At 41.3% G+C, this 121,896-nt stretch overlaps 5 protein-coding genes across 17 annotated transcripts; 2 read left to right on the top strand and 3 right to left on the bottom strand.

Annotated features, from left to right (window-relative positions):
* Positions 1–491: 491 nt before the first annotated feature.
* Positions 492–3,891, bottom strand: LOC131103958 (uncharacterized). The gene is made up of 6 exons (XM_058050546.2): positions 3,431–3,891; positions 3,156–3,260; positions 2,864–2,991; positions 2,611–2,772; positions 1,900–2,126; positions 492–913 (listed from the first exon to the last, which is right to left on the bottom strand). Exons 1-6 carry the CDS (start codon positions 3,495–3,497, stop codon positions 814–816), a joined length of 789 nt encoding a protein of 262 aa, XP_057906529.2. The 5' UTR covers positions 3,498–3,891; the 3' UTR covers positions 492–813.
* Positions 3,892–4,030: 139 nt separating this feature from the next.
* On the bottom strand, positions 4,031–39,185 carry LOC131103954 (FERM and PDZ domain-containing protein 4-like). Of its 5 annotated transcripts, none has more exons than XM_078796428.1 (16): positions 38,316–39,185; positions 17,151–17,273; positions 15,472–15,623; positions 15,152–15,254; positions 14,402–14,447; positions 14,156–14,260; positions 13,887–13,994; positions 12,938–13,069; positions 11,876–11,995; positions 11,482–11,618; positions 11,149–11,275; positions 10,196–10,285; positions 9,929–10,111; positions 9,702–9,840; positions 8,617–9,606; positions 4,031–8,508 (listed from the first exon to the last, which is right to left on the bottom strand). In XM_078796428.1, the coding sequence occupies exons 1-16, from the start codon at positions 38,627–38,629 to the stop codon at positions 5,300–5,302; spliced, it is 6,078 nt and encodes a 2,025-aa protein (XP_078652554.1). In that variant the 5' UTR covers positions 38,630–39,185; the 3' UTR covers positions 4,031–5,299. The 5 variants fall into 5 exon arrangements, with proteins under 5 accessions (XP_078652554.1, XP_078652555.1, XP_057906513.2 ...); XM_078796429.1 differs by lacking the exon at positions 38,316–39,185 and adding an exon at positions 37,776–37,876; XM_058050530.2 differs by lacking the exon at positions 38,316–39,185 and adding an exon at positions 36,096–36,411.
* A 496-nt stretch (positions 39,186–39,681) lies between these two features.
* Positions 39,682–47,164, bottom strand: LOC131103957 (MSL complex subunit 3-like). Of its 4 annotated transcripts, none has more exons than XM_078796431.1 (14): positions 46,744–47,164; positions 46,214–46,296; positions 46,045–46,140; positions 45,854–45,948; positions 45,678–45,775; positions 45,321–45,446; positions 44,413–44,570; positions 44,175–44,333; positions 43,867–44,096; positions 43,698–43,793; positions 43,315–43,424; positions 42,639–42,738; positions 42,451–42,535; positions 39,682–39,891 (listed from the first exon to the last, which is right to left on the bottom strand). In XM_078796431.1, the coding sequence occupies exons 1-14, from the start codon at positions 46,840–46,842 to the stop codon at positions 39,792–39,794; spliced, it is 1,635 nt and encodes a 544-aa protein (XP_078652557.1). In that variant the 5' UTR covers positions 46,843–47,164; the 3' UTR covers positions 39,682–39,791. The 4 variants fall into 4 exon arrangements, with proteins under 4 accessions (XP_078652557.1, XP_057906527.2, XP_078652556.1 ...); XM_058050544.2 differs by having other exon boundaries at positions 43,704–43,793; positions 46,744–47,162; XM_078796430.1 differs by having other exon boundaries at positions 45,321–45,449; positions 46,744–47,161.
* A 926-nt stretch (positions 47,165–48,090) lies between these two features.
* On the top strand, positions 48,091–89,942 carry LOC131103955 (rho GTPase-activating protein 6). Of its 5 annotated transcripts, none has more exons than XM_058050536.2 (15): positions 48,091–48,220; positions 50,548–51,060; positions 77,832–77,991; positions 79,939–80,010; positions 81,623–81,771; positions 81,857–81,985; positions 82,074–82,269; positions 82,389–82,444; positions 82,810–82,960; positions 83,025–83,173; positions 83,416–83,595; positions 84,209–84,300; positions 84,373–84,548; positions 84,642–84,725; positions 86,757–89,942. In XM_058050536.2, the coding sequence occupies exons 2-15, from the start codon at positions 50,611–50,613 to the stop codon at positions 87,326–87,328; spliced, it is 2,616 nt and encodes an 871-aa protein (XP_057906519.2). In that variant the 5' UTR covers positions 48,091–48,220; positions 50,548–50,610; the 3' UTR covers positions 87,329–89,942. The 5 variants fall into 5 exon arrangements, with proteins under 5 accessions (XP_057906519.2, XP_057906516.2, XP_057906518.2 ...); XM_058050540.2 differs by lacking the exons at positions 48,091–48,220; positions 50,548–51,060 and adding exons at positions 63,979–64,127; positions 64,214–64,297; XM_058050533.2 differs by having other exon boundaries at positions 84,373–84,725.
* A 6,976-nt stretch (positions 89,943–96,918) lies between these two features.
* LOC131103956 (E3 ubiquitin-protein ligase Midline-1-like) lies at positions 96,919–118,746 on the top strand. Of its 2 annotated transcripts, none has more exons than XM_058050542.2 (10): positions 96,919–97,070; positions 106,718–107,511; positions 110,944–111,039; positions 112,550–112,657; positions 113,616–113,764; positions 114,154–114,281; positions 115,460–115,603; positions 115,740–115,901; positions 116,169–116,376; positions 117,203–118,746. In XM_058050542.2, exons 2-10 carry the CDS (start codon positions 106,786–106,788, stop codon positions 117,549–117,551), a joined length of 2,070 nt encoding a protein of 689 aa, XP_057906525.1. In that variant the 5' UTR covers positions 96,919–97,070; positions 106,718–106,785; the 3' UTR covers positions 117,552–118,746. The 2 variants fall into 2 exon arrangements, with proteins under 2 accessions (XP_057906525.1, XP_057906524.1); XM_058050541.2 differs by lacking the exon at positions 96,919–97,070 and adding an exon at positions 101,569–101,805.
* The last annotated feature ends 3,150 nt before the right edge of the window (positions 118,747–121,896 follow it).

Raw genomic sequence — 121,896 nt, 5'->3', positions numbered from 1 at the left:
AAGTGTGGCCCAAGGCAATTTCGTTATTGGCCTGCGGCACGATGAAGAGAAAATTAAAGCAAAGAAATTGAAAAAATAGATGAAAAATTTACCAGGTAAAAGAGAAAAAAAATAATAACACAAACCTTTGAATATTTATACATATTTTTGTTGCAAACTGACACGTGTAGCAAAGAAAATAAGTCAATCCAAAAATCAATTGGGGTTATAAGAACAGGTAGAGTGCTAACTGAAGTGCTAAGGAAACGTTTGATACTGTATGACGCAGGCAGGGGTGACGCTGGGAATAGAACACGTACTACTGTACACGCACGCCACCTAGTGGGCTAAAAAGAGAAGCAACCAAAGGCAATTTCCAGTTCTACTAAAAAGTATGTCAATATTTTACATTTACCACTTTTTCACCACTAGTTACGGAGCCTGTCAGTTTGTAGATTACATTTTAGGAATAATGAAAGTCATTAGAGGAACAAAAAAAGGGTTTTGCAGTACAAAATAACTTTATTCATTTAAATTGTAGTCTATTTTTCAAGTTTTCAGGATGAGAAGCACCAGTGCAATCAGTGATACAATAGACAGTCAGAAGAAGACAGTCAAGGACAAAGACACATACTACTGTACTTCACTACATGATCAATGCCAAATATACACATATACAAAATATTCCATTCATGAATAGATTCGAATTACCTTACTAAGTGTACGCTAAAAAAGCAAAACCAAAAAAGGTCAGCATAGTCTTCACTCACTCACACCCACACCAAAAATGCGAATTTTTGCTAAACAAACCAGCAAGTGTGGAATTGTTTCACGTCACTTAGAGTCCACAGAGGTGCCGTCACGTTCCATAATCCTTTGCAGCTCATGAATGCAGGGTACAATTGATTGACTGTGCAGCTGAGCCATCTTCATCCTGGCAAAAATAGTGTGAATTTGCCAATGTTTCAGTTTGAAGGCAACATTACAAAATCTTAAAACACCTGATATCAGGTTACCTAGAACTGAATACTGTATATGTAGCTGAACACGAAGCTAAGTAGTTAGACAAGATTGAAAAGAACACCAAATGTGGATAATTGCTCTCGCTGTGGTTAGCTGGAGTCCCAAAGCTTTAGAAATGGCTTTAGCTTTAGAAAAAGGCTGTTATTAACTTTTTCACATGGGACCATTTTGTGTTCAATTGTGGGGTGGATGGCTAATATCTAAATTTGTTTGATCTGAAACATGTAAGAGTGACAAACATAATCAGGACGGGGGTAAGAATTTTTTCACACCACTGTTTTAAACACAAGTTAAGTAAGTTATCATAATAAAAGTAAGTTAAAGGGTCCCTGATATGATTTGAACTTACCTGTTCCTTGCTGTTTAAATTTTATTGTTCTGTTTGACAGTCTGTGGTTTGCACTCGCTGTGTCCAAATCCATGTGCATGATTTGCACAACAGGTAGAGTTACAGTGCCATCTACTGGGCGTTGTTGTAACTACATTTCATTTCGTATAACTGTAACCCACGTTACATTGTAACAATGTAACATGAAAACTTTTTAACAGAAAAGGTGGAAAAATCTCAAGTAATTTTACAACAATAAAGCCAAAATAACGAGAAAGAATAAGTCATACATTTATGAGAATAATGTAATATTAAGAGGAAAAATATGATTTCAGTAGCATAAAGTTGCAGAAAAAGTTACTTTTTCAAAAGCCGTAACATAAAAAACCAAAAGTTGTAATTTTCGCAAAATTTGATTCTAGAAAACATGTATGATGGTAATAAAGTCAGAATATTGAAAAAAATAGATTGTTTAAAAGGAAATTTGAAATATTTGGAGACCCAAGTTTCGTGGCAGCCGACCACCGATAAATGAATTTTTGTTACTTTCTTAGTGTTTCAAGCCTCACCTTCTTAGCAGTTCGTATCCTCTCCTGTTGGTCGGGCAGTGACGCTGTAATGCAGTGAGACACTGTGCTGCCAGGATGCGGTAACACTGCTCCCGCAGGGCGTTGTGGCTCACCGTGTCCCACTGTGGCAGCTCGCTGGTATAACGCCACGCCAAGAGGGTATGTTCTAAAACAGCGTTCCATTCTTTGTTTTGCAGCAAAACTTGGCCCCACTCCTGGCATGTAACCTTGGGATAAGAAGGCGGGGACGGTTTAAAACTCTAAAACTCTTCTTCACAATAAACATTAATTCATTCAATGAATCTTTTTTCCACTGCAGGGCCCACAACTGCCATTGCAACACAATCCAGATTCAAGCCCTAAAAATGCCTCACACATTTATTAAACATGTTCTAATACATTGTGGGTTGTGACTCGCAGCCTGTATGGCCGGGCCCATGGCCACATACAGAGAAGGCCCTGGGCCCGGCCATCATCTTTTGGGTTTTCAACAGGCAAGGCATGGCCATGGCACACAACTGGTGGAAATCTTCTTCCCCCACTGTACCACCATATGGAGTAACAATGAGTATCTGTTGCCAATTGTACAACAGTGTTGATAAAAAAAAAAGACACCACCAATCATTGACACGGGTATTATATTGAACCGAATTAGGTAGAACATGTGAAATAAACCCAGTGGCTGATGACTTTTGAAACAAAATTACTTACTTTGAACACCACAAGATGGGGGTATGCCTTTCTATAGCAGTGAGCATCCCTGTTGGACCCAAAGCGTGAGTAGGGAATAGATCTGTACACATTGGCCTTTTTTAGTTGTAAATCATCCTGAAGGTACTTCAAGCCTGACGTCAAAATCCTGGGTTCTTGGCTCTAGCAGACAATGTAGGGCATTTGAGGTTTAAAAAACAAACCAAAAGTCACTACAATGAAGACACAAAGGTGTGAGGAATGAAAAGAATACCTGCTCAACCAAGATGAGGGATCTAATGAGCTGGACGAGCTGCTGTATGGACATCTGGGCTTGGCTTTCATTCATCTTCTCACACTGCTCGGGGTTCCTAGTCCAATCGCCATCAATGGAAAAATTCACTGTGTGATAATAAAGATAGTTATGATTTGACCTTTGTTTTGTTCAGTGCAGTGCTTTTATTGTGAAGGTCGGAAGTGTGCAGTGTGTCTGAACGGCTTTTCATTGTAAGATATAAACCAGGGTACACTACTCAAAACTGTTAAATTCCAAACATGTTACTTACATGATTGTGCAGGTTGCGAACTGGAAGATGCGTTGCCCCCCTTCTGAGGTGGCGATGGGGGCAATCGGGAACTTAGAATATCAAGGTAAGACCTCCTCATTCCAGCTGTGGCAAATTAACAAATGTGAATACAAGGTGTGAAATAAGCGCCATTTTTAAGTTTATAATGACCTTTGTCATGTTTAAAAGGCGAGGGAAAATTAACATACTTGTACATTCTTCACACGTAAGTCCAACTACATCAAATTTCGATTTAAAACACATTTATGACCTACCTTCAATTTTGGGCTGAGGTGGATGTATTTCAACCAATGCACGTCGTGTTTGACAAACAGCTTCCATATTGGACACACTTTGAAGCGGAGTAGTTATTGTTGCTAGTAAGCTACTGTTAGCACAACTTTAAAGCCCACACGGGGAGCCCAACAGCAACTATCCCGTATCCTGGTCCAAATTTCAGTGAACTCGCCTTGTTCGGTCCAGGCGTAGCTTTCAAGCTCATCTACAACCGCCGTGGCGCTACGCTGTATATAAATAAATCCCCCCAAAACCCCTAAAGTTAAACGTAAGTATGATCTAAACTTCTCAACTGCTCCACAACACAATGCCAATGAATCGCGCCACACGAGATGCCGCGCAGGCGTGGTTTGCTGCTTAGGGCCAGCTGATTGGCGGACATCGCAGCACGCGCCGAACAAGCGCCCTGTATGCATATGAGCAAAGAGGAGGTGTGGTTACGCTTCTTCTTCTTCATTTTTTCGGTGACGCATCAGCGCAAAGGCACATGATTGCCACCTTTTGTAATGGAGCTCAGCAGCACAACAAAACGAGATTTTACACACACAAAAACACACAGTTAAAAACACTAATTTAAATAATTTGTTTTAATAGGATTGTGCATTATTTTTTTTAAAAAGAATCTTGTTATCAGACATCACTGCATTTAGATACATAGTGTAACAAACGTTCAAGCACAGAGGTGATCCCAAAAAAGATAATACACAAAAAGGTAAAAATAATTAAAATATAGCTAATACAATCTCAAATCAAAATATCGCAAAATAAATTAGAATGCTTTATAAATAGCAATGATGACAGCAGTGCATAAATTATTTTTTTAGAGTTTCTAGAGTTTATTATAGTGTTTAATATATATAGTTCTACAAAGCAATGGTGAAATGTAAAGCAATGGTAAATATGGTGCTACAGTAGAGCACTCTCGAAGGAATATCCTCTTGGATTGCATGATCATTACATTGCAACACAACAGGGTCAGTTCACGTTCACAAATACAACCTTGAATTTAGCACACAGTTAGATGAGTCCTTGCTGAAACATTTCAGAGTTTCACAATTGTATGCATCAGTAGTAAAACTGCACTTGAAAGTGAAAGAAATACATGGCATATATAATTTTTACTGCAAATAAATACAATTGTATCTATGTACTACATTTATACTGTGTATATAATTTAAAAAATAAGTTACATAATGCACAGGTAAAGAGATTTCTATTAGGTACATTAATAATCACCTTATGGCTTTTGAAATATACATAAAAACATAATAAAAGCAAATTATGTGAGGATTGCTTTTCACCATACTTTAAAGGGGAACTGCACTTTAAAAAAATGCCATTCATTTACAATCCTTATGTGCAACATAAAGACATATTTTTTTTCCCTTTTCTGTGCGTTATTATAACACAAGAAAATTAGTTCATATGAGCTAGCTAACAATGTACGTCATTGGGACACACCTGGATGAAGCCCTCTAAAATAACTAACAATGTTGCATGGTTTGATATACATGCTGTGACCGTGCATTAATACATACACTGATGATAACATGTAATAGTTGTAATAGCAAATGTACTAGTTCACAGAAAAGGGAAAGAAATGCATGTTCATGTATCACATAAGGACTGTGAATGATGGGCAAAATTCCAAAAACAAGTGCAGTTGGAGTTCTGTTTATTATAACGGTAGCAAGTCTTGCATACCAATTTTGATATGCATTCTGCACAAACCTTGCATTAAAAACATCATGACTCCTGAAATAGCCTGGAGAGCTGGGAATGGGTGCAAGGCAGACTTCTGCTGACTGCATAGGCCACACTAGACAGCAAAAGGAGTAAAGGAAACTCTACTTACTAAGCAGCGTTTTAAGAGATCGTGTGAGTGCATTAGCGATGGCGGACATAGTACTGGAATGTCTGACCAGGGCCTTGACGCTCTGCTCTCCCGGTGCTCCCACAGTTGCAGCCTCAGCTGCTTTGAGTAAACAGATATAGTTCATAACAACCTCATCTACCTTTGCAACAACCTCTCTCTGTTGGTGTGAGGCTGAGGCACTGAGCCCCTTTACGAGACACATACAAGCCTCACAAAGACAACACAGTACCTGGAAGCTACAAGTTACAGCAAGCAACATCTCCTCAGGGCTGCTGTGCGCCTGTGCCATCCGCCTGCATGCCCGCCCTAACTCTTTGGACTCCACTGAGAGGAGTTGCTTTGACTGAGATACATCCTGCATAGGCATTTGGGCACCACGATCACAGCGACCTATGCTGGACCTAACCAGCGCAATGAGCTCACTGGCGTCACGGCGAACATCTGTGAAGCCAGAAGGGAAGCTATACATGCGGTCTTTCAGGGCGTTGACCCGGGACAGGCGGTCACTAAAGCTCATGTTGTTGAGGACCTCACCATACAGTTGCTCTCCAGCTGCATCCAATGCCGAGCCACAGGGGAAGATACCCAGTGAGGCAGCGCAGTCATTATCCATGTCGCTCCCACCACGGCTTCGTCTTGTTGTCTCCCACTCACTGTCATCATCTTCTCCCTCAGTTTTGCGTTTAAAGAAACAGTAGCTGAAAGGTCCATTGCACCTCCAAGGACTGGTGTCCAGCTTTTGAGAGCCCTTCATTTGTTTATTGTCTTTTTGCAAAGGAAATGCTACAGAAGCCCTTCTGCTATCTGTCCTGCTACCCGAGGACCAGCATGTGGTGTGGGATGACACAGAGCCTTGGGAGTAACTTTTGGAGAGACGTTTCCTTGTGGGCCTCTTCTGAACTTTAGTGTCGCCTTGCTGGGGCACAGATGGTGCCAAGGGCTGCTGGCTCTGACTTCGGCTGGGATTTTCAAACAGAACTTCCACACTACCAGAACTGTTGGTAATATTGCTGGAGCTTCGTTTTAGCTCCCGACCCCTTTGTGAGTAATTGCTGACGGGATCTGATTGTGGCGGGATTGGGCTAATGTGGTTCTGGTTTGGCCATAACAGGCTTGAATGGATGGCATTCTGTGCGCATCCGGAGTGGCTGGATGCAGTGTTGGCTTGTGTTGGAATTAATACAGGAGGGGGTGGAGACTGTGAATGATGTGGTGGGGATGGAGAAGAAATGCTGGCCATAGTCCCGGTGGATGTCTGCCTGGTGAACGCTGAAGGACCCCTTCCTAATGAGAGGCTGTTGAGGTCTGCTCGCTGACCGCTTAGACTGGAGGCAGGGGGCTGACGAAACGCATGCCTTTCTCTCGGGTCTGATCTGAACCAGTCGTCTGTACCTCCACTCGGTTGGCTTCTTGAACGAGATGGGGGCCTGTTAACGGGACCCCCGGCCACACGGGTAATGCAGTCATCTTTCTTATACAGTGACAAAAAGTGCTCTGGGTCTATATCACCCCTCTCAAGCTCACTTTCTAGTCCAGAAAAGGAGCTTCTCCTTTCTGCATTTGTCCGCCTCAAATCTAATCGATCATTTGGGCCCTGAGTGTGCATGTCAGGGCTTCTTTTAAGTTTGGCAGGAAGTGTGGCAGAGTGGTACGGCTTTTGATCCCTATTTGTCAGCTGCAAGGCATTTGGATTCAGCATATTTGGGCGTACAAAGGGGGATGACATGGAGGATGGCATACATGGACATCGAGCGATTGTGTTGCCTCGATTCTTAACCATTTCGACAAGCTGGGGGTTGCTTGTGATGTAGCGTCGAGTGTCCTTTTTTACACCTCCCCCCATTCCTGCACTGTGTAACTTTCCTCCTTGGTGCATTTGGCTTACTGTTAGGTAGTTGATCAATTGCCTGTATGCTTCACTGCCTTCTTTCTGATTTGGCCCCTTGAAACACGCCTTTTTGCTTGTAGCAGTCTCTTTATGTTTAGAGGGTGTGGCTGAAGAGGGACGGCCAGGGTCAGTCCCCGTGGAAGGAGTGTGAATATTGGGCAACATTTTCCGAAGGAGGGCAGGGTCTGCATGGGGGTGAAAATCTTTTGCTTGAGGATTCTGTCCAGGTTTGAATTCTTCATAGTTTAAGACCCTGAGTAATGATGAAGAAGAGCTAGACAGTGGGTGCCTTTGCATGCGGTGGTGTTTAGCCTCAATTGCGCCCGGACCAAGCGGTGAGTCGGTCGGGGTGGCACAGACACTGCTGTTTGCACTGCCACCAGCATCTAGTGATGAGCACAGGGAGCCCTGCAGGGAATTCTGTGCTTCACCCTGTAAGTTTGAAATCCTTTTCGCAAGATGATACTCACATAACCGAGCAACGCTTTGCTGTCTTGAAATAGGAGGATGGTCATTCTGTATGTCTGATCCTTGGTCAGAATCCCCCAATCTGGGTTTTTTAGTTGGGGACAGCAATGATGCTACAACTAGATGTTCATCTTGCTCAACAGCTCTATTATCTGCAGGGCACTCCCTGAGAGCATTTCCATCTAAAAGCCGATCAGAAGTTGAGGAGGCCGGACGGGCAATTCTGCAATGGTCACTGGGGTGACTGTTCCCATCATGGCCCTCAGCTTGGGAATTTTCCTCCAAAACTAAATTGTGTCTTCGTTGGCTTCCTCCTCGATCACAGAATGAAGTCCGTTGATTGAAGTCAAGATGGATATTGCCACTACTCCCTCCCCGGTACCCGTCTCTTGTGCTAAAAGTGTTATACTTCCCACTTGAGTCTGCAGACTTTTTGTGATGCTTGCCTCCTGGCGTCGTGGAGCTGGGCCGCTGGAGAGTGGAGGAAAGGTTTGTGTGAGATCTCCCATCCATGCCGTCCAGTCGTGATGACATTGTGTCCAAATGTGGGCTACGTCTCGGAGGAACTGCAGGTGGTCGAAGATGCTGTGGGCTCCGAGACTTCTTGAGGGTTGTCCCTTCAGTGCTGGGGGAAACTGGGAACTCTGTTTTCTCTTCCAGTAAAGGTTGGTATCCCTCCCTTGTGGCCACGAGGAGGCGCATGTGGCTTTCACTGAGTCGGTGTGTAGCAGCCAGCTCAGAAAGTTCTGTCATTTCTGAGGAGTTTGTCTCATTCCCAGAGTCAGAGGAAGACTCTGGGCTAAGGCCTTGAGATGTGTAAACACCTAGCAAAGAAGTTAAAAAGAGAGCTTTATCAAAGTCATACACAAAAACATTGCTGAGTTATAAAACGTTTTTTTTTAGGATTTCACTGGGAGCAAATATCAACAGACCTGGATTGTTACTGCTAGTTGGTGGCCGCGGTGGGGGTGGCCTCTGGTCAGAAACAGACAAAGCCTCAAGTGCCTGCAGAGTGTTCACAACGGAGTTATCCAGTTGCCTCTGTCCGTCTCCTTCTCCCTCCCCAAGAGTTGGAATGGCATCAATTAACGAGACTGGAATATCATCATTATCTTGCAGGCTTGGCGGCCTTCCTTCAGGTGCAGTGTCCTCATCTGAACTGTCCCGAAAGCCTGGTGGTGGGGCCGCAATTGCAAGGTTAAGCGTCTCCAGTAGTGTGTCGTCCTCATCATCGTCTACAGCGTCATCACCCTCGGGTGGCGGCAATGATGTAAGGTCAATGATGTCATCAGTAGAACCAGAAAAGGTGAGAAAGGTAGTTTTGCCAGCTGCCGTTGCCAGTCCTCCTCCCGCTTCTCCGTCCCCCACCGGTGTTCCCCCAATGGAATCTTCTTCACAGGAGGCCTCATCGTCGTCTTCTGCGTCGTCTGTTGTGTCACGGTAAAACAGCTCTCTTAACAGTGGCTCCTCACCACCTTCCTCAGTTGTTATGTTGCTATAGACATGTGTCAGACCGCTGAATTGAAAGGGCACCCTGTCCTGTGCCCCAAAGTCTGTATTGCGCAAGTAGGGTGGTCCATGTTCAGGTATCTCAGCACTCTCGTGATGTCGTTCATAGCCTAAACTCCTGGGCTTGTTCAAAGGTGGGTCTCCTCCAAAAATAAATGACACTTTGGCACTACGAGGTGAATCTTGGGGTTTGCGTCTAGTAGCAGGAGGAAGAGGAGGAGGCACTGGACTTTGCCGTGTCTCAAGGTCTCTGTCAGGATTTTGTGAATGATGGAAGTAAGAAGAGAGTCTGTTTTCTCTCTGCCCATTGTCTGAATAGTGAGAATCTCTGTAGAGTTCTGCCTGGCTGGTTGATAGCTCCTCACTGTCCCCAAAAGATGTGCTGTATGGCCATTCCAGGATACGATCCTGGCCTGTCGGTGAAAGTTTTGATTCACTGGATTAATATTCTGTAATCCTTCATTAGGGTAATCCTAATGAAGTACATGGTTTTGAAAAAACAACCTACTGTTATCATCGCCTGCTGAGCTGTTGCAGTGGGCCATGTTGAAGATAGATCTCCTTGAGTCCACTAGGAGGCGATAGTAGCCTGCAGTAAGGCATGCCAGGTTCATCGCGTCGCTTGACTCCATGATAAGTGTGATGGGCTTTCAGGGAACAAATTGGAAAAATTTGAAGAAGCAAAACAATGAAAACACCTGACTTGCACAGTTGGTAAGGCAAAACTCTGCTCACCCGGACATCCAGGACATGCAGCTCCAGCCGGACATTGATTTCATCCTCGGTTAGGATTTCGATTCGGTTCACATGGCTGAAGTCAGCCAACAGAGCCACCAGGTTGGTGCGAGCATTGATGACGTGACTGATACCATAACGAGGGCCTACTAGCAATGTCACATCAGTTTGTTTCTCACCTTGCTGCACAAAAGAGTTGAGTCAAGTCAGTTCAAATACCCTTGTGTCAACAAAATGTTCGTCTTTAATTTTAAAAGATAGCCTTACCAAAAGTATTGATTTAAACTCCCTCCCTCCATAAAGTTGGAGCTCACTGAGGTACCTTAGATAATGCACCTTGGCCTGCAAAGCAGTCAGCTGCAAAGAGATGATATACGTAGTTGTCTTTGTCAAATACACCACAAACCCAGTAGTTGCATTTTCCGAAAACTTCTCTCATTTTGTAATACAAAGGTGAAAAGGTACCAAGCCCCTGCAAAGTGCTTGCACTGACAAACACTGCAGTCAACCCACGGATGTGAAATGTTAACTTATTCATTTGCTGATGAACACGTTTTCATCACACTGTGAATAATCACGGCACCTAATTGTACATGCATTGCATTATCAATGTTTGACATTTTAGAAAATAGTGCACAGAACATAAACCATACAATTTCACTTGGGACTATGACGCTTCTTCCAAACACATTTGGTGATGAAATCGTGCAATCCTAATTTGTCCATGGATAACGGTTAGTGGTCAGACTTATTCAGAGGCTGCATGTTGGCCATTCACACTTTTCTACTCCATTTCTCCTCCCCTCTTGGTCACATTCGGCTGGATAGGCTCACCTGTGGCCCTAATAAGGACAAGCGATATAGAGGAAGGATGGATGAATGGAAGGTTCCCCTTGTAATTTTAACACAGGTGATGGTGTCACACGTGCACTCACGACTCATAAAATGAGCACTCGTTTACTAATTCATGTGTAGCTAAAAAAAAAAAGTATGACTGACAATGAGGCAACTTTTTAGCATGCGATGTCGTAACACATGCATTAGCATTCAAGTTGGAGCCAAAGAAAGTGTCTTTGTTTGACACAGGCGAGAACCTTTGCAAGGGCGAGCATGCTGGCAAGGCTATTTTTGGCGACTGCATCAAAAAACAGGACAGTGAGTTTCTATGCGTGTGTCAGAAGTTTGCTAACAAGAGCAAAGAAAGAAAAGGAGTTTGTTACTTTTTTCCCAGGAGGGACGAGGTTCTGGTTGGTTTTGAGGATGTGTGTCAGAGCTTTTTTGATGTTTTTCTCCTTGGTGCTGGTCATCACAGCAGGCGGCAGGAAGAGCGACAGGCCCCACTCCTTCCTGTTGAGGGGGGACAGATTTTAGCCAAAAGGCTCCATGTCAGCAAAGTGTAAAGGGTTGGTGAGCATTTATAATCCATGCACCAGCATATCAAGATGCTGATTAGACAGCATGATTATTGCACAGGTGTAGCACCCATAAGGGCACTCCAAAATGTGTTGTTTAATTGTATTGTATTTCATCTAAGATATAGACTACACACTTACTGGATATATTTGAGTGAGACCTTCTGGCTTTGTCTGGTTGTCATGGTGAGAATATACATCTGCAACGCTGCCAGTCGTAGCGCCGCGTCATACTTCAGTTCTGGGCCGAAACGCTCCAGCACCACATCGTTGCAACTCTGCCACAAAGCAGGAAGCAGAGAACAGAGTGTGTTCAGAGTCTTACAAGGAAAAATGATTGGCGTTCCCATCCCAACCAACTAATTACAGCTGTATTCCACAGGGAAGAAGTGTATTCATTAGTAAGAGGAAGTTGTAGGAAAGGCATAAATCATTTAGTTAATCACCAAAAGCAATTTCCAAAGCTCCTGGCAGATGATACTCCTCTCAAAGCAGACTAAAGAATTTAGAATGCTGATAAGCTAATGCCTCTCACCTGCACATAGAGGTATTCAAACGCCACGGCGTCCCTCCGCAGCAGCTCCACAGGGTCGCGGGGCATGAAGCTGATTCGAAAGAAACACTTCATCTTATCAGAACCAGGCCTGCGAGTCACCTAGAGCAGGCGGAGGTGTGGAAACACATAGAAAAAAAAGGCAAATTAGATAAATGTGGCAACAGAGACAAATGGAAAGGTCCTGAGGGGGAAAGGTGGTGAGTTCAGAAGTACTTCATGAAGGTGATTGGTGTTTTTCGAGTACTTGAAGATAGTGGAAATAGCTACAGCTTCTGTATCCAAATGGAAGAAGCGAATATGTATCTTGTAGACAACTGTGACAAATACATTCAGCACTGAAGTTCTCTATCCATATTATCACTGGGCTCGCAGGCGTATGCTGGAACCTCACATGACCTTGGAAGAGAGGCAGGGTACATCATGGACTGGCCGTCACTTTGTCGTACTTTATCTAAAACAGAGTGGAAAATATTCCATCCCCAATATGGCCTATTTTCTTTGATGACACCATGAGGTAGACTGTCACGTTAAGTAATCTCACTACAAGTTCCCAGGTACGAGTTTGAGACCCTTGCTCTAACTGTGATGAAAGACACATCACAGTTTTGTGTCAGTTCATTATAAACTGCGGGTAAGTCATTTTTACATTTGAATAGCAGTTTTATGTTTGACATTTCATTTAATTCTGTTACTGTCCTCAACCTTTGCAGTTTTGTTCCACTGAAGTGACTTTAACATGTCCGCCTTCCACCATGTGTGTTTTAGGTGCAGAACCTCTTATCTCAGTTATGAGGTTTGACTATTAGGCTGACCACCATGGTCTTGCAACCTCATTACAATGTAGCTGGCACTAAGGAGAATGAATGTATGCTTGTATGGGTGTAAGAGTGTAATAGTATACGTTGATGGCACCGCTGCTGATAAATGACACTTTAGCTCAAACGCTGCTGCGAATACTGAACATTGCCAGCCTGCAAAGGCACAAACAAGAGAGACAGTGAGGGGTAGCTTTGGTGGAGAAACAGATTCAGTGAGTCTGACCTGAGCGAGCATCTCTTGTTCGTGCAGAAGAAGCAATCTGTTCCCACAGCCTTCAATCCTCTCCTCCAACATGAGGGAGAAATGCTCGATGCATTTGATGGATAGCTTCTCTTGCAGTGTCAGGATCACGTCCTGGAGTAAATTGAAGCATTCAGAGAATTCTGTTGATGCAACAAGCAAGCCGACATGCTTCAACCAACCTTACAATGTGCAATACTCTTGTGCCATTATTAGCCTCATTGTTTTAGCATTGTTGTAATAATCACATATAGTAAGCCCTCGCCATTTTGCACTTAAAATTTTGTGGCTTCACTCTATCACGGTTTTTCATAAATGTATTCATTCATAAATCTAGTTAAATGTTACGTTTTTTGCCTTAAGCATTGTCAATCAAAAGACATTCAGAAGACGCAGTCAAAGATGCTGTGATGATATGTAGTATTTACACTGGCTACTATGGGTGTCAATAATGTTATTGTAATGTTCAGTGAGACACACAAGCACCAGACTTGATCACCGGAAACACAGGCTTTTATCTCACAACAGGCACAATAATCCCTGACACACACTACTCTTGTGGCAGTAAGTCACGCCAAGCTAAAACTCCACTCTGAACCCCTGACATCAACTCCTGTCTGCCCCACACTCCGCTCCCCCAGCACCACACACACTAGCACAAGTCATGATTTAAATGGATTATTTTACTCTACAGTAGGTAATACGAATGTAAAGGTGACTATAGGGGTGTTATTTCATGTCTAAAGGGCTCTAATAATGTTAAAGAAAACATAATTAGAAGGTCGTAAACAGGTTTTGTACCAATGAAATACTAACTGACAAAGTAGTTCAATTATTACCCCTCTACCATCAGGGCATCTTGGACACTGATTTTGTATATCGCAACACAAAAAAGTAACTAAATTATCCCTGAACACACATACACACACACCTTGATGGAGGTACTGCTGTCAAAGCGGAAAGACTTAGTCTGACCGTTCTCTAGGTAGACCTTCAGGACATTTGGCATGAACAGAAGAGAGTTGTCCTTCACTGGGTTCTGCAAAGTGAGAAGATGTTCAGTCATGTCCTTGTATTCATTGCTCTTGCAGATATGAGAGGTTAAGTAAGTATTGATTCAATTACCAGCGCCTGTCCATCTACCATGTCTTATATAGGTCACATACTGTATTAAGTGTGTGTGTGTGAGACAGAACTCACTGGAACCTGGCCGTTTATAATGACCTCCTCGGCAAAGCGCACTTTGACCGGATTGGACTTGAGCATGGCTTTTTTGGCTGCACTGATGAATGCTGATTTAGGAGACTAGGAGGCAATCATCCAAGAAGAGAGTAAGTGAAAATAGAGGGAGGGAGGACAGACAGAAAAAGCCATAAACACAATTCTTAAAACCAAAAATTCTTAAAGTGTTGTGTTCCCAACAAAAAAAAAAGGCTACACACTCACCGGATATGGTTGAACAACAGTCAATAGGATGGATTCTTTGCAGCTCCTGAAGTGAAAAGAAAGGAAATGGGAATAAACAGCAAAAAAGCGATTGAAAAGCACACTTTTAAAACGAGAAGACACAAACACACAGATCATTACATTGTCGTTTACTGTTTTTCAAAATACATATGACAAATATGCCGTTTGACTACTTGACAACGATCATTTTTTTAGGAGAAAAATGACTCTAAAGTTGTTCAAAATGTCAAAGGGGCCAACCTCACTATCACATCACTCGTACAGCTGCACCATACGCAACATTTGTCATTAAATCTAAGAATCATGTTGCTTCCGCAAATAGACTGCTTCTGCTGGACAAACAAGCTGCTTCCTCATCAGAAGCCAGCCAGTATCACATAACTGACTACAGTAATCCCTCGTTTATCATGGTTAATTGGTTCCAGACCTGACCGTGATTGTTATGTAGATAGAGCACAGATAACGTGTTGATGACCTTTTGAATACTTCTCTTTTACCTTTACACTCATATTACCCAATGTCGTAAACATAATGTAGTAGAAGACATGTAGTAGTCGACATGCCAGAAATAAGCCATTAATGACATAAATAAGACTGTGGGCTGCTGAAAATGTGTTCAGAAAAAAATACATAAATAAAAAGAAAAAGAAAAAGAAAATGTGTTCCAAAGCCAGGTGGGCAACAGATAGGGAGTTCAGAGTTGCGGTTTAGCCTAACATCTCCAGCCACCTGACAAGGTCGATTACTCGTTCTCTTGGAGCCGAACTAACGGGTTCATCGTTGATCATAATGATTTCATCTCCTGGCAACAGCTTTCCCTCCGATGGACCACCTACAAAACAGACACACTCAAATTACGCACAAAGTGACTGAAAAAAAGTCTGGAAAATTGTGTGTAGTTATGAAATTGAGCTGATTGTTTAGTGTTTGACAAGAAAGCGGTTGTCAATGTCTGAATTGGTTGGTAATGAGGGTGAGTGGAAGCATAAACACAGCCAATAAAATTAATTAAGAGGATTTATGATTTGGGGGCAATCACTATTACAAACCTGGAGTGACGGAGCGAACTACTACTGGTTTTTCACTGCCAGCCACAAAGCCAAAACCCAGGACAGGATCACGCCTCATCTCCACCAGGCGAGGTGCAGGTGGTAGTCCATCCAGATGAACCTCCTCCAGGGAGCTGCTCTGGGACACTTGGCTTGGAAGATATTACAAATGGTACATGCCATTACAGCAGGCGTGGGCAAACCTTTTGACTCGCAGGCCATATTGGGTTAAAAAAATTTGGTGGCGGGGCCGTCTAGATACAGTATATACAGTAGGTGGCATCAAACAGAAGGACAATTGCTCACGGTGCAGCAAAGAGAAAACACAACACTTCTGCATTATAATCTTGGTGGCACATCAGTGTTGCAATACAACTTGCAAACACTTCTGCTGTATTTGACAGCTACGATGTGCATCAACCCCCACCTTGTTGCACTTTGACAGCATAACCCCCCTATTTCATTATAACCTTTCAATGTATTGTACATACAGTATCATGGTAACATTGTTAGCTAAATCTGCCTGGAATCAAGCATGTTCCAATCTATGATCGTCCCTTTCTCATCAGAGTGGGGAAGAGCTTAATCTCAACAGAGGGCAGAGCAAGCCACCAGTGGGGTCAAGGGAAGGCTGAATTCCAAAGGTCACATAGATAAAGCCATTTATTTACATACTTCAGGCTCTCATAGTCAGGAAATTAGAGATTACGTGGTAGGCTGTACAGCAAGTAAAACTGTTGCAAAACTGCTAGCACCATTAACATTAGTTCGAAAAATGTCTGCTTGTCTTAAAATAAATATTTCTACCGAAATTAGTCACAATATTGGTATTTAATGAGAACCAATTAGCACCAAATAACGTCAGGAGCAACAGTGTCAGCATTTTAGAATTGTTTTTGGTCATTACTAATAGAGTGGAACTGGACAATTTAATCAGCCGTTTAAATAGTTATTATTACATCATATATATATAATATTATTATATCAGTAATTGGCCAAAAGTAGGCAGATTGAGACCAATGTTCACACTCATTTATCACTAATAAAAACCAGGTAATATGCTGGCATTTTTTTTCTTTTAGAAATGAGTGCTTGGGCCGCATGGTTATAACCATTAGACAATATATGTTCACTAAAAAATGTGTATATGGGCATATTTCAAGCAGTTGCAAATGGTTATTAATCATGATTAATTCATTTGAACCTGTGATTAATTTGATTCAAATTTGTAATCATCTGAGAGAGAAACTACTAAAATGCTCCCTTGTCAATAAATATTGTTCCAAACAAGTGTATATGATATTTTAGCATTCAAAAGCAGGTATTTTGCTTTTTTAAAATTGAAATATGTAACAATTTAATCGACCAATATTTCAGTTATGGGGATTTTTGTATTTCCTGGAATATTCCTTGGAATTGGCTATGGCCAGTCAGGGCCTAATGGCTACTACAGATACCAGCTAGACACCAACTGTCCTAGCTTGAAGTCACGGGTAATTTTAGGGATCTTTGCTCATTTTTGCACCAAATCCCAGAGCCACAGTTTCATTGACACCAGACTGTTCCAGTCCAAACCAGCACTGACATGAGAGAGCCACTTGACTCTGCTGGAGAGGGACACTAGATGACTGAACATTGATTGCTTACAGGTGACAGGATAGCCCAAAATCAATACATACTTGGTGAGACAGTTCCGGCCATCCCTGCTGTTGTTCATGCTGTCCCAGCTGTACGGTGGCCCCTGCAGTCCTCCCCAGGAGGTTGGACCTGGGGGCGGCCAGCCGGATGTCTTGTTCTTGTGGCTGCAACATAAGAGAGAGATCAGGGACAATAGTAACATTCCGATATACAGACTTTGTTACTATTTGAAGAAACAAATATATTGATGTGTGGTGTGAGGTTCTGCCAACTGCAGGTCATAGGGAATCTGGGGAAGCTGCATGGTTGAATACTACTACTTGGCTTGATGTCTTCATGCTGCTGGGCCTAATGTCTCGCATGCGGCGAGGAAAACCTTGATAAACGGTGTTAGTACAGATTAACCCAACAATGTCATTGAGGATTTTAGGAGAGCAGGAACAGGTGGGAGCAAGGAGGAGGCAGGGACAGTTTTTTTCAATGCCAGTGTGAGCATTTCCTACTATTCTATTCTACAGTTCAAGCTGCTAAAACAGAGACTTATGTGCATACTAGATAAGGATGCTGTCACCATACGAATCCAGGTGACTAGGTCCCACATTGTGTCGTTGATGGAATGGATGCATCAGTTAGTCATGGCATCGCCTTCAGTGGGTTCCAAAAACACTTGTCCAGAGGTTGAAAGTGTAGAGAAAGTCTCACAATTGTCAGTCATATCTGTGAAGAACTGCAGGAAGCAGAAAGCCATTCATTCTTAGAAGTTTCAGTAACTGTTGAGTTTGCATCCATGACTTCCGTCATCCAGAAAAATAAGGTCCGATGCTACCTTTCAACGCCTTGAGCTGGAAGCTCAGAGCAAATGGTTGCCGCTGCGTTAACAGGTTTGATGATCCCGGCATTGATCGACATTCATCTGTCCGTCATTGTGAAGGCTGTGAGCAGCTGTGCTTCAAACTGAACCAAACTGCCATGGCCTCGCCTCCTTTATCCCATAATCCCTCTCATCAAAGAGAAAACAAATCCAAGCTTGTGTGTGTGTGTGTGTTTGTGTGTGTGTGAGTACAAGACAGAGGGAAAATGAGAGGCTGTGTGTGTGTGTATATGTACGTGTGCATTGCAGCTGTGCATGAATGTGTATGTAGAGTAAGAGGATTGGGCTGCAACACCAACTCTGAGAGCCTCACAGCAGTCTCTTAAAGTTGAGCATTGTTCAAAAGAGGAATATTCTTGTCACATACAAAGGTGGTATCCATGTTGTTCTCGCTATTGTAAAAATCTAAAAATGTTTGGAGATTTGTGGCATCACTGTGTTACTTAGCAAAGAACTACAGAGTCAACTGATGATGTCATATACGGGCGACGGTGTTGACTAGAAAGGGAGTGTTGGGATAAAAATGTTTTACTGAAGTGTATTTGTCAAGTCAAGTTTATTTATATAAAGCCTCAAAGGGGTGTTACTGTTTTCCCATTAGGTTAGGCTCATTTCTTGAAACATTCTTAAAATAACAAACTTTCACCACCAGCAATCGTTCACAACAGTATTGAATTTCTCAATGGAATTTCTTCAAATTTCAAATGTCTTAGTAAATGTCTGAATGTGTGGGTACATTTTTGCAAATGATGAAGTAGAGGCACAGTTAACCTACATTGAGGCTGTTACTTGAGTTATTTTCACCCAATTAGAATACTGATTGCTTGTTGCTACGGTGTAATGACCTCGGTGGGATTGATTGCTGATGTCTGGCCCTTCATAGGATGCCATTAAAGATATTGATCCTGTCTCCTCAATTATCTGCATTAAGAAGTGGATTACAGTGATGAATTACGACTGCTGCCGAGCACAGTCAACAGGAGGGACATCAGCCATTCAAACATTCATGACCAATAATTGTTTATCTTGTGACAAAGATGGCACCAACTAAAGACAACTAGGTTTTCTTTTTCCAGCTCCAGTCAAGTAAAACTGACTAAATGATTATTTTTACCATTGAAGGAGTAGCCAGCAAAATGCCGCTCAATTGTGGCAAGTTTGACTCACGCTAGACTTAGTCAGGAAAAGTAGCTGATAGCTACAATCCAATAAAACACCTCACCCACAACAAAAACACAACACAAGTAAACACACATGGCAGAAATTGTAACCTACCCAATGAACCACATGGGCGAATACACGCACAACACACACATCAAAATTCCACCCATATCTTATTGCCGCAAAGCATGCTGGATAGCATGTAACACTTTCTTCCACCATTCTTGCACCCAACTGTGCTGAGGCACCAATCAGTTGTGTGTGTGTATACGTATATATATATATATATATATATATATATATATATATGCTCTAATGATGTAACCACATGAAGCAGTCAGCCCGCTGCCACAACTTTGGCCTCTGGTCAGTGCGCTTAAGTAGTATCTCAACCAAATAATTCTTATAGTATGGCAATAAGGACATAATAACAATATCCTTGGTAGATATAGAAGTCCCTCTGCACACAATACTGTATGTGACTGCACAAAACCTTTTGCATTTTTCGGTTCTTTTCGTTTGTCAGTACCCACACAATTCTACACTCTTCCCGTCCCTGCCTCATCTTGTTCACCCACCCATTTGTTGTGTCTTCATGAATGAAACATTGGAGAAAATTGTTAAAAGTTCCCCGTTTGAGTGCTCTCCCCATATATTGTACCTGCTAACAACATGTTTTGGCTTTCAGTGGATTTAACACACAAAAGCTCGTGTGCATGTGTGTGTGTTTAGTTTGAATGCACTCACAAACACACACTCACTCACAGACAGAAAGTTTCCGACCAGCTGCCTTCTGCATGCTCTGTGAGCATTATAGCGAATAAAGAAGATTTGAGTAATAAGTACAGAGAGAATGTGCAAAAAGGCTTCGGAAAAACACCCACCTTAAAAAAAAAGTAGCTGGCAATTTTTTTCCCATAGGAAATTATTTAAATCTTATTAATTATTAATGAGTTCCAGACACAAAAGTATAAACAAAAACACATTTAACAGAGTGTAGTTTTAGATGCAGATGACAAAGCTTGAAATTATTGATGCGGACATCCCGTACATCCTGGCGAGATCAAAATTATTAGTGTTCATCAGTTCATCAAAACTGATCTCACTTTTAACTCAGAAGCAGATCAAGTTCAAATAATTGTAGACCAATGTTATCAACAAGAAAAAAAAACACATCAGTCATTTAACTTTCTCATAGTGTACAAATGTAGTAATGTTACAGTAATGTAACAGTACAAACAGATAGCAATCAAATTCATCAGTCAGAGAAAATCCAACATGTTCATCTGATATACTTTAGTTTTGTTTAAAAAATGCCTTTAATCATACACCTTTTTATTTCTGCTACTCCAGGATTCACAGAAACCTTTTCATTCTTGGTTCTAATTCCTGACCCATCAATAACACTGATGCACATGATGCTTTGAGTGACATCAGCACATATATAAACCAAGGGCAAAGTTTTGCAGTGAAATATTTGTTTCATTGAAAAACATGTTAACTGGTGCAGACACTAACCGAGGCTCCACCGTAATAATCAAGTGATGCTTTAAATAAGACATGTATATAAAAAACTAACTATAACAATAACTTATTGGTTATAATCAATAAACTAATGTGTACTTCTGTGATTATTTTTCTTTTCTGACTTTCTTTTTTTTCTCCTGCCATAGTTGTTCTTTCAGAAAAAGTGTTGCCAATGTGACCCAAAGGAAAAGGTTACTGGGTGGCATCATGACGGTCTGCATTTAAAAAATAAAAACAAGTACATAAATAACAATTTTCTCCAGTCCATGTGAACAATTGCTATATGTCCCAATACTTTTGTTGACATTATGTAAAACCCACTGGTCGTGATGTGGAATCATGCCAAAAGAACACGGCAAATAGCTCTTTCATACATTACATTAGGCAAAGGAGATGTTCCATTCAGCACCATGGACAGCTCAGTCCTTGCTGCAGCATCATCCAGTCAATGCCGTGAAACATAAAATACAACCTGCCTATCTACCGACACGCTCAAAAATTAGACATGTCAGGGTTGTGTCAATAAGTTCAGTGTCAGCACCATCAATCACGGCAAGCTGGCCTGGTTAAACCTCAGGCTGTTGTGTCCCTGTTATACAATGCAACACAGCTCTGACCATCCATACAAACAAACACAAACAAAAAAACTAAAACACCAGAGCAATGAGAGTGCAAAGTTCAAATTAACAGTTCAAGTAGTTGAATATCTTGGCAAATGGATTTTTCTTCTGGGTTACGTATTTTTACAAAGGTTGGGCCTGTGACTAGTTTCACAACAGGTTATGCGGGTTGGCTGTCTGCACTCTTGTGATGTCAGGCATTGACCAATTCCAACTGTTTGGTCAATTGGAAAGGTTAGATAAAGATTAGGCTGTGTGTGTGTGTATGTGTGTGTGTGCGTGTGCACAGCTGCTTGGAGCGTGTCAACAAATCTGTCGCTTGCTGAGCGCAAATATGCAGTAATGGTTGTTTGCATTCATGCTAAAACAAATGGAACCACTGCAACATTGTTGCCAGAGGAAGAAAAAAAACAGTCAATAGGTTGTTGAGGCAGATCTATTCCCCCGCCACAACATCTGGTTCACCTGCAAAATCTCATGCAAGCCGCTAAAATCTTAATGATCTCACTTTTAACTGACACTGGCAAGGCAAGGCACTAACTGCATAATTCTTACGTAATACCAGCAATGCTTTCTAATACCATGCCCCTCCTCTGTATCTATCGGGAATTTTAGAAACAACTCTCAGTATGACTCAGAGGATTTCTACATCGCTGCAAACCACAGCCAAATTTATATACAAAGATAATAACATATTGTTAAAAACTTCTTTCTTTCTCACATGCTCAGTATTTACTGTTTATTTATTTATGTGATAGTAGATTAGAAGTATTAACAGATACCGATATACTGATATCAATAGATACAGACAACAGATACCGAACGGTTATGAACTGATTGATGCAACCACTTGCATATGCATGTGTGCGTACCATGTACGTAGTACTGTATGGAGGTACTGTATATGGAAGAGTACAAGCCAGTTGTAGGGCGGTATTTGGAGCAGAAGTAAGCACAAGTATCAGCAAACAGACAGCCGGTAATTCAATGTAGGCTCATCTATGATTTACATTATGTCCCTCAGTTATCTTCAGGCATACAGGACACACCTTTGCATCAACAGAAGTCACTATATTCATAAAATATTGACAGATTTTATCGACATTGACTCATTTATACTGGCACTCTTCAGTACATATCACTTGGAAACTAGCCACCTCCTGTAAGATATATGCTTCCTTGTGCGCCATCTTGGTTAGGCTGACCATGTTTTGATGACTGAAAACCAGGACATGCGGCAATGAGATGCTCAAATTGTACTGAATGTTTACTCGAAGATGCCATATAATTTCAATACATTCAAAGTATCTGTGTCTGTTTGGACAAAATGCTATCTTCCAAAAGAAGAATGTTCAAAAACGGTGGAACGGCTTTTGGAATGTAACCAAGATTTGGGGGAAAACTGTGCCCTGCAAAGTTACACAATCTTGGGAATTTGAACCGTAGTTGTGCATGACATCCACAATTTTACAGCCCTTTTTCTTTGGCTTTTTGGCAACACAAATGTTTTAAAAAAGCTAACCACAAGGCAGCGTCTCTGCTCACATCAAATGCAGCAGAGTGCCCCAATGCTGCTCAGTTTAACAGCCCCATGAAAACAATGAAAACAAGGACATATCCTGGGAAAACAGGACTTTTGGTCACCCCATTCTTGGTTGCATTATTTCTTCCTTTTTGTTCTCCAAATTCCCTCTTGACAATTTTTGATGAATAAAAGCACATCCTATTAAAAACAAAGAGTCTGGGTTCGTTCAAAAATAATTCTGTGCAGCTAAAATAACAGCATCAATGATGAATTAAAGATGAATGGCAAGACTATGTTTGATCAGTTTGCTACCATTTCCCTGTCGCCCAGAAAGTGTAGGAGAGAATATAAAATATGAATATGACATTTCCCTTCTTTTTTTCTTGCTTTCTACCCAACTTTAACGTGCTTAGTAAAACCAAGCTAAAGCGATCAATTATTGAAAATGCACTTACTTAAGTGATGTTAACAGTACCGTTGCATGAACTCTTGCAACATCTTCACATGCTGGCTGTGGTCAAAACTGTTTGAATTTTTTATGCATTCAGGAACATGGACTCAGTCCCTTTAATAACTAAACTTCATTTTAAAGGTCAAAGCAAGAGCGAAAAAGCAACATGCACTCTCTTCACAGAGTTTCTTAAAATGAGAAATTATTGATGTCAGTCTTCTGTCTGCCTTGATGAGCATGACGGCAATGTTGCTTTTGTGACTAACACGCACGAGTATCTAAGTGTCGCTAAGTGTGACGCACTCCAATCAGAAAAGCTCTTCCCTCATCTCCAGTCATCTGGCATATTGTCCTCCATGCAGGAAGCATGCCATTTGAAAATCAAAGGGTTGTTTGGGAGATGATGCTATTTGCTTTCATGAAGCAGAGACCATGAGAGGAAGTTCATATCTGTAAGACACATAAAGGATTTGCTTTATTTGCATAATGGATCAAATTTCGCCTCTTGTCAAATGAGAGAAAGAGCATGAAGCGTGTCTCTGCAGTAATATACATGACTGGATTTATGAGAAGAAAAGGTGGCAATCACAACGTAACGGAATGTCATTGTGCAGCGGGAAATGAATCTCCACAGAAGACCTATGTGAGAGCAATAAAAACACTCAAAATTATATTTTTCTGAAAAAAACGTGCATCTAAAAATCTGACGGCTGATATTCAACAAAGATGCAGACAACTTGCAGTACTGACCCTGCAGATAAGGTGAGGAATTTTGGTTTGTACATACAGTATACTAGAGTATATACTAGAGTATTGGAGCCAAATCAGGATTCTACATAGTAAAGTTCTACCTAAAGTGCGGCGTTAATAGTTTATTCTAATTTCAACTGAACAAGGGCAGCTGCTTTCATCTTATTCACTCATCTTTGTCCCTTTACAAAGGTGAAGTGCTAAAAACAGGTGCGGCACACCTTGATTTCAGGGCCAGGAGGCGGGGGGTCCAGCAGGCAAGTAGCCGGGTTCGTATTATTATACTATATGGAACTATATGGTCACTCGAGTGATGCCAGTATTTCCATTCTGAGAATACTATATGTAACACGACTCAGCAATGTAAGCAACTAACTGTTGCCTTGTGTTGCCAAACTGCTTTGCTTGCATAATTGCAGTTCGTCTTGGAAAAACAGTTTCTTCACACTTACTGGGGTGATTATAAAAATGCTCATTTAAAGGCATAAGCTCTCTCACTTACTACATATTGGAAATGACTTGATGAAATTCTTTGGTCAGATGGCTGTGAATACAATGGAACTTTGCCCTCGGAGCAAGCAGCATGCATTGGCATGGAGCAGAGGGATTTCTGGCACACATTACCCTAATCTAATATTCAGTGCACAAACAAGGCCTGCTGGGCTGGTTCTGCTGCCAAATACCGACACGCTACTCAAACTTCTCCCACAGTAAACACCAGCGTGGCCTTTTGATTTTCAACGAGTGGGTTTAGAATCCTGCGATGGATGTAGATGTGGTGACAAACTAAAAGGGTAAAACAAATAAAAGTGGTATATGACAAGCTTAAATGAAAAACAATAACTCGGTAAAGCTGACAGCGCAAATTTGCCATGGCAAACAAAACAGCGGAAACTAAGCCAACAGTACATATTTTCATGTGGTACCTGTTGGTATTAGACCAGAGCTAATTGTGGGAAGCTCAAATCTAAGTAAATACAGTTGGCATAGGTGCACATTCTGGAAGGTCCAGGAAGTGCAGGTTATTGTGTGTAACTGTTCTATAGGAGTCCACAACTCCATTCAAAGGGTTGAAAAATGAGCATAATAGGTCCCCTTTATGAGAAAAAAAGTTGTATTCTACCTAGAAGAAAAGTCACAATTTTATGAGAATAAACTCATTATATTATGATAAAAATAATGTCATTTTAGTAGCACAGAGCTGAAATATTTTTTTAAATCTGTGATTTTTCTTTTAAGTCATAATGTTATGAGAAAATAAAACAATATGAGGTTGGAATTTTTGGAAAATTAGGTTGGGGACAAATATGCTATTACGGGAATAGTTTTACAATTATTTTTTTTAAGAAAAGTTACAAGCAAAGTTTCTAATACACATTTTCACCAATATCACAAAACTGAGATGTTGTTTTTTTCTTGAAATATATGTAACTTTTTAGCACATATGGATGTGTTTCTTTACAAAATATCAAAGTAGCACATCCTTTAATTTGTCATTATGTGGCCCTTTCTGATTTGCAAAGATGATGGAAGACCCGCTTGGAAGTGTTCACCAAACTACATAGTATGTATGTAAGTTTTCACAGTCTTGTTGGGATATTTCTTCAAAGGCTGGTTTTTATACATATGCACAAATCATGCAGATCTTTAAACACTCCACATGCTCAGACACATCCCTGGAATAACAGCTTTTGGCTACAAAACTAAAAGCGAACTCACCCAGAAGACTTTGGCATCTTAGATAAACCAAATATATCCATGCGGTCCCGCTATCATGTGGTACATCCCGGAAATCAGATGCTCCACATTCTGACACTCTAAACTGCATCCAAATCCCTCACATGTATGATGATCCAGTTTCAACCCGGATCCATGACAGGAGTCAGCAAAGCCTTTTCAAATCACAAGTATTATTGCAATCGCTTGGGGAAATAAACTCAGCAGACCAATAGTACACAATGTGCCATCCTGCGCAGTCAAAATCCAAATTCCCAGTCTTGCTGTTGATGTTAAGTGAAGGAACAGAGTTCGGTCTCTGCAAGTGCTTTCTGCTGCATCCCACCTTGCCTGGTTGGGCTGCAGTGAGCCTGTGAGTGCTCTCCTTCTCTGGGTATTGGGAGGTGCAGTAAGTAAGGGAGGGGAGGGAGAGAGTTAGAGTGGACGAGGGATGGGACAGAACGCGGGGGGGGGTGTGCAGGGGGGTGAGGAAAGGAGGGAGGGAAGCACTAAACAGCATTGAATGCATGATGGATGCTCTCTGGCTTCAGCATCTCCTAACGACCATGCTGATGCACGAGTACCTTTGGAGGCTGGAGTGGGATGCAGAGGAAAGTGTCTTCGAAATTAGGGAATCCTTGAAATATGGTCAAGGGGTAAATGAAATGGCAACAAAGTGTGATGCTTAGATAAGCTAGCAAATCCAGGAAGGAGAGATGAGGAGAGATGGTGATGGGTAGAGCAAGTGCTGATGCTGCAGAATGAAACACCGATGGAAGCGAGACCCTGACTCTTCTGGTTTAACACATCACACGACCCATGTAGGCACCCTCTTTGATCTAAAGAGACACAATTCTGATCAAGTGTAATGGAAAGTGACTGTCTTTCTAATGGAGGAAAATTTTTCACCAAACGGTACAGTTCAGTTTAGGCTCAATACAGGATGCTTGAAAATCATCTGATTTGGCTTTAACCTGACCTTCATCCATTAATCTGTGCCCACCTGTTTCAAATTAACCACCATTATGCTCGTCCCTGAAATAAACCCAGTAACCTGTCTGAATGACAACCGTCCCGTTGCACTCACCTCAATTGTGATGAAATGTTTTGAGACAGTAGTTGTGACACACTGAACTGAACCCACCGGGATGCCATCAACACAGTTACCCATTCAGCTATCACACACCTTGGAAAAAAGACACTATTATGTTCGAATTATCTTTATTGACTACAAGCATTCAACACTGTCATCCTAATCAGACTGGCTTGAGGACCTCGGCAACTGGGTGCTAGATTTCCTCACAGACAGACCCTAGAAAGTCAGAGTTGGCTCCAGGAGATCAGGCACAAAGACGCTAATCTCCTGTCACATCACGACAGTCATTGGCATGATCACCGGTGGAGAACAGGCAGTCTCCAGGAAAAAGGTGAGGAACAATCGATCTTTGGAGGCTGAGGAAAGAGCAACTTGCACCACTTGTCATCAATGGGACTTGAGGGAGGAGGGTGAAAGCCTCCAAACTCCCTGGTACCCACATTTGTGAAGTCTTCACAAAGAACCACAACACAAAGCAGGAAGGCTCAACAGAGACTGTACTTCTTAAGAAAGCCGAGAAAATTTGGAATATGTGCCTCAACCTACAGATGCACAGTGGAGAGCATCCTGACCAACTTTATCCCTGTATGGCTTGTGAGCTACGCCATACACAACAGGAAGGCTCTCCAGTCATAAAAGCAGCACAGCATATCTTGTAGTAGTGGTGTGAAGGCTACTTCACACCACTACAGCACATTTATGACAGCTGTGCCACAAAGACGGCACAGAACATTAACAGAGACAGCACACATTCATAATACACACGTTCCACATTCACTCGATCTGGCCGAAGCTACAGCAGTATTGCAGCTCGAAAAACAAGACTAAAAAACAGCTGCTCCCTACAGGAGAAACGACTCCTGAACAAAGAAAGCAATCTAGATTTGAACCACATTGTGCAATATTACTGCAATCCTGCTTACACTCGGATGTCTAAACTGTGCAAAGCCTCCAACACTTGATTAGAAGAATGTGATACAAGAGAATAAAAACACAACTGCGCTATGACCAGATGTTGCAGAGCTGCACGACGGCAAATGGCATCACAAATTGGCAGTCAAATCCGGTTTCGGTTAATTTTAACAATCACAATAGGATAATAATTAAAAAAACAACATAAATTAAGCCATTAATAAAGTATATGGAACAGAATTTGTAGGATTTGACATAGTATACACACACATATATTTTCTCTGGGGCTGTCAAACGGCTCTGTATGCACACAGATGGTTCAGCACAACCACCTGCTGGCCCAGTGCCATAAGGGGCCAAGGACAGTACACACTTGGTATTAGTGGTGACACTTGATTTTAACTCAAAAGAGCAGAAAGTGCTTTCAGCAGACCATTTATACACTCAGAGACCACATCAAGAGATGGTAATCAAATAGTAGCAACAGCTATCATCACTATGTACTGCATTCTACACCTGAACACCTGAAACTGGAGAGGATGCTGCCTAAAGGACAACAAACAGTACTGCATGTTCTGTACTGCTTATATTGTAATGATTTTGTGCCACACAAGTTACAGGGGGATCGTGTGACAGAACACTAAGAGAACACTAACTACTGTCACATGCTAACACAAAAATGACAGGTAGGTAAACACACAACAACTGCTCTACTGTGGGGGATAACAAACACCAATTTACGTAACAATTCTACAAAATATGTACAAAATGGTGCCGCAAGGGGAGCTCGTTATTTTGTGCATGTATTGTGGATGTGCAGTAGGATTTTCTTGTGACCCGGATATGATTCCGTGAAAGGCACAGATTTCCTTTCAAGTCTCCAAATCTTGACAATGCAGCAATAATGTGCTGAGTTGTTCAAAATAAAAGTTAACCTTTCCCCGAAGGCCGTTTACTATATGTTGGTAAAAGGCATTATGTGTGCCGCCTACTTTGCTTGGTGTGAGAACCGGGTTGCCATCAGGCGTGGAGAAAAGCTCCTTTGATGCTGAATAGATTCTTTGATGACCCTCGTCCTTTCTGTGGCCTCACACACATCAAAATGTGCTTGGTGGGACATGAGACATTAAAGGTCTTGTCCTCTCACTCTTTCCTATGGGTCTGAAGACAGCTTGCCTTTGCAGAGTAGAGAGATAAATAACTTTGGGTTCTTTTACCATCGTCAATTTCATTTCCTGTCAGCATTTTATTTGGAGATAAAAGCCACTTCGCAACGGGTGGTTGCACATCACTGGAAATCAATTCAGCTGTCAGGTTTCATTTGACATCATTCTACTATTTCATATGGGTGGGAATGTATGCACAAACATATCAAACATTGTTGGTGGTCAGGGTTGGTTGCAGCTCATTTTCTGTGGGTGAGTGGAAGAATAGACTCTGGGTTTCTAAAATTTAAAAACTAACACAGAAATACTGACCCAAAAAGATTCATTCAACGTGTCTGCGGTCATAAGGTTTTTAGTGGGATACGGTAACTTCCGAGTCAGTACTTCACTGAAGCAAATCTGTACTGCAGTGTTAAAGTCTTGTGTATTTTTCAAAGATTCAAAATTAAATCAAATGATTGTAAATAATTCAAAATACATATTTGATCCCTTTTAGGAATAAATAAAACTTTCTCAACACTCATCGATACGCTTAAAATAAAGTAGACCTTTCTCTTTTTGAAATATAGAGGAAGTCAAATATAACCCTTTTTTTTAAACAAACTTTAGTTATGCTGAAATCCTCAGCTAATAACAAAAGCACAAAAAAACAAAATACCAACCAAATATTTTCTCCGAATTGGGAGTACCTCCATATTACTGAGATACTGCTTATTCCTTGCTGACTAATTCTTCCACCGCAGATGCTGTACCCTGTCACTTCATCACTTCGCCCCTCCTGCCTCCTCCTGTATCCAGGGATGAGGGAGATACACCACAAATCCAGTCACATTCACACCAGTGTGGGAAGCACAGAAGGCAAGGTGGGTGAAGTGCATTGCCCAGAGACACAACAACAGTGACTGGGTGGAGGTAGCGAGGATGGAACTGCTAACCTTCTGGTTTCCGGCACTGAACATGCTCGACATTATATTACCATCAGTAACAAATTGTTATTTTTGCTGTTTGCGTAGGAGAAATCATGTTCATCCAGGTTGTACTTTCTCATAGTGAGATCTGTTTAGTTTAATTGTTGACCTCTAACACAGTGGTTCTCCATTATAGCAGTCAACCTAATAGTTGTTAGTAGTAATAATAATAGTTGTAAATGCCTTCCTTTAAGAAATGTTGTGAGTCTAGTATGCCTCTAGATCCCCCACCCCACCCCCATCCTATTTGAGAAGCACTGCCTTGTAAGAATAAAAAAAAATAGATGAATGTTTGTTTAAAATACCCAATGGGCGGGATAGCAGAACCTTTCTTTTGTCTTTCAAGGATGATGTGCCATCCCTTTAATTTACAACAATGATGCTGATTACAATGAGGACAGACGGCTCGTGTCCTGTGAAGATAAAAGGAGGGGCAGCGAGTCCACAAATTCCACCGGTCATCAAATGAATAACAACACCGTCCAAGGTCGCAATTGAAGTGCAAGCGAGACTGTGGGAGAAAGCGCTGCATATTGGTATTCACAGCGACACCTCCTTGATGATGGCTGACACGTGCGTGTAATCATTAACCTTCCTCTGCACGTATCTATATATCTTTTCTGTCGGTTTTAAAACAGCAAGGTGGAGCAGGTCAAACTAAATAAACCACTCTTATGAGATTAATTCCAAAGTAAATAGCAGATACTGTATGTTCTGCCATTTGATCAAATGATGACATAATATTGAAAAGTAAAGCTGGTGCTGCAATTTAAAAAAAGATACTCACAGTATGATCTGTGTAGCCAGAGGCCTGACGTTGCACAATTTTAGAAAAATATGCTTCTAAAGCAGGCTAATCTATGGCCCAGGGGCCACATCTGGCCCACCAAACGTTTGAATCTGACCCACCAGTTGTTTTTACTGTGGTTGTAATCTTATTTAATACACAGGATAACAGGAGCCACCTGAGCCATCTGCTGCTGCCTTAATATTTATTACTATATATATATATATATATATATATATATATATATTGTTTGTCATGGGCCCACGTGCCACCTCTCTACAAATTACTGTGGGAATCAATTACATAATTTTTGCTGAAGCCTGCCAAGTAAGCAACCAACTTTAGTTAATGAGATGTGTTTAAATTTGCACTTATCTGACAGTGCCAAAAAAATACCCAAAGCATGATGTTTTCAAACACAAAAATCCCTCATTCATCACAGTTAATCACGTCCGGACTCAGCCGTGATAAGGGAATTTACGCAATGTAGGATTCCTTGTTGAGAAATGGATAAAATCTTTGGAGTCAGAGCATTGAAAACCTGTTTACGGCCTTCTATATACCTTATATATAACATTTATGGAGCCCTTAAGACATTTATACTTATAACAACAAGTAAAGAGAAACATTATAAGAGAAAATAAGCCTAGAAAATAAGCATAATTTCCTGTTGTGCCAGTCTGAAGCGTGTGTGTTGAATCAACATTACAGTAACATTAATGACACCTAGTGACCAGTGTAGAATACTACATATCATTACATCTTTGGATGTGTCTTCTGTCTTACATTTGTATTTTAGGTTTATGCTTGAAAATGATTAATTCAGGCAAAAAAAGACAAGTAATGGGCCATATTCGATGCCATCCATCCATTTTCAATGCCGCTTATCCTCATTAGGGTCGCAGGGCATGCTGGAGCCTATCCCAGCTGACTTTGGGCGAGAGGCGGGGTACACCCTGGACTGGTCGCCAGCCAATCGCAGGGCACAGATAAACCAAAAACGATTACTCAAGTACTGAAACAGTTCTGGGTCATTGACTAACCATTGATTAATTGTTGCAGCTCCAAAGGTAATTACGGTATGTGGTCATACAAAAAAAAAACATATACTTTTATCTTTTTATTTTGGGGGGGATGTGGTGGTGATTGAACACAGATACGGAGTGATTGAGTGCTACTTGTAAGGGGCTCTTGAACCGTCAGCCCGTTTCTCAATGTGTTTTTCCCTGAACAGTATCTCCAGTATGTGGCCAACTGCAGAACCTACATGGCGAAATGCTGATTTTTTTTTCCCAATCCATGTTCAGCTTATTTTACCATATCTGACTGAGATGAGCCTTGCTAATGCTGCACTGCCTGTCGCATCTCATGCTGTCAGCTTGCTAAATACCCTCCTCATGAAAACGAAGGAGCCTACACACATACAGTAAATGCAATCTTTTAAGAACACTTAACCTGCATGCAAAGATGAGATCCAACTGAGCATGGGCAGTTAACTCTTCTTAAGACCGGCATCAAGCGTACTCATGAAGATAAAATATTGTCAAGTCCAATCAACTCCATTATGTTAATAGAAATGTATTTTTCCATATACAGGAAAATTCTAGTATGGTCCTGAAGTAGGATTAACTTCTAAATACATTGCAGTTAGAATAAACAAGCATCACTGATATACCATAACAGATTTTAATAAGACAATGACACATTAAAAGGCGCTGGCCATGTTAATCCAAATCTCATCCATCTGTTAAAGCCATTAAAAACTTTAAAGGTTGCTTATGGCATTGCATTGTCACACGCAGAGGTATAAACATCATGCGATGCCCCACTGCCCCCAATGTAGATGATGTTTAACCGCTATGATCGCTGCCAAATCTACATTCAGTCATTTGCGGACATCCACAAGCTCATTCAGAAAGATCTGTATGAAGGCAGGCGATGGATATTTTACATGGACGGATGTGTTTTTAATAAACAGTTTGCTGACTGAGATTATAATCGTTTGCCTGCATTAGCCTCCAGACATACACAACAACAACAACAACTGTACTTAGAGCACCAACGCAATGTTGTCAATACAGTGTGCCAGGACACATGCTCTGGGGGGTTTAAACTGGGAACAAGTTATTGATGCAATAACTTTGCTGATCAATAATGTGATCAGCTTTTTCAGGAGCAACATTTTGCACATGGTCAATATCAACACAGTAGTGAAGCAAACCAGCACAGAGCAATATATAGTAATATCTCCTCACTTCACACTTTCAATGTCGTGGCTTCACTTGATCACCTTTCACCAATATTATAATATTAATAAATCACGCCATTTCATGTTTGAATGCAGTGTATTATTAGTAAGTATTAGACATCATTTCCTCCCCGAGCACTGCAACACATTTACAGCAACACACACAAGCAGGAGTCTTATTGGTACGAAACAAGCTCAGGTAGAAGTTATTGTATTTGGTCATTCCCAGCAAGAGAAAAATATTTTCATCTGACAACAGCATCAGAGCAAGAAGTCGTTACATGAATTTGTTTCTGACAAAGAGGGGAAAAAGAAGCAGATGATTCATGAAGGGGACTAGACTTTGAGTATCTGCCAGCCAACTAATCGGCCTCTGACCCATTTGGCCTGGAGGGTTGTCCAGTCTTACTTGACCAATCCCGGCGCAGATATTGTGTGGTACAGCAGGGCACAGGGGTCGTTTAACAAGATCATCTGAGAATTTCATTTTCCTTTGTCAAATGATATCAGAGGTAAATACATGGCTTGCTCAAGCATCGACGACAAATATCAAATTATGGTGGTGTATTGTAACACATGTATAAATATGTCTCCTTGAATTTGGATGTATTGTAATTTTGATACTTGTTTTCATTCATTGTTGCACTCCTAATTTGTATGTCTATGTACTGTATACATCATCTGTTCCTCAACAGGTTAGCTCTTGCTGCACCTGCTGGGTCAACATTCAAATATTTTGAGTATTGGCGCCTCAGAATATACATGACAGCAGGCGGCAAGACTGAAAAAGAAATAGTCCGGCCGACCTGTTTGTCTGTCCAATCCAGACTCGGCTTCAAAGCATCAGTCAGACCAATTTCATTTCTCTGCTTTCTGGGCCACATGTTTCCTGGCCAATGACCTCTCACCCAACAGCTGTAATCCTTCCACAATGATGCAGCGATCTGGCGCCTCCTCAATCCTGCAGACCAATGCTGACCAACAGATGCACGGCTCGATGATTAGGTTCAGAGAAAATATGAACGAGAAGGCCGCGCCTACCTCTGCCATACAACTAACTCCAGTGCAAGAGTCAAAAATGATAGGGGCACACATGCAATAAGTAATAAGGGCAGATTAAGAGGTTAGAAAAAACACTTTGTCTGTTAAGGTAACATTAACATGAGCTGAAAGGATTCACATACATACATACATGACTGTTGACCATAAGGTCGTCTTCATCAAGTGATAATCGTGTGTATGCATGACGATTATCACGCCAAATGACCCAACAATCAGTCCCACACTGCTATCAGAGGGATGACGTTAAACCAATTAAAGTCTGTGGTGGTCAATCCTCTGCTGAGATTCACTTACAGACAAAGCAATCCAACACCAAATGCATCAAATTGTCACATCATCTAAATGAACTAGGTAAAGTATATGTCTTTAAATATATGTGCAAAGCAACAATATCTCATTTCATTTTCATTTAACACAACAATAATATAAAATTAGATGAAGCAATTAGAGTAGAAACCGTATGTGACTTTAAAAAAAACATTTGTGTATTCCCATTAATCACTATCATTTTCATCCTTGGTACTCTTTTTTTGTAGTGTGCATAATTTTTGTAAGGGACTGTATGTAAGGTACTGACTTCCACACAGTAAGTCAAATATGGCAATAAAGGTGCGCAATACCCAGTGTGAAAGGTTTCAGGATGTGTTTTGCTTTACCTAAAATCCCAATATATTTACATACGTATATATTTTACATATACTGTTTCAATCACCACCTCATCAGGTTTCACCTTGACATTTGATTTTACCTTTATAATATCCAAGCAAACCAACGTTTTTCCATTTACTCAGTGACACAAAGAGTCACACTTCCCACCAGCACCCCCGTCACGCTCACCAATCCCTGCTGTAATCTCCTAGTGTGTTTAGCAATTACAAGGTCTTGGGTTGCATTGCAGGCTCCTCCGGCTTATGTAATGGGAGACTCACGTGCTGCCAATTCAACAAGCCAGATGACAATATGGCATGACAACCAAGATAAGCTAAGACAAGCAAACAACAATAAGGTCAAATATCCATCAAATGGCAACAGCCTTAGTAGTGGTGGAGCATCTTTACTGCAGTGATCAGCACCAAGACACATACATGCATACTCATGTTAAACGATGCCAAAGTTTCAGGTCCAAGTCTGTTGAACATTGAACAAATGTATGGTGATTGGTGCAAAATGGATTGAATAAGTTTTGCTTCTTCCTATTCCTTTTTGGACAAGCAGAATTGTGAATTGCATTGTATAATGTGCTCACTGTGATTGTGTGCATGTTCAAGATTAATTAAACCATCACCATTACAAGATAATGAAGTTCCTATACCGTTTATCAACTCCTAGAAAGTTGGGTTCGGCAGCTTTCGGGACGATAGCGGAAGTCCTTCTGAGGACATGGGAGTGTGACCAACCACAGTGGAGTAGGCGTGCCTGGAGAAGGCCGTAGGTAGAATAAATTAAAACAGATTTTGCAGGAAACACGAAATCCAAAGAAATACAGCTGCAATATGTGCAGATTCTGGAAGATCTAGAAAGCTTTCTGTGCTGGTTATCGTGTGTAGCTGCTCTACAGGAGTCCACAACTCAATAGAATAGGCCCCCTTTGAAGTTACGTTTGTAACAGACTGAAATAATCCAACATCAGAATGGACCTTAAGACCTTTCCCCACCAACTCCACTGATCACTGTGTTCACCAATACGTCTTCACTAGTTATCTGCTACAATATATGTTTTGCGCTCAGATTTTTGGATGTCTAGAACGGATTAATTGGATATGCTTAAGTTCTTCAGGAAAATTTTGATTTTCGTATGTTAGGTTTAGAGTTGGACGTTTGGAGGGCATTAACAATGAAAACCAAAGTTCCACTGCACTCCAAGAATGATTGTTAAATGTACATGTCCAACAACACTGTCACCGTTGTCCAGTATACGACCCTTTACCAATAAACAAGTCAACCATCTTGAATACATGCACACAAAAAGAAGAAACCAAAATGTTGAGACATCCGTGACAGACTGTCTCATGCAACAGATCCCCTCATAAAGTATTTAGAAGTTTTATGATGAGCCAATTAGTGAAAGCGCTTTGACTCCAATCATTCCTAGGATGACATGGTGAACAAAAGAACTTAGGACTTACTTGAAAGTATTGAACACCCCCAGTTCATCCTCATCGTCACACGGTTCCATCTCGCTGCTGAAGATGAAGGAGTAAGTGGACAAAAAGGGACGTACACCCTGTCCTCGCCCCAACCAAAACACTCACACAGCCAGAAGAAGAGGTCCTGTGTCTAACTTCCACTTCCTTTAAATTCCTCAAGCCAATGTCCTCTGTGTCCCCGTTTCCTCTTTTTTGATTCCTGACTTGGTGCCAAATGTTCCAGCTTAGCAGTACTGTGAAGCACCGCTGGTGATGGATTTAGCCTGCATCTGGGCCAGCGGGGATAAACTTCATTCACACACGTATTGACACACACACACAGTCCCTTCACGTGATAAACTGTATGCCTCACAATTGGATGTGTGATGATAAGCACAGACCATTGTACTTACTTGTACGCATGTCACTTTTAAATCTGAAGACGTCTAATGTACATTACATACATTTGGACTGGGTGTTCACATTCCTACATTTTCCAAAACTTTCAATATTCTTCATAAAAGGGGACATATGCTTTTTCCACTTTTCTGACCTGTAAACGCAGTTAAAATGTTTTATTTTCGTGTTAAACGATGCCAAAGTTTCAGATAATGAGGTTTGTGAGTTTGGTAGTGAGCCCTGAAAGAAGTTTCAGATGGCTAAAACGCTGTTTCATAAGGTGTGGTAAAACTGTCCCTTTGTGATGTCACAGAGGAGCGAACTTCTTTATATGGCCGTGGCTGTAAGACATAATAGGGATGAGCCGGATACTTGTTATAAACTAGTACCAGTTATGGATCATAAATTTTTGACAGATATGAATATGAAAAAGAGTACATTAAGCAATACATGCATAACATCACATGCCCTCAGCTATGTAAGGAATGTGTCTGCGCCTGTGTGGGTGAGTATGTGTGTGTCTCCTGGCCATGCTGCAAATGACTCCTGGCCAAATGACTGGATCCGAGTCCATCTGGAGGTTTTGTGTCGACTTCATACAACTGTCTGTGTCCTTGGAACGGTCTCCTAATTCTTCAATGTATTACATTTTTGAATTAAAACTGGAGTTTATAAGCAAAGCACCACCCGCCTCCATCACCCAACCTCTCCCAGCCTCTCTTCCATTACCTCCCGGAGACACACACAAGAGTATAAACAATGCTCACGAAATCAACTAGGGATCCAATGAGAACCCAGTCAAACAAATACATATACACATGATACTCAAATGTGACCCATGATCACATGCAATGCAATGATTAAAGATTCAAGCAATAAATTAAGAGGTACTTGAAGTCACACAGACCTAAACTCCACACTGGACAGGGCACAGACTTCCTGAAAATAAAATGTTCTGACCAAAAGAAACATTTTTTTAATGGTACTAAATAAAATAAAAAAACAAGGCCTTTGAATTAAAAAGGCATATATAATTAATTACAACGTGTATCTCAAAACATTATGCCAACTTAAGATAACATCAACACGAGAGCAGTATCCAACACCGAGCTTGGCCAAAAAGGACTAAGGCGCATCCGAAGCAAAAGCAGGAGGGCCAGAGGTCACAGTGCGTGCAAGAAAAAATCTGACTTACAAAAAGCTCACCTGCTTCAACCTAGAGGCTGGAAACACACCCTCAATTTATGTAAATATTAGTCAAAACGCTACATGGTGTCTTACCTCATGGCTCAGAGTGCCATCCTGCTTCGTCTCTGTGCCCAACAACGCCCTAATCCTCAAGCTGCCACCAGCACAGGGGCAGGCTCCAACAATAACCACAACTGCGGTGAAATTACTTTATGTGTGGGTCAAGTGGGGGTGGAGTTATGGATGGCAAAAAAAGAAAAGAACCAAGGTTAGTAGCAGTGAAAGTCACTGTGGTTTAAAAACTGCAGGCTTTTCACATTCATATTTATCCAAAATGCACAGTTGAAGCTTTCATAGCCAAGCTTGCACAACACGCAAGCTGATGTGACCTCAGCTGTAACACTTTTAGACTTTAAACAGCGGAATTGTAACTTCCCCGTTACCATTACGAAGTCCAACATGAGTACAGTGGAGTGCTATAGCTTTTGCCCCAACACAGGTCATGTGATTTGAACTCGAGTCAGGATCTAAGTGACATCAGTGAATGGCGGTGTTTAGGCTTCTTTTAATTCAAACTCCCATACATTAGCAGGCGGAATTCCCAGTCCCAAAGAGAGACAGTGACATACTTACTGATCATTTCCAAGAAAAGATGTTTCCCACCATGCAACGGCTCTGGTTCGCTCTCCATAGGGCACCTCGATGGAAGACCTTCTGACCTCAAGACATGTACAGCCATTGTAATCAGTGGCGGGGATGAGGACTTGGTCCGAGTCAATTGATGTCAGGTCTGTACTTAGACCCAAAGAAGTCCAAGAAAAGTCAGACGAGGTGGAAGGGCTGGCACTGTCTCTTTCATTTTCCAAGGAATCTTGGAGGTCCACTGTGCGAAAATAAAACTGGATGAAGGAAGAACAGGTTGAAGGTAGGAACGGACAGGGATACATCTGGGAAGTCAAACAAGTCAAATACTCCAAGTGAAGAGAAAGGTACAGAACACTTGCACCTAAAAGATGTTCCTACTCTCTGGTCAGGATTTTGCTTGAACAAATACTGAGGACGCACGGAAAAACCATCCAGAGAAAAGAGAGGGCGATTGGTGGATGAGTGTTACAGACAGAAAAGACACAATTAGGAGAGAAGTGGATGCACCAGCACTTACAAGGTGCTCACATCTCATTACAGCCACTCTACAATCGAATCATGTGGCAAATGATAGAGACGTTTCACAGATGAGAAATCGATTGGAAATGCAATGAGAAGCTTAGGTTAGTGGTTTGTGGTTACATGATAGCTACAGGCAAGAGTGTGTCATCTTGGGTTGCGGTGATAAGCAGTTCATTACAAGTATCTGATCCACACCAAATAACATTGGGGCTTACCGCTACAGTCCATTAGAACCCAGAAATGATAGGACGATGTAGAAAAAAATGTAGATTTTTGTGGGGTTTTTTTGTGCCTTTTGATGTCATACAAAGAGTAAATACAAAAAAAGCGTATTTTTCCCCACATTTATTATTTTCTACACTATAAGGTGCACTTAAATTTAATTTTTTTACATGATCCATTTGGCCGGATGTTTGCCACGGCCGTAGCTGCACCGCACTGAATAATCTTGTGGAATGCTTCCGACGGCCACAACGGATTCAGTGTGAGCCCGGTAAGACCATCTGGATTCTGGTGTGTAACAACTTCAGAGACTAATTGGTATGGCAAACAGATTCAAAGCCAGACCTCTCACCTCATGCTTTACTCGAATTCCCCCAGAGAAAAAAATGTAGTGGAAGCTGTTAAAAATGCATAAGGTACCAACCTCTATAATCTTGCTTATATTTTCACTTCCTGAAGGTGCAACGTGTTGGCCAAACGTGGCAATATTTTTGCTGATATGCCGAAGCACTTCTGAGGATCAATGCATGATCTACATGATAAATACAACACATAGTTGAGCAGCTACCTGAACAAAGAGATTTAACTTTTTACAAGGATTTTTACAAGTAAGATAGATACTTTTTATTCCTATGGTTCTAACAACCAATGTCATGCTGAGAGGGTACAGTATGTTGGTGTGACGACAAGAAAAAGATGGGCAAAGGGCATTTGCCACCTTCAGTAAGTAGGCCTTGGTTGCTTCATGTTATAGTGAGCCTCAGATGCCGACACATAAGCAGACTCAGGAAAGAAATCCTCGTGGAACTCAGCCAGAAACCTACATGACAGAGAAGAGTAAGAGAAGAATAAGGAGTGAGGTATTTGTAGCGATTGAACATGGGTTGTTGTTGCACAGAAATATTTCAAAAGCAACAATCTAAAACCTTTGGTAACCTTTTCCCTCTATATGTCTCATAACACAGAAATCCCAGACCCAATGCCCTCCATCTGGAGGTATACATGTCAAAGACACAGCCTCCTAAACCATATCCATACCACTGGCAGAAACATAATACACAATGCGTCAAAGAAAGACGGAACATGACTGACCAGCAGTCAGCATAACCCCACCCTTTCCCCAGCCCTCCTCCCTTCCATCTAATCATTTGCGGGGAAAACTAATCCGGAATCTTCTTAGTATCCGCTACTCGGCCAAATCCTCTAAATCTTGCCATCTCATCTTAACTCCACCGTTCCTCCTAATCTCAATGCAAACAAATTATACTTATCAGAAAGAAACTGAAGGCCGCTTTGACAACGACAAGGCAAGCAAATGATGAGTGTCGGATGGCAAATGCACACAAGACCTCACCCCATTTGAAAAAGGGGAACCCCTTTAAAAAGTCTCTTTGATATAACAAAAATGCATTCTTCCTGCCATTACTTACTCTGACAACCCCCAAACTTTTGAGTGATGAGTTTTACCAAGTGGAACCACTAATGCAACGCAACCTCTTGAGAAACAGTGTTTAATATGGTGACTGTCACAATGTCATAATGAGAATGCTACATTTGAGTCCTTCCATCCTGTAAATGAGGAGGTACATGCTCGAGATGTAATCCTTTCATGTTGCACAATACTGTCAGCTTAAGCTCTGGCTATTTTGAGACCACCCATCTTTTAACAGTCTGGTTCATTCTAATCTAACATCTTTATTGTTCAATTGGGGACCAGTGCAATCTTTGTGAGTTTTGGTAGTGCTCCACAGCACAACATGGCGGCAGAAAGCAGTACTGCGTGGGTTTGATTAGAGACCGAGGACCAAATCCCTCAGGTTTGGGAGCGGCTCAACTGAAGATCGCTCGGGAGGATTTAAAGATTAGACTCCCGCGCTTGTGTAACACCCACTCATCTCCCTCCCGCTAACACATGCTCTCTCTCTCCCTCCCGACGAACCACTCATGTTCTCATTTACTTATTCCTCCTTGACATTTTTGTCATGTTTCAAAGCTTTTTTCTATTGCTTTACTGATTATTTCCCAATGATTCAAATATGCTCCTTTTTACATCTGGATTCACTGGTTGTTTCATAAATAGAGACCAGCCTGTCATTGTGGTCTGTGACCACCAACCCCATAGAAATGTCATCACTATGGCTGTACTCAACCCCTCAAAATTCATTTGCCCCTGTAGTAGTCTCACATTTATAGTGTTGGCTCCCATTTAATGATATTGTCTGACTCCGTACTAGGGATCGACCGATATGTTTTTTTTTGAGGCTGATGACGATTTTTTTCCATCACCCTTAGCCGATGGCCTATTTTACTTCGGCCGGTACTGCTTTTGCTGCCTCGAATTACATGAAAAAATGACAATGATAACAAATCTTACAGGTCTGACGTTTAAACAAATATTTATTTAAATGTAAACACTGAACACAGAAGGATTCAGCTTTCTTAAACACACATTTAAACGGTATTAACAACTTTAAAAGGAATAAATATTCAACCATGTGCAACATTACTGTCGTAGTTTTAGTTTTATCTAGAATCAATGATTGATGACTGCTCCTCCGCAGTGAGATGCACCCCCACCCCGCCTCCACCATCACACTGACACAATTTAGTACGATATATAAAACATTTCTCTCATCATTAAAGTTCGTGTTGTGCACGCTAAAGACCTCTAATAGCACACACGGCTGCTCCTGTCTGCTCTGTTTGTGTGCGCGCATGCTCAGAGAGCATGCGCACACATAACGCGACACGCATTTCACCTCAGCTTGGCGTTCACTGAATAAAATTCCTACAAACACCATGGGACTGAATTGACAATGTTGACATTAAACCTGTGTTTGTAACAGCTGTACATATTAGCCGCCAACTACATCAACAGCTCCCTAATTACAACGGTAGGCACTTTTAAAGATGAAGCATTCAGCAGCATTCCTGGTTTTCAGACCCACAAACTAAACTATATTTTCAAGCACGTATATTGCATGCACTTGCCGTTCATGTTTCCTATTTCAAAGCAGGTGGAAATATTTCAACTTTTTATTTCAAGTTTAACTGTTAGAGGCTAATTAAAAGTTGAACACAGGCCCTTGTTGTGATTCACCACTGTTGCGGTGTGGGAGGTGTACCGCGACTGCGTGTGTTGCAGGGTCCTCCGGCAACACAAAGCTGCCTGGCGGATGCCTGTCTGTAAATCATACGGCGGAAAAATACATCGGCGAAACCATGCGCATATCGGCCAATACCGATTCAAGTAAAGAACGCAAATATCGGCCCTATATATCGGCCATCCGATGTATCGGTCGATCCTTACTCCCTACATTGTGAAGCACTTGCTTTGGGTCAGTTCACACCAGTAAAATAATTTGGTTGTGTCTATCACCTGAGAAAAAGCTCCAAATGTTTCACCAAAGCTCTGAGATTCCTTTCAGGGATCTGCATCTTTCCAAGGATCTCGGGAAGCTTCACTGGATGAGTAAATGAGATATGCAATAAACATGTCAGTCAAGCATCTGGAATCAAATTATTACTGCATGGATTCACCTATTTATGTAGAAAGAAGTAACTCACCAAAAAGCCGGAGAAGGTGCTGCACACCATACAGGTAGGAAGGTGGAGGAGGCTGGTCATTCAAAGGATAGTTATCAGGGGTCAGCTTCCAACTGAGGACCTGACAATCAGGATGGAGGAAAGGGTCTTACTGTATGTAATAGCAAATAAGAGTAATATTCTCACTCAATAAAAAAATTCTGGCTCCGCCACTGCACAACACTAACATATTGTTAGCTGATGTTCATGAATCCACCTCCTTGTGAACGTTGAATGTTGCCGGACCTGTGTGTATGAGCAGTGTTGGAGCTGAGCACTACTGTTCAAATTTAGCTTGGTAATAGAACTGCAAAAATAGTTATCGGGATGCTCTAGTATGACATAGGTGTTCATATTGACAAACTTTTCAGTGAGACAGTCTTCAACTTGCTCAGTTTCTTTTGTGTGGGACTTTATGGTACTGGTACTAGAGGGAAAAATACTGAAATGTACAAAGGAAAAACAATCACAGCTCTGTTTGTGTCACCGCTGATGTTAGAATTTCCTGGAAGGGCCCATCCAGGCACAGGAGCATAATTCAGACTTTACACGACAATTGTGTCTCACACAAGCTAATACATCTTTCAGTTCATTGTACCATTTGTGCAGTAACGATTAAGTTCTTTTTCATTCTAAAACAAACACACTGGTTTGTCACCTCATTGAGCTCGTTGTTTCGCCGGCTCTCAAGTCCATGAAAAGGTCCGCTTCTTTCTTTACTTGGAGTCAAGGGCAATGGGGAGGATGAGCCGCTGTGAACTGGAGTTTCTGTACAGAGACGATAAGAGATTCCTTTGGAGCTCATCTCAAACAGAACAAGTCAAGCGAACACAGCAAAGCTTAATTCTACTGACATACCCCCAAAAGGGAGCAGCAGTATGTATGTACTATAGAAATGTGGCAACAAAAGCTTTCTTGCCCCATCTACTGGACCAAACATGTTATTACTCTATTAAATCAATTAACTCTTTAAATATGCAGAGTTTCATAAACTTGGAAAATAAATCTTTTGTTAAAAAATATATTAAAAAAAGACTTGACCCTGACTTCTGTCGAGGTTGAGGATGAACTTTGACTGGGATGCGGTGTCAATCAAGCCGCGTTTGAGCTGAGGCGACGCCGTGGCACTGCCTCCACCTGTCAAAAAGCATTCATTTGGAGAAAATGTACAACAATCAATGCTACTAAGTCTCAACTAAAACCCCTTTACCGCAGCTGCTGCCTTCAGCTGGGCGCTCCCCGCCGGGTGTGTTCCTCGTGGAGCGCCTGAGAGACTGTGACTGGTATGAGATACAGTCCATGTCAGGGTGTCGGCGCCGTTTTGGTGTGGGGGCAGTGGGCGTCGCAGCAGAAACGTCACTCAGGGCAGGTTGGCTGTCGGTTGATTGAGGTGTCGGAGGGTTGTGACCCACCGGGCTGGGACTGCGTTCTCGCTGGGCACTGAAAGGACAGACAAAACGCCTCACATGAAACTGATCCTGCAGCTCTGTATACAGACCCTTAGTCATTTCCACTTACTTGCTGGGGCAGGGGGATTCTTCATTGATGGCCAAGAAAAGCCGAGAAGAGCTGACCTTCTTGAACTGAGCTTGTTCACACGGGTAGAGGAGGATCATGGGTAAAGTGAAGTCAAAGGTGATCCTCAGGCCATCCGCCATTTCCTTACACAACTCCTCACTTTAATTCAAAGAAAACAGTTAACGCTTACTGCTTTAGGCAGCTGATGATCTGTTTTTCTTCCTTTTAACATACTCACTTCTTCTCTGGAGGGATAGGCTGAGGGCTGCTGCTCTGTGCCGTATTCTGTTGACGCCTATACCGCTCGTTGGCCATAAAGGCCTTGTTGATGGCAAAATGCTTCACATAGGATTCCAGGATGTGCACAACATTCATCTGACAAGGAACCATCACCAACTAGAAAGAAAAAAAAATGGTCATAATGGAAGGTAAGGAAAGGGAGGACATACAATTTAAAGTTCCACACTCAACAGCATGAACACAACAAAAGCTGCTAAAGAGGATGAGGAGTAGAAAATGAATATTAGTAGATGTTATGTCTGCATGTTTTACTATAGCCTATACAACACTCCATCGCCACTTCACTGCCACCCTAATAAACTAACACAGGCTACTGTTGCGCCCCAAACCACACCAAGCTATAACTCAATGCTGAACCACATTTTTGGTGTGAAACAAACTCATAAGCTTAAACCAAAACATTCATTCATTCGTTCATTTTCTACCGCTTTTTCCTCACGAGGGTCGCGGGGGTGCTGGAGCCTATCCCAGCTGTCTTTGGGCAAGAGGTGGGGTACACCCTGGACTGGTCGCCAGCCAATCACAGGGCACATATAGACAAACAACCATTCACACTCACATTCATACCTATGGACAATTTGGAGTCGCCAATTAACCTAGCATGTTTTTGGAATGTGGGAGGAAACCGGAGTACCCGGAGAAAACCCACACATGCACGGGGAGAACATGCAAACTCCACACAGAGATGTCCCGAGGGTGGAATTGAACCCTGGTCTCCTAGCTGTGAGGTCTGCGCGCTAACCACTAGACCAACGTGCCACCCTAAACCAAAACATAATATTTAAAAAATGTCAAGCACCCTCCTTTTCAAATACAAATATTTCCTTCATCATAGCTTCAAAATACCTTCTTCCTTTTATTGATGTAAAAGCAGTCATCCTCCAACTTCTTCTTGAGAATGTCCGGGATACTGATGTCGACGTGGACAATTTTGTCCTCATTCTCCCTCTTGACATTGATATCTGGCTCAACCTTCTGCAACAAATACATATTTTACAAAGAAAGCTCTCTGTGGAAACTATATGCTGAAATCACTGAAAAATATGTGCAACCAGACAAAGTGAGGAATGTTTACGACCTTATTTTGACTATAAGCAGCTATAAGCAATTTAGACCAGACATTGTGCTCATTATTATGGCCATGGATGTGCAATGTTTGTGCCAACCTCAGGTCAGTGGAGTTACCAATGGAGGATCGCTCACCATTTTGTTGACGTCCTCAGAGAAGGTGCTGTCTCCGCTATTCGAAGATTCTGCTTCAGAGTCCTCGCCCTCGCTGCTGCCAGAAGATGAAATCAAGCCTAACGACAAAATATGCAGAAGAATATTATTTCATTACTACTTGAAATGACAGAAAACACAAATAGAAGATTCCGCACATGTGTCATCACTGTCATCCTCCTTAGGAAGAATCTTCACAGAGGGTTTAGTACCAGAATGACGACGCCGTCTCTTTGCCCATCCCTTTTTCTTCCTATCACAGGGAAAGGAGACACATGCTTCAAGCACTTTATCATCAACCATATGCCCTCAAGTGAGAGACATGAATGTGCCTCCAATATCAACTCACATGCGACCAAGAGCTTCACGCGCCAGTTTACGTTGCAATTTACGGCTTTCCTTAGTGTCCCTTAGGACATGGTCCTCTGCTGCCCAACGATCCCAGCTGCACATACACATCCAAAAGCAATAAACTGAATACACCATACAATGTTAGCACACGTCTGCAATATGCTTACCTTCGGCTCCAACCGTTAAAATGAATCAAGTACTTCGGGATTCGTCTTCCATGTTCATCTTTGCCTATCAATACATCAAGGACCTGCAATGAAACATACAAACGTGGAGTGGACTCAACAAACTGATTTAGGGTTAGTTTGTAGAGCGCTAACCAATATAGCATAGACACAATGTTGACATCTGGGTGTGCAGTATACGTTTAAAAACGACATTGTCATTGTTTTGGGTTACAATGGGACTACATCATGCTAATACTCAGCAAGCTGTCCGTGCATATCACAGTCAACACGTTAGCAAATTGATGGTTGTAATTTAAGATAACGGTCTTCGTAGCTTCACACCACTACTACTGATAAGACGACACATTCATTACACACAAGTTGTACGCAGCGCATGCTAACCGGAAGTCGTTAGCTAGCGCTAGCAAAGACAGAATACCTCTATATAAGTACGCGTGCAAAGAAATGTGTCCATTTCTATCAGATGTTCTTTGCTATAAAATTACTACTATGAAGATGAAGATGGTTACCTTTGCGTCATACAACACTTTAGCCTTGGAGGGATCTGGTTCGAAGCACAGGACTCGTTCTCCTTTATGGAATTTAAATTTAATACCCCGCGAATTCATTTGTTCATGGCTACGTGTGTGAGGGGTATCAATCTAAACTGCAACATATTTATCAACCGCCTCTTAAAAAAAACTCCCGGGGGATTCCGTTCCCTTTCGGAAGTCCTTTATAAAAACAAAATATGCTTGGCGTGGATGGCTGGCGTTGTTAACTCCTTGTGTCTTCACCAATCCTTGGACTTCACAACTCCCCATCGTCACTTCCGCTCTCATGACCTGGGCTGTTGCGTTTCAATTCGTGCACTTCATAGCTACACTTTCAGTGCGTATGTGCGTTCCATTGTGAAGTACGGCGAAATGAAGTCAGCAGCCAGTACCCGGATGTATGTTGCACCCTTGAGTGCATGAGTGTTTTTCATTATGAAGTACGGTAAAAAGTGAACAGTCAGTACCCGGATGTTGCATTCACTGTTCCAAATAGTGAGTGTGCACCCTCAGTCACCGCCATCTTGGTGACGTAGCGGGAAATGCGGAACTGAATGGTTGCGATTTACTAATGAAAAAGGAATTAAGAGGAAGAAAGTGGCTAACTATTACGGTCGTCATTTTCTGATACGTGCGCAATGACTGTAATAGATTTTGGACTCTACACTGCCAAAATGTGCGCCTTCACTACCTAAGTACGCAGTGCTCATCCATATGTATGTGTGAGTACAGCCAGAGCCAGGGAATGGTGCACAGCCTGTATTTTGTAATTCTGCCTCAACGTTTCTATTAACTGTCAGTATATTTTCAATTGGACCCTGCTAGCAGAGGTATATATCACAACAGTCCTTGTATGACCACTCGGCGCGTTGGTCTTATATTTGAATGTTTGCTGGCGGAATAAGCACTCTGAGTCATCACTCAACTGGAAGAAAATGCTTCTTGAGCCGAACAAAAGGAAAACACAAAAACAAGCCAATACTACCCATTAGTGGCCAAATCCAGGTACTGCATGCCAGAGCACACGATGACAGGATTTTTCATGAGGACATTAAAAATATCACTTTTTGAGGTCAGGATTTTCAGATGGAAAGATCAGCCTATGTTACTGTAAACAATAAAATGTTGTTCATAATAAAAATAATGTATTAACCAGACACGAGCGTGTAATGTACATGATATTTTATACATTTTATTTTAAAAGTTAGAGCAATGGGGACTGTTGAGTTGCATCATAGTATGCTGTTGCTTATTGTAACTTGCAGTGGCCACTAGTAGGCAGTGTGGCCTTGTTTTTGTGAAGAGTTTGTCCCTTTTTGACAAGTTTTCCTTTGATGCCTCAGAGTGCTTTTGCTTCAGCAAATATAAAACTTTGAAGAAGACAGACAGGCTGGGGAATGCTCATGCAAGGAGTGCTGCGACACATACCTCTGCAAACAGACCCAATATACAGGTACTATGAATCACTGATGGTCTAGTATAATGGTTGACTACCTGTTACTTGTATCCGCTAGAATGTTTGCTTTAACAAATGGAACAAGGCAATGGACTACACAGTTTCATGTTCATAAAGTAGGTCAATCAGTAATTTGATTTGTTTTGTTTCGAACCTTGTGACCCTTGCACATTCATATCTGTCAAACGATGCAGAGTTAGACTGACCCCAGGGTAGGAAAGCATGCCTGCACAGCTGTAACTGAATAGCGCATTGGCTTGAAGCAATTTCACACTGTCTAATATTGTAATACCAAATATGGTCAGTGTATATATCATACTCAACAAAACTGGCATGAGAGGCAGCCCTGAATACCTATTCCCTCCACACAGGCGGTGCTTGATATACTTTGCATTGTGTGTTTTCCAGTGTCACACATGAGTAACATGAGGATTCTCAGTTAGTCTCAGCAGGAGGTTGGGTAGAGAAAGAACACGTTTATTTATGCACACGAACTATTGTAACATTTAGCAATTCTGTCTACAGTATATAGTAATGTGCTTTAAATTTTCAGAGGCAACATGTCTCCATTTCCATGCACTTTGTTTTCCTTCTCTGTTTTCTCACAGTCTTCTGCCTGCCTGCAGACTGTTTTTAGACAGGTCAAATCTGTCTCAGCTGTTATCAGTGTCATGCTGTGTGTGTTTGTGTGTGTGTGTGCGTGCGTGTGTGTGCAGTGGCGCTTCATGCACTCCATTATCACAAATCCAGCACCCTCCTCCAAACCGTCTCCTACTGTCGCTTCATTTTCTCCACTTTCATTTTCACCATACATTCATACACACATGACCACTTCCATTTCCCCACTCACAAATGGCCTACTGATGAAACACACATGGTAGATCAAGGGTGTCCAAACTTTTTCTACCGAGGCCCAGATACTGAAAAATGAAAGGATGTAAGGTCCACTTTGATGTTGTGTAATACACTGAGAAGTTCTATTTAAAAAACATGGCTCTCATCTGAAAGTCTATTATTAGTATGAACGTTTTTGTACTTTTGTACTAAAAATTCTAAATATTTCAACTTTCTTTGTAAATGTTCTTCTTTGTAATATTACGACTTTATTCCCATGTGTTCTATTGTTGTTGACCACAAAGGACGTTCATGGCAAGAGCTTTGAACTATTATGGCGCTCTATGACCACACGTCGGTTTCAGAAGATCAGTGCAGCTTGCTGAGACATTCGACTTGAACTTGGACCGGTGGGAGGTACGGATGCCTTGGAGCAAGGCACAACTGCAGGGAGCCGCGAGCGCTTCAAGACAATCGGCTAACTGCTAAAGATCAAAGTGGCAAAAAGCTATGATTTCTGGCCTTAGATATCCGGGTCCACAATCAAAAACCAGGCCAAATAAGCCATTGAAGTAATAAAAGAGAAACTGGAAGTGCTACATGAGGCAATAGCGACGGTGAGATCTAAGCTTGCAGATTGACAGCCTCAAGGGACGCTTCTCTGAGAAGGTCAAGAACCTTAACCTTAGGGAGGAAAATACAGGAAAATATCGATTTATATCGATTTACATTCCTATGGTCCTATACATCGGACTGTGTTCAAGTCGCCATTCCAGACGACATATATCGTTCTAACATTACTTGAACGGCAACTAATCAATACTCATAAAGCATCGGATATAACCATGACAGACGGATATTGAAAAATCAACGCAAAAAGTTACGTATAGCTTTGAACATTATTCTTGTGAAATGATTAAGTGAATTTTCCTCAACCTAGTGTTCCAAAAACTGCAACTTTATTCACTTCTTGAATCGTTTTTTTCCCATCTTATGACTTATGTCTTGTAAAACTCCAACTTCTTCTCGTAAGATTACAACCGTTTTCTCTTAATATTATGACTTTATTCTGCTGATATTTCCACTTTATGCTCATGAGAAATTATCCTTTTTCCGTGTTACTGTTGTTTTCTTAGGTTTTGCTTTGTTTGGTTTTTGAATGTGCAGGGCCAAGAAAAATAGTTGTGGGCCATAAATGCCCCCCTGGACAGTACTTTGGACACCCCTGCATTAAAACATTGCCTCTAACACAAACCAACTGATAAATTCAATGTAAAGGACTCAGGACTCAGCATGCCAAAGATGAAGGTTTTCTGGCCCCCGCCCACACAACTATGAAACGCACGTCCCTAAATTGTCTTCTCTCCCCACTCCAGTTTGGGCCTGACCGTCTTGCAGATGAACTCGCACCGCACTGGCGCCACTTCTGCAGCCAAATGTGGCGCAATCACGGTTTTTCTCGTTTCACATCCAGCGCTTTTCTCTCCAAGGTTCATCGTTTTAGTTGGGTGGCTCCTGGAAGACGCACTGGTCGGGTCTAAAAAGAAGGAGCCATGTCTGCAGCCCAGGGACTTCTCAACAGCGTCTTCTGGTGTTCATCTCCAGCCTCCAAAGCCTTAACGAAACGGAGGTTACGGCAGACCAGGAGTCTGGACCCCGCCATCATCAGACACTGCAGCACCGGGACCGAAGGAGCGGTGCCCCAGGACGCCTGTGCGCCTTTGAAACCGGCTACGCGCGCCAAGACTTTAACATTGAAAGAACCCATCGCAGCATCCATCTCCTCTCCCTCCATACCTCTGGACCTATCCCCTTGTTCTAACTTTCACTTTGACTATGAGATCGTTAAGCGCTCCAAACGCAACACGACCGGCGATTTACCACTGCTTCTGCGGGGGTCCGTTCCATCTGGGAGCACCGGATCACTCTTCTCACCTCGGAGGTGGCTCCAGAGGAGGACCCAGGCACCCATCAGTCATGCTGACGTCGTGTGGAAGTCAGAGGTAATTTTAATCATAATAACTTATTTTCTTTCTGTTTTCCACCGACTTGGATATGATTTTTTTCTACAAGTGAAATAGTTCCACTATTCCCTGGCATCTGCCGGGACGCTGCTTCACAGCAGTTGTCTTGACCAGGGGCACAATGCTTATTATATGGGTCAGGGGGAGGTGGTTCTCAGAACCTCATAGAAAGAAATCTCTTAAGGCGAGCTAAATAAGATCTTATGATGCTTTTTGGATTAAATAATTCTAACAAAAGGTGCATTCAAGTGCACAGATAGATTTTCCACCGGTGCTGCCCTCATGTAGGCGATTGGGCCTCAAGCAGGCTTGAAATTGAGTGAGGCTAAGTATGAAATCTTTACCAAAACATACTTTGGAGACTTATTTTTAGCAGGGGGGCTTTATAGGGTGCATAGTTGGCACAAGTCCACACGCACTAGTGGGAATGTATGATGATTTCCCACTTGTTTTGTCGACTCTTGCTGGGTTGGTGTGTGTTTTTCCTCTTTTGTTTGCTGCTTTACAGTGTGTGTGTGAGGATTTTTAAAGGACTCGGTTCTCACGCTTCGGAGAGGGTGCAGGGTCAAAAACCAGGCGGCCCTTGAACAGTTCTTGCATCACTTCCTGTTCCAGGGAGCTGCTCCTCTACTCCTCTTGGAGCTTGTCTCACACTCATTCCCAACAACAAAACTAAATTTTCCATGTTACTCGCAACCCCATCTTCGTCCTACTCTGCAACAAATCCACTGAGGATTACATGAGGCCATCAGTTTGGCGTCATTAGTCTAGCCTGAACCATGACGTTATTGCATCTCAGGGCGTATGTGAAAATATTTCAGTTGCAGAGCGGTGAATATGTAAGGGTTTATAGCTTTGAATTGGAATAGAATAGCCCATTTGTCTGAGCAAAAACAAGAGTCCTGGTAATTACGACAGACCACGTTGGAAAAAAAATCTTACAAACTCATATTACGAGAATAAAGTTGTAAATCTATGAGAATGAAGTGGTAAATTTCCCCAGAAAGTTTACGAGGAAAAACGATTTCCGAAAATAAAGTGGTACATTTACAAGATAAAGTTGTACATTTATATAGTAAAAATTGCAATATTACGATAATAGTCATTGATTCATTTGAATAATGTAATTTCAGAGAAATCATAATTTTACTCGAATAAAGTCGATAATTCATGAGAAAAACTCATATCATGAGAATAAAGTTGTACATTTACGAGCCATAACTCATATTACAAAAATAAAGTTGTAAATTTACGAGAAAAAAACTCATTATGAGAATAAAGTTGTACATTTACGAGTAAAATCTCATATTACAAGAATAAAATTGTAAATGTACGATAAAAAACTTGATATTATAAGAGAAAGTAAGAAATAGTCATAAATGTACAAGTGTAATACTTGTCAGAGGGAAATTTGTGCAAAGATTGGAACAACTAGCGCCACCTGTCAATGTCTAGATACATTTGTATAGCAAAACCAACTAAAAATGTCAAAAAAAATATGCACCGCCGTTTTTCAGAAGTAATTGTTAGCAAAGCAAGCAAGCAAGAAGGCAGACGGCCCGTGCACAATGCTGCATGTCAATTATGCTTTGCAAAGGAGCCCCGCCCCCCCAGGTTTTTCATTGTTTATGCTGCACGGCAAACAAACTGAAGGGCATTAAAATGGCTCATCTGCAACTCTTTGAGTTTTGTTTTTCGGCCCAATATGGTCAGACTAGTGATCCAAGCACAGGTATTGCATACAGCAAGTTTGTAGCAGTTTGGGGGGAGTACTTTACGTGCTTGGTTTGGATTCCTTGGTAGACGTAGTTTCTGAAGCACTTTATTTCCATCAACAACAACTTAAAATTATTGCTAAGAGCAGCTGGAGTGTAAACTGAGTCTTGCACTCTTGAACATGCTTGTTTCACCATTCCTCCTGCCGAGTTCCTCCCTGAGATCTAAAGTGAGGAGGTTGGAGGCAAATGACCATGAAAATCTGACATTGGTGGAATGCTGATATTAAAGTTCTAGATGAAACAGAGCAAAGAGAAACGGGCTCCTCGTGGTACCACTCGAGGAAGGGTACCGACCTTCTTGCAACACTATAGAAGGTCATGTGGATGAAAATACAGGATGCCATCAAGCTGTTGCAAAAGGACTGCAGCATTTTTATCTGCCCAACGGTCAACCTTTTAAGATTTAAAGAGTAGCAGTGTTGTAGAAAACTAGACATTAATACAAACACTACTGTTAGTATTTTATGCTTTCAGAGATTTTGTTGTTCCTTGTTGCCAAGCATCACCGGTTGTGTTGGACAGTCCCCTGGGAGATTGGGTCTGCTCTGACTCTTGTCTGATTATGGTCTTTTATTCAGTTTAACTGGCCTCTGGTAACCAGCATGTCCAGCCTAATTACAGATCAGTATGTTGGTCTCAAAGGAGATACTGTATATACATATGCCTCTGCAATGTATGTTGCTGAATTTACCATGTTTTTTTCCTGAAATGAAGGTTACATATTGTGCGACCTCGTCATTCATACCTTTGATCTTATACATTAAAAGCACAAGTAACTCGGCAAGAAATTATTTGGTCATACAAAATAACACAAATATGTTGTTTCTCTGCAGACTTCTCTGATGATTGCTGTTGTAGTTCCTAATGTAAAACGACATCATGCTGAATATAGAGTCAAGTATAGTTGTCTGAATACACTATTGGAAGTACATTGGGCAGAGTCCCAGCTTGGGTGATCTCAGGTCCCCTTTGGGTTGTTTTCTCAACAACAAGTGAAAAGATCCCTGCTTGAAATAGAGACTGGCCCAATGTAAACATTAATTTCCGCACACAGAATCTCAAGCCTGTTGCCGATTAAAGCTCCCCTCCAACAAGCGTGCAGTGGTATTGAGTTTCATTATGGATGCAGAAGGCAGGGATAGTGTGCTTTTTTTAAAGTCGTTCAGGTCAAATGTGTACCCGTTGCATAATTATATGTGTTAGAGTGACCTAGTTCTGTTTCATGCGGTTTGTCACGGGTCAGCGAGAAAACATATAATATGATATAACACACATCAATTTCATAGTCTTGATCTGTGTCAACTTCCCAATGACTGAAATCCCATCAATCACACACTGCAGAGTTCCCTTCTTGCAGCTTCAAAACGTCCTGCTGCTGAACACAACTGGATGAAAAGTAATCAAAATCGCCTTAGGATACTCGTTCATTCATCATTTACTTCTTGTGTGGATTAACTAATTGTGCAAACTAATCCAAGCAGGATTCAGCCTATAGTTGGTGTACAAAACAAAGGGATTACTGTGCAGTGAGAATTTACTCTTACGTGATGATTACTACATTTGAATTAAGGCATGTGTTGACAAATAATTTTAGGTAAAGGTATCAGGAAGAGGTGTAAAAGCTCCACAGGCCAAATTTAATACTTACTTAAAACCAACTGTACTTTCATACATGCCATCTCTGTGTTCTCCTCCATATGCTGTTTAAACTCTGTATTTATAGCAACCATTGAAAACACGTTTATAATGCAGTCAAAGCTCATTCAAACAGTACCTCTGCGTCAATGCAATATTGTTTTACCCATTGCTACAAGTTGAGAGGAACACCAACTGGAGATTTGCTCCTTGTAAATGTTTGTTAGCCCCAAGAAGCCATTATTAGGTGCCCACACGTATGTCCTTGTTTGGACATGAGCACTCTTGTAACCATTTCAAAAGCTCCTTAAACGCATCAATTGTTGGTGACTGTGAAGATATTTATATACATTTATAGTGGTGGGCCCACAACAGAATTTTGGGCGTTATGTTTGTATAAAAATACATTGGTGTAAAGCTGTTTTTTTTCTTACACAAAACAATGAATTGGTACAGTTTCCAGGTACAAAGAGAGGCAAAGTGATGTAAACCTGAGGACCTCTCTAATTCCCCCTCCTCATGAATCTGCCAGACAGCGAGAAAGCAAAACATAGTGAGACAGGCTGCAGCTATAAATAGAGAAATAGCTGGGTGTTGGAATGGGTCATGCCACTGAAGTGAATTTGCAGGGTGTTGTGTGGATTGTTTATTCATGCTTTGCATTTGTAGTTTATTGGTGGGTCAGAGAACTAAATTAGCTCATCACAAAGACATTATTTTGAGGCCACTTATGGACGGGTTTCATCAGCAAGTTATTGCCCTCTTCTGGACACTTTCTGCTACTGGTCATTTTGATATCACTAGCAAGACTAGGGTATCCAAAGTGGCCAGTGGTTCACTGGACCAAATTACCACTGCGTGAAACAGCAGTAATGTAATGGTGGCAAGTAAACATTAAGACCAAGACTTAAAATCAGATGTGTGGGAGTACTTCAACTTCAAAAAGCCTGCTCTTTAGATAGGTGTATGGCGGTTTGCAAGGTTTATTCTTTGAATGTACCGCCAACCCCTGCCCAGATCCAAAACAGACCACACTTGTCACTTGAAGTGACCTGAAGTACGAGACACTTTGGACAAGTAATGGAACACCTGGTGACCCATTAGTGTGACCTTCTCTTTTTTATTCCTATTCTCTCTCACACACACACCGAAACTCCTGCCTTTAAGTACACACGTTTTATATGAAATATTGTTTTCAAAAAACGTCTGATTCCTCTGGAGTAGCAGCCAAACATGGGATGGATGGAAGCATTGCCTTAGGGCCCAGGTCTATCCATCCAGACTCAGTCGATGTATCCAGTCAGCAGCAAAGTGAAGTTTTTGTAAAAGGTGGATTTCACCAGTAGGAGGCGCCAATCAGCTTCAAATCACTTTTGCATACCTTTGACTGACCCCAGATATTGTCTGCATCATCTGGACACATGTGCACGCACGCGCACGTGCCTTGCAAATGATGAATCACGCTGAAAATATGGGCGGGCCAGTTAGGACTGTACACATCTGTGTGCACGACCTCTTTGTCCCAAAAATCTGCCACACAAACATTGCAACAGCTGTGCAGCACAGGCTTTATGGCCAAATAAATCCCCATTTTACGGCACTTTGGAATTAAATAAACCCCAAATTATTTGATTGTGGACGCTAGAATGATTTAACTTACTTTGGACATTGGCTAAAACACTACACAAACATTTACGTGCAATCCTTTCCAGGCCTCACACACATGCGCGCACACACAAGGATAACAACGTGTGTTTGTGTTGCTTTGGGAGGGAACAGCGTCACTTCCAAGCACAGATCCTATTCTCCCCTGCTAAGTACCTTCCCATAAATTTTCCTGTGTGCCTGTGATGACTGTTTGTAGATTCACTGATCTGTAAAATATTTCAAAATACTATATCCTTGGCCCAACTTTCTTAACGTTCTTAATGAATTTCCATTTCCTTTGCAGGAAATGATGAGGTATACTGTACGACTGCAGCAGTGACTATGACCTGCTGACATTGACAACAGCAACAGAACTGTGCCACGTCATTCAGCATCATTAATGCAATGCAAACCAGATGCTTTAGCTTGTCTGAAGAGAACCTTAAAAACTACATATAAGCCCCAAATCCACGCAGGCATGGGGATAACATGCAATTCTGCACACAGGGAGGTGCGATTCAAGACTCAAACCAGAATCATCTGGCTGTGAGACACAGGTTCAAACCGGTATTGCTGTTTTCTCAAGGTACAATCCACAATTACTGTATGTATGATTTAGTTCTTGGGGGAAACAGTATAGGTCAGTCCATGAGCCCTTCAGCAGTTTGAATTGTAACTGGATGTTGGAGAGATGCAATTCTGCTTCCTGAGCACCGTTGAGGTGGCCTTCAGCAATGCACCAAACCCCCCGGACTCATCTCAGAGCGCGATTTTGTGTGAATGTGTGTGCCTTCACAGATGGTCCGCGTTTGCGATGGTTTACTGTGTTTTGCATGTACTTTCATAAATGAATTAAAAATATAATTTTGGTCTGTAAACACAAGACTCGCTCGAGAACTAGATACAGCGTATATGTGCTCAACTGTCGCACTTGTCTCAGTGGCTTGGCGTGTGACCGTCGATGGCACCAAAATGTGAATATCAGTGGCAGTGGCAAATGATTCTCACAGTGGCACAAGCAATCGTCCCATCAGAGAAGCTGAAGGTGTGGGCAACCTCATCCAGGCTTGTGTTGTGATGTACGTGGAAGGGTGAAGGAGAAGTTGTGCTTCACAAACATACACCTGGATTGGATTAGCTCAAATTTGCAGGGAGTCTGTGTGTTAATGGAGATTTAATCGGCTCTGAAATGACTTATCACAGTCACAGCAAGTGTGCTTGTGCAGACGTCTTCATTCCTTCTGACTTTATAGACTTATTAAATCTTTCCATGTTTTTTCCTGCTGACTGTTGGCTGCCATTCAGAGGCAGTCAGAGCCATGGGTTTAGTTGTAGTGGTTGTTAGTTGTGTATCAGCCTCCGTGTTGGGAGTGGCGGTATTAAAACGCCTTATTGTTTTCCAGAAATCTAATTACTATTTCAGATGTTAATTAATCAACATTAGCAATGTGATAAATGTTTTCCATGAGACCCAGAATTCCTGGCTGCACCCCTGCTACAAAAACTTACTTTACTTACTTTTTGAAGACAACTGCTTTGCACATTGACATTTTCTTCTATGTTTGCGAGACATAAATCCCTTTCTGAGCAGCACAGCTCAGTTGCATGGTGTTGATGCTAATCGTCTAAGTTGTATAAAAAAAAAACCCTCTCAACTCTGCAGCCTCCTCTGGCTGCGAAGGTCGGTCTGTTGCCTCGGCAACAACTCAGTGATGTAAACAGTGGCTGTAGGAGTGAGAACAAATAATGCGTTCCTCTTCTAACGTAATGGAGGGACAGTTTACATGATGAAAAGGCTCTGACGCAGTTTGTGCAAATTGTCAGCAATGGGGGAATCGGACACTTAACAGGTGACTATGACCAATCCATATAAATAGCAAAGAGACCTACGGGCACAAAACATCCTCTGAGGTGAGCACGAACTGACATTTTTACAGTACAAAGTTGCGTAAAGGAGCAATTATGGAGGGTTGAAACTGGAGGGGAGCACTTACTGTACACGTCTCAGCAGAAAAAGCACACATTTATGTGCACAAATTGGTAACCAGTAGCTCTTGTACATATTATTATAGCCCATAGACTTTGCAAAGTAGGTCATGTTTCAAAAAAGAAAGATAAAATATATGGCTATTTAAATTAATTCAGTCTACACTCATGCAAGTATAGACCAGACTTTATCTCCCCAAACATTTGAGCATGAGAAGAAATGGATGGGAGCCAACTGTTTTCTGGAGGCGTCATATAAGCCTCATGGGTCAGAACAGGACACTTTCCTTTTCCTGGTTTAAAATGACCCAACAGAAGACATAACTGGTGCGAGTGGATCCTTAATGTAATGTAATGTAATGTAATGTAATGTGTGTGTGTTGGATGATATGAGGTAGTGGGAGTGTCACTGAACTGAGGAGTCAAGCTTGGATTCCAGCTGCATTCCAGTGAGAGAAAGAATGAGGGGGATCTGTCAACCCCCAACATTTCTTTCTTTACTCGTTAACATGAACAAAAACGAGCAATTAATGCATCCAGATGTATTCAGATAATTTAATTTTTATTAATAGAATTAGAATCATATAATTAAACCCTTTTTATTAAATTTCCACCCAATTACTACAAATGAGGCAAGCAGAATTGAAGATGAAAACACCTCAGCAATAGGCAGTATTGATTAGATCTTGTTAAAGTGCTTCAGTAGGTCTGGCATAATGCAGCTGCACGTGTTGGCTATCCCCCACTCACATTATCTACAGAGAGCATGGGCAGAGCATTCCTAGAAGGTCACTGTGTTTACAGTGGAGACTAAATATTTGAGTCGACAAAAACTCTGGATGTACTGGATACAAGCACGTCCGTTTGCAGCGTAAAGCTATACAAACACACATAGTTAAACTGCACATGTACGTAAGAAAGAACAACACTCGCATTACATCATTTGGTGGGCATCTTTAGTTGTCCCCTGAGAGCCTTCTGCTGCAGCTTGCTCAGTCATTTTGCACAATTTGTGTCCAACTATTCTTTTTTTCATTTATTGGAATAGTTTGGGTAAGGCCCTTTTCTGTTCCAGCATGTTTAAGTTCCATAAAGGAACACTCGGATGACTTTGATGTGGACGAACTTCAGAGGTCTGACCTTAGCCCCATTAAACACTTTTGAGATGAGCTACAACATAGATTGTGAAGCTGATGAGTAAGTGTAATTGCTGCAGAAGTGAAAATAATACACCAATACCATTTCATCCATCCATTTTTTATTGTTTATCCTGTTCACGGTTGTGGGGAGCGAAGTCACACTCACATTCACAACAAGCCAGATTTGTAGAGCAACCCCAACTAGGGCTGCAACAAACAACATCAGCGGATATTTAAATTTTAAAATCAAGTAAAGATGAATCCATCTTTCTTTCCATCCATTTTCTTTCGCTTATTCAGGGGTTTTGGGTTGCGGGGGCAGCAGTCTCAGTAGCGAAGCCCAGACTTCCTGGTCCCCAGCCACCTCTTCCAGTTCCACCAGTAGGACACCAAGGTGTTCCCAAGCCAGGTCTGAGACACCTCACCAGGGAGGCGTTCCAGAGGTATCTGGATTAGATGCCGAGCTACCTCAACTGGCTCCCCTCGATGTGAAGGAGCAATGGCTCTATTCTGAGCTTCTCCCAGATGACTGAGCTCCTCACCCTGTCTCTTAGGGTGAGTCCAGCCACTCTACGGAGGAAACTAATTTCAGCTGCTTGTATCCACGCTTGTATGCTCGTTCTTTTGGTCACGACCCAAATCTTTGGACAATAGGTGAGGGTGGGAACATAGATTGACCGGCTCAGCTCTTTTTTCACTATGATAGTCCGGTACAGCAACTGCATTACTGCAGATGCTGCGCCGAGCCGCCTGTCGACCTCACGCTCCAACCTTCCCTCTCTTCTGAACGAGACCCCACGATACTTGAATTCCTCCACTTGGTGCAGGACCTCATTCCCAACCACGAGGTTGCAATCCACCCTTTTTCGACTGAGAACCATGGCCTCAGATTTGGAGGTGCTCAGTCTCTCTCGAAGTGGACTCCCTCAACATCTTGGCTGCATCTCAAAATTCTGTCCATGAAATCAAATTTTCAATTTTTTTTAACAAAATAGCTGCAGCTCGAACCTCAACTCTTGTTGACTAGCTTGTTGACAGCTCCGCATGCATTGTTTTTTTGGTGCTTTTGGAAATGACAAGAAAAAAGAAAAAAGCCGGCCAATCATAGCTCTGCGTTGACTAACCGTTGACTCGAGGATAGAAGTTTTTGGAAGGGGGAGGAGCTTGCCAGTGGTGCAGTGACACTGTAGTATAATGAAGCCATTAGTGTTTCACAGTATCCTTATTATGCAATGCTCCTTCATGGAACCGACACTAAGAAGAACAACTTTCATCCAGACGGTAAGTGCCGTCCAGTGGAAGTGTCTTGTATATACAGCATTCCTTTCTACATCCTGCCCCTCTTGCTCTCGTTGGCTATGGTATAGAAAATTAGGACAGGCATTCAGATTGAATCCAGACCATACTAGTGTGTGTGTGTGTGTGTGTGTATGTGTATCCTATGAGCTCATTTTTGCAATTATACATATATACAGTACTGCCCTTTTTAGATTGTTTTCAGAAGTGCTATAATGACTGTATGCTATGGTGTCATTAGAAGGGCGCAGACCTCTGCCAAGGCAGAACTGTTAAAGGGAAAAAAGGCAAATTTTATGATTGTTATGATTGTTATGATGACAAACTCTTACAAGATGCAGTATTAAAAATGATGTCCATCTATCCATCCATCTAAGCCGTCCACTTTCCCAGAGATGGGTCATGGGGGAAGGAGATTTAGCATAGACAGCTAGACTTTTCTCTCCCTGGCTATATCACTTTCTCTGAGGATTTTGAGGTGTTCCCAAGCCAGTTGACAGACATAGTCTTGCCAACGTGTCCTGGGTCTTCCTTAAGGCCTGCTGCCGGCTGGACGTGCCCTCAAGATCTTCCCATGAAGACATTCAGGAGGCATCTTGACAGGAAGCCAAGCCACTTCATTTTGCTCCTGCCAATGTCGAAGAGCAGCAGTTGAACGCAAGAGTTTCTCCCGGATGACAGAGGTTTTTACCCTATCTCTAAGAGAAATAGAAATTTGATGCTGAAGTACACTTCAGTCACATCTTGATCGCTTTATTTCCAATCCACTGTGGTGTCATGGAAAGTGAAAATCATAGAAACTCTGTCTCTGTCCAAATACATCTGGACATACTTTACAATTATGCACTGTATATACAATAAGTACTGTACACATTTCAGCTCATTTCCAGAGGGAAATTGTGGTCTGATGCCACTGACAATAAATTTGTTTGTTCACAAATTGTGTTTACACCCTAAGCAAAAAAGGGAACCCGCATATTTTCTCTTGCACACACACACGTGCACTACACACACACATTCCGCAGTTCTGAGGTCATCCCCAGCAGCTGCTTTGTTCTGTGTCTGCTGTATATGCGTTTATGTGCCCCCCCTTTATATTCCCTACGATGTCCACATGCCCTCTTGCACACAGAAGAAAGCAATTGAGGAGGTTAACACAACTATTGTGAATAGATCTACAATCCAATTTGTTGATTTTTTGTATCAGGTGTAGCATTTTTTCACACGCTTTTGTATTAGAAGGGTGTGGGAAAGAATACAATTCATGTTTTCAGCTGTTCCATCTCGAGAGGGATCCTCCCAAGTGCGGTTATGAGGTTTGTTCTATGACCCTCCACACCCTGCGTCCTCTGTGTGAGGGAGGTTTGCTTGCGCTGCTTGACGCAACACAAGCGAATGCCTCCATAGCACTTGAAACATCTATTCAGGCTGTTTACTAAACACATCGAAGGCCTTTTCCCTGTTGCTCAGTGGAGCATCTTTCAGGACTTCAAACGGCATACTTTCCACTCCACTTGTGGTGTCACACCGTACAGGTTGGCATCAAGTTACATAATGTTTTACATATTCATTTTGACTTTAGTCTTTCAATCTTGGCAAAGTATTTGGATAAAAGTTTTTCTTGCATCACATGGGGGCTGCATGTCCATACGTCACTATGCCTCCCCTCCATCGCACCATTTTTGGACAGCATGAGCACCTCCCATTGAAGCATAAAACAACAATCTTCTGCCTTGCAAATGAACTTCAGTGAAAATTTCCTCTCCATCATCCTCAAGAATGCCTGATTTAATTTTGTCTAGACCTATTTATTAAAGTCATGTTTTCTTAAGGCTAGACTTCGTAATTCCCACTCTTTGACTGACGTCGGAGCGTTATGGTACTGCAATAATAACCTGAAGTTACGCAGTAGTATAATCAAAAATGGTTAAACAAAAAAAGGAACATATGGAGCTGCCAAAATAATGCACCATACAAATATTACATGGGGAACACATGAGGGGGAACACATGCGTCAGGGAAACATTCACTATCAGTTGGTATGAGATGCACAGTGACTGGTTTACAATTCCACTCGGGATTTTATCTCATCTAAAGATATCAGTGCAAAGAAAGTGTTCCGCTCCAAAGATCTTGGAATTCTTCAAATGTTTGAAGCACTATCTGATAAGGAGGAATTCGGCATGGTGCTTGACGAGGTACTTCTCCGTGTAGCCCCTCTCCTTGTACACAATATCTAAGAAGCAATGTCTCAATTGCTCTGCATGTTTCTGTTTTTACAAGCTATAACTGCCAGCAAAGACTTTGACATATTGCCCAACATCGGTTCCACATTAAGAATTGCATAAACCCAAGCAATGCACTCCCCCTTGTCTAAAGCCCTCCAGTTGTGTGCTGCACTTGTGGCCCTTTTTAAGAGCACATTTGAAAGTGATATGTGCTTAAATTCATTCATGCATTTCTTTATTTTTTCCTGCTTATCATGTTGTAGATCACATGTGAACTGGGGTTTATCGCACACCCTGGACTGGTCAATCAGAGGGCACTGACAGACATACAACCATTTACACTCATATTTAAACTGGAAAGCCCTTTTTATGTCGCCTACCCGTCTATTTCGGATAGGTAACTACTATCAGTCATAAGTACAAAAGCTTGTAGGATTCAGTTTTCTATGAAAATGATTGCCAAACTGGACTATCTTGGATATTGTACTGCCAAACATTGTGCCTCGCAAACCCACGTACCACTCCGGACAATCAAGTGCACATACAAAGAATCCCACGCGTTGGTGACTCATTGTTGTTGTGTTATTAATATACTGTGTTAGTCCATCTGTGTTCGCAACATGTCATCATTACAAAACGTACCTGTAAGCCTGCTCTCAGCTCCCACCCAGAAGTCATTCTCCGCCACTCTAAACTGTGCATAGTTCTGAATGTGAGTGTGTATGGTTATTTGTCAATATGTTTCCTGTCACTTGACTAGTGACCACTCCATGATGCAGCCGCCTCTGGCCTAATGTCAGCTGCCAGCTCCTACTCACCCCTGACCCAAAAGAGGACATGTTGCATAGAAAATACATAGATGGAATTATAGAAACTAATGACTGACTTGAATTGTTAATGGTTGTTATCTATGGATTTTCAAAACAATTGAACAGCTCCTGCAAACATCCGCCCCTTTTTGTCTTCCACATTGCTATATTAACTCCTGTCTGATGCTAAGAAAAGCATGAAACATACACGGAAATATAGTTATATATATATATATTTGAGCGGTATAACGTTTGCAGATGAGTGTTAATGTGACGAAAATTGCAGCGGCGTTTGAGTACTTTTAGTTTGAAATCGTGAAGCGGAAGCTGCTTGTGTGTAGCACCGCGAGATTCACTGCTCTATGCTGCCTCTCCACGCTTGGTTCAGCATCTTGTCCTCATCCGGACCCACCGAGCGCGCAGTATGGATCCGTTACGCACGACGCACGATGGTGTTGTGGACAGCTTTCTGACACAACCATCTGACGGGTAGAGACACATCAACACGAACCTCGGCGGCGCCTTACAGTGAGAGAGAGGTCTTTTTAGATCCTGTCTGCAACACGGACACTTTTTGGACTTAATACTGTGAAACGGGATCTCGTCTGTTTCAGTCACATTTTGGAGTGTTTATTTGTGGATATTTGTCCATGGCCATGGGAGACGCCGTGTTCCTCGACAGGCAAAATTCCTACCTCGTAAGTCTTTCTATCAATTCTATCAAACTATGTAGTTCTGCTGGCTCATGCAGTGTGTTGGCTGCATTTGGACTGCTTTTCGCTCTGTTGTGGCCGAGCATCATGCATTTTCCCAACTAAATAATAATACACGTGTATTGGATTGTGATTTGCTGTTATAACCCCAAAAACAGCAGGAGGACACTGCACACAGTCTTTGTGGTGGAATGTTTCACGTGTCATGTGGTGTGTACAACACTTACACAAGACCACGCATCATTTCCTGGTTTCAAGTGATAGTAACGGTGAGTAAGTAAGTAGCGGTGTTTGAAAAGATGAGGGCAAAACAACCAATATGGGTCAAGGCCAATGAGATCATTTGAAAGTTGCAGAGGAGAGTGCAAAAGATTAAATGTGGTATTCTGCACTGGTCACTGGTAGGCATGGGGCATTCAGGGGTTTCGAGGTACAGTGGTGTGAAAGAGTGTTTGCCCCCCCCTAGTTTCTCATTTTTTTGTTTGTCACACTTAAACGTTTCACATCATTAAACAAATTTAAATCTTACTCAATGACAACACAATTTAACTTTGTTTTTAAATGAAACTTTAAATGAAAATTATTATTAAGGGAATAAAAATAGAATATAATCTACATGGCTCTGTGTGAAAAAAAGTTTGTGAAAACATAACTGAGATTAATTGGGATCTATCGGTCTGGAAAAGCTTATAAAGCCATTTCTAAAGCTTTGGGGCTCCAGCAAACCACAGTGAGAGCCATTATCTACAAATGGCGAAAACATGGAACAGTCATGAACCTTCCCAGGAATATGCTTGAACTACCATTACTTCTGGTGTTATTGTAACGCCACCTTTCAGAAAAAGAACATCATACCCCCAGTAAAATATGGTGGTAGTAGTGTGATGGTGTGGGGCTGCTTTGCTGCTTCGGGACCTGGTAGACTTGCTGTAAAAAATGGAACCATGAATTCTGCAAAGCTGCTTCGACGTCTAAGTGTCCCCTTTGGAAAAAAAAACATTTATAGTGGCGCTTGCATCTGATGCATGTCTTTAATTGCTTATTTTCTTGATATATATATGTATGTGTGTGTATATATATATATATATATATATATATATATACTTAGTGCAAATATGACTATGGGGTGTTATTTCATATCTAGAGGGCTCTAATAATGTTAAAAAGCTGCATTTTGAATGTTGTAAACATATTTTCTATGCTTTAACTACGGAAATGTTCCATTTAAAATAGGGAATCACTCATCACTGTCGGGTCTGGTGCCAATTAATTAAGATAACCAAGGGATGACTGGATGTTTAAAAATTAAATCTAATCTTGTATTTAGTGACCTTCACAGATGGATGATTTTATTGCCATTTTTAGAGATCTTATAAATCAAAATGCCATTGGTTGGCCACAAAGGCCCTTGTAAAGCTAAATTAATTGCTTATTTTGAAAACACTGCTTGCGTCTTTTGACTTGCTGGAACCAGTGTTGGGCATGTTACTTTACTAGTTACTTTTCAAAAAAGTAACAGTTACTGAGTTACTCCACTACAAAAGTAACTAGTTACCAGTAAAAGTAACTATTGGCCCCCCCCAAAAGGCGGGTACCATTACAGAGGTTTGCATTTTTTGCCGTCGACAGGTGTTTCTGTGGGTTTGAGTTGCTCACACAAGACGTGGACAAAGTTTTTTTCTCTCGCTATGCTGTATCGCACTTTGGACGTGCTCTAAACACCTGCCCACCCAAGTTCTCTGATTGGCCAAAGACTCAATTTTACTAAAGCCTGAGCCAATCCTCATTGCTTATGTGGTTATCTCACCCCCTCCCTTGTCACTCTGCAACACTCTCACACTCTCACTGCGCTGCAGATTAGTTATGAAGTCGGTGATACATTTTTAGGCAGCTTCAGTAACGTGCAGTAACGGGGTGTCAAAAATGGTAACAGCATTATGCTGACAGTAAAAGTAATTCGTTAGATTACCCGTTACTGAAAAAAGTAACGGTGTTACTAACGGTGTTACTTTTAAACACCGTTATTCCCATCACTGGCTGGAACAGAGTTAATTTGGCATTGTGAAATAAAATAAAACACGGTGTAATCTGAACTTTTGGGGCAGAATTCTGAGGCTTCATATGATTGGTTCAGACAATGTTCACAAGCAAAGACAGTGTGCGACGTTGTGCAACTGTCAGCCAGCGACTTTTTGCTGTCTCATAAATAAGTCTGTGAACTCATCTGAACGAGGTGCAAGAATGTAATTGAAAGCAGCAGGTCAGGAAAAGGGGGATTTTGTGTTAATGTGGTGTTCTGCGCCCTTCGTAGTACGACAGTAAATAAACTCCTACAGGGGCGGATAAATATTTAGGATTCTAGGTTACCGGAGCGGAGTAGCCACGGGTGGTTGGGAGTCAAAGAGTGAGCGTGGGATGCACAGCACCACATCACGGTTGCCAGTGTGTAACTGGTAATACACACTTGCTCGTGTGATGTATGTTAATATGATTCCTTAGGGGACATTTTAATTCGGGTGACTTAAGTTTACCACTATGGTTGTGCTTATATTTAGGGTGTGCCTGTGAATATTCTCTTTCATCCAGGTCATTGTATTCTTGGGGCATTAAATCCATTACAACTGGACTAGAAAGTGAAATTGGATGAAAAAAAATGTGTTTGTAGCACAATTATCGACCAGCAAAATTTGCAATCGTAACACCCATCACCTGTCACCTTCAGGTCACCTTCAGCATTGCATTCAGAGGTGGCTGTGCCTTGTTAGAAGCTAAATAACTGAATCTATTGGGAAGTATATTTAGAGTGGATTAGACAATGATATAGTAATGGTTCATGTGTCATATGTAGTACAGGATAGTACAGGATCAAGAGCAGCAACAACAACAACATTCTACTGTATAATCCTGCAACCCTAATGAGGATAAGTGGTATAGAAATTGGATGGATGGATAACTATAAATAAATAATTGACAGCGATGGCTCGGCGACGTCATCATATTTTCCATACAGAAAGGGCAAGATGAGTTTTTCAGATTTTCCCTCTCAACAAGCTGTGATCGTATAATACAGTTTAGTAGAACTTTGCCGTTTTGACCTGAAAATGTTTCCGTGTGGATAGCCCCTGTTTGCGCACCCGCAAATCCTGTTTGGGGGACCTGGGGGAAAAGCACTGAGCTCGGTGGAGTATGTGGTTAGCACCTCTGGGTTCAAATCAGGGTAACTAAAATGAATGGTTATCCATCAAAAACAATTACATTGGATATTTACAGCAGAATGGAACAAAGTATGTACATTGATGCAAATATTGATCACCCATTGGAACTAATGCCATATGCACTTCCGTGGTCTTTGTGCATCTGTCGCTCATCAGGAGTCACAGACACCAAATACCTTCTCTTCCTGTGCCGCTTGTGTTAAATAGAAGCCCCCAAATTCTCCCCTGTGTGGCCCATTTTTCTCCTTCTTTGACCTCACGCATTTCATTGCATTGCGCCTTGTCTTCAACTTGATGACACCTCGCTCGTTCCCCTTGCTTGGAGCTAAATATTATAACCCGTCTGTCTTCTCTATACCTGCTGATGTGTGTGTTTGTTTTACTGCACGGCCGATCCCAGCACAAACAGAAAAAGGCTGCACCGCGTGACACACTGTGACAGTCCACATAGCAACACATTTTGGAGTTCTGGGTCGCAGGAAGGAACAAACATCCCAGACGATTCACAACGTACATTGCATACGTATGTAGCATGTAGACAACCTCCCCCGGTCATCACGTAGATGCACATTGGAAGGTTTTCCAGCATTTTAAGGTCATGCCACAGCATCTCAATAGGATTCAGGTCAGGACTTTGACTAGGCCACTTCCAAGTCTTTGTTTTGTTTTTCTTCAGCCATTCAGAGGTGGACTTGCTGGTATGTTTTGGATCATTGTCCTCCTTCAGAACCCAAGTTAATTTCAACTTGTCGTCACAAACAGATGAAATGTGTTCTCTTCAGAATTTTTTTTGGTACAAAGCAGAATTCATGGTTCCATTTATCACAGCAAGTCTTTGGGGTCCTGAAGCAGCAAAACAGCCCCATACCATAACACTACCACCACCATGTTTTACTCTTGGTATGATGTTCTTGTTCTGAAATGCGACTTGGCTTTAATTCCAGATGTAATGGGACACACACATTCCAAAAAGTTTAACTTTTGTCTTGTCAGACCACAATGTATTTTCCCAAAGGTCTTGGCGAATCGCCTTCTGTAAAAATTGAGACAAACCTTAATGTTCTTTTTGTTCAGCAGTGGTTCCAAACAGATAGTTCTCACTGATAGAACTCAGTTACTTTCTTTACATAAGTTTTCTTTTACTTTTTCACACAGGGCCGTGGATTTGTTTCTCCCTTAAGTAAGTTTCATTAAAAAACTGCATTTTGTGTTCAGTTGTGTTGTTGTTGACTAAAATGTATAATGTATCTGAAACATTGAAGTGTGCCAAAAAGTAAGAAACCAGGAAGGAGGAATTTGTGCATTTGTGTGTGTCAGCAACCAAACATGTGGCGCCTTAGTCATCGCTACAGTTAATTTGCGTTAATTTGCATTAATTTGCATTGATCCTTAGCATACTTGCTTAGATTGCACTGTTCATTCAATCCATTTTGGGAAGAAGTGACATGCTTTTTCAAGAATATGAATGTGACACCCTTTGTTTTTATTGGCTGGGTTTTTGAAGACTTTCTTGCTCTGGTGCAGCTGCGTAACACTGCTTGGGAAGAGTGCCTCTTGGCGTTCCACAGTCGTCACTTCTAGCTTGTCATGACAACACCGCCCATCTCTCGTTTTCCTCAGCAGAACCTGTCGCATGGGGGAGTGCGTTGGGGTGGAGCAGTGCTTGTTTTATTATCAACAACGAAAGAGAAGTCCGCCCGCATTGAGACTTGTCTTTTTATGGAGACGTAGGAAGACTGCAGGAAGGGGGAAAAAAAGCAGGATGTAGAAGGTTCTAGAGAGGGTTTACAGAGTACGCTCATACCCAGGCTCCCGAAATAGGTTCCTGTTCCAGCATAGAGGCTGGTTTACTACGTTTGAAACAGACATTGTTGCTGTGTCAAATGTTTGAGACTCATATCATGAGGTTGGTTTATTTTTCTACTATGCACAGCATGCGAGGACTTAGCAAAGAAAGGTGCAAGAGTACAAGTACAAACGTACTAGGCTTTGCAAAATACAAAAAGTAAAAAATTACAAGACAGATCACAGCATCCAATGATTCCTGCTAGGGGGAACCAGTGTTCGGAGTATAGGCGTTAAGAATAACCACGTTATTGTTTTTCATTAACACATTACCGTAATGTCATTAACTCATTCACTACCTGACATTTTTCATAAAACATCCCCTCCAGTACCAGCTATTTTAGTTGACTTTGACTGATCTTTCAAGGCACGTAGAATATTGTGTTAAGGGGCTATGTAAACATGGAACATACCAAAACAAAGGTTAGACTCTCGTCTTCCATCAGAAATACAAGTTTGTTTCTACCTTTAGTCAGCAGTAGAACATAGTTAAGTTCGGTGTCAGTATCAGTTCTCAACAAAAAAGGGAGGAAAAAATGTATGTGAGTGTGAATGTCTAAATGTGCCCTGCCATTGGCTAGCAGGCAGTCCAGGGTGTACACCGCCTCTCGTCTGGAGACAGCTGGGATAGGCTCCTAGTGAGGATAGAAAATGGATGGATAAACTAATTGAATTACCTTTTTGAGAAAGCAACTAGTATAACTAGGGATGCTCCGATCACAATATTGGCGGATTTCTGTGAAAAGCACATGATAGACATATGAATTTCTCCACAAATTCCATCATGACAAGCTTCTCATTTTCTTTGTAAGAGAATTTTCCAGGAAGTCTTGCAGCTCAAAAAGGGCAGGCGTCACGGATCATCACCCTAACTGCTTCAATGTGTTTGCAGGTCAAAGGTCATTGAGTAAAATTTCTGTCATTACTAATGCACATCTGAAGCTCTTACTGTGTGATCTGTGCAGAGTAAACGGTGATTTTATTATTTTCATAAATCTGCCTTTTAATGAGAGTCACATCTTGGCTACCTGCTGCATTCCTTCAGCTTAAGAAGTAATGTATGTGTTCTCACTCCCTCTATCAGCATCACCCAGCAGGGACTGGACGATAATCCAGTCAAGGAATGTGTTTGAGAAAATTTATGTACCTGGCGCTCTCCCTTGCCATGCAGTAGTTGAAATTGCCGAATGTTTCCCTCAATTGTGGCCTGTTAACCTGCTTTTAAGGCATTTTGGGCTTTGTAGAAACCACATTTTAAGAGTAAAGAGTGTCAAATTTGAACATAGGTATTTCAAGGGACCTAGTTGTATGCTTTTTCCACTTTTCTCACCTATCAAGGCAGCCAACATTTTCTATTATCGGGTTAAACGATGCCATAGTTTCAGATAATAAGGTTTGCTCAATTGAAAGTCAGCCCTGAAAGAAGTTTGGAATGGCTCTGAACGCTTGTTTTCAGAGAGTTTTTTTTTTTTTAACACTGGCGATTCCTCGACATAGAAAAAAAAGAATATTTTTTGCAATCAGGGTACTTGAATTGTTCAAAGAATCATTGCAGCGCTATATGCTAATGACATTGGAAGCCATCAGGAGGTCAAGGCTATATTTTTTTTCATCGGAGAATACAAATTTCTTTCACCTTTCAGTGTCCTTAGTTTGTTTCTTGTGTGAAAACTTTATGGTGTTAGGAAGCATTTTGACAGATGGTTGAACTGGACTGCACTCGAGACCATTACCAGGATCATCCCGTATCTTGGCAGCCATAGTGGCATTTTTTGGGGTGCATCACATCACTTCTACTCAGAACCTCTTTAAGAAGCAACAGTGCAAAACAGAAATTCTTGCAATTGATCAGCTGGTCTTAAAATTGAACATTGAACAACCTCAAGTATAGCGTGTGCCTGGTTGTGTGTGTGTGCCTGGTTGTGTGTGTTGTGTGCGCTCCAGCGTGACCTGAGAGTTCAAGAGGCCATTGACTAAGACTGGATTAGCTGCTCTCAAGGCTTCCACAGGAATGTAATGATCAACACACAAGCACACACGCGCTCACACACATTCTTTACACTCAGTCACTATTTACATACAAGCCTTAATACAGTCCATTAATGTTGCTCTCGTTGTTTTTAACTTTAGTCTTCGACTGACTGCATAGTCAAAAATGTTTTGAGTTGATGATTTATGGTTGGTTAATTGTTGTGGGTGTAACTTTATGTTACAGATCTTGTATTTGATCACTGAATTGTGAACGAGGTGGTTGGTAAAGGCACTTACAGGATGAGAGCATATGAATGTATCATAAAATGCAACATCATCACTTGCAATCACATTGAACTCCCAAGCTTCCAGTCTTTTAAGTGAGCCAGATTGGGAAGCAAACAATGCGACGTCCTTCCAGGAACTGGTTTGACCGGTCTGAAAGAGCAAATGCACATGGAAGGGGAGAGGTTGCTCTCTCTCCTCTTGGAAATTAATAATAACTGTCTGCATGTACATATGCACACACACACACACACACACACACACACACACACACACACACACACATACAGTACACAGAGAACAAAGCATCGCTGGACATTGTTGGGTGTGGTGATTATTCTCCAGGAAGTTACACTTGACTCAAACCTCCTGCACTGTAACTTGAAGTTTGGACTGTTACTTTGCTCCGTTTAATGAAACAGTGTTCAATACTTTATTTGTGCTGGTTGTGTATAAAACACAATCTGATGTCAATTTCAGCCTGTTTGTGCCACATCATTTGAGGAAAATGTCAGCCCTCAATGACAATGTCAGCGATATTATAGATATTACAAGTGTGTCTCACTATATCCTGATCTGCCCAGCACACCGGAACTAATGCTGTTGACGGAAGTAGCATTAGTTCCGATCAACAGGTCTCTGAAATCAATGCACCTTGGAAAGACATTCTGGTAATGTTTTAAATAATCACAATACGGCAAGCTATTGTAAGTATTACATCATCAATGTACTTCTTCTTGCAGGCAGGACTTTGTAGTCGAAATAGGTTCATCCCAATAACGTGCATTGTTAGCTACCTCATTTTAACTCCTTTTTGTGCGTTATAATGTGCAGAAAAAAGAAAAGAAATATATGTTCATGTTTCACATAAGGATTGTGAATGATGGGCAAAATTCCAAGAAAAGTGCAGTTCCCCTTTAAGCTGTTCATAGAGGCTGTTGGGTGACCACAACCCAGCTTTTAACACTGTCATCTCCACCAAGCGACATGATCTGGATTTGTAGGGGTGGACCTGCTTTAATCCTTCCACTCTACTACTACTACACAGGATTACCAAGAAATTGATTTTTTTGAGGGGGGGATATGGCACCCATGCGGAAAATAGAGTCTTAGAGAGACTTTGCTCTGATCCTGCTGTGTTAAATGGAGACGGTGGGAGAAGATCAGAAGGTGGAACGCAAGAGAATGTGCTTTACTTTTGTTGGCTCATGTTCTTGCCACTGCCGTGAAATATAAACTAACGATTCCTTAATAGGATTAGCATAAGCTTGCATGAGCTTAAATCTGTGAAAAAACATGACTACCGAGATCCGCTATCAGAAGACACAGCCAAGGTACAGCCATACGCTGACGGCGCTCACACTTGACCGCAGAAAAAAAATCAATGCCACCAACCAAACTGCCACTGAAACTTAACTAATAGTTTATGAATAATCACAAAACTCTCACGGTCGTTTTATTCTGCAATAAAAAGTGAAATGCAAAACATTTACAGTTGGAATGATGCAGCATTAAGGGGTATTTGAATGGGATCTGGGCGATTGCCGCTGTTGTGCAATAATCAGCACTCTGGCATCTGACATGTATTTCTTTCAAAGGCATATAAGACCATCACCATAACAATTTACATACAGTTTTAGGAATTTATACTGTAATTTCTTGTGAATAGAAAGTGGCTCTCTAAGCGTACATTAATAAGTGGAGTTAGACAGTCCCATTATAATGTGTTTGAGAGAGAGTTGTGCTAAATGTACTTTGGGTGGTCCAATTCTTTGCGGGGAACACTGACCAGTGTGTTTTGATGGGAAATGTCTAACATTGGGTATTGCCACTCAAGGTGACTGTGAAACTCAATGCATGACCGCCTAAAGGTCATGCATCACATGAGTGAGTGCACATGCACATCGTTGTTTTCTATTAGCTGCTGTGTGCTGTAAGACTGTTTAGAAAATTAAGACTGAATCACAAATAATTTATAAATGAACCCCATGTTATTATGATTTTTATATGAATTATTTCGGTTGAAAAAAATATTAAATTATATTACCACATTGTGACCTAACCTTGTCATTTCCGTATGTATTAACTGGTAAAAAGCACATTTGGAATACATTAAGTGAATAAATATATTGTGATTGATGTGAAACAGATGGGGGATAGGATTAATTCCGACTCCTTCTGGACATGTGGAAGTGCAAATTGCACTATGCAATGTGTTCAATCATAACTTTTCAATTATTACCATTGCCATTACATAAACTGACTTCTCATAAGCAGTTGTGCACATTCTAGATCAAATTGGAAAAACAAAACAAATCTGACACAGACATAAAGTATATTTATACTTGCTGTTTGCATGTTACGGCGGTGTTGGATTGATACGAATAGTTGTGTTTTGAGTTTTATCATGCAAGTTAGTGCCTGGGGAGACTGGTGGCGGTGGCTTGTGTTTTTTGTAGAATCTTCTTGAATTTTGCCGTGTGTGTGTGTCTTGCCGCAAGTGATGCAAAAGCCGTGGGGAGTTTAAACCTTCAATTCCATCCTGCTGTTTCAAACCATTCACTGTGGGTGTCTACTGCTAAGGCTGGTGATGACCTTTCTTTGAGTGTCATTCACACGCAACAACACAAAGTGGTGGCATACAAAAAGCACACACAAGATACCATTATTTTGTCTCAAAATAAACAAACAATACTTATTACTTGTGGCAAAAGACACATGACTCCCACTCAGTATGGATGCACATGCAAGTGAATCAGTCACACAACTTCGCAGAACATTCATGATTAGAGGCAGAGTGAGAGGGATAAAACTACTAACAGTGTGCTATTGAGTTTTTCGTAACATGGACAGAAGAAGGTCAACTCATGGTGTAGGAGAAGAGAGTATGGTTGCGAACACTCATGGACCCTCGTCCATGCTTGTAACAAGGAGCTCATTTTTGGCTGCAATGCACAAAGCAAGATTCGAACCCAGATCTTTCAGATCTCCTGGCTCTGTGGCCACCATGCGGGGGGGAATGAATCATTCATTTGATTTGTTTCACAATTTGTCAAATGTGATTGAATAAGTATTGCAGTTGTTGAGAAAAACAAGGAGAAAACAGATGTCCACTAAGTATGCAAAGTGGTTCATAGTATTTATTTTCAGTTGCATCTGTTAATACTTATCAGCCACAATGCTGCATATCATGTTGCTACATAAAGCAAAATGCTCCAGAGTAAAAATAAAATAAACTTTGATAGAGCTTGTATCGAATCTCATTACTGTATTTATTATCCTATAGCTATAGGCCACACGGCCTCACTCCTCCCCTCTCAACACGGAGCTTGACATGCACCTTCAAACAAAAATTCTCACATCGCTGTGATTGGTTATCCATTTTTATGCACATAAGTTCCAGTATAGCGATCTGGATGTTGCTTCAGTTGCCATTATTCACTACTACCACACAGAAAGCTGAATAGCTAGTCAACGAGTATTATGGCCAAATTACCTCAACCAATCAAAATATACAACAAATGAATTTTCCGCCTAAAAAGGCACAGCCATGACTATGTTGCTGTACTTGTGCACTGGCACTGTGCAACTGGTGGTATGATAGCAAGGACCTACTTAGCCGTTTGGCCTAATTTTTCCACAGCAGTAGAAGCAAGATCAAATCCTGGACACACACGGACAGCGCGATGATGTCAAACTGAAAGCTGATACCCAATGAGTAGTAGGGTACATTAAATTACTTTTACGTTTGGTTATGTAACTTTGGTACTTGGTTTTCCCTCAAGCTGAATTGAGGACAACTTCAACTGGTGGGGAAGCTCATTTCTCTTTCAGACAGGTACATGTACAAACACACACACACACACACACACAGAAGAGTGTTGGCTGATGAGTCAAGGTGGTCAGTAATTGCAAACAGATGTTAACCATAAGATGGTTTCATGTCAGTAAAAGGAATCTATGACATGCACAAAGGAAACCTAGAAAAGACATACAAAAAAAGGAACATATTTTTTCCACTTCAACTTGGAGGACAGAAACTCTGCTCGGGGGTCATTTCAAGGTAGTGGAAAAATAAAATGAAAACTTGATGAAAAGCACATCGAGAATTTCCCAAACCTTCCTCGGGTATCTGTTTCTACAATCTGGGCCTCTTGTACCTGCCTGGAATATCACAGCACACGCTGTACGCAATTGTGTCTAAAGCTGGCCAGAAAGACAATTTGGACTTGACCAGATGTGCAAGTGTTTTTTCATATTTTTGACTGCAGTTACATCCCATAGGTACAATGCAGTCACATGATAAGTTTGTGGTCATACTAATGACACCATGGATTAGTTAATCCATCTTGGTGTGTCTGCATAGAGAAACAACATAGTAAAACACAGTAGTTTGTACGCACCAACTGCATTGTTTGGATAAAAATGTGAATACGATGGAGGTTTTTAATTGTCTTTACACCAGGGGTCATTGAACAGTGTTGAAACACTGATGTTTACTTACACACATGCATTTACTGATAGAGTGAGTGCATATAGGCGCTTGTAATACATTGCATTCAATACATACTGCTTCAGGCATAGAGGACAATACTGATGGAAAAGATTGAGTGGAAGTGTGTGTGTCCAACGTTGATGAAAAACTACAGTATACTGTACATTTTGTGTTACTGTAGTGATCCATTAGGGACAGATTCAACTTCGTCACATTGAGAGACCTTCTGATTGAGAATAATTTATGCAGCGCATCATAGCAACAAGTGCTCACTGCTGGTGTGTTGCAGATGTGTTGCCATAGCAATATTTCTTTCACTCCCTGGCCCTTTGGGCTGTCTCTGTATTGCCACGGAAACAAGTATATTCTTTCATCCCTTTGTCTGAAAATAGAACACGCAATTACATGCTACAGCTCACCGTATGCGTGAGTCATTTGACTGCATGGTGAAGATTCAGTCAACACGGCACTTTTTCCACTGTGACATCCATCAGCTGCCAATGCAAAACAGGAACAAGTGCAGAAAAGCAACCTAAATTGTGACAAATAGACAACTTGATGGATGCATACCATACCATACAGAACAGCAACATGTTGCTGCATTGACACTATTGGTTGAATGCCGTCAATCGAAACAGCAGAGCACTGAAGCAGCTTGAGCTGGACGTGCGACTGTGCCTGCGGTTCAAGAGCAACCAGTCCAGATTGTACCTCATTTTTTGTCTGAAGTCAGCTGGTATAGGCTCCAGCCTACCCCCTACAATCCTAATGAGTGTACGCGGTAAAGTAAAAAAGTAAAGAAAAGAAAATGGATGGGATTACAAGAAGTGGGAAGGAAAAGGCTGCATTCAACACAACAAACGATACCTCAAAAACAAACACCCAACATCATACAGCCAGTTTATCCAGGCAACATAGCCGAAAGACGAAGCAGCAGATGCTGACTTTAATGTATGATAGAAATATTGGATCGGCCGATACTCAAAATCATATGCAAAAAAAACCTGATTGGAACACCCATAGTTTTGGACCCCACTCAATGTGCAGTGCAGTCACAAATACTCTCACAAGTGCTGCCAAAAAAGGTGACAAATAGTTGAAAAAGACATATAAGAGGCCCCTTCTCAGTCAAACTGGTCCTGCTCAGCAGGATCCCTGATTGGGATGGATAAGCTTGAGTTCTCATGAATCAACCTATGAAACCTGTGGTATGTTGACATATTGGTGGGTGGTGATCAGACAAAATTTTGGAATCGCTACTGGACGGCAACAGAGAGCTGTGTGCCAGCATTCTAAAACCAAACGCTTCACAAGATCAGAGACGAAAAAGTGTAAGAAGGCATTTCATACGAGAGGGACATGAGTTTCCAATTGTCTGAGTCATCATCCTCATTTTTCTGCAGCAGCCAGGTTTACGTTGCAGCTTATTCTGTCATACAAATGTCATTGAATTTTAATATATTTCTGGTAGCCCTCAGACCCAGTTGGCTTCCATGAATCACTCTCTGGTCATGAATTCCTTTGTGTCCTCTGAGAGGAGTGGTAATGGGGAGCCTTGACAGACGCACCAATTATCCGAATGCCTTATCCAGACAAAGTGCTGACAAGTGTCCTCAAATGTGTTTATATCACCTTTATTGTGGTTCCAGGGCTAGCAAGGAGGAACCAAGGTGACTCTGACAAGATATGTTTTGTCTCCCCACCCCAGGGTGACTTCACATGGAGCAGTCTGTCTGGCCAGAGTGTACGTCTGACTTCGGTCGCCATTCAGAGTCTTTCAGAACTGGAGAGAGCCAGACTTCAGGAAGTGGCCTTCACCCGCTTGCACCAAGACTATGATGTTGGATGCCAGATAACTTTGCCAAAAGGTGGGATCACATGCGTTTGTCCTGCACACTTGGATAGCTTTTCAAGTGGACGTGTGCATTTTAAATGACACTGACCATTACGCACATATCCGGACTAAAAATATACATGAAAAACACAATGAAGCACTTCAATACTTCAGCATTTTATTTTATAATCAGGATAATATAATGTATTTCATTATTATCAATTATATTAAACATCAGGTTATCAGGGCCATGTGCATAACGTTCGTCTTAATTTCCTAAATGATTGTCTTTTCTTTTGTGGTGCTTTGAAATCCTATACATTGGTTCCTCATAAAATAACTATAATATAGCTCATATTTTTGTGTTATCATGAAGTTAAATATGTTTCAACTATCTGTCTGGAATTACAGCAATACATTTTCAACATAATGCCATCCTCGTTTTGAGTCATTGCGTCCACCTTTAAATGCAACTGAAATTGCTGAGCGACATTCGTCTAAAATGTGCTATCAATTAGGACAAATTTAGAAACATGCGCATGTAAAAGTTATTCCAAAGCTTGAGAAAACGCAATATTGACTGCTTGGAGACCTACTGAATGGGTCTCCAAAGTTTGGAAGATTTCTGTTTGGCTTTGCAAAACTGTCAAAAATCAAAAGCATTTCCCATCTATACTCCAATTCTTTTTTTTGCTGCCCTTTACATCTTCCTTCTCTTCTTTTACACACCAATTCCTCTCTGCGTCCTACCTCCTCTTCTCTCAATTCTCCTTTCACCTCCATTTTGTTGTTTGTGGGGAAAAGGAACGTGGTGAAAATCAAACACCGGTAATGTTGAAGCTTTGCAGATTTGTCAGTAATGCCTGGAGACTTGGGAAACTGAAACCGTATGACATAAGTGGCTAATGCTACTCTGGCATGTTTAGTGGGAGATGGATGAGTGACTCATTCAATACAGGAGAACATCTGGGGTTCAGACCGGGGTTGCGTCGTCAGGATATAGGACGGCACAACCTTTAAAACATCTATGTGTCACAACTCTCATCTTCAACAATTTTTTGTGTCATTTATCATGTTGACAGCTGACTGTGGTGCCCCCTTCCCTCCTTTCTAAAGACTGTAGGAGAGTACTCACATGTACTTGTGTCTCATATTGAATACTAGTAGCCCAGAAAGGTTAATTCATGACCTGTTCATGACCTATTATTATTATAATAAAATCTATTATGACTATGAACTGGAAAGGGTAGGCACAACAACCCATTAAACCCCTTAACTGTTCAAATGATATACCCATTATTTTTTGAAGTGTTCGAATGCCATGGAGCTGTGTTTGCATGAGTGAGTTAAAACTTTGACAAAGGGTGACTTAAAGTCTCCAAATTAACACATTAGGAATGTCAGATTCCTAACTTTAGGAAAATCTATGTATAGTACTAAATTCTTATATCATTGGGAATTTTGAAATGGGATTAGGTAAAAACTCAAGCTATGGCCCTTTTTGTTTTCTAGTATGCAACACCAAACTAGTTATTGTCACGGCACAAAAAAAGGCACAAAAAAAATCCAGACAAAACTTAAAGAAAACAAAACTATTGTTCTCAATGTATTCAAACTCCTTGTAATCAGCAGCACATTTTCTGAGTGTGGATAACATCGCAGCTTGTTAGCTTTCAAAAGAGCCCAGAGCCATGTTGTACTCCTGACAGACTTACATTTATTTAGGGTATGCATTTTAGGGTGATTGAGACAAATAAATCCTGGAATGTTAGGGGCTTTACTCTTTAACAACATGTTCAAATTAAAGCTTTGAAATTTTAATCTGTGTCGGGAAGACTAATGCTACAATTGCAGATTTTTGTGCATCCTCCGGGTTACGTCTGCATTCTTTAGTCATTTTACAAATAACTGAATACAACAACATTGGAAAAAGATATCTTGTTGTCCAGATGGTTAGTTATTGTCTTTTGTTCCTGCACAGATGGACAGAAAAGGAAAAAGTCGCTCAGAAGGAAGCTGGATTCTTTAGCCAAAGAGAAGAGTAAGGACAAAGGTATGCCATGGTCTTTTATAACATGTATTTTAACATCTATTTGTCCGCTTTAACGTGTATTTGTCCCCTTGCTGCCACAAGTCAGCCCCTGCCCTCCTCTGGCAAGACAGTCTTCAGGCGCAAGTGAACAGGGAGGCTATAAAAATTAAGTGTCTGTTTACAGTTTTGTATTCCTATTAAGTGAACGGACTGCATGCTGAGAACAGCATATTTGGCTGCAGAACATACTACTGGTCTTTTAGGGTGGAGATGATGTGAAACAGGATTTTCTTATCTAAGTTGTCAGTCTGTGCCCTGATCTTAGTAAAGATGCATTGAAATTTAAGAATGAGCTGATGCTCTCAGGCATCTTTGCAGGACAGTGTCAGGTTCTTCACGCTCGCTGGCATTGCACAATCACAGGCTGCAACCACCCTTAATTTATCACCTGAAAGGGAAAAGCAGTAACTTCACTCAGGTATAGAGTACATTTACACAACAATCAAAGTGTAAAAACAACCAAGTGTTACATACAGGTCATTGTTTTCAGTGTTGAGATGGAAAGACTAGGGATGTTGCTGCACGGTGCAAGTGCTTAGCATTTTGGCCACACTGTCAGGAGATCTGGGTTTGAAACACTATTGGGCATTTCTGTCATCTCTGTGTGGAGTTGACATGTTCTCCCTGTCCGCGTAGGTTTTTTTACCGCACTTCGCATTCCAAAAACAGGCATTTTAGATTAATTGGTGACTTTAAACTGCCCATAGGTGTGGATGGTTGAAACACAAGCAGATCAAAGTTGACTGTTTGGATCTTTACTTTGTCAAGTTTAACTGTGCACTGCTCTGCAGACTTCTTCAGGAAGAATAAGAGGAAGAAAATGAAGTGATAATAATAATGGATTGGATTTATATTGTGCAAAAGGGAACATTCGGGCAGTTATGACTCATGGGCTTTTGAACAACTGGCAAATTTACATCAAGAAAGGTAAAACCTGATTTATTCCCTCTCAAGTTTTAGAACACTTGTCAGTGACGACATTGCCTCTGAGGAGACTCTGACATGGTTTGATGGATGTGGTCTTGGCATGGATGGATCATGCAGCCCAGATGGTGCCCCTATGCAGACGTGCAGATCTGCATGTGACAGACCTTGTGTTTACCAGATGTTCATGCTGCTGTGGTGTGCAGAGTACAGCCATGTTTGTGGTCATGTTGAACCACAAGCCTTTCAGTTGTGGTTATGGGATGCAGCTCTGTCTTTCCTTTCCTTATTTTCTTGCATGTCCTGCAAAAGTCAAAAAGAAGAAAATGACCTTCATGCAGAATATGACATTGATTGTTGGTGAGGGCCAATAAAGTTTTGTTATTGTGGTCGAAGGCACAACAATTAGTGTGAATCATATTGTCATTTTTTTCAATCCAAATAACATTCTGTGACGTCTTAACAATTCACATCTGTGGTAGTACTGTTTTTTAGGATTTTACAAGTAGCACATAAAAAAGCTTTTACGTAGCCAATGGATTGTTCCAGCAGAGTTTGGTTTTTGTCCTTTCCAGCTGCTAAAGCATTGCATGATTTTAGTTCTGAGCCCTTGTAATATATCTTCACTTCTTTTTTTTTAATCTTCCAGAGGGTGTCCCTCAAGCCTTTAGTATACCCCTCTCGCAGGTCATTGCGAACGACAAGACGCACAGGCAGCGCCAGGACAGCTATCGTCAGGATCCACCACAGCGAGAGGAGCACAAGGACTCCTCTGACCTCGTTTCCTCCATCCTACAGGTCAATATGCATGCACAGCTAACACCTAACAATGTACGTTTATTCAAAAGCAGGTTGCCAAGTCAAACTGTTGCATCATCAACAGTTTGCCACCAAGCGGCCGTCGAATAAGGAACTCTCAAGCAGCAACTCCTCATTGAGCTCCACATCAGAAACAGCCAATGAGTCAACATCCCCCAACACACCTGAAGCTGCACCACGAGTGCGCAGACGGGTGAGATGGCCAAGCGTAATTTAAAAGGGGTTTAGATGTGTTGTCTGTCTGTATAGTTCTAGACTAAAAATGCTCGCTTTGGCCTCAGGGTGGGATGTCAGTGGATTCGATCACTGACCTGGACGACAACCAGTCTCGTCTGCTGGAGGCGCTGCAGCTTTCGCTGCCTGCAGAGACACCAAATAAGAAGGAGAAACAAAGGGACAAACGTTTGAGCCTCAACCCTATATACCGCCAGGTGCCCCGTGTGGTCGACAGCTGTTGCCAACATATTGAGAAATACGGTAGGCTGTGCAGATACATTCACTGTTGTGTCATAGGCAGAAGTTTAATGTCTGCAATAACTTGAATCATTCTGCAGTTATCGTAATGTGTTGGCTTTTATCCCCTTTTTGATACTTAGGTTTGCACACTGTCGGAATTTTCAGAGTTGGAAGTTCCAAGAAAAGAGTTCGACAGGTGTGTGTTGCGTTATGCATGATTTCATTATTTCACATGTAATCATTTTATTATTTGTAATTAATGCTAAAAATGACTTTACAATGAAGAGGCGCAGTTTTGTTTGGTATTGCCAGAAAGGTACTGTAATTAGGGCTGTCAAATTATTTTATTTTTTTTATTTTTTAATAAATCAGTTTGCAAATTAACCACAATGAATCGCCATTTGCACTGTATTTCATTAACAGAAACATAAATTACAGGACACGGTATTAAACATATTGAACTGAAAATTTAAATTGAGCGAAAACACACTACACACAACGATGTACAGTTACACACTTTACAAAAATCAATCATATTCTTGACTTTTTGTTCTGCTTCAGTTGCGTGAGGAGTTTGACCGCGGCTTTGATGTCCAATTAGATGAGGAGCACAGCGTCCACGACGTGGCCGCCTTGCTGAAGGAGTTCCTCAGGGACATGCCTGACCCACTCCTCACCAAGGAGCTGTACACTGCCTTCATAAATACTACATGTACGCTTTAATGTGCGCTTTAATGGACACCTCCGCTTGTCATCTGACCGTCTTGCTGTTACAGTGTTGGATCCAGATGAGCAGCACAATGTCACCCAGCTATTGGTCTACCTGCTCCCAGTATGCAACAGTGACACTCTTCATCGCCTGCTGGAATTCCTGTCCACTGTGGCTGACCACGCCCATGACCAGCAGGACAAGGATGGACAAGAGGTGAGGTCATCACTCACAATGTTAGAGTGTTATGTGTCTTTTGAGTGACTTTCCATGTCTTTATTTGGGTGGGCAAGAGAAAGGGAGGAACATCAGGTTTGACAGCTTAAATAATGAATCTTGAAACCTGGCATGATCATTGTGCCATCGTCTCATCAATCACCCATACCCGTTCAGGGTGTCATACCACGCTAGACAACTCGAACCAAGCTGCGCCAACCAGTTTGTCTTGCTCTTTACAGATCACAGGAAACAAGATGACTTCCTTGAACCTTGCCACCATCTTTGGTCCCAACCTACTCCATAAACTAAAATCCTCAGACAAGGAGTTCAGTGTCCAAAGCTTTGCACGAGCCGAGGAAAGCACCGCCGTCATTGCGGCGCTGCAGCGGATGATCGCCAGCTACCAGACACTCTTCATGGTCAGTCAACTCTCATCTTCACTTTTTATGTCAGCTGATGCACTTTCACATTTTTGTGTAGACAGAAACAGACTTGTTTTGTCAGTGGTGTGCGTGGTGCCAAATGTCTGAAAAAAACATCAAGAAACGTTCGCCCAGACACTTGAACGGCTTCTTTCCAAAGTAAAAGGGAAAATTCAGGCATGAAATCCCTCGTGTTGTGTCAAGAGAGGTCACGATTTTGCACGGATTACCTTCTTCTTCGCTTGCTTTGTTCCTGTCTCTTCTCAAGATTCTCCAACGGTGCAGACAAGCAGGCTTGGGTCATTTCAGGTCCAAAACTTTAAACCATAATGTTTTGTAATCTGCCACTGCCACTCCCCTGAGGCTTACATTCCTACAGTAAGCCAATTAATCACATCAAACTTCTTTGTGTCTTGGTAAGATTAAGGGTCTTATTAGAATGAAATGGAAAGATGACATCTGTAAGGTCTTATGTAAATCATCCCATGTGTGTATTGATTAAAAATCTATCAACAAAGCAGGAAATGAAGACAGACCTGCCTCAGTTTGCGAAATGACCTGGGAGATTTTACATTTTGAAGTCATTAATCCAAATTGTTTTTTTGTTTAGGTCCCACCTGACCTCCAAAATGAAGTTTTGATGAGTCTACTGGAGACCGATCCAGATGTAGTGGACTACCTCCTGAGGCGAAAAGCATCACAGTGAGTTCCGCATAAAACATTTTGTCATCCTGTTTCATCCACTCTTTCAGCCTGATTTTGTCTTCCTTGCAGGAGTCCTGATCTCCACCAGTCTGAGGATCCGTTCACTCTGAGTGAGCGCCACTCCTCCAGCGACTCCAACAAAGTGTCCAGCGGGGAAGTGTCCCCCTATGACAACAATTCCCCCATCCTGCGCGAACGGCGAGGGGAGGCAGGAAAGCCGGGAGCCGACAGCTGGTCTGCACCAGGTGATCTATTCCTGGACCAAACGTCTGACTTGCTTTTCATGCAAGGGGCGTCATGTCCATCATTCGACCTTGTTTCTTGTTTGCTTCCTTTAGACAGTATATCGGAGGAGCATGCAAACATCTGGGGAACATGGCACGCAACTCTCAAACCAACACTGAAAGACCAAACATACACAGGTGGGCAGATTTCATCATAACAATGGTCTTAGCCTCGGTGCTTCAGTCTGTCAACCTTGACACTGAATATCACATTTTTTTGTTGTAGACGCACACCTACAAACAAACACACAAAGCAACATACAGTATTTGCTGACGTTGTGCTTTAGCAAAATAATAACATCAGCAAACATTGCAAATGGACAAAAATGAAGAATGAAAAGAAAATTTCCCCTCAAGGGAACAAAATAAAAAGGATTAATTGATCCGAGAGGAATGCACTCTTACTTCATGCAAAACACAAATCAAACCAGAGTTTGTGACCTACAGTGAAGAAAATAAGTATTTGAACACCCTGCTATTTTGCTATTTCTCCCACTTAGAAATCATGGAGGGGTCTGAAATTTTCATCGTAGGTGCATGTCCACTGTGAGAGAGATAAACTAAAAAGAAAAATCCAGAAATCACAATGCATGATTTTTTAACAATTTATTTGTGTGATACAGCTGCAAATAAGTATTTGAACACCTGTGTATCATCTAGAATTCTGACCCTGAAAGACCTGTTAGTCTGCCCATTAGAAGTCCACCTGCACTCCATGTATCATCCTGAATCAGATGCACCTGTTTGAGGTCGTTAGCTGCATAAAGACACCTGTCCACCCCATACAATCAGTAAGACTTTAACTTGTAACATGGCGAAGACCAAAGAGCTGTCCAAAGACACCAGAGACAAAATTGTACACCTCCACAAGGCTGGAAAGGGCTACGGAGCAATTACCAAGCAGCTTGGTGAAAAAAGGTCCACTGTTGGAGCTATCATTAGAAAATGGAAGAAGCTAAACATGACGGTCAATCTCAATCGGAGTGGAGCCCCATGCAAGATATCACCTCGTGGGGTCTCAATGATTCTAAGAAAGGTGAGGAATCAGCCCAGAACTACACGACAGGACTTGGTCAATGACCTGAAAAGAGCTGGGACCACCGTTTCCAAGGTTACTGTAGGTAATACACTAAGACGTCATGATGTGAAATCATGCATGGCACGAAAGGTTCCCCTGCTTAAACCAGCACATGTCAAGGCCCGTCTTAAGTTTGCATATGACCATTTGGATGATACAGAGGAGTCATGGGAGAAAGTTTTATGGTCAGATGAGACCAAAATAGAACTTTTTGGTCATAATTCCAATAAGCGTGTTTGGAGGAAGAAGAATGAAGAGTACAATCCGAAGAACACCATCCCTACTGTGAAGCATGGGGGTGGTAGCATCATGCTTTGGGGGTGTTTTTCTGCACATGGGACAGGACGAGTGCACTGCATTAAAGAGAGGATGACTGGGGCCGTGTATTGTGAGATTTTGGGGAACAACCTCCTTCCCTCTGTCAGAGCATTGAAGATGGGTCGTGGCTGGGTCTTCCAACACGACAACGACCCGAAGCACACAGCCAGGAAAACCAAGGAGTGGCTCCGTAAGAAGCATATCAAGGTTCTACCATGGCCCAGCCAGTCTCCAGACCTGAACCCAATCGAAAATCTTTGGAGGGAGCTCAAACTCCGTGTTTCTCAGCGACAGCCCAGAAACCTGACTGATCTAGAGAAGATCTGTGTGGAGGAGTGGGCCAAGATCCCTCCTGCAGTGTGTGCAAACCTGGTGAAAAACTACAGGAAACGTTTGACCTCTGTAATAGCAAACAAAGGCTACTGTACCAAATATTAACATTCATTTTCTCAGGTGTTCAAATACTTATTTGCAGCTGTATCACACAAATAAATTGTTAAAAAATCATGCATTGTGATTTCTGGATTTTTCTTTTTAGTTTATCTCTCTCACAGTGGACATGCACCTACGATGAAAATTTCAGACCCCTCCATGATTTCTAAGTGGGAGAAATAGCAAAATAGCAGGGTGTTCAAATACTTATTTTCTTCACTGTATAAACAGATGGAAAAATGAAAACATTGAAATAAAATGCTATGCTGTGGTAAACTGTCTATATAGTATCCTGTACTTGACAGTCTTGAATTAACTTCACTAATATATTGTGTTACTAGGTTCCCATGGCAACGTGTCAGAAGGAAGCTCCCGCAGCTCACAGGAGGGACTTGATGGACTCCATGGTGACAGCAGACACCAGCCGATGGCGCAAATGACAAGAACAGCGCCTTGCATTGCTGAGTGCAGACCCCACCCGCCGGTGACCCGCATGTGCACCAGCCCTCATGTGAGCATGAGGCGCCCGCACCTGCAGCCGGGCATCGGTGTTGCATCAGCATCATCGCTTGTGAACCGAACAGTGGGGGCCCAGCATGGAGCCACACCGACGTCTGGCCCGAAGGGCAGGGTGAACACTAACGAGGGCAGCTCTGCCATTCTCACCGGAAGCCGTTGCCCTCCTCCTTATAACGCTCATCACCGACTGGCCGCTTGTCAAAGTTCACCTCAGCTTGCGTCAGCTCAGCAGCACCCTCTGCAGCGCAGAAAGCCAAGTGCAGAGCAGAAAAACTCAGATGGGACGATGACGCCGCACACCTCAGAGTGGCAGGAATGGCAGAGGGACCGTTGGCAAATCTGGCAGCTGCTATCTTCAGAAAATGCAGACACGTTGCCGGAGACTCTGGTGTGAGATCAAGTCCAGCTTCATGCCAGATTTGACTCACCCATGACAATCACACGGCTTCATCTTTCCATCTGGTCCGTATCTGGATCCGCCAGCATGTTCACGCCACGGCATTGTTGTTTACATGTTAAGCTGCTGCCTTCTATGAACTTTGAACCATCCATGAGCCACCACACTCTTTTCTATGTTTGCATATAGTTTCTGCCCGACATGTGGAAAATGCCCACCAGAAATACCTCAAAAATCACCACAACTCTTCAGAGCATTGCCATAAATACCATTCTGGTGCCGTGCAGCCATTTACAGTTTCTCTCAGTGGCGAACAATAGCTGTTAAGTTAGTAAAAGAGCAACTTTTGCAACTGCTATAAACCGAATTCTTATATGTGCCACGAAAGGAGCTCTTCAAACTGATGAAATGTTTCATTCGCCAAAACTAGCTCAACTCATTCTTCAAGCCTTTAATGTAAATGTTGTCCTCAGTGTTGAATGTAATCGTAATATCAAAGCACTCAGCTGTAAGTATACCACTTGTTGCACTATAAGGTAAGTGCCAAATATGTATTGATTTTTACTTAAAGATATTTTTTATGTATTTGTTCAGGGGTTACCAGGCAGGCCGAGAACATTTGCATAGTATTTCTGAAAGTATCCATTTTAACTCCTGGCTTAAAATACACAAACTATGCTGTGACAGACGAAACATAATATTCTAACTGTATATGACATAGTCTATGAAATACACACACACATACACACACATTTGTTGAAACCAGGCAACAATGATGAAACCTTGGTTTTTGTCATTGAATTTGTTAACCAAAATGTACGAAAACTAGGGCAATTTTTCCCGTTGGAATGTAGATCCAATTCATCAAAAACATTAACAAAAAATTTGTTTGATCAAGAATAAGTACAATTTAACGTGTCTTTCTTCGGCCTCGTAGCGGGTTATTCAGCACACAGACAGTGAGGGGCTGTCCACACGGAAATGTTTTTTTCGCTCCAGCCTTTCATTCACACGGAAACTGTGTTCTGGCAAACTGTATTTTAAACTAAATTCTTCCACTGGTACGACAAAATATCTGAATACTTGAACTGACATAACTCACCCGGTCGCCATTCTCCTCACCAAAGTAATTCCACTTGGGCATCAGTTTAGACGAGCCCTGGAAAGTGGACGACGACAGATTTTATGCCTTTTTCTTGTATGGTTTGCGACTCACGTGGTTCTGTGTGTCAGTCTACAGCGGCACATGTGTGTCTTACATATTATCATTTTCACCCAACAATCCATTCCGTCTGCATGCAACTATTTACTAATCAGGAAAAAAAAATCCAGGAACGTTTCCGTGTGGACTGGGTCAGAGTCCGCTGTGCATAGGGTGCTTTGTTTGGGCCCTTGATTTTGCTGAACAATACAATAGAAGTCCAACAGACAGAAGTGCAATGTTGTATGAAACCTGAGGCATACAAAACCTGAGGTTCGGGTGTATAGTCACATGACTCCATTTTGCAAAACAAGGGGGTTAAACAGATAACGGCTAAAATGCCCATTTAATCTGATAAGAAACTAGCAATCCAATTATTAAGATGCTTTTTAGTTACCCCAAGTGTAGAAAGGTTTCTTTTTGTCTTTCCAACGGACCTACATAACTCCTCCAAATACATTTAACACAATAAGAAATGGGAACCTTTATTATTAGAATGGTTAATGCCAAGTTGGTGAGGGTTAAGAGTGTTTTAGTTTGAAACAGCACTTCTAATTGAAACACAAAAGCCAAGCTGGACAGGAGGTCTCCAAAGATTTAATCCGGTGGATATTTGCTGGCAAATAATTCACAAATTCTGAAATGGTGTATTTGTATTTCTTTGAAGGGCTAAGGAAATATCAGGAAGTCGTCCATAAATTGTGGTTAGAATCTGGCGCCATCTAGTGTCGGTCTTTTTGCTGCTTATGTGAACAGGTTCTACGGTGTTAAAGGGACTAATTACAACTGGCTCAAGATTACAGTGTTTTCAACACAATATATAAATAGAACGCCACCTGCTAGTATATGTTTCCAATGGTTGTTTAAAAGAACAAAGTGTCAGTACTTTTCACAATAACGAGGTAAACTGCATGAATATTAGTGTACATTTTTTGGTGTACAAATAATTGGTCGGTTACTCAAGGGTACGTTTAGTGCTTTAGTACTCAAAGCAGGAAAAAGGTTCACTATACTGCTTTCAAAAACAGGCTATCCGCTCTAGGCAGCTGGAGAAATCTGCTGCTTTAAGAAAAATACCCATTTAAGGTAGGAATTTAACAGGCCTTATGTTATGCTCCACTCCACAAAAGGTTTATATTTTGTTAAATGTTTAGCAAATGTGCTTCTATGAGTGTAGTGATATACAGAATGTATGTTTTTTTATCGGAAAATGTAAAAGTGGAAAATGTATATATATTATATGCATACAAATGGTTCAAGTGTTGTGTTCCTGGTTTTAAATACCAGCGTGCCATTGTTTTGGACATGAGTGGAGTTGTCCAGTTGTAATGCCATTTTTTGCTGATTGGCCTTTTTTGTACCATGTGTCATCGGTATGCTACAGTGGAATTAAATATGGTTTATAGTTCATATCTTGTGTTGGGGTGATTTATTTCGGCAAAGCAAAATGACCAATTTGACCATTTAGCTGCATTAAATGTAAATGTGCCTTTATATCACCAGTGATGCTGTTTTGATTGCGCGTTCAAAAATAAATTTTTCCTCATACGATTTCATGCTCAATAAAATGGCAGCTTTTTTCTTGTTGCAATCCAACTTTTTTCTCAACTATTTCAACTTTTTTCTTGTAAATTTCTTTTCAAAATGACAATCACTTATATATCGCATATTATTAACTTTCCCCATAACCTAATTTCCAAAAAGAACAACTTTAATTTATTTTGTTCATACTAATATTGATTCTCAGACAAAACAGGCGTCCACCATCCCTAGTTTATTTCTCCTAATATTAATCTTAGTCTTTTGAAAGTCATCCTTTCAACATTATGCGACTAAAATGATTTTTCCTCCTAATGTAAAATCATTCCTATAAAATTATGAATTTAGGACGTTAGATTACAACTTTTACATCTTGTAAAATTGTAACAAAAAAGGTGCCCTCGTGTTTGCATGGTTTTAATAAACTAAAACATACAACTGCTCAAAAGTATTACTTATGAATGTATGTATATGTATTAATTTCCCTGTTTCACTTGACTAGTAAATCAATGAAGTATGAGAGTTGCCTCTGACTGCAGCTACATGGTCACCAGCTCATTTTCGTGCTCACGTTAGTCACAAAGATAGTTCTGTCATTTGCTGCACCGCCATCTTTGCTGGAACCCCTTCTGATTAATTGTGATGACTGAAGCTTTGGACACGATGCACTGACTGTGCCTCTTTACTTCTCTTTTGTTACAATGTTCAAATTTCTCTGGAAGCAAGCCCACTTGGGAATGGAACTTTGTGGAACTTGGCATCTTAACAAAGTTAACTTTATTTCAACAAGTCTGTTTCTATTAAAAGAATGACAAAAGTGAATGAGTCCAAAAAAATGCTAATTTGGAGCATCACCATACTCCATGATCGCCCATCTGCAATGCCTTCAGTTATCAAGCATTATTCACAGAGAAATCAAAGAACACCTTGAGCTTATTCCATCATGCTAAAAACACAGTCAAGATGCCTGCCAGGTTTTTACGTTGTCCTTTGCACAAAACTTGGAGAAACTGAAAGCCTTTCTGTAATCGTGCTAAAATGCCAAGTCCAATTGCATAATCGGTATGATGATGAGATCAAATAGATACTGGAGCTCCACAGAATAAATCTCCATGATAACCTATATTGTAACATATCCCACTCTCTCTACTATCTGACTTTTGTGCAACTGGATAATGGATAAATTGAGCCAGAATAACCAAGATATCCCGGCTTAATCCCTTATCTTTGTGCAATGGTACCCTGCAGGGAATGAGGTGTTCATGCATGTCAGGAAACAAAAACAATCAAATTTCAGCATCCCATTGCATCTGCGAAAGGCTTGCTTACTTAGAAACACATGGTTGCACTCATGATGAAAGGAATGTGCTCACACAAGGACTTCATTAGTCGCTTCACTCGTTGGTGTTGCTTTATGAATGCCCCCCCACCCCACCCCCCAAACTGGCCTGCAGTTTGAAATGTTGGGGAATCTTACAGTCTTACAGAATCTTACAGATTCAGATATTATATGATATCTATCAATAGATTTTGCTGTATTATACAAATTGCCCTCAGAACTGTTTGCGGCCGAACTTGAGATCCACCTTCTACCACTTAGGGGGTCAAAAGGAAGATGAAGGCTATCCCAGTTGACTTAGGATGAAAGAAAGGAAGAGTCACTGTGGTTACTGAGAGGCAATGGATCCCAACATTTTTGGACTTAAGACTGTTTTTCTCAGTTGTTGTTTTCCAAGCTTCATTAAAATGGATGCCATACTGCAACAGAAAGAGTAATCGCTGTGGCCAGCAGAGGCTGCCATTCACCCTACTTCTCAGCCCCTCCCCTGGAACAAACCACTCACGCCAAATCACTGCCACTACATTGTAACCGTGTCATGTGTCACCAAAACTCGACTCAGCACAGATCCAGGAATGGAACTTGTACATAACCTGAGGATTCACAGTTGGTCACCAGGTTTACGTACATCTCAGGATGGTTTTGTTCTACTCCTCTTTTCAGGCACTCTCCAAAACCCTGATGGTTTTGAGGCTGTTACTTGGCGAGTTAATGATTCACTTCCCAGCTCATATTTTCTATGGGATTAAGGTCCAGAGACTGGCAACACCAGTCCGTATCTTAATGTTCTTCTTCTTGAGACACTCTTTTGTTGACTTACTTATCCCCACATCATCCTGTTTCACACTTGTGCGGGTTATCCACGCTCCATGCCGAACTGTGAAGACATACTGCCACAGTTTGATAATGTATAAACACCACACTTATTCATGCTTATTTGAATAGCAAGCTTTGATAATTAGCCTTAAATAAATCAATTACCCATGCCCGCAAGGGGATTTGGACCTATTACACATACATGATGCGTGTTTATGTTGAGAAACCAGCAAGAGAAGGAAGATTTTTGGTAATTCCAAACCAAACAGCTTCTGGCATTTTGAGCTGTTTAATGAGTAATGCATTATTCAGTGACGTTTACCTAATTAGAAGATAGTGCTGGATCAAGTCAATGCATCCGAGGATGGGGAGGATATTTGGAAATGTTCCCTTTCTCTCTCAGAGTAAGACACTGGTGAATGTGTAATGGATGAATAATGCAGATTCTATTGTTTGATGCTTCGTATGCTGCAGGCCAGCGCAACAGGCTTTGTAAAATATTAATACTTAAAGGTTGTTGTGTGCATGCTGCTTCATGTCATGTGGAGGATGTGGCAGGAACACAGAAGACGCAGAGTTGGGTATTTTGTCATTGTAATATTAGTCCTTGGCAGCATGATTAATCACATCAGGCTGACAGCAAGGTGGGTCGGAATCTTGAATTAGACTTCTCTGTGCGATTTTGTTTTGTTGTACCTATGCTTGCCAAGGGAAGTTGTACCAAGGTTTTCTGACATGTAGGCCAAAGAATGTGAAAATTCACACAGACTAACAAAGGGTTACCCGTACCGACACAGCAGCCATATTAATCTTTGATTGTCAAGGCTCTTGGTTGTTCTCCCATGCTGTCTTTCTTCCTCTTTTCCATTTGATTTTTCAAAGAAAAGAATGTTTCATGAATTACTTAACAGCAGGGCACATGAGTCTACAGCGGAGCTCTTTGGATATGGCACCAAGTTGTCATGGGAATGCCCCTCTGCCATATGACCTTTTTCATGAGCGCTATGGTAATGGCTGTAAATTAAAGGGATAGTTCAGATTTTTTGACTTGAACCTTTATGGCATCCCCATCAACAGTGTAGTGCATCAACAGTGACCTACCCCCCACTCCATCCCGTGAGCTGAGTTCTGGTCGGATTTTGGTGATAAGTTGGTGGGGCCACTTAAGTAAAGAGTTTGACTTCTGAAAACAATATGCACGCTGGAACACAACAATGGACAGACGATAGTCGATGGGAGACAAAGTAACGCTGAACAATTCTCAGGTCAAATGCATTGGAACCATGGGAATGCCTTACTGTTACAACCCAGCATCAGGCAGCTATCTGTTCCTTTAAGTAAGGATCCTACAAATTACAGAAATTACTCTGACTATATATAAGACATTGAAGGGAAAATTCAACTCAAAGCATTTTTAAAGAGCGGCGACTCCTGGAAAATTGTAGCTCAATAAGATGCCAAAAGAAGGTCACAGGCTGCTGGCAAGAGAGTGGAAAAAGTGACTAAGAGTGAGGGTGTGTGTGTGTTGAGTAAAGTCTTGTCCATAAACTCAAGGATCTGAGTCCCATATTAGGCTGTCTCTTTCAAAATAGCCCCCTGACCATATTAAAACTCTTCAAGTTTGTTTGTGCTGTACATTAACATCTGCATGTGTGTGGGTGTGTGCGCCACATCTGCCAAAGACATCTACATATCGCGTGAAACAGCTGGAAATGTAAGCTCATTAAATGTTACATACTTTTTCAGGTTCGACTAAATTGCCCTTTGCATGACCTGCTGGCTTCTCTGACGTTTGGTTGGATTTAGCTGTTCTGAAAAAGAGTATCTCTGACAGTTCTTGGAGTTCTAAACCTTTAAGCATTCTAATGATCACTGATAAAAAAAAGCATGACAAGTTCACTGTATCTGTTGAATAATCCTTTGCTTTCATATAAAAATACAGCTAAACTCATACTTTCCACACACGCTCTAGGTTTTGGCGTGTCAACTCAAACAAGCTACAAATGGAACAAAAGTGTTGCATACCACCGAGTGAAACTCGTGAGCTTGTTTAGCGCGACTGCCAGTGCCGCCTCTTGGATAAAAGGCGCTGAAAAACTGTTTAACATTTCATGGGAGGTTTTGAGAGCCTCACATCTCCTCTTGAGATTATCTTCCCCTCTGACGGATTCATCTTAATGCTTCTTGAGAGCCAAGAGGCTGCATTGTCCAGAGGTAAAAGTAAAAATAAAGACTTCTACAGAAGTAGAAATACATCACTGCAATCGGAGTGCATTAAAAAATCATGTCGGGAAGTGGATGGTGTTTTTTTTTTTTTTTTGAAGCTCTCAACATGATCTCAATTGGGAATTGCCGGGAGATGATGAAGCAAATATAGAGATTTTTTGCCTAGAGATGACACCTTTTATCAACAAGCATCTTTTCGGACTAATTGTTGAATGCTGGGGAACCACAGTATACACGCTATACAATGCAGGCTATAACTTTGTCATTGAATGACCACTTTGAAACCCTGCGAGCCAGTCATAGTAAGACATCCTTTTCCATGTCACCCACCACACTTGCATTTCACATATCAGTCTCGCAACTCTAAGCCTGTCATGTATATTATCATTAACTGCAGTTTAAGAGTCTAGAGAGTGGGACAGAAAAAGCTGGCGAGCATGAGTTCACCATCATGACATGCCTGCCCTTCCCTGCATGCATGCGCCAAGGTCTTTCAGCCGGGCCTGGGGTTATGAAGGCTTACAGAAGAGCTGGATGCACACTAGTAACTAGAGTAATACGGCGAGTGGAATCCATTCATGACATTCCAGCATCAGAGGAGACAGGGGAATAACACTCCAGATATCACAGAGATTGAGTCTACATTCTTCGCAGCAAAGGGACTGTCAATGTCACTATCGCCATATATTGTGCAACTAGATTAGGATCGCCAACAGACTGGAAAGCCGCGAACAGCGTCGCACTAACAGGGGCAAAATAGGTCAACCGTGTTTCCGTTGCACGGGCTAGAGGCGACGCAGTCAGATGAATTTCTGGCAAGGCCGTCTGCCGTTATATACTTGCCACAGTTCATCCCTAAGGACATTACAACCTCTCCACTTTGCCTCCATACACTGCTGATTTATTCAAGTGGTAAACAGAAGCAGCTATTTATTGTTCCCGTTGACTAATGCACTGCATGAAAGATGCGATGCTGTCATGTCAGACCTTTTACAATCATAAAATAATTCCGAATGCGGAAGCCAATTCTGTAGTACCACTTTCACAGAAAGCCCTAAATCATGAAACCTTGATGTTAGCACATGTTATTGATTTTTATTCCAGCACTGGTCCTAAAAGGAAATGCTGAATGTAAATAACTTGCCTTTTTCTGCTGTGCAGATGGGCTAAATGGGTCGACAGCCGGCGGATGTGTGTCAGTGATTCCCTCATGGTACCAATCTGACCTTCTGTTTGTGGAGACCCAGCAAAGAAGAAAGAACAAGAAAATAAGAAAGTTTGAGCCTTGACCTGTTTGGTTCATTTTTATACTGTGAACACTGAACAGCTGGGCATAGAAAAGCCATTATCACCTTCTCGCTTTGGGACATGCTGATCTTATTAAACATTGTCCCTAAAGCACACTGGAACTTCTTAAATACATTTTGGCAGCTAGTTCATGTTATTTATAATACAGTAAAACCTCGTATTTTATCATCAATCCATTCCAAAAGGTCAGTTAAAAACCAAAATGTTCGAAAAAGTAAGGAATTTTTCAAAAAGTAAGGATTTTTTTCTGTGGAAGATCTTCATATCGGAGTGGGACATTATTAAAGGGGGCAAAAAATTGCCCCAAGGTTAAAATGCATCGTAACTTGCATGAATGAGGTTGTATTGAGCATTAGTAATGCCTTACATTACTGCTTGACAGTAAAAAGCAAAGTTTCTGTATTTGTGCGATTTGTTGTCAAGAAAAAACTAAATGAAGACTTGTGAGTGGCCGAGTCAAAGTCTTGACCAGAATCCTATTGAGATGCTGTGGCATGACCTTAAAAAAAGGTGGAAAACCATCCAATGCGGCTGAATGACACCAATTAGGCAAAGATGAGATAAGACACATATTACAAATCATCGCGGCCCAACCAGTTATTAGTTTATCACTTTTTCCACACAAGGCCTTCTAGGTATGGATTTTTCTCCCTTAATAATAAAAAGTTTCACTTAAAATGACATTTTTGTGTTCAGTTCTGATGTCATTAATTAATATTTTAATTTGTTTGATTATTTGAAACATTTAAATGCGACAAATGTGTAAAAAATATTTAAAAATCATGAAGGGGCAAAGCCTTTTACACACCACTGTATAATGTATTTCAACTCATCATCCCACGCTTGGAGATACCACAAAGAAAAACATATTTGTAAGGGGATAGAAATGAAAGTTCAAATGCCAATAAGTGCCAAGTACACAGGCGGCACAGCGAAGCTCAATGTTCCTCGTAAACGAAGCAAAGAGTTTCCAAACTGCAAGACAAAGCACTTGGAGGGATGGTTGCCTCCACCCGTTTTACGCTTCCCTGAGCCTGAACACATGACAAGCAAAGCCCGAAGGCTTGAAGGGGAGGCTGGAGGGAGGGGAGCCAATGCTGTGAACTGTAGGAGGAGGAAGGGGAGACATGCAGGAATAGGTCCTCATTGTTTAGATTTGTGCGTATGCTGAGTGTGGATGTAAAACTCCTCTACTTGCAACTCCTGCTCTCCATCGTTAATGCTACAGTTCCACTCTGTTGTCTCTTCAGACAGAACTGGGGGTGCACCTCTCCCCTTTTGTGTTGGCGGACCATGTGAGACTCTTGAATGTAAGTACCTCTTTTGTTGTTTCATTCATTTTCAATGTGAGTATTCCTTTAGAAGTAATGAAGTGTGGTTATGTACATGTGTGTCATGCACCGGCGGCGTGGAGAGGTCTATACTGCACCATGTGGTCCAAGGAGTGGGTTTTAATGCACGTGCACCAGTCTGTCATTAATCTCTGTTTTGTATTCACTTTTGAGTTTGAATCTGCAGCAAGTGTGTTAATTGACTTTTGTCATGCTTCTTAAGAGATACGGTCTTCGCTTTGAATATTATGCAAATGAACTGTTATGAGATAAAATGTAAAATGTGCCTGCAGAGGCTGTTTGTTTCTACATGTGCCAACAGCTCAATAGGCATTTTGTTTTTTTTAGGCAACTCATTGCTTTTCTTCCAAGTAATGAATACAGAAGGTTTTTTAACACTTAAATTCCACCTTTAGTTTGTTTTAGTTTGTTTTTACAGCACTTCAAATTTTACACCGTCTCTATCAGTTTTTGAAAAAAAAAAAATAAATCATGCTGTTTCATGATTAAATAGTCAAATAATATGCATATTTAATTATTGCCTAAATTAAGCATTTTCAAGCCTAAAAATGGGCTAAATGAACTAAAAGACATGCATTGAGTAGACACATTCTGTGATGATATGTATCCACACTGGTCACTAGGTATCAATAAGTTACTGGAATGTTCAATGAGGCATGCAAGCACTACAATTTCATTGCAGGTTTGAATTATCTCCCACCAGACACAATAATCCCTAACACAACATATACTATGCCAGCCCAAGCCAAGTTAAAACTCAACACTCAACACTACAGCAACACACATGCACACTAGTCTTATTGCTGTCATAAATGGCATATTTACTATTATTATGTGTACTATATTGGATAATATGAGTGTAAAGGTGACTATAGCTGTGGTATTTCATGCACATTAGGCTCTAATAATGTTAACATTTGTATTTAGAACGTTGTAAACAGGTTTTCTATGCTCTAACTACAAAAATGTGTTGGCCTAATCCATGTGATGGTGCATCGCATCTGATGGGAATTGCATCTGACATGGTCAATGAATAATAAAAACAGAGTATGTACACTGTTATCAATTATGTAGAACAAAGCTGTGTGTGTTGTTGGTGTATGCAGGTATACCAGTAGTAGTTGTCAAAGGTCCCGTTTAGGCCCTGTCCACATGAGAACGTTCTTGGGATATCTTGGGATCTACATGGCAATGGCAAGCCACTTTGGAAGCTGTTTTCAACAACAGTTTCAGGTAATCGATAACGCCGTTCCCGTGTGGATGGGAGACTGAAACAGAAACGGCTGAAATGGATAGCCCCTTCATCGGATGAGAAATTTTGTCAAAATACTTGTGTGCATACTTGTTATAGCTGAAAACAAGGTGTGCAGAATGACATTCGTAATAGCCGTCGAGCAAAAAGCCCAGACTATCAACTTGATGTGCCACTCTTATGGTATGAGAGAGCGAGATTCAACAACCTACATCTGCACAGCTGCACATATCACACTACCTATATTTGGCAATCGTGTCAAATAAAACAAAAATTGCCATTCAATGGATGTCTTTGAGCCTTTAAACTGGGAAATGGCAGCCAGTTCATTAAGTCAGCACTGAAATTTGTGGATGGAACACAGCTTGTTTCCAGGGAATATGCCTCATGCGCTCGAAGAAACATATTTCTCCAATGTGATAAAAAACCTTTCTGAATTTATTGGCATTTGAGAATGCCAATTTAGTGTTGTTTGCTTAAAAACACACATTTTGCCATATTTGGTGCCCAGCAGGGTTTTCATGCTTAGAGGCCTTGGCAGCCTCAACTGCCAGTGGGTCCAATCGCTTTCATTCCTCGCCAAAGTTCCCCCCGAGGACTCTCACGCTCTGCTGTGGATTCAAGTGCTTGGCATTCAAATTTCAGGTCTTTTTATAACAGAACGCTGGCTCTTTGCCACCTCGCAATGAGTTTGAATAGAAAGGAGAGGATAGGGTGAGTTTAAGTCAAAACAGAACCTTTACATCCACCATTTATCTGGCCTGTGGGCATTGAACTCCGTCAATGAGCTGATTGGTTCTACAAGTGACCCAACATTCTACTAATCACTAAGACGAAGGCTGAGAACCAAAGGCACTCAGTGCTGAGATCATCTGTGAGCTAATCAAGCAACCAGTGCAGGATGGTGAAAGCGAGCCAACAAAGTGCAACAACAAGGTATTACTTTTGTTAGATGAGATAGCTATGCTGCTCAGTGGTTTGCAATGCTGCTTCAGCAGCAAAATGCTCATTTAAATCTACTTGTGTGTCACGGGATTGTCCCCGGGTACTCCAACATTATCCCACAGTTAGCAAAAAACCTAAGATAAGATAAGATACATACTTTTTTAATCTTCAAGAGGAATTCCCATTTTGAAGGAGCTCTTTGGAAGTGAGCGTGTGTGTCTGTGTGTTGTTTTTGAGGAGGAAAAATTGACAAAGCTTACACGCACCAGTCTGTGGGATACAAATTAGGAAAAAAAAAGTTGCTGAATTGATGATTTTAAGATCACTAATGTGATATATGATTAAAAATTCAAACTGTTAATGAGCCAACTGAGACCATCATTTATTCGATTAATAATTCATGGCTGCCCTAATGCCATCACACCATAACCTGACACCTTTCTGCCATCATAAAAAATTCACATACATTGATTAATGTCACAGCCTTCCATCATTTAGACTCCAGCTTGTCATCATCCCTGATTCTTTTAATAGCCAAAGTGAAATCATAGCTCTCATACTACGGAATCCTTATTTTTTGAGGTACTCTCCTTGTCATGAGCAAAAGTGAGCTCATAAATCATTTTTTTGCTGCCCAGGTAGGGCCCGGCACATTATCACTACACTACATTATCTGCACTGTACTGCTGAAGCAAGAGAAGCCAAGGTAGAGCAGCCTGACTTTCTACTATAAGTTATTGATGCCCCCATTTAGCACGTCATATTGCCATAAGATGGGCGGCGACTTATCTGAACAAGGTGCATATGGCACGTTTCCATGTGCAGCTCCCTCGCTCAAAGCTTGCTTTTGTTGCAGTTTCTGCTTGCCATCATTTCATTCAAGTGTAAACTATGCGTAAAGACAAGTATGCATCCTGCCAATCGGAGATCTTAGGTCATAACCCCATCACAGTTTGTCCCTGTTACTGGTCTCACACAGCCAGACTCCACATTCCATTCATTCCTGCTGGCTTAAAAAGGAGACCTTACTGACTCAAGTTAAAGTGGAGGTCATCTTTTTCAATTTAGGGGATTAAGAGAAAAGGCCCCTGTGACAAAAATCATATAAATTAATTGAAAGTGTCATTATTTATTTTAACAGGAACTAATAATAATATCCGGACAAAGATGCTGATCAGATCTAGATGTTTTCCACATATATTTACAATGCAATTCCTTCTGTAAGCCATTTGTCGTGTAATGGTTCACATAGTTCATCTATCTGCATCTGGTGTATCTGGTGTACTCTCACCTCCCTGTGATAATCTCCATGTTTCTTCTAACATTGGACAGGTAAAGTGGTTTTAAATGAATGGATGGGTTAAATTACGATTGTTTAGCCTTGGCAGATGTCTATTCTCCCCTCAATAGGTTTTGCCTTTCATTTTAAGGAGCAGCCATATCCCAGTGGGCCTTTTCCAAAAGTCTTCACCACAGCGAATGTGTCACGGCATAAAGCAGAACCATGCACGCCACGTACACAAACAGAGATTATAGCTGCAAACCCACAAAGAGAACACTGGAATGACCACTTATAGGGTTCCTAAAATCACACTATCCAAAAGGAATCTGGCGGTGGTCTGCGATCCTGTGGTACATTTTGGCTGGAACTGAACACACCCCTCCTTTGCACACTATTGCTTTACAAAACTCAGCAGTCTCATTGGTGCAGTGAGTCAGCTGCACATACTGGATGGATTGGTTTTCGCAGTTATGATAGCATTTGTGTGGGCTGAGTTGTATCTTGGAGATTAATCTAAGCTTCCTTCCATCGGGTTTCCCTTTAAGGGGACTGCTACAAAAACAACTGCACTTCTAACATGGCTGATGCAAATGCTACATTGTATAGCGTGAAGTCATTACTGAGAATGTGCTAAACCTCACAACTTCCAGGTGGTGTTTGACGGCTTGGATGCACATTCAAAGAGATACGCATGCACATATAAGGATGCATGACCGCATATATGTATGCACAGCGGCATGCAGACACAAAGATTGCCACAACATGCTTTCCTTCTGACACATCTGACGAGAACTTGTAGAGCCTTGTTGGACTCCACCCTGAGTGGTCAAGCTATTGGCCTAGTTAGAGTCAGGGCAGCCCACTGGCAGATTTGAATAGGAAAGCAGGGTGGGAGGAGGAGGAGGATGGGGAGGGATGGAGGCGGTGCACTACTTTGTGCCTGCTTTCTCTCTCTCTTTCTCTTTCTCTGTGTAGGGTCAGGATGCTCAAGCTCACACAGGCAAGGGAGGAAGCGTGTCATGAGAGGTGATGACACAACCGTGGAGCCGTGGCCACATCCTCGCTGACTATCATTTGGCTACCGGCGACTGTTTTTGGCCTCCTCCACTGCACCACAGGAAAGAGAGTCAGAGATAGCTTACCTTCAGCTTATCTATCTCTTCCTGTCGTTTTTCACTTTGTTTGTGGATGATGGGATTTTAGCCATGTGGAAGGTAAGAAGAGGAGGAGACCTTCTTGTTATTTTCATCTATAGAAGTTGTCTGTCTCACCAGGAGTTTGCTCTGTGTTACTTTACTCCAGCCTGAAAATCTCTCGAAAAATCATGACTACCTTGACAGTCACACTTTTTTCATAGTTTGACTGGTGCTGCGACTTGCGACTTGACATATAAGTCAGGTGTGACTTAATATGTCAAAATATACTGTATTTAATTGAACATGTTTTTAAAAGTTTATTCTGACTGACCAGAATTACAGTCACCGCCCGTAAGAGGGCACTCTTGTGACAACTATGTGCTGCTTATGCCATTCAGTGATGTGGAATGAGATCGTGAGTTTGGTGAACTTCCGTCTCGCTCACTAGCCTATTCCGCCTCCCACATATGTTCTTTATGCTAATAAGTTATTTTAACCTACCAGACACCTATTCAGCCTGTTGACAGATTAAATGTTTGTTCTTAGGCTTGAATTTTGTAAAATACATTTCTAAATAAATGTGACTTATAGTCCGGAAAATATGGTATATAGACAAAGTATTGCAACACCTGCGACCACCTATAGTGAGCAAATGTAGAGGGAAATATGGAGATCTTCCTCCGTTTGGAGCTGCAACTGCTTCCACGCCTCTGGGAAAGAGTTTCAAAGAGCTTGAGGAGGCCAGAGGTCACTGATGTTGGCTCAGCCTCGGTTTGAGTGCATACTGAAAGTGTTTGATGGGGTCAAGGTCAGGGCTTTCTAGTACTTCCCATCTTCCCAACATACTCTCCCAGTCATGCCTTTATGTACGTCAGAACAGAGAAAAGGACATCCCTAAATTATTGTTATAATCGTGAAAGTTGTGTTGCAATGTTTTCCCATATTATGTCTGTTGCATTTTGGCTTTTTTAGTGGGAATGATGGGTGGGAACAGTGAGTGCCGGCAGCGGTGGAATGATAATGACAGAGCTGCGGTACTTGGGAAGCAACCAATGAATTCTGTGGGGCCATCTGTGTCCTGGACTAGGGGATACTTTTGCAGTTGTTGTTAATCTCGTTAGAGCAGCTGCAGTACTTTACTTTTACTGAGTTGCAGGCATGTGTTGTTTTTTGGATGCAATGTTCGGGACGCTGGGTTGCGTGTGAGACTCTCTTTAAGTGTGACCCACTTTTACTGAGCAACTGTGGTTTTTTTTGGTGCTTGAAGGCCAAAGCACTTAATGATAGGAGACATTTCTTGAGGGATGATTAAAAGGAAGTCTGTGTATGTTGATTAAACACCTTTTATCTCACGCTTAAAGTGTGTGTCTCTGGATACAATAAAGCATGTGGTGTGATGGATCGCAAACATGGTAGCATGTGTTTGCGTGTGTATTAAGTCACGTGAGAGACAGTTGGGCCCCGACACCCATCACCCAGGCCCTAGACTTAACCTGTCCAGGTCTCAGGGCAACAAGGAACTATGATGTGAAATTTAATGTGACTCATACAGAGTAACCAAAAGTGAGACATATCAGTGGTTGATATATTACGGCAGTTTTGTTGTTGCTGTTTCCTGTTTCCCATGCATGATTTGGTGCCATTGTGAAATGAGCCAGGAATGGGGAAAAGCATCCCAGCTGTCACACAGACCCTGGATGTCCGAGATAAATATAGCCTAGCCGAGGTTGTATTGTCATGCCTTTTCCTGCACAACCGTTTTCTCACGGTTTGTTGATGTAAATTGGTTATTTTTAAGAATATTTAATGTGGTGTTCAAGCAGTTGTGTGTTAAAGGATGGTTCATATTGTTTCTTCTGGAGAGAGTGAAAAAATGTTGCCATGCAACCATGACACAATGTTTTACAATGATACAATTACATGTAGTTATGTAGTAAGCATACGTAAATGATTGGCCAAATGCATGCACATTCCAAATCATGTGTGCGTGAGTTAGTGAGATTTTTTGTAATTTAGGTTGGTAAGCGTGATCTCAGTTTAAACAACATACATTTTTGTTTTTGCTCCCATTTTTTGCAATGAACTCAAAGGTCTGGCAGATAATAATATTATTATTACATAGAGTCCACCGCTGTAACCAAATATATTGCTCTTGATTTTTTCCTACAATCTGAAAATTATTTAAATTCTCCAGTATATCTATCACATTTTGTTTGCAAATATGTCTAAATCTGTTAGTGAACAATTAAGTCAAAGATTTATAATCATTTATGCACCTTGCTGGTGCGCCATTTCTAGATGCTAATTAGACAGCATAATTATTGCACAGTTGTGCCTCAGGTTGGCCCCAATAAAAGGTCACTCCAAAAAGCATTTTTATTGATGGCATTTTGAATGCACAGAAACACTATGACAATATTATTTATATTTTTGCTGAATGTAAGTAGACACACTTTTCACTTCTGTGTATTTTGAACCGTAATTGCCCCTCAATCCTAAATAGCTCTGACTGTAACCATCATATCCAAGGCACAGTATCTCTGGCCAAATCCAAATCAGGAGACCAGATCACCGTTGGGGGCATCATGTTCATCAATCAGAACATTGGGTACACATTCCAATCTTCTAAAATATACATCGCTACACAACAGGCAAAATTGTAGTTAACACTTTTCTTAAAAACTGAATTTTTGTAAAGGTAATTTCTTGGATACAGTTTATGTATTTGTATCCAAGCCTAAGCATGTGAACTCAGTGATGAGCATCAGTATCTCCTTCTGTCTCCCATCAACATTATCAGCATCGGACTTGTTTTGGCTCATGTCACATACAATTTTATAAAGATTGTCACCACCAATCTGGGTCACATTAGTAACACACACATAACACGTCATCATATACTCAACTGGTACGGGTAAATCCTGTGACAGACGATGATTGGTTCCAGTCCAGCGTGGGTGGAAGCGGATTATGGATCAACATGGTGTCTGGAATCACACAAAAGGCAATGTGTGTTCATGTGTGTGTTTGTGTAAAGTGTGACACTCACTTGTTGAATTATCAGACACAACCTTGTGCAAAGGAACAGGAAGTGTAGACGGAAGGGGAATCGGAAGTAGGTACAGATACATATTGGGCCTCACTTCGATGCATTTTGGCACTGTGGCCCACATTAGGCAGCATGTCTGCTCTGCAAGATTTATCACATGCTTCCTACTTTGCTGCACGTGGAAGTGTGCAGAGGGCAAAAATAATAATGTCCGACTTTACAGAGGAAATGTGCATGCGACTTTGGCCCAGACAGAATGACCTTTAAAAGCACATGACACAAACATTTCCTAGTTGTGAACCATCCATTACTTTTGAAGCAGATTGCTTGTGATGCTTGTGTCTCATCATACATACTTCTGCATGAGACATTATTTAAGAGGTAAAAAATAGGAAAGAATAGCGGCAGTAATTGTAGTTCAGATCTTGTGTTAACCTGAATGCTGTCATTAAGGCTAATGAAAAAAGAAAACCTTTGACAAAAGTAAAGAATCTCTGTCTAAACCCAGTGATGTTTTCCTTGCTCATGCCCTTACAGAACTGTTATTGAAAATTATTGTAAAAATAGTGTTAAAAGTAATGAATTGTAGACATCAGCTTTTCTTCTTCCCCCTTATCAGCATTGCACTTCCTTGCTGTCATGAGGTATGGAGCACCAAGACAGCCAGAGGCAGGAGACAAAAAAAAAGAGATGGGTGACACTGTGCCATAATGATTGACATCACACAACAGAATAAAATGGCAGAATTGACTCAATCATTTGTCAGCTGTAATGGTACAGCTGCTGATGGCGCTGGTTCAATCCCAGTCCTGAATTGTTTTTAAATTCTTTTTTCTACTACTTAGTCTAAAAAATACATTTTGTAACAAATCTATGGTGATTAAATAGATAATTGAAATGTTATTAAACACCATGTTCAATTTAATGTGAGGCATTGTTAATTTATAAGCTAAACAAAGATGCCGACATACTTCTTTGGCTTGAAAGCTGGTGCGTGCCCTCTGGGCTTTTTTTTTTGCTATATTCGTGTATTTGCTGTGTCCCGAGTGACACACACATATAAACACATTGGGGGCTGATTACAGTGTGTGCACCAGGTCAGCAGGGATGACCTACTTCTCAGATCTGCCACAGCCGCTCACCAAATGGTGAGGGCTCTATTCTCTTCAATGTGTGTGTTGCTTTTCAAAAAAATTATTTCTGATTTTCCGCTTGGGGTCTTTTCAAATAAAATAATGCTCATGGAAAATGATAGGAGGTGTGAATAAAAGGACATAAAGGGACACAAAGGTGCAGTGGAAGGATTTGAATGCTTTTAAAATTATCTTTCTTTCAACCATGATTCTGAGGTTTATGTCGCTCCCTAGTGACAAATTGTGGTACTGCCTTGCTAGTATTAAACAGAAACCACCCTAGATTAGCAATCTGTTTCTTCCATGCAATCTCTCTGTCCAATTTTATGTCTTGTGCTTTGTTGTGTTGGTTATGCCCTAGTACATGCACAATACAGTCGCACTATGAAGCACATCTGGCCTCCCCAGAATAGCTGTTGATGACGCAACCATGCCTCTTGTGTCAGTGCACATGAGTGCTTCACTGCAAACGAATCATGCAAAACACAATCATAAAGAAGGTTTGAAAGAAGGCTGCAGTGGCTCTCGACTACCTGCCCGTTTCTTTTTACAGCATTTCAGTGTAAAATTAAGGGCTCAGACTACACTGACTAGTCAACCATTAAAGTATGCTTTTTTGAAAAACTGTTGTCAGTATCCTATCAAGCTTGATTCTGCTGCCCCCCAGAGACCACCAGACACCAGGCAGGCTTGAGCAATCAGAAAATGCCAGTTTGCATCAGCCACATGGAGATGTCCATGTATGTTCATGTTTATGAGACATTGCAGTAGTTCTCAGACATTTCAAACTTCTTTTTCTGGTCCACAGGTATCTGAGCGGGTCCCCTGGATTTTGCTGACACTGTGCCTTGTCCCGCCTGGCCTTCCCTGAGCAGGATGGACACTCTGGAATCAGAGTTGACCTGCCCAATTTGCTTGGAGCTCTTTGAGGACCCGCTGCTGCTCCCTTGCGCCCACAGCCTGTGTTTTGGCTGTGCTCACCGCATCCTCATCTCACACTGCTCCACCAACGAATCGGTTCAAAGCATCGGCGCTTTCCAGTGCCCTACATGTAGATATGTCATTTCCCTGAGCCCCGAGCGTGGACTTGAAGGACTCAAAAGAAACGTGACCTTGCAGAACATAATTGACAGAGTTCAGCGGGCCTCATCTTCAGCTGGGCTTCCTCTCCCACTGCCCCTCCCGGCACCCCAAAGTGGACCTAACTCTCCCGTCGAGGAAGATAACGACCGATTGGCCTTGGTGCCCCTCAGCGCTGCCATGTCCAACCCAGGCACCCCTCCAGAGCCGGTCCAGTGCCAGTTCTGCGAGCAAGACCCTCCACAGGAAGCAGTTAAGACATGCGTGACGTGCGAAGTTTCGTACTGCGAGGAGTGCCTCAGGGCCACTCACCCCAACAAGAAGCCATTTACTGGACATCGGCTCATTGAACCTATGCCGGGATCCCACCTACGAGGGCTCCAGTGCTTGGAGCATGAGGAGGAAAAAGTCAACATGTACTGTGTAACTGACGACCAGCTCATCTGCTCCCTGTGCAAACTGGTAGGAAGGCACAGAGACCATCAGGTGGCAGCACTGAGTGAGCGTTTTGAAAAACTCAGGGTGAGTCCATCATTATTTATTTTGCTCCATCAAGCAGTATGGTGCTTTTTAAATGACACTGTATTCAACTGAAAAGGATGTTATTGACTGATTTTGGCATAAAAATGTGATCGGTTGATATCAGTATGGGTTCTGATATTGGCACACGCTTGCTATTTCAGAGTTTCATAAGGTGTATGTTTGTTGCAGCATTTGTGAGCAATTACCATCTTATATCTCCATCTGACTTTTTCTGGAACAAAATCACAGGCAGGATCATAGAAGGGTAATTATGTGCATTATGGTTATGTGTGGCCTCGGAGCATCACATTCATTTAATGTCACTCCTATGCCGCACCTAACCCTGAGGGTTATTAACATTCTACTACTATTTCTCAGAATTCACCTGCAAATTTTCAGAGAGTTGGCATTTCTTACTCCAATCATTGATGACCATATTGATGACAAAGATTTAATTATCCGGTAATTTAAACCCTCTCAGCGGAAGAACAATTCTTAACTCAATTATCAGGTTCTATTGTATCATTTTATAATGAGTCATTATATTGGCAGAATTATTTGACAATTAGCACAATCACTAAGCCATGCTGGTGTACCAAGGGTGTGCACAGTCATGGTGTAAATGTGTGCTTGTGTGGGGAGGGGGCCCCATAATTAATGGAAAGACATGGCAATTTTCAGCAAGGTTGCAGGTTAATGAGCACCAATTACCTGCTGGGTTGAGACGGGCCTAATGGAGCACGGCTATATTAGTGTGTTGCAGCCATGGCTGTGAGAGAAACTCCAATGTATGATGAAATTTAAAATTATGTTGGTAATTTCATAGCCCAAAGATGACATCTGAATATAAATACAGCATTTTGTGGGTTGACCCCCTAACAAAGACAAACATCCCATCAAATCTTGGTTTTTGTACACCCCAAAATGCCAAAATGTTTTTTGCTTTTATACTGTATTGTACAGTGGAACCTTGGTTAGCATCATTAATCCATTACAAAAAGTTCAAATCTAACTGAAACATACTCTAACCAAATAATATCTTCTGTTCTAGCCAAAACAGGTTCACGCAAAAATATTATTATAGTCTCATAATAATAGTTTTACATATACAGGTAACAAATCAAAAAGCATATACGTATATTTTGAGCCATTCCAAACTTCTTTCAGGGCTCACTTCTAAATGTGCAAACCTTATTATCTGAAACTTTGGCATCGTTTAACACGAGAATACAACATTCTAACTACATTTATAGGTCAGAAAAGTGCAAAAAGCATAATATGTCCACTTGAATGTGTTGTTTAAGCTTTCACACTTGTATCATCATCATTAGAAGTGCAATTTTCCATTTCTACAGTTTGAGCAAACAAGAATAGTTTTCGCTGAGCAGAGGAGTTGAATAAATAATGATACACCTGCTTCTTTATAGGTTAAACTCTATTTGATATAAACATTTAACTTATGGTTTAAAAAAAAAACATGTACTCTTCATTCCCTGACCTTTCGCTCGTATTTTTTCCCCCTTCTATTATGTGCAAGCCATTTCACACCTTTCACTTTTTGTTGTGATGGTCTGTGAATTTAAGATTTCCTCACATTTCTCTCTCTCGCACACAAACACCTGCACACAGGCTCACAATAGAAATACCAGATAACAGGAATGGTTTCCTTTTTCAGTGCAGAGCGTCTGATAAGAACCATAGAGGTTATTGTGGGAACACTCATCCTTTTTCAGAGATAAAATTACCCACGGGTGCTTAGAAATATACTTTGAAAGTACCCCCAACATAAAAGATGGCCCTTATACCTCACAAGCACATGAACATTAGCTTTATAGTGTTTGTTCAGTAATCCCTTAGCTTTTATCAACTGTCCCTCACCAGACAGGATCGTTTGGTTGATCATTAAGTACTATCATAAAAAAAGGAAGTTTGGTTCACAGTTTCCCCGCTGAATGTTTAATTACCTATCCATTTCCTATTACTCCAACCCACATCTTCCTAATCTCCTGACTCTGAGGCCTGCATTTTCTTAAAATCGTATTTGTAATTGAGCAAAGATACAGATATGAATAAATGGCATAGAATGTAGACAAACAAGCAACATACTGTAACTGGCGGATTGGTGAGCACTTCAGCCCCAAGAGGAAAATACAATAAGTAATAATTCATAAATCATCACAAATTTGCACAAATCACCCCCTGCAATGTCTCCTGCTGTTAATACGGTTCAGGCTGTTTGCTATGGTATGCATTGTTTATGTTCAAATAGTGACTTGAGGTCAATACAAGCACATGAATACAAGCATGAGAAGAGAAACAAAATGTGATTTGCAGAAGGTCAGAGCATTACTGTGCTTCCATTCATGTGAAAAGTATCCTTTAGATCAACAAGATGACCGACAGCTGGGCGAGCAGTTCAGCCCCAGAGGATTAATATGAAAACATGCTGTACATGTGAGGACGTCATTTAATCACACGCACACACAGACACAGAAAATGCAATGACAAGGCACTATGCAACCACATCACATGACTAGAAGATCTTTGTACTGCTTTTACATTTTTGTGCCAGCATTGTATTAAGGCCATCCTTTAAGCTCCCGATGGCATGATGACATCTCAATCTGTGTTTACCCTTTGAGATTAGAACAGATGGACACAGAGGCAATACTATATCAAAACACAAGGAATGTAACTGTGTTTGCTAGTAAAGGTTTGCACTTTAGTTTCATTAGGAAAGCATGAGTTCTCTTCCAAAAGTAGCATATTTGAGCAAGCAATGCTCAGCTTAGATTAATTTTTCTGGGGAAAAGTGGAGATGCTGCATTAGATCGGCTTAAGCATGCATGGTTTGGCAATTAGGCGATGGTTGCGGAAGTAAAAGGGACATAGTGTGCCCCATCTGAGGACAAGAGGAGAGAAGATATTAAAACAAGAGAGCAGTTGGCAAAGTAAAGGGAAAAAGGAAGGGCAGAGGACAGCGTTGATGTGCTGTCACCTGTTCAACGGTTTGTTAGCCGCAAGCGTGGCTTGCTCTCATAGGAAGGAGAAAAAAAGCTTTTGATGCCCAATTTTCTGCTTGGATGGGTTTGCGCAGGGCTTAGTGCTCAGTGGAGTGGCTGTCCCACTCACATTCTCTGCTAGTGGAGGACTGTGTTTGAGGCTCGGACGGGACAGGATGAGGAGGCAGTGCAGGGATGAGGGGTATCGCCCTCGTGCTGAGGTATGGAAATACTTATCATGTGCTCGTTTCATAGAGCCTGTCTGGTCCAGAGGTGCCAAAGGTGGTCTCAAAACTTCCTTGGTTTATGTGAGCCAGGGAATGAAAATGAATCTGTGGCATTGTGCTTTGATTTAAGGTTTAGTTCTTGTTTCAGATTTTTTTTGTTGGGTCATTCAAGCTCACACCTTCATTATCTTGTATTTTTCCAGCAAGCCTTGGATTCTAATCTGAGCAATCTTATCAAGAGGAACAACGAGCTGGAGTCGCTAATGGGGAAACTGATTCAGACTTGTCAACACGTGGAGGTGAGTGGTGCCCTGAGGTCACATGAGACCTGCATTTCTTTTACTTGCCACATATATTTACAATTACTCAACCATAATATGCAAAGATTAGTTATGTAAATGTTGAGTTACGCATAAATGCTCAAAGGATTCAAAGTCATTCAGAGAATAAATTGTAGCGCTTGAGTAGATGACCTTTTTACTCAATGCACACACAAATATTGGACCTTTTCTGTAAGAAAACAAACAGATGTTGACATTTGCTAGTCATTTACTAAGCTTCACAATGTTTTGATGTCATCCCTATACTGTCACGGGGTATATTTGCTGTTTGACTCGCTCTTTCGCCAGCATCCATGAATTATTTATCATTGAGTAACCTTTTAAATGTGTCTAAACATAGAGGCAAGTCGTTAGTAGTAGTTAACTGTAGAATAATTAGAGCAGGCCCCACTGTTGGGTTCAAGAGGGACTATAGTCATGAATTTTCTTCAAGGTTGGCAGGTCTTTATTTGTGCTTTAATAATGCTGTTGCCAGTAACTCCAAATCAATCAGATCCACAATACTATTTCAAATAAAGAAGGGTGAAGGTTTTGCAATTGCCATTTCTGCATAGAAACAGAGAGCAGTGCACCACTATAGAAGAACATTTTGTTTCAAGGCAATTCTGTTGTTGGCCTGCAGATGGGCATTACGCTGGCCCGCTAAGATGCCTTTAAATAAAGCAACGCCTGAGGTTTTGAAACTCTGGAGTTAATGGAGAGCGGCATCTTTCCCTGACATGGCCTTTAGAAAATGCAAGGAGTACGTATACCAGTATTGTGCTTCATCAAGATGCCATAATGTGTGTATAAGTGTGTGTGCACATCTGCATGTGAGGGTTTTGTTGCTCTGTGATGAGCCTGAGTCAGTTTTTGATGATGCAGGAATTTGACAAAGAAAAACAGCCATGAATAAATGATGTCTAAACCAAGGGGAAAAAAACACTCGTCCTACTTCTCTGTCTCCTCCAACTACATTATTGTTCACACACTCCTATAATAGCTTGAGTAGAGTCCATGCACAATCCATTGTGTTGGGAGTGTGCTTTGGTGTGGGTGGGAAGTGACATGCAGGGTCAACCAGGAAATGCACTGAACTGACATTCTCATTTTCTCACAAAGCTCAATCCATCTGCATTTAAAAATGGCCCTACAGGCTTTTGTGCGAGTGTGTTTAAATGAATCACTTGATCACCATCCCATGTTACATTCTGTCAGATGGTCCGCTGGGCTTTGCCAACAGTTATTAAACACTTGTCTGTGTGAGGCATACTACAGTATGTACTCCGCGTACCAACAGTGTGGGAGCAACTGTGTTCCTTTCTATGGAGTTTTTGAGGGCTAAATTGAATAATATTGAAATATTTTGTCGGCTTTGGCATTGATTCCAGTCAAGAATGAGACCAATCTGAACATCATCTCTATATCAATGCTGTCAGTGAAGTATTAATCCAACCAGAAGTCTGTTCCTATGTGAATTGCCTTGCAGGTGAATGCATCCCGCCAGGAGGGCAAGCTAATGGATGAGTGCGACATCCTGATCGAAATCATTCAGCAGAGGAGACAGATCATTGGTAACAAAATCAAGGAGGGGAAGGTGAGGAGCCCGTCACAAATCTATTAATCAATAAAACACTGCTGTTACATCGCTATCAGTTCTTGTTTTTGGTGAAATGCAATACTTTCTTCACGTCCGATCCCTGGGCAGTTTATTTTTGGAACACTGTCTGGACAAAGTAGGTCCCACTGAATTCAGGAGAGTGACTTTTCTTGTACAGTAAAAGTTTCATGATGCCTTTAATGAGACTTTCACCAGGTACAGCAGGCTTTCACTGTTTGTCAACAACTTTGACTTAAATCATTTACATACAGCGCTAGGCGGGATCAATAGGGTTTAAAATAGTCTACGGTGATGGAAGGACTTAGCAAAGTGCACCAGATTTGAACTGAGATTACAATGTTCATGCCAAATTGCTGACAAACAGCGTGACCTCAATCTGTCTCTTAAAATCTCTGCACATCGTGACAGGGAGTGAAACTGCGGGGGGGTGGGAGGGTGCTCTGAATTTAAAGGCCACATTTTGCTACCAGAGAACCAGACTATTCTGGAACACATAAAATGGCTTTTCTTTGCACTGCAATAATCAGAAAATTGGAAGTTAAAAGAAACCAGGGTACACTATGCAGAGCCGGCTGATCCAACATACTATACTATATATATTAAGACTAGTTAAAGTGGAAAAGCTCACATTGATTCAAATGTAAAGCGGCAGCCAATTTATATTGCTACAATATAAATGCTAAGTCCATAATTTTTGGACCGAATAATATGACTTGTGCATGAGTGCATTTCCTATAGCATAATTTCCACACTCAAACAAGGAAGAGGGCAGGCAGTATGTTCCAACGGAAATGCCGCTAGGCAGCCGCCGCTCTACGTGATATACAGCATGTATGTTAGCTTCCTTTTGTGCCGTCCTGCAAGTCTTAATTCGTAAAAAAAATATATGTAACCCTGTGTCAACTGATATGGTTGTAATTTTCCCCCTCTGCAGGCACAAAGGCTTCGCAAGCTGGCCCAACAAATCTCCAACTGCCAGCAGTGCATCGAAAGGTCCTCTGTACTTATCACACAAGCAGACCAGACACTGAAAGAGAATGACCACGCCCGCTTCCTGCAGACCGCCAAGAGCATCAATGATAGGTCAGGCAGCGGGCACATTCACCGCACACATCGGACTGACCCAGTTAAACACGGTTAATGCTTAGAACTGAAGTGAGAGCAAGACAAGACAATGAGAGTCAATCTGAAAGCACGCGTGAACTTGATTTCCCCATGCAAGGATTACATTTACTATTTAACCTAATCTTTTTCCACTTGTCTGCTTAAGCTTCACTTAAGCTCTTCAATTGATTTCGGTGCTAACACCAACGGCAAACAGGCAGCCGCCTCGGAAGAACACAACGCCTTTTCAAAGAAAGCATCTGATCTCCATATTTTAATTACATTGGATTGCGTAGGAATGGAAGTATGAACCCTTAACCTGACTGTATTTCTGAGTTATATCCAGTATTTGGTTTACTTTGTTTTAGGGTCTCCATGGCAACTGCATCAACCCAAGTACTGATTCCTGAGATACACCTGACAGACACATTTGACAACTTTGCCCTGGACTTCTCCAGAGAGAAGAAACTGCTGGAGAATCTCGATTACCTAACTGGTAAACCTCAATTTTGCACAGGGAGAAACTCAAATCCAAATTGCAACACTTTATTCAGAATTAAGCTGACAATTCTCAAGGTTTGAAAGTCAATTTGTTGGAGCTATATTCTTGAAATTCATTTTCACTGCCCTTTAAATGTCTAAAGAGGCTTTAAATAAGATGAAGACGTACTTTACAGCTAATGGACACAAAGTGAAAAGAGACCTATTATGCTTTTTCCACTTTTCTGACCTATAAATGTAGTTAGAATGTTATATTCTCCTGTTAAAGTATGCCAAAGTTTCAGATAATGAGGTTTGTGCATTTGAAAGTGAGCCCTGAAAGAAGGTTCGAATGGCTTTGAACGTTAAAACAGACCATTTTGGAAATCCAAGGAAATACAGCTGGGATAGGTGCAGTTTCTGGAAGATCTAGAAAGCTTTCTGTGTGGGTTATCATGGGTAGCTGCTCTCTATGAGTCCATACTCAATACAAAGGGTTGAGAATTAACAGGTCCCCTTTAAAAAAAACCAAAACAACAAAGACCTTTAACTTCCAAATGTATTCCCAACATCATTTTTTCGGATAATACAGGTACAAGAGTTCAAATATGTCATGGTCTTGTTTGTGAGTGAGGAAAGACTGGAGCATAAGATAGACAGGTAGATCGGGGTGGCATCTGCAGTAATACAGTCACCGGACTGTCGGGGTGCTATCATTAGAGAGCTATCATTACTTATTCTGTTTGATGAACAGTAACAGGAGGATACGCAGATGAATTATGTACCTTCTGCAATCAAGTGGAAGTCACTGTCACTATATATTGCTGGCATAGATAGATGAGCTAAGATACTGAATAATTTCCTGTGGGAATCATTGCTCTTTAGCACACCAATAATAATACACCAAGTTAAAATATCTCAAAGAACCATTTGATTCAGTGTTTGAGTGGACACTGTCCTATCCATAAAAGATTACTCTTGCTCTCTACTCTAAATTAGCTCTCATTGTGGAGATGGTTGAAGACCTCGGGTCGAACATGATGCTATGAGCATAATTTCTCTCCCTTATTCTTCCCCTCTTTAAACCAATAGATTTGACCAGAGTCAAATGCATATTCCTTTAGAAAGTAGTATTATTTTAGATAATCGCCAATTCCAATGCATCTTTAACTTGTTGTTTTCTGATTTCTACAGCTCCATCTGCTCCATGCATTAGGGAAGAGCTGTGCACAGCATCCTATGACACCATCTCGGTCCATTGGACATCTGATGATGAATTCACTGTAGTGTCCTACGAGCTCCAGTATGCCATCTTCACTGGACAGTCCAACATTGCCAGTAAGTCCTGTGTGAGATGAATAGTTTACAAAAATAGAGAACGAAAACCAACATTTTAGACAAAAAAACCATACAAAAATTTTGCCTGTATCCATACAGTTATTTGTTTAAATATTTGAACAATCCATCCTCCTAGGTCTGTGCAATTCTTTAGAGAGCTGGATGATAGTGCCCAACATCAAGCAGAACCATTACACGGTGCACGGCTTGCAGAGTGGCACCAAGTACATCTTTGTTGTCAAGGCGATTAACCAAGCTGGAAGTCGCAGCAGTGAACCCGGAACTCTGAAGACCAACAGTAAGTCACTGACTAAGGATAACACACATTAACACATTGGGTTGACCTTTACTAAAACCTGATACACACGGCATATTGGATTCATTATTTCCATTTTCTCCACTTAGCTATAGATGGATTTATTTCTCTTGCCCTCAGCAAACATGAAATTAAATTAACTGAAAATAAATGAGCTGCACAGTGAGGGATCTTGCCTGCTATAAATCTCAATGTGCCACATCTTTGGCGATAATTTATTTTCTCCATTTGCACATCCCCCTCTGCTAGGCCAACCCTTCAAGTTGGATGCCAAATCTGCTCACAAGAAGTTAAAAATCTCCCACGACAATTTGACGGTGGAACGGGATGAGAGCACATCTAAAAAAGGCCATAGTCAGGAGCGGTTCTCTAGCCAGAGCAGCTACGGCGTGGTGGGGAATGTCTACATTGACAGTGGAAGGCACTACTGGGAGGCACTGATTGGGGGTAGCACATGGTGAGTTTTTTTTTGGCCACATGTGATGGTGATGTGTTTAAAGCCAAAAATGCAAGACATTGTTGAAATAGAAAAATGGAGAGCATGAATGTGTTCAGCCAGGCCATTCGTAAGTACAGTTAAGCCTTAGTATTTTTTATTAGTCCAGTTTTCATTATTAATTTTTTGGTAGAAAAATGTTTGCTAAAATTTTGTGTTGGTTTTCATACACTGTCTCGATTTATGTATGGTAATTGACTTAACAAACCAGTTCGTTTTGCCCTGTACTCAAACAAATCACCCTTTGTGTTGCTGACTCACTGTCTGTGCAGTGTTTTTAATTGTGACTCCTAAATAACCCCCCATGGGGCCAAAGAAAGATTCAAGTGCCATTGAAGAAAGTGAGAACCACAATTGAATTTATTTTGTCAACATGTACGGAAGTAAGCGTCGACAATAAGTACCATAAATATGTTATTTAGGATTATTTTGCCTTACTTCTGCATGTAAAAAACTGCAATTATAATCTGAAATTCTATTTTTGGTGAATATTTTGGACTGTCTGGAAGGGATAAATTGGATTTACATTATTTCCTATTGGAAAAATTTGCTTTTATACGTTTCCGGTTTTGATCTTATGGAATGAATTAATGATGAAAACCACTGTAATTTAAAATTAAAAGTTTTAAGGGGGACCACAGCAAATGCAGTGCAGTCCCAAACTACGGGACCCGTTTGCCTATTAGTGTTTTACAGTTATTTTGACAACATACCTGTAGTACACCTTTACACAACAGGCTCGATAATATTGTTTCCAGATGACTAACATCCCTCGTCCCACTTGTAGGTACGCTGTGGGAATTGCATACAAATCAGCCCCTAAGCACGAGTGGATAGGCAAGAACTCCTCCTCCTGGGTGCTCTGTCGATGCAATAACTCCTGGGTGGTTCGCCACAACAGCAAGGAGCTGGCCATTGAGCCTTCACCCCACCTGCGCCGAGTTGGCATCCTGCTGGATTACGACGCCGGCTACCTGACCTTCTATGACGCTGTGGGCTCCCAGCACCTGCACACCTTCCACGTCTCCTTTGTCCAGCCTGTATGCCCTGTGTTCAATGTGTGGAACAAATGTCTGACAGTCCTTTCGGGCCTCCCCATCCCTGACCACCTGGAGGGACTGGAGCCTCAAGAGTGAATGCAATCACATACTATATCGTCCTGAAATGAACTTCACATTCCATATTTTCATTTACTTTCAGTGATTTACTTGGGCACTCACCCAAAGGTATCGATACATACTATTATTTGTGACTGCAATAATCCTAACCCAAGTGGATGAAAGCAGGTGACAACTGAAAATCATTTCCAATAAATTGACAGTTTTGGGTACAGAAATTTACTCTAGTTATATACTGTACATTTTTACAACAGGAAACAAAGGAGCATGCACATTATTTTGTTTACAGCATCTTATCATTGCACACTGAACATACTACATGTACTGTATTTGTAAACTGTTTTAATATTCCCAGTGTTCATGATAACTGAAAAGGAGTGAAGTTTGTTTGCACAAATAAATGTGGGTGTAAATACTGTAATATTATTTGGCACTTAAATGGACTGGGATTGGCGAAGTTTTGATTTTCTATTGCTGGCAGTCGAGCAGGTTGTGCCATTTTTACGTGATACTTAAACTGTTGACAGAGGTGTATATGCTTGTGTTATTTTGGAAATTACACAATTCAAGATGTTTTCACATAGTCTTATATTATTGTTTGCTAAGATAAAATATATACTGTATATTCTACTAATAAAACTGTTCCTTTATCGACTTTGTTAGATGTCCTTGGAGAGGTATACAACATGATGTCTGTGCTTACCCTTCCTCTGCAGTTACTGGTAACTTGCATTTGGGGCAGTTGCCAACCATGAAAACTCAATGCTGTACCAAACAAAAGTCCTGAGAAATAAAAAAAAATAAGCAAACCATAACTTTTGTAAATTTTGCTATTTAAGTAACAGTTAATTCTAAAGGTAAAAAATATATTTCTAAAGAAAACCAGCACCCTTAAGTCACTTTTGACAGCGATAAAGTGTAGCGTCTTGATGTAAATAGAAAGATTTGGTTGTATTTCTTGATGTCATTTTGTTGTCAAACAAATGGTACATTTTACATTTTAAGGTGTGTGTATTCTGTGTTTCCATTTGAAGACATTATCTCTGTGCTCTAGCTAACACATATAAATTGCTTCATTTCATGTTTCCACCTGAGTTCTATGACAATTGTTTTGATGACATTGTTGGAAAAAGTGGGGTAAAGAGTGTGCTCTCAATTATTGTCAGAGAAATATTAAAAAAACGTCAAAAATAAATATTCATTTGCACATTGATCATGACTATTTATTTCCCGAGGACAGTGGTGGTTCTGGCTACGAATGACATCTCATGTTTGGGGTCTTGAGTATTACAGTTGCCCGTCTGCCATGTGCTGATTCGGTTAGAATTTGGAAAATGTTACCCTGAGCAATTGCCCATGTGGCCCATAGCTAGAACCGCCGCTGCCGAGTGAGCTTGTTTATGACTCCACATGCTTGAGAGATTCATGAGTTCTAACTCAATGTCTTTGTCACAACCTTTCCAACCAGTTAACATGATTAAAGTCCCATTCAGCACTTGTATGTGCTGTGCTGTCCAATTGTTCCATTCCATCTTAAACCTTTCTGGTGACCTTTTAACTAATTTATACCGAAAATTGTGATTTATTCTCATTGGTGAAACATTTCACAATGGTAAGGGATCAGAAATTGTATTAACCTTAATCAAGGTCAATATTTGCTGAGCACGTGGACTGGTTTTCTGCAACTTTGCTCACATACAGCGCACACAATGACACACAGCTGTATTAGCATTTTAAAATGGGAGTCATACAGCTCACAGCAGCATCCACTGGCCTTGTTTGACCTCAAGGACACCTTGAGTGGAAGTTTGCTCAAGGCATACTGTTGCAGCTCATCTGATTCCCCGTTTCCTGTGGATCTTGGAAACATTTACCTTCCATTGCCAGGCCACCTCTTTGTCCTTCACACGAACACTGATCTGAGCTGTACTATGGCTATAAAATTACTTATGGCTTTGCTATACCAAGTTGACCCAACTTTTAAACTTTTTGTAGCTTAGAGTTTATTATTTTTCTCCTTGTGGCTCCAAAATACTGTACTTTACATCCAGCCCATTAATTCTACCACTGCCCTGCAGATGTCACTGCAGTCTCAATTCAATAGCTACTGTAAGTGTACAAACCCAAACGGTCAGCCAACTGACTTATTGACGTATGAAATATATCTGAAAAAATATATGTACAAAAGTAATGGCATACATGGCCATTACAGCAAAAAAGATGGAAACATAAAATATGTATGTCATCATGATGAAACCCTGATGATTCATGTGGAACCTGCTGTGTAATTCAGTTTCCCATTACACTTGTTAATATAGTCTATTTGTGTCAAAACAGGTCTTGCCTACTGATTCTTTTGGTGGTTGAAATGCTCACTTGTTTTGGTTGACAAAAGAAAGGCCTGCAGGGATTCAAAAAGGTGCAACATCTATCCGGAGCAAATCAATGCATACCGCCTGCAGGCTCTATTATGCCATCAAGCCTTAACAGGCAACAGCGGGGTTGTCGACTTTGTTAACCTGCAATTAGCCCACAGACAGTCGGTACTAATTGCAGGTTAGATGCAGGTAAGCCTGTTCCATTGTTGTCTCTTCATCATTTCCTTGCACATTGTTCTGAAAGAAAGCACTTGACATTCTGGGCTTTTTCAACATTCAATGGCATTCAAGCAGGTGGTGACTCTGGAGTCGTGGCAGGGATCAGGGCTTTGCAAAACAATTGATATTGAACACAGAACAATGATTTAGCTGTGCCTTTAGCTGTGCCTTTTGCCCATTGCGCTATGGGGCACAACTGTTTGGGCTCCATTAATTCTGTCTAGTAGCAAATGGGGAGGTTAGTGCGTGACATGACCAGTTACAAAACTTTATTGAAGTATGTTGTTGCACCTGCAAACACATACAAATGTTTGTTTGAGTTTGTTTTTTAATGATTCTGGTGAATGACTTCCATTATGATAGATATGGGCCACATGGACAATTGCCTGTGACGGCATTCTCTATGGGATGCCACAGGGATGAGGGAGGAAAAAAGGATTCCCGCACACCGTGCCCTCTCGTACTGATCACATGAAGTGGATATAAGCGATGATGAGAGATTATCATCACAAATCGACATCTCTATCAATGTAAACAAGGAAGTGTAAATGTGGGGACTGAATCATAATCCCTTGGCATGTGTAAATAAACCAACGGCTTATGCAATCATATACCTTCTTGGAAAATACTCTGTCGTCTGATCCTCATCTTGGGTGGGTATAACTTTGTGTGCAAGTTTTTTTTTTTTCCTGATTTTCCCGATTATTTTTTGTCAGTAAATTCATGTCAAGCACAAGACGTCGCTAGCTGGCAAGTAGCTAGCGGTAGTGTGGTGTGGTGAGGTGTCACTACACCAATAAGGTAGTCCTTTGGCGTAACAATGTTAATTATAACAATGTTAATTATAACAATGTTGCTGTAGCTTGTTTAATATGCAAATGTTAAATGCAAAATGTAAACAGTGCTGTTTTTGGAGTTTTTTTCAGAAGGTTTTATAGGTGAAATATTTGCATCCCATTACATGCATTTTTAACTGCTTCTTTTTAGCTGTTTTTATATCTTTAGAACACACAGAAAAGAGCAAGACATGTGTGTCTATGTCTCACATAATGATTGTGGATGATGTGCGAAATTCCAAACAAAAGTGCAGTCTGTGAGGTCACACATGTCACATATGTTACACTGCATATAACATCTTCTGAATGCCTTATTTTGGCATTTCTGTTAATTTATCATTTTTTACGAAAATGCTTAATTTGGGCCAATTTTAAATAGTTACCACAGCGAAACAAACAGAATCATGACAGGTTAGAATTGTGAGGGGAAACCTTGAAGGACCAGTGTCACGCTGTCGTGTAGTGGCACCAATGACAAGGGTCACTGCAGCTCTCATGGACAATGAGAATCTCCTATTGTGATTCATAGCATGAAGTCTCAGACAGTGGCAGTTACTGCCAAAAGCCATTTTTAATCTCACCGGTTAAAAAGTACAGTGTAGAGGTGAGTCATTGGATTTAATTCTTTTTTTGGTCGTTGCAATAATAGCGCAGATGAAAAAAAAACACTCATGGTGGGGTGAAAGTGAAGGATGGAGCTCTATCTCTCCAGGGACAGTTATTGATTTGATAGTAAAATATGTCCTCTTGCAAGTACTTTCTCAATAATTGAGTGGACTTAAATAAATGCTGCTGCACTGCAAATTGAGATCGGGAAGTGAATGACAAACGTGAAATTCTTGTGGAGGTTGTCCCAGAGTTCATATGTTGTAATACAAACCATCCCTCATTCTGTGCTTATGAGCTCATTGGAGCAGTTGTCTTCAGAAG

Source organism: Doryrhamphus excisus, linkage group LG15, assembly GCF_037039965.1.
Source record: "Doryrhamphus excisus strain RoL-2023G ecotype Guam linkage group LG15, RoL_Dexc_Guam_v1.1, whole genome shotgun sequence".
Taxonomy (NCBI): domain Eukaryota; kingdom Metazoa; phylum Chordata; class Actinopteri; order Syngnathiformes; family Syngnathidae; genus Doryrhamphus; species Doryrhamphus excisus.
This window is presented reverse-complemented; position numbering and strand designations above follow the sequence as displayed.

What these genes read in the sequence shown, in the direction of transcription:
- LOC131103958 (XM_058050546.2), bottom strand. Translation starts at nt 3,497, where the DNA reads ATGGAAGCTGTTTGTCAAACACGACGTGCATTGGTTGAAATACATCCA. An exon ending in ACCTCAGCCCAAAATTGAAG is followed by an intron (nt 3,261 to 3,430) that starts GTAGGTCATAAA and finishes AATTTGCCACAG; the next exon opens with CTGGAATGAGGAGGTCTTAC. An exon ending in CCCTCATCTTGGTTGAGCAG is followed by an intron (nt 2,773 to 2,863) that starts GTATTCTTTTCA and finishes ATTGTCTGCTAG; the next exon opens with AGCCAAGAACCCAGGATTTT.
- LOC131103954 (XM_078796428.1), bottom strand. Translation starts at nt 38,629, where the DNA reads ATGTATCCCTGTCCGTTCCTACCTTCAACCTGTTCTTCCTTCATCCAG. An exon ending in GGCCGGAACTGTCTCACCAA is followed by an intron (nt 15,624 to 17,150) that starts GTATGTATTGAT and finishes ATATCTTCCAAG; the next exon opens with CCAAGTGTCCCAGAGCAGCT. An exon ending in TTATAAACGGCCAGGTTCCA is followed by an intron (nt 13,995 to 14,155) that starts GTGAGTTCTGTC and finishes CTCACTTTGCAG; the next exon opens with AACCCAGTGAAGGACAACTC.
- LOC131103957 (XM_078796430.1), bottom strand. Translation starts at nt 46,842, where the DNA reads ATGAATTCGCGGGGTATTAAATTTAAATTCCATAAAGGAGAACGAGTC. An exon ending in ACATCAATAAAAGGAAGAAG is followed by an intron (nt 44,571 to 45,320) that starts GTATTTTGAAGC and finishes TTTTCTTTCTAG; the next exon opens with TTGGTGATGGTTCCTTGTCA. An exon ending in CATTTGGAGCTTTTTCTCAG is followed by an intron (nt 39,892 to 42,450) that starts GTGATAGACACA and finishes TCTGTCATGTAG; the next exon opens with GTTTCTGGCTGAGTTCCACG.
- LOC131103955 (XM_058050533.2), top strand. Translation starts at nt 50,611, where the DNA reads ATGTCTGCAGCCCAGGGACTTCTCAACAGCGTCTTCTGGTGTTCATCT. An exon ending in CCAACATATTGAGAAATACG is followed by an intron (nt 82,270 to 82,388) that starts GTAGGCTGTGCA and finishes TTTGATACTTAG; the next exon opens with GTTTGCACACTGTCGGAATT. An exon ending in CTGAGGCGAAAAGCATCACA is followed by an intron (nt 84,301 to 84,372) that starts GTGAGTTCCGCA and finishes TCTTCCTTGCAG; the next exon opens with GAGTCCTGATCTCCACCAGT.
- LOC131103956 (XM_058050542.2), top strand. Translation starts at nt 106,786, where the DNA reads ATGGACACTCTGGAATCAGAGTTGACCTGCCCAATTTGCTTGGAGCTC. An exon ending in AGCGTTTTGAAAAACTCAGG is followed by an intron (nt 107,512 to 110,943) that starts GTGAGTCCATCA and finishes GTATTTTTCCAG; the next exon opens with CAAGCCTTGGATTCTAATCT. An exon ending in TGGACAGTCCAACATTGCCA is followed by an intron (nt 115,604 to 115,739) that starts GTAAGTCCTGTG and finishes CCATCCTCCTAG; the next exon opens with GTCTGTGCAATTCTTTAGAG.